This window comes from Pseudophryne corroboree, chromosome 6 (assembly GCF_028390025.1).
Source record: "Pseudophryne corroboree isolate aPseCor3 chromosome 6, aPseCor3.hap2, whole genome shotgun sequence".
Classification (NCBI taxonomy): Eukaryota; Metazoa; Chordata; class Amphibia; order Anura; family Myobatrachidae; genus Pseudophryne; species Pseudophryne corroboree.
Genome location: NC_086449.1, coordinates 744634126 through 744778304, shown reverse-complemented (window position 1 = coordinate 744778304; position 144179 = coordinate 744634126). Strand labels below are relative to the sequence as shown.

The 144179-nt window shown below is 46.0% G+C and overlaps 1 protein-coding gene across 1 annotated transcript; it reads right to left on the bottom strand.

Moving 5' to 3' along the window:
- Nucleotides 1–37601: 37601 nt before the first annotated feature.
- LOC134934677 (troponin I, slow skeletal muscle-like) lies at nucleotides 37602–93607 on the bottom strand. The gene is made up of 8 exons (XM_063930055.1): nucleotides 93575–93607; nucleotides 92806–92847; nucleotides 66246–66377; nucleotides 65577–65666; nucleotides 55020–55193; nucleotides 47876–47976; nucleotides 39145–39179; nucleotides 37602–37789 (listed from the first exon to the last, which is right to left on the bottom strand). The coding sequence occupies exons 1-6, from the start codon at nucleotides 93605–93607 to the stop codon at nucleotides 47881–47883; spliced, it is 567 nt and encodes a 188-aa protein (XP_063786125.1). The 3' UTR covers nucleotides 37602–37789; nucleotides 39145–39179; nucleotides 47876–47880.
- Nucleotides 93608–144179: the final 50572 nt, after the last annotated feature.

Here is a 144179-nt window from a genome sequence, read left to right as displayed (position 1 = left end):
CAATAAAGTAAATATCATATATAGAAATTGTCTCTTGTATCTAAATTTATTAAGGTCAATAAATCAAATAAATTCCACAATCATATTAACATAACATCACACGCGATTGCAATCTAAGTCCTGGCGGGGGTGGCGACACAGCATTTTGGAGGCAGTGTTGCAGCATTTTAGGGGCGCGGTCTAGACAATGGAGTCATGTCTGGACCATTTGTGGGGTGGGCCTGGGCGACTGCGCGACGTCACACACAGCCGCTGTGACCCCTGCAAAGGCAGGGGCTACCCTTAAGATGCGAGCGGTTGGGGAGGACCCGGCATGCGGGGTGGCCTTGCCCTGTACTGGGCGCCCCCCGCATGCTAGAGAATTGAGTTGTAGTTTTGCGATTTCTCGCAAAACTACAACTCATACTGAATTAGGCCCATAGTGTGCTGTATAGGGGGGATGTATTGTAGTGATTTAGGGTGGTCTATAGGGTTATTTAGTGTAGTGATGTAGTGCTGCGTATAAGGGATATTTAGTGTAGTGATGTAGTGCTGCGTATAAGGGATATTTAGTGTAGTGACGTAGTGCTGCGTATAAGGGATATTTAGTGTAGTGTTGTAGTGCTGCGTATAAGGGATATTTAGTGTAGTGATGTAGTGCTGCGTATAAGGGATATTTAGTGTAGTGATGTAGTGCTGCGTATAAGAAATATTTAGTGTAGTGATGTAGTGCTGCGTATACGGGATATTTAGTGTAGTGATGTAGTGCTGCGTATAAGGGATATTTAGTGTAGTGATGTAGTGCTGCGTATAAGGGATATTTAGTGCAGTGATGTAGTGCTGCGTATAAGGGATATTTAGTGTAGTGATGTAGTGCTGCGTATACGGGATAGTTTGTGTAGTGATGTAGTGCTGTGTATACGGGCTATTTAGTGTAGTGATGTAGTGCTGCGTATAAGGGATATTTAGTGTAGTGGTGTAGTGCTGCGTATAAGGGATATTTAGTGTAGTGATGTAGTGCTGCGTATACGGGATATTTAGTGTAGTGATGTAGTGCTGCGTATAAGGGATATTTAGTGTAGTGATGTGCTGCGTATAAGGGATATTTAGTGTAGTGATGTAGGAGGTCATTGAGACCCGGACCTAGCACAGTTTGCCAGTTGCGGCAAACTGCACATGTGCAGTGTATATATATATATATATATATATATATATATATAAATTTCCATGAGCACACCCACAGATCTGTTTTTTTTTTTTTAGATCTCAGTCTTGCCTTTTTAGTAAAAAAAATAAAAAAATAAAAACATAAATAAATATGTATCTATATGTATATACTGAATATATATGATGAGATTGGTATGGTAGCACCACCTCTCTTTTAGTATTAGCATATAGAAATATAGGTGAGACTCATAACGTGTGATGTGATGCAAATTTTGGCTCCATACCGTGTGATGTAATGTGAATTTTGGCTAATACCGTGTGACGTAATGTGAATTTTGGCTCATACCGTGTGACGTAATGTGAATTTTGGCTCATACCGTGTGGCGTAATGTGAATTTTGGCTCCATATCGTGTGACGTAATGTGAATTTTGGCTCCATATCGTGTGATGTAATGTGAATTTTGGCTCATACCGTGTGACGTAATGTGAATTTTGGCTCATACTGTGTGACATAATGTGAATTTTAGCTCCATATCGTGTGATGTAATGTGAATTTTGGCTCATATCGTGTGATGTAATGTGAATTTTGGCTCATACCGTGTGACATAATGTGAATTTTGGCTCATACCGTGTGGTGTAATGTGAATTTTGGCTCCATATCGTGTGATGTAATGTGAATTTTGGCTCATATCGTGTGACGTAATGTGAATTTTGGCTCATACCGTGTGGCGTAATGTGAATTTTGGCTCCATATCGTGTGATGTAATGTGAATTTTGGCTCATACCGTGTGACGTAATGTGAATTTCAGCTCATACCGTGTGACGTAATGTGAATTTTGGCTCATACCGTGTGACGTAATTTGACTTTCAGCTCATACCGTGTGACGTAATGTGAATTTTGGCTCATACTGTCAGTAACTGGTGAGCATGGGCACATGTGTGACAAGTGCTGGTGTCCTGCGGAGGGGGCGCACTGATGCCATAGAAAGAGGCAGATTTGGCTCTGACGGCGCATGTTTACATTTTAAAATCTACTTATGTTATATTAAAACTCAAATGTTTGGTCCCCTAAATCTCCCGTACTTTTCAGAGTGGCCCACTCAAAATCAGGCTGTAGGTGCTGGGGGGGTGCATATGCACCTAGGTTCGCCACTCCCTAGTTCCGCCACTGGGTCAGGGATAGGATTGGGAAGTGTAAGCAGCGATAGGGTGCAACTGCAGCTAGGACTCAGGGTTATGCAGTACCGGCCGGTGGTCGCACCATTATGTTTCATTGTATTTTTCTGGTGTGTATTATACCTACTTTATTATTAGGAATTAGGGAGAAATTAGATTAAGCCATGTGATTTTACTGAGAGAATGTAAAATAGTGCTAGACACGCCCCTCCTGCGGTGCGCCCCCTAATAAAATTAGCTGCGCACTCCTATGCCCACATGTAACAATTGGCAAACAAGGGTGCTACAGGTGACCCCATAGAACAGCCAGTTAATTGCTTGTAAAACCTGCCATTGAATAGACAAAAATTATGTTCCAAAGTGAAAGCAAGTAATTTCATAAACAAACCAATATCAGGGCCTTCATACAACACATTGCCAGTGAGTAGACGTCTGACCGCCTCCAACCCTGCTTGGTGAGGAATGCAGATATAGAGACTAGTGACGTCTAAAGTCACCAATGTCGTCTCACTGGGAACCCGTTCTACCAGTGCCAATTTCTCTAGTAACATCCTAGTATCCTTAAGATAAGAACATTTATTTTGAATGCACGGCTGCAAATATGTATCTAGGAACACCGCAATAGGCTCACATAGAGACCCCGGGCTGAGATAATTGGTCTCCCCGGGGTCCTCTGTGCGTCCTTGTGTATCTTAGGCAGCGTATAGAAAAGAGGGACAACCGGCCACTTGGTTGTCAATTTGTCACACACTATTTGTGAGATGAGTCCCTCACCCACTGCCTGTTTGAGCAAGGCATCCAAGTCTTGTTTAAAGCTGGAGGTAGGGTCCTGTTCCTGTAAGCAATAAGTGGTTGTATCGCTTAACAGCCTCTCGCATTCTTCAGTGTAGCAGGCAGTGTCCTGAATGACGATGGATCCCCCCTTGTCGGCCGCCCTTATAATGATATCTGTCCTGTTTTCTAGATCTATTAATGCCTCACGTGATAAATTATGTCTGACAACTTCGGACTCCTTATTGATGGTATTTTCCATCAAACAATGGAATGTTTTTAACGTGGCATTTGTAGACTGTGGATCAAATCTGGACTGACTGCCCAGTTTAGAAATCCTGGGGGGTAATCTCTGTGTAGGCGGCATCGATGGTTGCTCAGAGAAGTACTCTTTTATTTTTAATGAGCGAGACATTTTAAATGAGTCCACCTTCCATTTCAAATTATCAGGATAGTTCGTCGGAATAAACGTCAGACCCCTATTCAAAAGCTGTTGTTCAGGGCCTGTAAAGACAAAAATAGGATTTTAATACCTTTTCTCCTAGTCCGTAGAGGATGCTGGGGTCCACTTCAGTACCATGGGGTATAGACGGTTCCGCAGGAGCCATGGGCACTTTAAGACTTTTCAAGGGTGTGAACTGGCTACTCCCTCTATGCCCCTCCTCCAGACCTCAGTTATAGGAACTGTGCCAAGGGAGACGGACATTTCGAGGAAAGGATTTACTTTTATACTATTGGTGAGATTCATACCAGCTCACACCTCAACCATGCCGCACAACATGGCATTCAACATGACACACGCCAACAGGCATGAACCATTTACAGCAACATCCTGAAACCAAATGAACACAACTTGTGTAACTATAAAGAACAAACTGCAGGTAAAGTACGCACTGGGTCGGGTGCCCAGCATCCTCTACAGACTAGGAGAAAAGGATTTACCGGTAGGTATTAAAATCCTATTTTCTCATACGTCCTAGAGGATGCTGGGGTCCACTACAGTACCATGGGGTTATACCAAAGCTCCAGTACGGGCGGGAGAGTGCGGATGACCCTGCAGCACCGATTGACCAAACTTGAGGTCCTCATCGGCCAAAGTGTCAAACTTATAAAATTTAGCAAATGAGTTTGACCCTGACCAAGTAGCTGCTCGGCAAAGTTGTAAAGCCGAGACGCCCCGGGCAGCCGCCCAGGATGAGCCCACTTTCCTAGTAGAATGGGCCTTCACCGACTTCGGTCCCGGCAAGACTGCCGTAGAATGAGCGTGCTGAATTGTCCCTCTGATCCAGCGCGCAATAGTCTGCTTAGAAGCAGGACACCCAATCTTGCTGGGAGCATACAGGACAAACAGAGCCTCTGTTTTCCGTAACCGAGCTGTTCTTGCGACATACATTTTCAAAGCTCTAACCACATCTAGAGACTGTGACTCAGTGAAAGTGTCAGTAGCTACTGGCACCACAATAGGTTGGTTTATGTGGAAGGACGAAACCACCTTTGGAAGAAATTGTTGACGAGTTCTCATCTCTGCCCTATCTTCATGGAAGAAAAAAACTTTTTTAACAGGCGCTAATATTAAATGCTATAAAAAACCCTTTTGGATAAAATAACAATCAGCTGCAAAAAGTTAATGACCTGGGGTTAGCAGGTCAATCAAATTGCACTGGGCCACCCAAGTGCAATTAACCACAAAACTCCAATTGTTAGAAACTTTTGCGCTATATTATAAATTTATATGATATGGCTGACAAAAATAACAGACTCCTATTAAATTTAAAAAATATTTAATAATATATGAATAATCACAAATCATAAAACAAGACCGGTCTTAGTAGTTTAAACATCTAAGATGACAAGTATATATACTTTCCAATAAAAGGAGGTGGACTTAAGCATATTCTGTGCACAGAGGTGTAAAAACTAGCTTTATAGCTAAATGACTTGATTTACAAAGTCAAAAAAAATGTAGATCAAGTGTAGCTGCTGGTAGAACCCGTATAATAGATGTTTCCAATAAACAGTCACTTTGTATCAAAGTTCCTTTGAATGTAATAATCCAACATAGATCAGTAAAATGAAATGAGAGCCGTTTTCAACCGGAATCTTACGTGAGGTGTGAGCAAGTAGTATCAGCAGGAGTACATCCCGACGTCCACCACACTGGCTTCTAGCTGCGGGGAAAACGGCACCTGCACTGGCGCCTGCTACAACCTGTCCTGCTCGGTCTGAATGCTCCACAGGTCTCCACCTCTACGTGCCGTTTGCGGGCACCGGTGAGCGGCTCCTCTCCACTCAAAAAATATACAACCAGCAGATGAATGCTGCGGCCGGTATGTACTACGGGTCTAACTCCAGCTGGGGTCCAACAGTTCAGCTTCTGACGCGTTTCGCTCCTCCCACAGGGGCTTCCTCAAAGAATGAAGGTTCATGGAAGATCAGGTAAGGGCTCTTGTGAGACAAGGCCCCCAACTCAGACACCCGCCTTGCGGATGCCAAGGCCAAAAGCATCACCACTTTCCAAGTGAGAAACTTCAATTCTATCTCCTGCAGAGGTTCAAACCAATCTGATTGAAGGATCTGCAACACCACATTAAGGTCCCATGGTGCCACTGGAGGCACAAATGGAGGCTGGTTGTGCAAAACCCCTTTCACGAACATCTGAACTTCTGGAAAGGGGGCCAATTGTTTTTGAAAGAAAACTGATAAGGTCGAAATATGGACCTTGATTGACCCCAATCTAAGGCCCGCATCCACACCAGCCTGCACAAAATGGAGAAAACATCCAAACTCAAACTCTTCCGTAGGAGCCTTCTTGAATTCACACCAAGACACATATTTTCTCCAAATACGGTGGTAATGTTTAGACGTTACTCCTTTCCTGGCCTGAATAAGAGTGGGGATGACTTCCTTGGGAATACCCTTTCTAGGATCCGGTGCTCAACAGCCATGTCGTCAAACGTAGCCGCGGTAAGTCTTGATACACACACGGCCCCTGCTGTAGTAGGTCCTCTCGAGGAAGAAGAGGCTGAGGATCTTCTATGAGCAACTCCTGAAGATCTGGATACCAAGCTCTCCTTAGCCAGTCTGGGGCAATGAAGATTGCTCGCACTCTTGTTCTTCTTCTTATTTTGAAAACTTATGGAATCAGTGGAAGTGGAGGGAAAACATATACCGACAGAAACACCCACTGGGTCTCCAGTGCATCCACTGCTATTTCTTGAGGGTCTCTCGACCTGGAACAATATCTCTGAAGCTTCTTGTTTAGAAGAGATGCCATCATGTCTATTTGAGGAACTCCCCAAAGACTTGTCACCTCTGTGAAGACTTCTTGGTGGAGGCCCCACTCTCCTGGATGGAGATCGTGTCTGCTGAGGAAGTCTGCTTCCCAGTTGTCCACTCCCGGAATGAAAATTGCTGACAGAGCTCTTACATGTCTTTCTGCCCAGAGGAGAATCCTTGTCACCTCTGCCATTGCCGCTCTGCTTCTCATTCCGCCTTGCCTGTTTATGTACGCGACTGCTGTTACATTGTCCAACTGGATCTGCATGGGATGATCTTGAAGAAGATGTACCATTTGTAGAAGGCCGTTGTAAATGGCTCTCAATACAGAACGTTTATGTGAAGGCATGCTTCCTGACTTGACCATTTTCCTTTGAAGCTTGCCCCTGTGTGACAGCTCCCCAGCCTCGGAGACTTGCATCCGTGGTTATTAGGACCCAGTCGTGAATCCCAAACCTGCGTCCCTCTAGTACGTGAGAACTGTGTAGCACTAGCCACCACAGGAGTGAAATCCTGGCTTTGGGGGACAGGATTATTACGGTGCATGTGTAGGTGGGATCCGGACCACTTGTCCAACAGGTCCCACTGGAATACTCTGGCATGAAATCGGCCAAACTGTATGGCCTCGTAGGCTGCTACCATTTTCCCCAACAACCGAATGCATTGATGGATCGACACACTTGTTGGTTTCAATATTTGTTTGACCATTTTCTGGATTTCCAGAGCCTTTTCCACTGGAAGAAATACTCTCCGTACTTCTGTGTCCAGAATCATCCCTAAAAAGGACAATCTTGTCGTCGGTTACAACTGCGACTTTGGAAAATTCATGATCCAACCGTGTTGTTGGAGTATTGACAGGGAGAGTGCGATGTTCTGCACCAACTGTTCCCTGGATCTTGCTTTTATCAGGAGATTGTCCAGATAAGGAATTGTATTGACTCCTTTTTGACGAAGGAGGACCATCATCTCCGCCATCACCTTGGTGAATACCCTCGGTGCCATGGAGAGTCCGAACGGCAACGTCTGGAACTGGTAATGGCAATCCTGTACTGCGAATCTCAGATAAGCTTGGGGAGGAGGATAAATGGGAACATGCAAGTAAGCATCCTTTATGTCTACTGACACCATGAAGTCCCCCTCCTCCAGCCTGGAAATCACTACCCTCAGGGATTCCATCTTGAACTTGAACCTTTTCAGGTAGAGATTCAGATTTTTCAGGTTTAAAATCGGTCTGACTGAGCCGTCCGGCTTCGGAACTACGAAGAGGCTTGAATAAAAACCTTATCCTTGCTGTGACAAGGGTACCAGGACAATGACCTGATCCTGACATAATTTTTGAATTGCCATTGTTACTGCCTCTCTTTCTGGAAGAGAAGCTGGCAAGGTCGATTTGAAAAATCGGCATGGGGGGACGTGTTGAAACTCTAGTTTGTACCCATGTACCACTATTTTTAAGACCCATGGGTCCAGGCCAGATTGAATCCAGATTTAACTGAAAAGTTTCAGACGTGCTCCCACCCGAGCGGACTCCCACAAGGGAGCCCGAGCATCATGCTGCAGATTTGGCAGAAGCAGGGGTGGACTTCTGATCCTGCGATCCGGGAGACGCTGTGGATTTCTTTCCTTTTCCCCTTCCTCTACTTGCAAAAAAGGGGGAACCTTTGGCCTTTTTGTATTTGTTGGGCCAAAAGGATTGCATGTGAGAGTGATGTGTCTTTTTCGCCAGTGTAGGAGCATAAGGCAAGAATGTTGACTTACCTGCGGTAGCCGCCGAGACTAACGCATCCAGCCCATCACCAAACAAGGCCTCACCTTTATACGGGAAAGCCTCCATATTTCTTTTGGAATCTACATCAGCATTCCACTGGCGAATCCGCAACGCCCTCCGAGCCGATACTGCCATGGTAGCGGTTCTTGATCCCAAGAGACCAATATATTTCATGGTTTCTAGTACGTACGCAGCAGCATCTTTGATATGACCTAACGTTAGGAGTATCTTGTCTCCATCTATTGTGTCAATGTCTAAAGACAAGTTTTCTCAATAGCACTACTCACCCACGCACAGACAATGCCAGGCCTGAGTAGTGTCCCATTGGCCACATCAATAGATCACCTCACTCACTTGCGCCTGTCAGCTCCTTAAGTGAAGCCATTCCAGGCGCAGGGAGAAACACCTTTTCTCTTTTATAACAGGGCCCTGTCTAAAATGCGGGGTGACTCCCACCTTTTGGAAAAAGGTAAGCTGACTGAATTCCTTTTGGGAATCTGAAATTTATTTTCAGGTTAAATTAGACTCCTTCCAAGAGACTGTTCAACTCCTGAGGTGGAGGGAAAATTACATTACTTCTTTACTAAAGTAAACCCTCTCCTTGGTAAAAGAGGGGCTTTGTAACTTCTAACACCACCTTTATAGCTAAAACATGTTATGAATGCTTTTTTGCTAACTTAGGACCTATTCCCCTGGAATCACTAGTGTCGACACAGGAATCAGAGTCCGTGTCGGTATCAGTTTGCACTACTTGTGCAAATTTGTATGTGACCCAGAGGGGTCCCTGTGGATGAAAGGCAGAACTATTAAAAATCACATCTTCAACAGATTATTTTCAGTTTTCTGTATGAGATTCAGTCCAACCTCTTACTGATATGATTCACACTATCATGTAACCTTTCACCCAGTCAGGCTCTTGGTGTCATATTACACCTCTGTGTCCCTAACATGTCTCCCACAGAGGAAGAGTTCCCTGCCACAGACATGTCACACACGTGCACAACCACACCACAGACACTCCGGGACTTATAGGGGACAGACCCACAGTAAAATCTGTAAGAGGGACACAGATAGGATTTGCCAGTTCACAACCCAGCGCCAGTAACACAATGTCTATGAACACAAAATGCCCACTGACATGCAGCACTTTTATAATATTAATCACACAATTATATAGCACCAAATTCACTGTGCCACCCCCCCCCCCCCTGTTTTGCACCCTGATACTTGTTCAGTAGTGGAGGAGGACCAGCGTTCTTCTCTGCAGTCTGGAAGAGAGAAAATGGCACTGAGCAGTGTGCTGGCTGACTGAGGAGGAAGCTCCACTCTTCAATGGCGTGTTTCTCCTCAGCTTTTATGAGGTCATTTTTTATACTGGTGGGGGTAGGACTGTGCCTCAGCAACTTATGCCCCTTATTTATGACAGTTTCCATTGGTTTCATGCTGCCCAGGGCGCCCCCCCTCGCGCCCTGCACCCTGCAGTGCCTGTGTATGTGTGGACAACATGGCGCGCTGCACTCCTGCCAGCCGCGCGGTACCTTTAGCCGTCACTTTCTTGATTGAAGATCTGTCTTCTAACACTCACCTGTCTTCTGACTTCTGGCTCTGTGAGGGGGGTGACGGCATGCTGTACCCTTCAGGAGCTAATGGTGTCCTGTCAGCCAGAAGCAGAGCCATGAAACTCTTTAGGAAGTTGGTTCCTGCTTCTGCCCCCTCAGTCCCACGAAGCAGGGAGACTGTTGCCAGCAGTTCTCCCTGAAAATAAAAAACCTAACATAAGTCTTTTCAGAGAAACTCAATAGAGCTCCTCTGGAGTGCACCCAGTCTGCCTGGGCACATTTCTAAAACTGAGGTCTGGAGGAGGGGCATAAAAGGAGGAGTTAGTTCACACCCTTTGAAAAGTCTTAAAGTGCCCATGGCTCCTGCGGAACTGTCTATACCCCATGATACTGAAGTGGACCCCAGCATCCTCTAGGACGTATGAGAAAATCAAATGGCCTCTAACCTGCACCACACGGTTTGTCATATATGTGATAGTGTGCCCCTGCGGGCTCTATTAGGTGGGCAAAACTGAGTGTCAATTGAAAGTTCGATTGACCCAACATAGATCTGCCATTCGGGCCGCGCTAAGTTCAGGTACCACTGAACAACCGGTAGCCCGGCACTTTGCCTCACAGCGACACAATCTAGCCAGCCTTCGGTATAAGGCGGTTGACCATGTACCGGCTTCCATCCGAGGAGGTGATAGAGGCAAGAAATTGCTTCAGATTGAATCCAAGTGGATTTTTCGGTTGGATTGTTTGGCCCCTAGGGGGTTGAATGAATCCCTGGGGCTGGTCAATTGTTTGTAACCTGGGTGTGGGATCTACAGTGGCATGTTGACGTATGATAAGGAGTGGGGAATTAGCTGAGTTTCCCCTTTTTGCTAAGAATGAGATAGAGGTATAGAGGTATAGAAGGGTAATTGCCATTCGTCACCTGATTACAGATGGGACTGGTTGTCTGCCGTTTACCTTGTTACAATGTTACCTAGTGGTGCCTAAAAACACCCAGATTACATAAGTATAGGTTATATAAAAATTTGAGGTGACATTATATAAAATATAAAATGAATATAGACAGTGGCGTAAGTTCATTCCAGACTCCCGGAGGCAAGAGATATGTTGGTGCCCCTTGCACCCCGATAGATAGATAGATAGATAGATAGATAGATAGATAGATAGATAGATAGATAGATAGATAGATAGATAGAAATCATTCCCTGATCAAAATTAAGTTATCAAGCAAATGTTACCTAATTTTGATCATGCTCTGGGTCGCATGGCAAACCCAACATGCATGCCATGGCTATCACTGGGTGCGCTGTGTGTGTGTATTAATATATTATATATTATATATTGTAAATGCTGATTTACTTACAGGACTAAAAGCAATACCTAAAAATACACTCAATACACTTTAAAATCGAGCCGCTGCGTCCGCTGTATTCAATCCTTAACCTACAAACTTTTTACTCAGTTAGCCCCGTACCGTGTACGCACTTTGCGTACACACGCCGCGATGGACGTACAAAGTACACGCAGTGCATACACACACACCGACGCGCTGAGAGCACAATGCAGCTTCACGTGTGGCTGAAATACACTTATAACCTTAGCAATGAAAGAGACAAGACACCAATTGTATTTAAGAAGTTGGGATCCGTCCCACCAACATATAACTGATAAAAGGGGGTTACAACAAATATACAATTACAATAAGAGAAAAGAGGCTACAATACAATGGTACATACGTTTGGTTTCGCCAGCGCCACTCGGTTCCGGTGCTCAGATCAATCAAGCAAGATGACCTTCAGAGAGAGAGTGACCGGCTAGGTAACTTTGGTTTTTATACAGTTGGTAAAAACACAATACAATGGAAACTGTAACCTCTTCATCTATAGGTCAAAGGGCTGATCATTTACAGTACATTAGGGGTCATAGGTTGGTTTGAATAGGTGGGCGATGTCTGTTCCAGGTGTGCTTGCAGTTGGTCTCCACTGGGTTCCTGATGCATATCAAAGTACAGTAAACACAGTATAATAGTAATATTCTGTTCCTGCGCATAATTATGCGCAGGAGTGTGCTCTCTTCTGCAAACTGCTACTGGAATGTTGCCCTTAAAATACCCTACAGATGGATACCAAACACCACGTCATAACCTAATGCTGTCCCCTCATATCCTGTAAAGGTGAATCCCTTTGTTGTTGTACCATTTAAACAAGTATAAATTGCTGGAGTGGTGCATGTGGGCTATGTGTTCATTGTGCACTATGTGGATTAAATATGTGATAAGTCTTTGTGGCTTTTCCATGCAAGTACAAATGCTACCGTAATTACTCATACCATGTGCTAATACGCAGGACCGCGTGAGCGGTCATACGCAACTTGTGAATATGTGCACGCACGGCAGAACAAGTATGCGCACGGAGGCTATCTGTGTGGAGTTTGTACGTGATGTGTGTACTTTAATATTTCCCGACTTCGACAGTCCACCCTTTGGCAGTGATCAATAACTGCCACTCTTAACTAATAAACTAAAAATATTACCTATACAATATATACAAAGCTTGGATGATCGGGGAGAGTTGTAGGTGGGAAATGTATAGCCTAGTGGGATAGTAAAAGCATGTATGTATGAATCAATGTCTGAGGGGCATGTATCATCGTGCCGTATATGTTCTAAGTAAGCTTCGAGGTATTGCGAAGTATACATTAAATCCTTCTCATCCCGTATTAAGGGTCTGTAAATGGGCAAACAAACACTACTGAGCTCCTTTCGGGCAAAATGCTTTTGACCCTCGCCTTTTCGGCTTCTAATACCAACAAATGGGGAGCACATTTAGTTGATGATACATGGAGGGGGAACATATGTGAATGCTACTATATGTGTATAACACCTGTTGACTATGTGTGCCATTAACTGAGGGTTGCAGAGATGAAGATAAGACACATATATAAAAATACATTCACATAAACATTTGGGTAGGATTGACGTCTTTTCCGATTGGATGTTTCTGGGTAAAAAGGGGGAGACAGAAAAAAATGGTGAAAGAAACAGGCCATGAAATTCATTTGCAATCCTTATCATAACACTGTTTCTATAGATGGGTCATAAACCAAATCTGCAGCTGTGACAATGCCCTCGCTCCTTAGACTCATCAAATTTGTGCCGTGCTTGCGGCGCGTTAGAATTCAAACACACTTAAATATCAAGCCAATAATTATGATGACACCCAGAATACAAAGGAGAAACTTTCCTACACTTGCAATTACATTCTGCACCCACTCTCCTAATCCAGAAAACCATTTGAGTTGGTTTAACCATGAGACCCAGCCGGTCAATTCAATACCCACAGCCATCAAGGTAAGATTGTGTTTCCTCCGGAACTCCCACTTCAACTGTAAGATCTCATCCATCTTTTGATCGATGATCTCCGTAGGGTCGTCAGTGCTATTCATAATATACGTACAGCACTTCACGCCATATTGAGTTGCCAGGGTAACACAATACCCACCTGTCACAGCTGTAACGTAATTTAGGACCATCTGGTGCTGGATCAATTCTTTCTTCTAAGCTTGTAACTCCCTTCCTGTATACCTGAAGGTGTTATCATACATCTCAGTGATATTATCTATCAAGTTCGCTAGCGCATGGATGTACCTATAATTTACAGTTCCTCTGGCAGTACGGGTTATATCTAATGTGAGAAGGAACTGAATCCCGGTGGATTCATGGATCAAATCAGAGGCTGTGTGCTCTGCCCTATCTATGAGGTGTCTCTTGATGATGTGTTCATAGTGGGTATGAGTATAAGGAGTCTGAGCATTGCGGTGAACGTCTTTCATTTTGTCATGGGTTATGGTCATGACCTCTGGTAGTACTTTCCCAATATAACACAATCCCTCAGATCTCGGAGTAAGCCACTTGTACGCTTTCCTCCCACATATGAAATAGGCATCATCTGGGAAAACATAGGGGACAAAATGTAAAAATCACCATATTGCAAACCTTCCAGGTAAAGAAACCAATCCCTAGTTCTCTCATTTGCTCAGTACAAGTATCGGGCTGGATGATATGGGCACAATACCCCTGCGATACCTTTCCAACCCACATGGTTTTGCTTCCACGTGTATACCGGTACCGAAAATACTTTTCACTGCTGGCTATCTTGCGTACAAGTTCAGAGTCGATAGGAATCCTATCAGCTCTGTGTGAAAAAATCATTGTCTGGTTATTCGAAGTCACTTCCTAATTTCCTGGTTTTCGGAAATTGGAAATATTAAAACACAACAGGGACCTATCTACGTTGTACTGGTGGAGCTTCAAGCTAGGGGGCCTAGATAGATTGAATTTCTTGTCCACCGGTCTCTCACCCCGCAATTCGAGTACCTCATCTATTGCTAAAGGGTATGGCACTAATCCTGACTTACTCTGTCCTTGAGGTACCTGTGAGCACACCCAACATTCTGTCTGGTTTAAGACCTTACCCACTAATGAGTGGTAATCACTTAACGGATGTCGGTCCATGACAATATTAATATTGGACTGACATCTCTGGATGGTGCATCTTCGACTATGTTCTCACAATTCCTACAAATACAATATTCATCAGACAATAACCCCTCACATTGCCTCTGAGCTCTATGACTACCAGAGTGCTTACTGATACCAGCCTTTACTCGAATGATGTGCTGCTCCTGAGATCCTACAAATCCGTACTTGCCATCAGAACCCATTCCAGATCCTTGCTCGACCTCTCCGGGACCCTCACCAAAACAAATTGTCCTGATCAAAAACAGAATTACTAGACAAATCCGAAACGCAGTCTCTTAAGGTAGATCCATTTTGTTAAGGGAAAAGAAGGAACATAAGAAGGGGGAGAAAGAGAAAAAAGCAGTGGGAGGTGAAAAAAGAAAACTGGTAAGACAACCGCCTCTGATCTTGTTGTTCTCCGCGCTCAGGTGCCGTTTCAACAGTCCTGCCCAGAGCCAGATTAAGGTCCATGTGGGCCTGGAGCTGAAATGTGTGAAGGGCCTATTGTGTGCCACCGCAGGGGGTGTGACCAGCACTGTGGGGGTGTGACTACTGAAGTGGGGGTGTGGTCTACACAGGTGGTGTGGTCAATACCGTGGGTGGTGTGGTCAATACCGTGGGATGGAGGACACGTGTGTGTGTGTGTGTGTATATATATATATATATATATATATATATATACACACACACACACTGTACAGTAGCGGATCTTGCCACGGGCAAGCAGGACTTTTGCCCGGGGCGCCACCTTCCGGAGGGCGCCGTACCATGGCAAGATCCGCTACTGCTGTGCCCCCTGCTGCCCGCTGTGTCCCGCTGCCGCTGCCTGCTGCGTCCCGCTGTGAAGGGAACTAGACGCATAGCGTCTAGTTTCCCTTCGTGGAGAAGACCTTTGCTGTGCGGTGCGCAATGACGTAATCATGCACCGCACAGCATTTCAGCGGCGCTACTACTGTAGAGGGGGCGTAACTGACCATGCACCCTGTATGAAGCCATGTCCCTGTTTCCCGCCCGGGGCGCAAAAAGGCCTAGAACCGGCCCTGACTGTACATACACAAACACCAGAAACATACACAAATATGAAAACTCATTCACAAAATATTTCTTATGGTGCTTGCATATACCATGTACAGAAGTACTGATCAGCTGCAGCAGCAGCCAGCATGACATGACCATCATCTCCATTCAGAAGGCAGCAGCAGTGAGTTTCAAAGTCAGCTACAGTCACCGGACAGCCAGTGCAGCCTTCACAGAGATGAGTTTTTGTGTTTTGGGCATGGACCTTAGGGGTGGATTGGGATGGCAAACCAGCCCGGGAAATGTGTAGAAACAGCCCTATTGAAGGCAGGGTCTTTTGAATGGGTGGGGTCTGTCCCTCGACATAGAGCATGATTCTTGGCCTTCCTTGAATCTTTTGCTGCAGTTGCGCTTTAGACATTTACTGTATGCTGATGCTGCTACAAAGCCCTTCCCTGATGTACATCCATGGGAATGTGCAAGGGCTGAAACCACCCCTGCCAGTGTGTACAGATGCTGAAATCATGCTTTGTGTGTTATTAGACACCACCATTGGTTGCACCACTGACATTTGCACCAGCCCTATGCTAGAAGAGGTAAAAACTGGCATATCAGGGACAAACAAGTCTGTTAGTAGACAGTGCTTCCAGAGGGTATCAGAAGCTGGTTCCTGGTTAGAAAATGGAGGCGCAGCACTTTCTCCTAACAGGCTTGTTTGCACATGATATTCCAGTTTTTGCCTTTTCTGATGTACGTGTGATTTATACTAAGTGAACCATTGTGCTGTTAACATACTACGCTGCTATATTTGTGTCCCCTATTTCTTTTGTCTTTGTGCACCCTACACTAAATTTCACCCCAATACACAAATTGCCCCACTTATTGCAATCCAGTAAACACTAGTGATGTGCACCGGACATTTTTCGGGTTTTGTGTTTTGGTTTTGGGTTCGGTTCCGCGGCCGTGTTTTGGATTCGGACGCGTTTTGGCAAAACCTCACCGAAATTTTTTTTGTCGGATTCGGGTGTGTTTTGGATTCAGGTGTTTTTTTCAAAAAACCCTAAAAAACCGCTTAAATCATAGAATTTGGGGGTCATTTTGATCCCAAAGTATTATTAACCTCAATAACCATAATTTCCACTCATTTTCAGTCTATTCTGAACACCTCACACCTCACAATATTATTTTTAGTCCTAAAATTTGCACCGAGGTAGCTGTGTGACTAAGCTAAGCGACCCAAGTGGCCGACACAAACACCTGGCCCATCTAGGAGTGGCACTGCAGTGTCAGACAGGATGGCACTTGAAAAAAAATACTCCCCAAACAGCACATGACGCAAATAAAAAAAGAGGCGCAATGAGGTAGCTGTGTGACTAAGATAAGGGACCCAAGTGGCCGACACAAACACCTGGCCCATCTAGGAGTGGCACTGCAGTATCACGCAGGATGGCCCTTCAAAAAAATACTCCCCAAACAGCACATGACGCAAAGAAAAAAAGAGGCGCAATGAGGTAGCTGTGTGACTAAGCTAAGCGACCCAAGTGGCCGACACAAACACCTGGCCCATCTAGGAGTGGCACTGCAGTGTCACGCAGAATGGCCCTTCAAAAAAATACTCCCCAAACAGCACATGACGCAGAGAAAAAAAGAGGCGCAATGAGGTAGCTGTGTGACTAAGGTAAGCGACCCAAGTGGCCGACACAAACACCTGGCCCATCTAGGAGTGCCACTGCAGTGTCACGCAGGATGGCCCTTCAAAAAAATACTCCCCAAACAGCACATGACGCAAAGAAAAAAAGAGGCGCAATGAGGTAGCTGTGTGACTAAGCTAAGCGACCCAAGTGGCCGACACAAACACCTGGCCCATCTAGGAGTGGCACTGCAGTGTCAGGACAGGTTGGCACTTGAAAAAAATACTCCCCAAACAGCACATGACGCAAAGAAAAAAAGAGGCGCAATGAGGTAGCTGTGTGACTAAGATAAGCGACCCAAGTGGCCGACACAAACACCTGGCCCATCTAGGAGTGGCACTGCAGTGTCACGGAGGATGGCCCTTCAAAAAAATACTCCCCAAACAGCACATGACGCAAAGAAAAAAAGAGGCGCAATGAGGTAGCTGTGTGACTAAGCTAAACGACCCAAGTGGTCGACACAAACACCTGGCCCATCTAGGAGTGGCACTGCAGTGTCACGCAGGATGGCCCTTCAAAAAAATACTCCACAAACAGCACATGACGCAGAGAAAAAAAGAGGCGCAATGAGGTAGCTGTGTGACTAAGGTAAGCGACCCAAGTGGCCGACACAAACACCTGGCCCATCTAGGAGTGCCACTGCAGTGTCACGCAGGATGGCCCTTCAAAAAAATACTCCCCAAACAGCACATGACGCAAAGAAAAAAAGAGGCGCAATGAGGTAGCTGTGTGACTAAGCTAAGCGACCCAAGTGGCCGACACAAACACCTGGCCCATCTAGGAGTGGCACTGCAGTGTCAGACAGGTTGGCACTTGAAAAAAATACTCCCCAAACAGCACATGACGCAAAGAAAAAAAGAGGCGCAATGAGGTAGCTGTGTGACTAAGATAAGCGACCCAAGTGGCCGACACAAACACCTGGCCCATCTAGGAGTGGCACTGCAGTGTCACGCAGGATGGCCCTTCAAAAAAATACTCCCCAAACAGCACATGACGCAAAGAAAAAAAGAGGCGCAATGAGGTAGCTGTGTGACTAAGCTAAGCGACCCAAGTGGCCGACACAAACACCTGGCCCATCTAGGAGTGGCACTGCAGTGTCACGCAGGATGGCCCTTCAAAAAAATACTCCCCAAACAGCACATGACGCAAAGAAAAATGAAAGAAAAAAGAGGTGCAAGATGGAATTGTCCTTGGGCCCTCCCACCCACCCTTATGTTGTATAAACAGGACATGCACACTTTAACGAACCCATCATTTCAGCGACAGGGTCTGCCACACGACTGTGACTGAAATGACTGGTTGGTTTGGGCCCCCACCAAAAAAGAAGCAATCAATCTCTCCTTGCACAAACTGGCTCTACAGAGGCAAGATGTCCACCTCATCATCATCGTCCGATTCATCACCCCTTTCACTGTGTACATCCCCCTCCTCACAGATTATTAATTCGTCCCCACTGGAATCCACCATCTCAGATCCCCGTGTACTTTCTGGAGGCAATTGCTGCTGGTGAATGTCTCCACGGAGGAATTGATTATAATTCATTTTAATGAACATCATCTTCTCCACATTTTCTAGAAGTAACCTCGTACGCCGATTGCTGACAAGGTGAGCGGCGGCACTAAACACTCTTTCGGAGTACACACTGGAGGGAGGGCAACTTAGGTAGAATAAAGCCAGTTTCTTCAAGGGCCTCCAAATTGCCTCTTTTTCCTGCCAGTATACGTACGGACTGTCTGACGTGCCTACTTGGATGCGGTCACTCATATAATCCTCCACCATTCTTTCAATGGTGAGAGAATCATATGCAGTGACAGTAGACGACATGTCAGTAATCGTTGGCAGGACCTTCAGTCCGGACCAGATGTCAGCACTCGCTCCAGACTGCCCTGCATCACCGCCAGCGGGTGGGCTCGGAATTCGTAGCCTTTTCCTTGCACCCCCAGTTGCGGGAGAATGTGAAGGAGGAGATGTTGACGGGTCACGTTCCGCTTGACTTGACAATTTTCTCACCAGCAGGTCTTTGAACCTCTGCAGACTTGTGTCTGCCGGAAAGAGATACAATGTAGGTTTTAAATCTAGGATCGAGCACGGTGGCCAAAATGTAGTGCTCTGATTTTAACAGATTGACCACCCGTGAATCCTGGTTAAGCGAATGAAGGGCTCCATCCACAAGTCCCACATGCCTAGCGGAATCGCTCTGTTTTATCTCCACCTTCAATGTCTCCAGCTTCTTCTGCAAAAGCCTGATGAGGAGAATGACCTGACTCAGGCTGGCAGTGTCTGAACTGACTTCACGTGTGGCAAGTTCAAAAGGTTGCAGAACCTTGCACAACGTTGAAATCATTCTCCACTGCGCTTGAGTCAGGTGCATTCCACCTCCTTTGCCTATATCGTGGCCAGATGTATAGGCTTGAATGGCCTTTTGCTGCTCCTCCATCCTCTGAAGCATATAGAGGGTTGAATTCCACCTCGTTACCACCTCTTGCTTCAGATGATGGCAGGGCAGGTTCAGGTGTTTTTGGTGGTGCTCCAGTCTTCTGTACGCGGTGCCTGTACGCCGAAAGTGGCCCGCAATTCTTCTGGCCACCGACAGCATCTCTTGCACGCCCCTGTCGTTTTTTAAATAATTCTGCACCACCAAATTCAAGGTATGTGCAAAACATGGGACGTGCTGGAATTTGCCCAGATGTAATGCACGCACAATATTGCTGGTGTTGTCCGATGCCACAAATCCCCAGGAGAGTCCAATTGGGGTAAGCCATTCTGCGATGATCTTCCTCAGTTGCCGTAAGAGGTTTTCAGCTGTGTGCGTATTCTGGAAAGCGGTGATACAAAGCGTAGCCTGCCTAGGAACGAGTTGGCGTTTGCGAGATGCTGCTACTGGTGCCGCCGCTGCTGTTCTTGCAGCGGGAGGCAATACATCTACCCAGTGGGCTGTCACAGTCATGTAGTCCTGAGTCTGCCCTGCTCCACTTGTCCACATGTCCGTGGTTAAGTGGACATTGGGTACAACTGCATTTTTTAGGACACTGGTGACTCTTTTTCTGAGGTCTGTGTACATTTTCGGTATCGCCTGCCTAGAGAAATGGAACCTAGATGGTATTTGGTACCGGGGACACAGTACCTCAATCAAGTCTATAGTTGGCTCTGAAGTAACGATGGATACCGGAACCACGTTTCTCACCGCCCAGGCTGCCAAGGCCTCAGTTATCCGCTTTGCAGCAGGATGACTGCTGTGATATTTCATCTTCCTCGCAAAGGACTGTTGGACAGTCAATTGCTTACTGGAAGTAGTACAAGTGGTCCTCCGACTCCCCCTCTGGGATGACGATCGACTCCCAGCAGCAACAACAGCAGCGCCAGCAGCAGTAGGCGTTACACTCAAGGATGCATCGGAGGAATCCCAGGCAGGAGAGGACTCGTCAGACTTGCCAGTGACATGGCCTGCAGGACTATTGGCATTCCTGGGTTAGGAGGAAATTGACACTGAGGGAGTTGGTGGTGTGGTTTGCGGGAGCTTGGTTACAAGAGGAAGGGATTTACTGGTCAGTGGACTGCTTCCGCTGTCGCCCAAAGTTTTTGAACTTGTCACTGACTTATGATGAATGCGCTGCAGGTGACGTATAAGGGAGGATGTTCCGAGGTGGTTAACGTCCTTACCCCTACTTATTACAGCTTGACAAAGGCAACACACGGCTTGACACCTGTTGTCCGCATTTGTGTTGAAATAATTCCACACCAAAGAGCTGATTTTTTTTTGTATTTTGACCAGGCATGTCAATGGCCATATTCCTCCCACGGACAACAGGTGTCTCCCCGGGTGCCTGACTTAAACAAACCACCTCACCATCAGAATCCTCCTTGTCAATTTCCTCCCCAGCGCCAGCAACACCCATATCCTCATCCTGGTGTACTTCAACACTGACATCTTCAATTTGACTATCAGGAACTGGACTGCGGGTGCTCCTTCCAGCACCTCATTGGGCGTGCAAATGGCGGAAGGCGCAAGCTCTTCCCGTCCAGTGTTGGGAAGATCAGGCATCGCAACCGACACAATTGGACTCTCCTTGGGGATTTGTGATTTCGAAGAACGCACAGTTCTTTGCTGTGCTTTTGCCAGCTTAAGTCTTTTCTTTTTCCTAGCGAGAGGATGAGTGCTTCCATCCTCATGTGAAGCTGAACCACTAGCCATGAACATAGGCCAGGGCCTCAGCCGTTCCTTGCCACTCCGTGTCGTAAATGGCATATTGGCAAGTTTACGCTTCTCCTCAGACGCTTTTAATTTTGATTTTTGGGTCATTTTACTGATCTTTTGTGTTTTGGATTTTACATGCTCTGTACTATGACATTGGGCATCGGCCTTGGCTGACGACGTTGATGGCATTTCATCGTCTCGGCCATGACTAGTGGCAGCAGCTTCAGCACGAGGTGGAAGTGGATCTTGATCTTTCCCTATTTTTTTAACCTCCACATTTTTGTTCTCCATATTTTAATGCGCACAACTAAAAGGCACCACAGGTATACAATGTAGATGGATGGATACTATAGTATACTTATGGACGACGAGTGACGACACAGAGGTAGGTACAGCAGTGGCCTACCGTACTGCTATATACAGTATAATGGACCTGGTGGACACTGTCAGCAGACTGCGTTTATAGTATAAAAAAAAAAGACACCACAGGTATACAATGTAGATGGATGGATACTATAGTATACTTATGGACGACGAGTGATGACACAGAGGTAGGTACAGCAGTGGCCTACCGTACTGCTATATACAGTATAATGGACCTGGTGGACACTGTCAGCAGACTGCGTTTATAGTATAAAAAAAAAAGACACCACAGGTATACAATGTAGATGGATGGATACTATAGTATACTTATGGACGACGAGTGACGACACAGAGGTAGGTACAGCAGTGGCCTACCGTACTGCTATATACAGTATAATGGACCTGGTGGACACTGTCAGCAGACTGCGTTTATAGTATAAAAAAAAGACACCACAGGTATACAATGTAGATGGATGGATACTATAGTATACTTATGGACGACGAGTGACGACACAGAGGTAGGTACAGCAGTGGCCTACCGTACTGCTATATATAGTATAATGGCCTGGTGGACACTGTCAGCAGACTGCGTTTATAGTATAAAAAAAAAGGCACCACAGGTATACAATGTAGATGGATGGATACTACAGTATACTTATGGACGACGAGTGATGACACAGAGGTAGGTACAGCAGTGGCCTACCGTACTGCTATATACAGTATAATGGACACTGTCAGCAGACTGCGTTTATAGTATAAAAAAAAAAGACACCACAGGTATACAATGTAGATGGATGGATACTATAGTATACTTATGGACGACGAGTGATGACACAGAGGTAGGTACAGCAGTGGCCTACCGTACTGCTATATACAGTATAATGGACCTGGTGAACACTGTCAGCAGACTGCGTTTATAGTATAAAAAAAAGACACCACAGGTATACAATGTAGATGGATGGATACTATAGTATACTTATGGACGACGAGTGACGACACAGAGGTAGGTACAGCAGTGGCCTACCGTACTGCTATATACAGTATAATGGACCTGGTGGACACTGTCAGCAGACTGCGTTTATAGTATAAAAAAAAAAGACACCACAGGTATACAATGTAGATGGATGGATACTATAGTATACTTATGGACGACGAGTGACGACACAGAGATAGGTACAGCAGTGGTCTACCGTACTGCTATATACAGTATAATGGACCTGGTGGACACTGTCAGCAGACTGCGTTTATAGTATAAAAAAAAAGACACCACAGGTATACAATGTAGATGGATGGATACTATAGTATACTTATGGACGACGAGTGACGACACAGAGGTAGGTACAGCAGTGGCCTACCGTACTGCTATATACAGTATAATGGACCTGGTGGACACTGTCAGCAGACTGTGTTTATAGTATAAAAAAAAAGACACCACAGGTATACAATGTAGATGGATGGATACTATAGTATACTTATGGACGACGAGTGACGACACAGAGGTAGGTACAGCAGTGGCCTACCGTACTGCTATATACAGTATAATGGACCTGGTGGACACTGTCAGCAGACTGCATTTATAGTATAAAAAAAAAAGACACCACAGGTATACAATGTAGATAAATGGATACTATAGTATACTTATGGACGACGAGTGACGACACAGAGATAGGTACAGCAGTGGTCTACCGTACTGCTATATACAGTATAATGGACCTGGTGGACACTGTCAGCAGACTGCGTTTATAGTATAAAAAAAAAGACACCACAGGTATACAATGTAGATGGATGGATACTATAGTATACTTATGGACGACGAGTGACGACACAGAGGTAGGTACAGCAGTGGCCTACCGTACTGCTATATACAGTATAATGGACCTGGTGGACACTGTCAGCAGACTGCTAAACTAGTATAAAGAAAAGCCACCACAGGCGTGTTTTTCAGGCAGACAAACGTATACTGGTGGTCACTGTCAGCAAAACTGTGCACTGTACTCCTGCTATAACTGCTCCCCAGTCCCCACAATTAGGCAGTGTGAGCACGCAACACAGATATATATCATGCAGCACACTGAGCACAGATATGGTATGGAGCGTTTTTTTCAGGCAGAGAACGGATAAAAAACTAGCAAAACTCTGCACTGTACTCCTCCTAACAGCTGCTCCCCAGTCCCCAATCCTCCCCACAATAAGCTAAGCAATCAGATCAACTGTGTCGTATACTATTAATAATTAACTATATAAACGGAGAGGACGCCAGCCACGTCCTCTCCCTATCAATCTCAATGCACGTGTGAAAATGGCGGCGACGCGCGGCTGCTTATATAGAATCCGAATCTCGCGAGAATCCGACAGCGGGATGATGACGTTCGGGCGCGCTCGGGTTAGCCGAGCAAGGCGGGAGGATCCGAGTCTGTTCGGACCCGTGTAAAAAAATGTAAAGCTCGGGTGGGTTCGGTTTCTCGGAAACCGAACCCGCTCATCACTAATATAGTCTGAGGATTGTCCGTAACATAAACTATAAGAACACTTAATTATAATAAATAAAGACACGGAGACTTGAATTTGGCAGAAATTGTTAGCTATTTATTTAAGTGAACCATTAACTGTGAATAATTAAACTAAAGTATGGTGGCCAGAAAGAACGGCTAAACAACCCTATCCCATAGATAACTATCTTATAAAAAAGAACTGACGTAAACTTTCCAACAAACAAATAGGTATCCGCTCAACCTCCATCCTGACTACCCACCCGTGAAGGTGATGAGGCTGCCACCCGTGAAGGCGGTCCAGCAGATGTAAAACCAGTCAGCGAAGGAGAGCGCACCTAAAAATCAACAACCAAACGACCTCCAATCCACTCTTTAATACAACAAATGTTAACTTGCCGTTCTTTCCCGCCACAACCAAACCGTGACAACCCACAGCACGAAAATAGCCAACGCAACAACATAAAGCAAACACCACCAGTAGGGAGGGAGGGTGGGACGACAAAAGCAGAAGAGGCTGACCCAGCCCCTTTCTCAGGCTTAAGAATCCATTCCACCTACCCCCCAACATTCATTCCTATTGGCTAACAATAAAACTCCCATAATGCCTTACCGTCCTGCCCCCAGACTAGCTGAGGTTTAACCCACTCCTCTCCTATTCTGTCAATTCGTTCTCCTAAACCTCATATAGTCTGAGGATTGTCCGTAACATAAACTATAACATCTTAACACTTAATTATAATAAATAAAGACGCGGAGACATGAATTTGGCAGAAATTGTTAGGTATTTATTTAAGTGAACCATTAACTGTGAATAATTAAACTAAAGTATGGTGGCCAGAAAGAACGGCTAAACAACCCTATCCCATAGATAACTATCTTATAAAAAAGAACTGACGTAAACCTTCCAACAAACAAATAGGTATCCGCTCAACCTCCATCCTGACTACCCACCCGTTAAGGTGATGAGGCTGCTACCCGTGAAGGCGGTCCAGCAGATGTAAAACCAGTCTGCGAAGGAGAGCGCACCTAAAAATCAACAACCAAACGACCTCCAATCCACTCTTTAATACAACAAATGTTAACTTGCCGTTCTTTCCTGCCACAACCAAACCGTGACAACCCACAGCACGAAAATAGCCAACGCAACAACATAAAGCAAACACCACCAGTAGGGAGGGAGGGTGGGACGACAAAAGCAGAAGAGGCTGACCCAGCCCCTTTCTCAGGCTTAAGAACCCATTCCACCTACCCCCAACATTCATTCCTATTGGCTAACAATAAAACTCCCATAATGCCTTACCGTCCTGCCCCCAGACTAGCTGAGGTTTAACCCACTCCTCTCCTATTCTGTCAATTCGTTCTCCTTCTCATTTTTACAAGTGTGTTTTTTGTTTTGTCATTTGCGGAGACGTTCTCATGCTAGGATTGTATTACAGGGACAGGATTATGTAAATTAGCCTCCAACAATTTGGCTCCTGTACAGTGTGTATGAGTCACTCCGGCCTGGGTGCTGCCAATAACTCTCTCTTTAAAACCATTTATAATTAATTAGACAAAAACAAGATGTATTTTGTCTAAGAAGAAGCAGAAAATATCAAATACAATTTACAGATCAGAGCTTTAAAACGTTCACAGCACTTGAACAACTTTTATTACTAAACCGAGTTTCAATTATTTAACTTTTTCCATCCTGCTGTAGAATGAGCAAAACAATAAATGAATTGTTCGCGAACAAAAATGCATGCACAGCCCTGGGGATACAAGTAACATAATATACCATTGTGCCTGGGCGCCACCTTTTCTATGCCCTCATGGTGTTGGAAACCTTATCTGGAAAAGTACCTTGGCGTGGAGCTGTATGTGCACGGTTGTGTCTATGTTACCTTCGTGCTGAGGACCTGGAAGTGACAAAACGAGAGGGCAGGAGAGAACTTCCGCCCTTACAACACCTAAATGTTTTCTTCTTTCTCCGTTCGTTTGGGGTAAAAAAATTTTGCTATGCAGCATTGGACCCTCGCGGGCTCGGTGTCTCGCTCCGCTCGCCACACTTTACTATTCCAAATAGATTGTGACATGGACCCAGGGGGTTATGGGAAAGGTCCTCTGCACGAAGGGAAACTAGATGCTACCGTATGTGCACTTACACAGTGGTTAGTAGTAGTGATGAGCGGGTTCGGTTTCTCGGAAACCAAACCCCCCCGAACTTCACGCTTTTTACACGGGTCCGAGGCAGACTCGGATCTTCCCACCTTGCTCGGCTAACCCGAGCGCGCCCGAACGTCATCATCCCGCTGTCGGATTCTCGCGAGGCTCGTATTCTATCGCGAGACTCAGATTCTATATAAGGAGCCGCGCGTCGCCGCCATTTTCACACGTGCATTGAGATTGATAGGGAGAGGACGTGGCTGGCGTCCTCTCCGTTTAGATAGAGAGTGAGACACTTGATTTACTGGAGCATTAGGAGTACTCAGAGAGTGCAGAGTTTTGCTGATAGTTATACTAGTGACCACCAGTTTTATTTATTATTTAATATAATCCGTTCTCTGCCTGAAAAAAAACGATACACAGTCACATACCATATCTGTGCTCAGCCTCAGTGTGCTGCATGATAATATGATCTATGTATATCTGACTGTGCTGAGTAGTGCTCACTGCTCACACAGCTTAATTGTGGGGGAGACTGGGGAGCAGTTATAGCAGGAGTACATATTTAACAGTGCACACTTTTGCTGCCAGAGTGCCAGTGTGACTGACCAGCAGTGACCACCAGTATATTGTCTGCCTGAAAAAGTTAAACACTCGTGTGGTGTTTTTTTTTTTTATTCTATAAACGCATTCTGCTGACAGTGTCCAGCAGGTCCGTCATTCATTATATTTCTATCTTCTTCATACTAGTAGTTTAGGAGTCTGCAGTGCTGACAGTGTCCAGCAGGTCCGTCATTATATAATATATACCTGTCCTGCAGTAGTGATATATATATATTTTTTATATCATTATCATCCAGTCTATACTAGCAGACGCAGTACGGTAGTCCACGGCTGTAGCTACCTCTGTGTCGGCAGTCGCTCGTCCATAATTGTATACCTACCTGTGGTGGTTTTTTTTTTTTCTATCTTCTTCATACTAGTAGTTTAGGAGTCTGCAGTGCTGACAGTGTAAAGCAGGTCCGTCATTATACAATATACACCTGTCCTGCAGTAGTGATATATATATATGTTTTATATAATTATCATCCAGTCTATACTAGCAGACGCAGTACGGTAGTCCACGGCTGTAGCTACCTCTGTGTCGGCAGTCGCTCGTCCATAATTGTATACCTACCTGTGGTGGGTTTTTTTTTCTATCTTCTTCATACTAGTAGTTTAGGAGTCTGCAGTGCTGACAGTGTCCAGCAGGTCCGTCATTATATAATATATACCTGTCCTGCAGTAGTGATATATATATATTTTTTATATCATTATCATCCAGTCTATACTAGCAGACGCAGTACGGTAGTCCACGGCTGTAGCTACCTCTGTGTCGGCAGTCGCTCGTCCATAATTGTATACCTACCTGTGGTGGGTTTTTTTTTTCTATCTTCTTCATACTAGTAGTTTAGGAGTCTGCAGTGCTGACAGTGTCCAGCAGGTCCGTCATTATACAATATATACCTGTCCTGCAGTAGTGATATATATATATTTTTTATATCATTATCATCCAGTCTATACTAGCAGACGCAGTACGGTAGTCCACGGCTGTAGCTACCTCTGTGTCGGCAGTCGCTCGTCCATAATTGTATACCTACCTGTGGTGGGTTTTTTTTTTCTATCTTCTTCATACTAATAGTTTAGGAGTCTGCAGTGCTGACAGTGTCCAGCAGGTCCGTCATTATATAATATATACCTGTCCTGCAGTAGTGCTATATGTATATTTTTTATATCATTATCATCCAGTCTATACTAGCAGACGCAGTACGGTAGTCCACGGCTGTAGCTACCTCTGTGTCGGCAGTCGCTCGTCCATAATTGTATACCTACCTGTGGTGGTTTTTTTTTTTTCTATCTTCTTCATACTAGTAGTTTAGGAGTCTGCAGTGCTGACAGTGTCCAGCAGGTCCGTCACTATACAATATATACCTGTCCTGCAGTAGTGATATATATATGTTTTTTATATCATTATCATCCAGTCTATACTAGCAGACGCAGTACGGTAGTCCACGGCTGTAGCTACCTCTGTGTCGGCAGTCGCTCGTCCATAATTGTATACCTACCTGTGGTGGTTTTTTTTTTCTATCTTCTTCATACTAGTAGTTTAGGAGTCTGCAGTGCTGACAGTGTCCAGCAGGTCCGTCATTATACAATAAATACCTGTCCTGCAGTAGTGATATATATATATTTTTATATCATTATCATCTCTATACTAGCAGACGCAGTACGGTAGTCCACGGCTGTAGCTACCTCTGTGTCGGCAGTCGCTCGTCATCCATAAGTATACTAGTATCCATCCATCTCCATTGTTTACCTGAGGTGCCTTTTAGTTGTGCCTATTAAAATATGGAGAACAAAAATGTTGAGGTTCCAAAAATAGGGAAAGATCAAGATCCACTTCCACCTCGTGCTGAAGCTGCTGCCACTAGTCATGGCCGAGACGATGAAATGCCATCAACGTCGTCTGCCAAGGCCGATGCCCAATGTCATAGTACAGAGCATGTAAAATCCAAAACACCAAATATCAGTAAAAAAAGGACTCAAAAATCTAAAATAAAATCGTCGGAGGAGAAGCGTAAACTTGCCAATATGCCATTTACCACACGGAGTGGCAAGGAACGGCTGAGGCCCTGGCCTATGTTCATGGCTAGTGGTTCAGCTTCACATGAGGATGGAAGCACTCAGCCTCTCGCTAGAAAAATGAAAAGACTTAAGCTGGCAAAAGCACAGCAAAGAACTGTGCGTTCTTCGAAATCACAAATCCACAAGGAGAGTCCAATTGTGTCGGTTGCGATGCCTGACCTTCCCAACACTGGACGTGAAGAGCATGCGCCTTCCACCATTTGCACGCCCCCTGCAAGTGCTGGAAGGAGCACCCGCAGTCCAGTTCCTGATAGTCAGATTGAAGATGTCAGTGTTGAAGTACACCAGGATGAGGAGGATATGGGTGTTGCTGGCGCTGGGGAGGAAATTGACCAGGAGGATTCTGATGGTGAGGTGGTTTGTTTAAGTCAGGCATCCGGGGAGACACCTGTTGTCCGTGGGAGGAATATGGCCATTGACATGCCTGGTGAAAATACCAAAAAAATCAGCTCTTCAGTGTGGAAGTATTTCAACAGAAATGCGGACAACATTTGTTAAGCCGTGTGTTGCCTTTGTCAAGCTGTAATAAGTAGGGGTAAGGACGTTAACCACCTCGGAACATCCTCCCTTATACGTCACCTGCAGCGCATTCATCATAAGTCAGTGACAAGTTCAAAAACTTTGGGCGACAGCGGAAGCAGTCCACTGACAAGTAAATCCCTTCCTCTTGTAACCAAGCTCACTCAAACCACCCCACCAACTCCCTCAGTGTCAATTTCCTCCTTCCCCAGGAATGCCAATAGTCCTGCAGGCCATGTCACTGGCAATTCTGACGAGTCCTCTCCTGCCTGGGATTCCTCCGATGCATCCTTGCGTGTAACGCCTACTGCTGCTGGCGCTGCTGTTGTTGCTGCTGGGAGTCGATCTTCATCCCAGAGGGGAAGTCGTAAGACCACTTTTACTACTTCCACCAAGCAATTGACTGTCCAACAGTCCTTTGCGAGGAAGATGAAATATCACAGCAGTCATCCTGCTGCAAAGCGGATAACTGAGGCCTTGGCATCCTGGGCGGTGAGAAACGTGGTTCCGGTATCCATCATTACTGCAGAGCCAACTAGAGACTTGTTGGAGGTACTGTGTCCCCGGTACCAAATACCATCTAGGTTCCATTTCTCTAGGCAGGCGATACCGAAAATGTACACAGACCTCAGAAAAAGACTCACCAGTGTCCTAAAAAATGCAGTTGTACCCAATGTCCACTTAACCACGGACATGTGGACAAGTGGAGCAGGGCAGACTCAGGACTATATGACTGTGACAGCCCACTGGGTAGATGTATTGACTCCCGCCGCAAGAACAGCAGCGGCGGCACCAGTAGCAGCATCTCGCAAACGCCAGCTCTTTCCTAGGCAGGCTACGCTTTGTATCACCGCTTTCCAGAATACGCACACAGCTGAAAACCTCTTACGGCAACTGAGGAAGATCATCGCAGAATGGCTTACCCCAATTGGACTCTCCTGTGGATTTGTGGCATCGGACAACGCCAGCAATATTGTGTGTGCATTAAATCTGGGCAAATTCCAGCACGTCCCATGTTTTGCACATACCTTGAATTTGGTGGTGCAGAATTATTTAAAAAACGAGAGGGGCGTGCAAGAGATGCTGTCGGTGGCCAGAAGAATTGCGCGACACTTTCGGCGTACAGGCACCACGTACAGAAGACTGGAGCACCACCAAAAACGCCTGAACCTGCCCTGCCATCATCTGAAGCAAGAAGTGGTAACGAGGTGGAATTCAACCCTCTATATGCTTCAGAGGTTGGAGGAGCAGCAAAAGGCCATTCAAGCCTATACAACTGAGCACGATATAGGAGGTGGAATGCACCTGTCTCAAGCGCAGTGGAGAATGATTTCAACGTTGTGCAAGGTTCTGCAACCTTTTGAACTTGCCACACGTGAAGTCATTTCAGACACTGCCAGCCTGAGTCAGGTCATTCCCCTCATCAGGCTTTTGCAGAAGAAGCTGGAGACATTGAAGGAGGAGCTAACACAGAGCGATTCCGCTAGGCATGTGGGACTTGTGGATGGAGCCCTTAATTCGCTTAACAAGGATTCACGGGTGGTCAATCTGTTGAAATCAGAGCACTACATTTTGGCCACCGTGCTCGATCCTAGATTTAAAACCTACCTTGGATCTCTCTTTCCGGCAGACACAAGTCTGCTGGGGTTCAAAGAACTGCTGGTGACAAAATTGTCAAGTCAAGCGGAACGCGACCTGTCAACATCTCCTCCTTCACATTCTCCCGCAACTGGGGGTGCGAGGAAAAGGCTCAGAATTCCGAGCCCACCCGCTGGCGGTGATGCAGGGCAGTCTGGAGCGACTGCTGATGCTGACATCTGGTCCGGACTGAAGGACCTGACAACGATTACGGACATGTCGTCTACTGTCACTGCATATGATTCTCTCCCCATTGAAAGAATGGTGTAGGATTATATGAGTGACCGCATCCAAGTAGGCACGTCAGACAGTCCGTACTTATACTGGCAGGAAAAAGAGGCAATTTGGAGGCCCTTGCACAAACTGGCTTTATTCTACCTAAATTGCCCTCCCACAAGTGTGTACTCCGAAAGAGTGTTTGGTGCCACCGCTCACCTTGTCAGCAATCGGCGTACGAGGTTACATCCAGAAAATGTGGAGAAGATGATGTTCATTAAAATGAATTATAATCAATTCCTCCGTGGAGACATTCACCAGCAGCAATTGCCTCCACAAAGTACATAGGGAGCTGAGATGGTGGATTCCAGTGGGGACGAATTGATAATCTGTGAGGAGGGGGCTGTACACGGTGATATATCGGAGGATGATGATGAGGTGGACATCTTGCCTCTGTAGAGCCAGTTTGTGCAAGGAGAGATTAATTGCTTCTTTTTTGGTGGGGGTCCAAACCAACCCGTCATTTCAGTCACAGTCGTGTGGCAGACCCTGTCACTGAAATGATGGGTTGGTTAAAGTGTGCATGTCCTGTTTATACAACATAAGGGTGGGTGGGAGGGCCCAAGGACAATTCCATCTTGCACCTCTTTTTTCTTTCATTTTTCTTTGCGTCATGTGCTGTTTGGGGAGTAGTTTTTGGAAGGGCCATCCTGCGTGACACTGCAGTGCCACTCCTAGATGGGCCAGGTGTTTGTGTCGGCCACTTGGGTCGCTTATCTTAGTCACACAGCTACCTCATTGCGCCTCTTTTTTTCTTTGCGTCATGTGCTGTTTGGGGGGTGTTTTTTGGAAGGGCCATCCTGCGTGACACTGCAGTGCCACTCCTAGATGGGCCAGGTGTTTGTGTCGGCCACTAGGGTCGCTTAGCTTACTCACACAGCTACCTCATTGCGCCTCTTTTTTTTCTTCTTTGCGTCATGTGCTGTTTGGGGGGTGTTTTTTGGAAGGGCCATCCTGCGTGACACTGCAGTGCCACTCCTAGATGGGCCAGGTGTTTGTGTCGGCCACTTGGGTCGCTGAGCTTAGTCATCCAGCGACCTCGGTGCAAATTTTAGGACTAAAAATAATATTGTGAGGTGTGAGGTGTTCAGAATAGACTGAAAATGAGTGGAAATTATGGTTATTGAGGTTAATAATACTTTGGGATCAAAATGACCCCCAAATTCTATGATTTAAGCTGTTTTTTAGGGTTTTTTGAAAAAAACTCCCGAATCCAAAACACACCCGAATCCGACAAAAAAAATTCGGTGAGGTTTTGCCAAAACGCGTTCGAACCCAAAACACGGCCGTGGAACCGAACCCAAAACCAAAACCCAAAACCCGAAAAATTTCCGGTGCTCATCACTAGTTAGTAGGGGACCCTGCAGGACCAGAGAGAACCTGCTGGTGTTATGCTGCCACTCCTCCTGTCACTATACCGTTTACTAATGATCACAGAAGAAGCACTGACACCGGGAAGTCCCAGGAGGACAAGCCACAGCATAGATCAGCCAATCATTTCTCTTTTGCATTCTAGAAAAATGATAGAAAGAACCTGATTGGTTGCTTTGGGCAACACCTCCACTTGTCTGTTTGAGAAACTTTAGTAAATCTACCCCTGGATCTTGGTGACAGAGTCCTAGAAGGGTGGGATGGGATGTATAAACAACATATGTGCCAGCCCAGATTACGTGATGCCAGTGCTGGGAGGGTGCTACACCGCTGGCATCTAGCTGCACATGGACATGGAGTCAGACATCCTAACCAGCACTACAGTGATGGAATGCCCCAGATGACTCTTGTTGATAGATAACGAGTGTCACTTATCTGTCAATCACTTTGTGAATAAATCCTCACTGCGAAAGCTGTTATGCGCCCTACACACTGGGCGATAACACTGCAAGATATGAACGATCTCATTCATTATTGAACGAGATACCGTTCATATCTGTCAGTGTGGAGGCACCAGCGATTAACGATGTGCGGCCCCACGCTCGTTCATCGCTTGCGCCCCGTCGCCTGTGCATGCAGGCCAATATGGACGATCTCATCCATATTTGCCTGCATTGCTACGGAGCCGAGAGCCGAATCGGCGGTCGGTCAGCTTGGCGGCGTATCGCCGTGTCTGTAGGGCCCATTAGAAAGTCTCTCACTGCCACATTCATAGTGCAACTTAGACATGTGCCATGGCACTGTGTTCAATTCTGGAGGCCATATCTTCAGAAGGATATTAATACATTAGAGACTGTACAAAGAAGGGCAACTAAAATGGTGCATGGCCTACACCACAAAACATACCCAGAAAGACTAAAAAATCTCAATATGTATAGTTTGGAGCAGGGAAGGGAAAGGTGGGACATGATAGAAACTTTCACATATATCAAGGGTGTTACCAAAGTAAGCAATAGGACATGAGAACATGCAATGAGACTGGAGGGAGATAGGTTCAGGGAAAATTTTAGGAAAAATGACTTCACAGAAAGGGTAGTGGACAAGTGGAATAGCCTCCCATCAGAGGTGGTGGAGGCTAATACAATAGAGCAATTTAAACATGCATGGGATAGACATAAGGATATCCTTACAAAGAAATAAGGTTTGAGATAAAAAATATAGTTAAAAAAAAAAGGGCAGACTAGATGGGCCAAGTGGTTCTTATCTGCCGTCACATTCTATGTTTCTAATATATCACTTCAGTACAGCATTGAAGTCACATCCATCTCTGAATCAGGACCATGGTGCCACAATGCCAAGTACACTGGCCATATAGTGGTTTCCATTTTTGTGTCCAATACTTATATTGAGTCATTATGCTTAAGATGCTATTTTTTATTCATAGTTTCAGTCCATAGCATCTAGTGTCTATCTTCTTTGTGCTCTTATCTTTGGGGGGTTTTGTCAGAAGCCAATTAATGTACCAGTTATTGTATTGTGGAGAACATGCAGAGAACATACACCAAACCATTTGTTTTTCCTTTATATGTTCATCATGGGCGGGATGTAATGAAGTCAGAGTTCCGCGGCAGTGCAGTGTGCTGGCCGAACCCTGATGTTTTTTTTAAAGGGACAATCATTTACAAGGCGTGTTTTAGCCTTGTACATGATTGACCCTTTAAAAAAAAATGTCCAAGTTTGTCCGGCATCCCACACGGCTGCCAAACTCGGACTTCATTACATCCCGGCCCATGTTTCTTTTTCTCTATAGACCAAGCATGACTGGTAGATATAATATATTAACCGGTGTCATAGTGTAAGGATAACATCCGGCTGACCTTCTGATGTTATCTTCGGCAAACAAAGAACACAGACTATTCAGAGAAGATGGCAAATTACATCAGCACCCAGAAGTTTACGTCATAATACGACTGCTGTATACCTTTCTCTCACTCTTCTCTCTGTAAACTAATATGCTCTGTCACCCTGTATTACAGGTTGAGTATCCCATATCCAAAATGCTTGGGACCAGAAGTATTTTGGATATCGGATTTTTCCGTATTTTGGAATAATTGCATACCATAATGAGATATCATGGTGATGGGACCTAAATCTAAGCACAGAATGCATTTATGTTTCATATACACCTTATACACACAGCCTGAAGGTCATTTTAGCCAATATTTTTAATAAGTTTGTGCATTAAACAAAGTGTGTGTACATTCACACAATTCATGTATGTTTCATATACACCTTATACACACAGCCTGAAGTTCATCTAATACAATATTTTTAATAACTTTGTGTATTAAACAAAGTTTGTGTACATTGAGCCATCAGAAAAAAAAAGTTTCACTATCTCTGTCTCACTCGAAAAATTCCGTATTTTGGAATATTCCGTATTTCGGAATATATGGATATGGGATACTCAACCTGTACCACCATTATGCAGATGAAGCTCAAAAACAGTTTCTCTTCCCAGACCTATCTCCTTCTCTTTGATGTCATGTGTCCCATTGCTTCTCTGCCATTTACAGTACCTCAGGATATTCCAATGTTACTTAAAGCTTACCATGTCCAAAATAGAGTTAGTTGTCTTCCCCCTCCTAGTGTCACTACCAACATCACACTTTCCCGAGTTCCTTAAGCCCACTGCCTTGGTGTAATCCTTGACGCTGCTCTCACCTTTACCCCACGAATCCAGGCCCATGTACTGAAATTTTGCTTCATTCTCTGCTAAATTTGCCAGAATATGCCAATTTCTCACTCAGTGCATAACCAAAACACTTAGGGACAGATGCATCATCGCTCGGAAAGTGATAAAATGGACAGTGAAAAAGTACCAGACAATCATCTCCTAACTGCCATTTTTTAAACACAGCCTGTGACATGGCAGTCAGGACCTGATTCGTTGGCACTTTTTCTTTCTCCATTGTATCACTCTCCAAGCGATGATGCATCTAGCCCTCATTATTTCCCACATTGACTACTGCAACCTGCTGTTATCTGGACTTTCCTTCACCCATATGTCCTTACTACACTCCTCACCAAATCCTCCCTTTAATACATGTCTGACCTCATCATGAGACATAGACCTCCCACAGTCTGCCCTAGTCTTACCCACAACTCTTCTTTCTCTGGTATTGACCAGTTACCCCTACCTCTAAGGCTGCCACTCCCTACCCCATCTGTACAGAGTTTCCTCCAACTTTCAAAACTTTTAATATTCTCTCTTCACTTATGTGACAGGGACTCTGTGAGGAGGAGAAGAAGGGAAATGGCAAGCCACAGTCTGGGTGGTGGAGCAGGGTCTACAAAAACATAGTAGGCTCATCACACTGATGTTACATCAAACTCACTGATGGGCAACAAGTGGTCCTACGGCCGCATACAGCGCTTCAAGATGTCACCTATGTCCCCAAGCTCCATTGTGCTTTATTGCCAGATTTTTATGGCTTGTACCACTTTTATAAAATGCCTGCTATGTCATTACAGATTGGCGACTCTTTCTTTGAACAATTTTGACTTGTTACTGACATCAAGGGTAATGTATGTCCCTTTTGAAAACTAGAGGGCTGTCCATGTGGCTCTCTAAATGTATCAGGTTGCCAATCACTGATCTAATTTGTTCTCATGAATCTTAGAGAATAAAAAACTAATTCTTTGACTGCTGTGAGTTACACCAGAACTGTAGATTTTTTTTTTAACCAACTTGCCTGGCTTGGCTGAATCCCAAGTGGGCCCAAAGTGGGCATGTACTATTTACTGATGTGGTGGCATCTCATACAACCACAGTCTGCCCCTTCAGCACGGGATGTTCCTACCCCAATCAGGGCTGTGAGGTAGCAGTCTTCGGCCACCGATATCACATGCTCCTGGTGTGTCCCAGAATGCCTTGTGATCAACATTCTGAAGTGCCAAATTTAAAAGTGCTTCCATACCATCTGAGACACCCCCCGCTGTGCTCTCTATATACAGGATAATGTCTAAAAGGCAACTAGAGCCACTAGGGGTGGGTGTGAAATAAAACTATAAGGGGATCCTTTACCTTAGGGATGGTTAGTTTAATTATCCAATACAAATTTATGACCGCTGGGGTGAGGAATAATGGTAACAGGGGCCTACCAGACATACCTCCAGGATGCACTGTGTTCATTAAAAAATAAATGTTTAGTTATTATTAACCTCATGGCCATAACTAGCTCTGTGTGAGCATTATTGCCGCAAAGGGCTCTGGGCCAGCATCATCGCTGCCACGCGGCCAGTAGAGCTTCAAAGGACGCACCAAGAAGTGCTCTACTTCTTGATCCTGGTGGCCCTGCCTCCTTTACATGATGCTGTAACATCACATGTGCAGGGGGAGGAACCGGTTACAGCGCTGATTAACCTACTTAATAAAAATGCCTAACAATTTCAAATACTTTTTTGGAGAATATATTCCTCAGTTAAGTGGTTACAGCCAATCAGGAGCCCCAGGGAGAGAAGTGGAGCCTAGCTGACATAATAGAGTGTTTCAGGATTAGATGTCACATGATCCACTTACACTCTATCTTGGGATACACTCTTCAACCAGGTATGCTGAGCTTCTGCCAAGTTTCCCAGTGAATCTTGATAAATATAGCAATGCAGCCTGTGGCTTCTATATCCTTTAAGAACTATTGTGTAGACTACACAACACCATGACATTGTAATGTGTGTAGCTAGCAAACAATCTTATAAAGAGCATGTTTGTATTCTACATACAGATATAGCTCATGCTCATACATGCTCATCTTTTCTTGCGATGCAGCATGCTGCAACACGGCGTGCTAGGCTGCGAACAGTTGCAGCCTAGCACGCCATGCACTGTGCAGCATACCGTGATGCAACATGCCGCATCACAGTATTATGATCATGGATACATCTGTAGTTGTACTTGTAAACCAAGCTTTGAAATAGACATAAAATACACTTGTCAATTGCGCAAACTCTTCTTTTATTATTATATTACGGCCATTTGAAAATAAGCAGTTGAGCTGAAGTACACAAGCAGGGTTTTACAAAGGAAGGTATATATAGCAATCAGTGAAAATTGTCGTATTTATAATTACTTAGAAAATATAACCTCTCAAGATCTTCAAAACGTCCAATTTCTTTTTCTTCTGGTCTGCAATAAAAAGTGCAGCGTTATGCAGTTATATGGTTATTGTACACTGCTAGTTTTATACGTTTCATTGCTTTCATTCATGTGTTTGCATTTCTATAGGTCTGTATACATAATCTGGGTTTCTCCCAGATACAGAAGCTTCGTAAGATTCTGTCAGCAGGAGTTAAAGGGACTGAGGGCGTAATTCAGACCTGATTGCTAGGGTGCATTTTTTGCATCCCTGCGATCAGGTAGCCGCCGCCTACAGGGGGAGGTTATGCACTGTGTGCAGGTGAGCGATCGCATGTGTTGAAGACCTGCACAAACATCAGTTTGTGCAGTCTCTGCACAGCCCAGGACTTACTGCGATGATTGGGGCCAGAGCTGACGTCAGAAACTCTCCCTCCAAACACCTGGTCCCTCCTGTGCTTTTCCAGACTTCGGAATTTTCGCACCATCCTGTCGCTGACCTGCGATCCCCGTTGCTGCGGTCCGTCGCGCCTTCTCATTACGGTGCATACACATGCGCAGTTCAGAATTGATCGCCCGCTGTGCGTAAATGCACAGCAGCGATCAGGTCTGAATTAGGCCCTGAGTTGGGCGGATCTCTTTGTACAGATGGAAGTAGCGCGTTTCAGAATGGCTAATTTTCGCATTTTTGCACATATCCATCTGAGTCTGACGGACCTTAGTCGGATAGGTCTTTACATGACATGGACTTTTTATGGATGTGTGTGGCAATAATGCAGTTGTATGGAACTGTTCCATAGGGCCGCAACGGATCCTGGCCCCATGGAAACTTGCGTTAGCATGAGCTAGTAAATCAGTCTTCCATGACATCAAGCAAATACAGCCACTTGGCTTCCAACTCAGAATTGGTAACAAAGGGGCCGAATCAGACCCTGTCGCAGATGTGCTAACATTGCTATGAAGCGATTTCTGCACATTTGCGCATGCGCGTACGCAGGTAGGGCATGTGCAAGGTCCTAAACTGCGTTCTCTTCAGAACAAAGTTTAAGACCTGAAGGAGGCGGGAACGGGACGTCAACACTCCATTTTAGTGACGTCACACGCTGCTGCTGCGACCCTTAACATGGCGGGTAGCCCTCTGCCTTTGCAGCTAGGCTGCGCAGGCAGGGGGCTACTCAAAACATGAGAAGGCATCGCCGCTGTGCGATGCTCTCACAGATCTGCAGGGGGGGGGCTGGATCTGGCATGCGGAGCAGACTTGCCCTGTGCTGGGCAACACCTGCAATTCAAAGAAATTGATCGTAGATGTGCGGTTTCTCGCACATCTACGATCAGGTCTGAATTAGGCCCAAAGTTTGGATATTTTAGTGAAGCACAAAGGACATAAGCAATGAGTATAATCTTACCTGTAATTTTAGCTCCTAGAAAAAAGTTCTTTGCACTAAAATTAAAGGAAAAGTAGATTGGTGACAGGGCCAGGATAGACTACAACAGTAAGGAGCTGAGGGCATGAGTCAGCACAAAAATGTTTTTTTTAATCCGTGCATAGTGATTGTATACTTGCCTACCCTCCCAGAATGGCCGGCAGGCTCCCCCCCGGAAGGGTGGGCAGGCCTCCTGTTTTCCATGTCAGGCCCTCCACGCCCCCTTCGGCCACCCACAGCAGAGAACAAGTGGGTGGCCGAGGGGATCCGATTACGCAATTCATGCTGAATCGCGTCATCGTAGCTCCACCCCCCACTATACAGTGCCTTTGTTCTCACGCCCCCCCCCCCCTCCCCGGACTGCCTACATCCCCATTGTCACGCCCCTGGACAGCCCACATTGGCTCTGAGCATGCCCTCGGATGGTCCATCATGCCGCTGCCCACGCCCCCATGCGCCTACAACGCTGCCTCCTCCCGGAGGAGGGAGCATCAAGGTAGGCATGTATGCTGTATGTGGTCCACCTTCCAGCGGATATGGTGGGACATACACAGGAACTTGTATGGTATACCGTATGTCATACTTGCCTACCGTCCCGGAATGGCTGGCACGCTCCCAAAAATATATAATGCAATAAATGTGCTTACTGCGCCCTACTATTATAAACTCTTTTTAGTCCCACTTGAATATCGGTGAATTGAACTTTCACCTAGTCTGTTTTTCAAGACAGCACCATTGTTTATTGAACAATAAATTTCGGACCCGCGTCTTCTCCTCTATATATCCTTTGGGTGATGTACATCTATTAAAGAGAAAGACAGAGGAGGCGCTTCATAGTGCGTAAAAGATTTATTTCTAAGTTACCTAAACATTTAATTCTTAAAAATTCACGAGTGGCTTTCCCGTACCAAAGCAATCAACTGTATGGGCTATCTACCACATGGTATTATGAGATTACTCCGCCGGACTTATCTCCAGCCTCCCTGTGTCTCCATTCGGGTCCTGAGCTACGTTGCTCCGTCTCTCACCTGAAGCTCGACCACATGAACTCCTCAAATTGCACCTTATCACCACCCCACACAATGAGGATGTCATCGATGAAGCGTTTGAACAGTATCACCTTATTAAGAAATTGGCTGCTTTGGTACGGGAAAGCCACTCGTGCATTTTTAAGAATTTAATGTTTGGATAACTTTTAGAAATAAATTTTTTACGCACTATGGAGCGCCTCCTCTATCTTTCTCTTTAATATATATATATATATATATATAGGCATCAATTTCTGGAAAGGCCATAAGAAGCAACACCAGCCTGGGTGTAGGGTAGCAGAAGATAAGGTGAGGGCTGCCTAGGCACAAAATCTATATAAGGGTCTTGAATTTTTGTGATTGGTTGAAATTGTCATCTGTTGCTAGGCTCACTTGGTGTATTTTTACTTGTTCTTTTGCTCTATCCCTGTTTTTGCTAACTTTCCTCTCTATCCTTGTGCCTCTCTTTCCCTCACTGGTTTCTCTCTGCGTGTCCCCTTTCCCCTCTCATCGGCTCCCCCCACACACCTTGCAGTATGCCCAGGCCAAAACGTGCTGCACCCCATCCCCGCTGCCTGGCGGACGTGGCTCCCCCTCCAGGAGCTGTGCGCCACCAGCGTCCTAGTGCTCCCCCTGCCAGGCTGGCTTCTGGCTCCGGAGCGGGAGGTGCAACAGTGAACGCGCCGTCAGCATCTCCTGTCCCCATGGCTGCGGCGGCGCCGGTTGGCCCCAGCGGGTCTAACATGGCGGCCGCCGGCGCTGGGGGCTATGATGTGCGTGGTGGGGATTGGGCACCCCTGGCTGCGCTGATTACCGCTGTAACAGCGCCAGCTGGTTCCGCGGGTCCCGCAGCCAGAGCTTTCATCATTGTTTGAGAGGTTTCTTGGTCTTTTCAGCTGTCTATCTAAGGACTCGACCCGAGGAGCATCTGAATGTAGTGAAGCACATGTTTTTGATAAACGAAATGTTCTTAAAATACAAAGGTTCCGTTTGGAGGGATTATGATGAGAAATTTCGTAAGAATCAAGATGGCAATCCGACGTTACCTTTGAGTTTTAATTTTAAGGATGTGGAGGTGTGGATGGAGGTTTCAAACCAAGAGGGTAGTGCGGCTGAAGGGCAGACCAAGACAAAGTTTTTTGGGGGGTAAGGGTGCTGCAGGGACGGTTGCGAAGGGGAAATGTTTTGTGTTTAACGACTCTAAATGCACTATGGGTGTGGGCTGTTGTTTTCGTCACTCCTGCCGCGTCTGTGGAGCCAATCAACCAGCCAAGGATTGTAAATCCAGAGGCGGGCTTAAGCAGGCTGAACAGGGAGCTGCTGGCAGAAGTGCAAAATAAGGCACCCTCGCCCATAGTAGTAACAGAGTTGGCTAAATGGTTGCACCGTTACCCAAGGTGGCGGATGCCGAATTCTTGTTGGCCGGTTTTAATTTCAGTTTCTGTTTGTCCATTTCGGATTCAGGGGGTAATTCAGAGTTGATCGCAGCAGCAAATGTGTTAGCAGTTGGGCAAAACCATGTGCACTGCAGGGGAGCAGATATAACATGTGCAGAGAGAGTTAGATTTGGGTGGGGTGTGTTCAAACTGAAATCTAAATTGCAGTATAAAAATAAAGCAACCAGTATTTACCCTGCACAGAAACAAAATAACCCACCCAAATCTAACTCTCACTGCACATGTTATATCTGCCCCACCTGCAGTGCACATGGTATGGCCCATATGCTAACAAAGTTGCTGCTACGATCAGGTCTGAATTAGGCCCTCAGTTCAGGTTGTGTCACACAGGAATTTGAAGTTGGCGAGGGAGTTTCCCCGTGTGGTTAGGCAGAAGGTGGAGGCGGAAGTGAAGTTGGGTCGCATGTGCGGCCCCTTCACATGTGAACCTTTACCTGGGTTATGCATATCTACTTTGGGGGTAGTTCCCAAGAAGTTGCCAGGTAAATTCAGCTTAATCCAACATTTGTCCTACCCGCACAGGGGTTCCATTAATGACGCCATTTCTGAGGAGTTTTGCACAGTCAGGTATAATTTTTTGATGAGGCCCTGGAGTTGATTCGGGGTTTTGGGAAGTTGGATGTTGAGTCCGCCGTTCGCCTTCTTCCTCTTTACCCTGATTCGTTTAGGTTCATGGGCTTTCAATTAGACGTTTTTTTTCTATGTTGACAAATGTTTGCCGATGGGCTGATCTATCTCTTGGGCCTATTTCGAGAAATTTAGCTAATTTCTGCATTGGTGCATTTCTGCAGGCACTGGGCATTGCCCACTATCTCGATGATTTTGTCTTTGTAGGCCCGAGAGATAGCAATATTTGCCAGGATCTCATTTTTTCAGCGAGAGCATTGTGTAGGGTTCTTGGGGTGCCTATTGCCCCTGATAGGACGGAGGGTCCCACATGTTGCCTTTCTTATCTGGGTATTGAAGTTGACACTAAGGTGTGCTGTTGTCGCATCCCTGCGGACAAAGGGGGTCATTCCGAGTTGATCGCTTGCTAGCAGTTTTTAGCAGCCGTGCAAACGCATAGTCGCCGCCCACGGGGGAGTGTATTTTCGCTTTGCAAGAGTGCGAACGCCTGTGCAGCAGAGCACCTGCAAACATATTTTTTGCAAAACAAGACCAGCCCTGGAATTACTTATCCTGTGCGATGATTGCTGCGATGAGTGACACGGTAATGACGTCAGACACCTGCCCAGCAAATGCCCGGCCACGCCTGCGTTTTTCCAAACACTCCCAGAAAACGGTTAGTTGACACCCAGAATCTCCCACTTCCAGTCAATCTCCTTGCGCTCGGCTGTGCGATTGGAATCGTCGCTAGAACCAATGCAAAACCACAAAGGACTTCATACCCGTACGACGCGCGTGCGCATTACGGTGCATACGCATGCACAGATTAGCCTTTTTTCACTGATCGCTACGCAGCGAACAACAGCAACTAGCGATCAACTCGGAATGACCCCGCGTTTGGGCCAGATCGGGGAGTGCTTGAGTAAGTGTAGAGTTAGGCTTCCATAGGTAGAGTCGCTTTTAGGCTCCTTTAACTTTGTATGCCAGGTCATCCCTATGGGGAGAGTTTTTTGCCGTAAGCTTGAGAGGGCATCATGCCGTTCGTCTGTCTCGGGAAATTAAGGACGACCTGAGAACTTGGTCATCATTTTTGGTTACTTTTAATTCAGAATTGTTGTGGTCTCTCCTTGACTGTCGCTAATTCTTCCCTGAAACTGTACACCGATGCGGCAGGTACTACAGGATTTGGTTCTTTTTTCCGAGGCGAGTGGTGTATTTCAGCCTGGCCCCAGTCTTGGGTATCTCATGGTTTTACGGCTAACCTGCTTTTATTGGAACTGTTTCCGATAATTGTGGCAGTGGAGTTGTGGGCCTCCGAGTTGGCGAACCAAACAATTGTCTTTTGGTGCGACAATTTGGGGGTTGTGCAGGCGGTGAACAGTCAACGTGCATCACCACCACAGGATTAGTGGCTGTTGAGGTTTTTGGTGTTATAATGTCTCCGTTTTAACATCAATTTCACGGTGAGGCACATGCCAGGGGTCGAAAACGGCATTGCTGAGCTGATGCGCTGTAGCGTTTTGACTTTGCAAGATTTCGCGCGCTGGCCCCCGGGATGGAGGCCCTGGGCTTGACATGTCCACATTATGTCTGGCAGATTACAGAACAGGCATAGCGGACTTGGCGCTAAACTCCTTGGCACCTTCAACCCGTCGGGGATATTCTGTAGCATGGCATGATTGGCAAGCGCACCAGCTTAGGTTTGGAGCCGAGGGTAAGTCGGAGGAAGATGTTTTGTTGGCCTTTGTTTGGGATTGTTACAAGAGTGGTAGGTCCAAGGTGTCCATGTGTATGGCTTTGGCGGGGATTTCGTTCCATGCCCGGTTCCAGCATGGGGCTGACCCCACCAAGTCATTTGCTTTATCCAAGGTGCTTAGAGGTTGGACGAAGTTAAGTCCATCCCCGGTAGATACATGCATGCCTATTGACACCCAGTTGTTGCATGAGCTCCTGGCAATTCTCCCAGTAGTGACTGATTCCGCATTAGTGGCATCCCTTTCCATGCAGCTTTTTCTTTCACATTTTTTGGGGCTTTTAGAGTTGGCCGCTAATAAATGGTCCACAGATACTGGCATGCTTTTCAGGAACCTGGTGCTTAAGGAAGGTGTGGTAATGTGTAGGTTACTGTTCCAAGACTGACCAGCTGGGTCAAGGACGCTGGGTGACTTTAAAAGCTCAGGAGGATGCCATGTTATGCACGGTACTGCTAGCACAACATTATTTGGCCTTACAGCCCACATGTGGTGTTCAAGTACTGCTGCGCGGGGATGCATTGCCTCTCACTCGGTTTCAGTTTGCTGCTGTTTTGAAATGCTGTTTGACTGCGCTGTGGCTTAACAGTGATGAGTACGGGACACACTTCTTCCACAACGGTGCGGCAACTTGCGCTGTGGCTCGCGGGCTTCCACCTCAGCCATTCACGAAATGGGTAATTGGAATTCTGCGGCATTTAAGTCTTATATTAGATTGGATTGGATAAGATTTAAGGTTATCATTACAAAATTGGAGGTGATTTTTATTTTCATTTTTACTCCAAGGGGGCCTAATTACAATTGACTGACACTTCAGTTCCACGGGAGGTTTTTTACGTTTTCTCCTTCACTTGGGTTTCTTCCATTACTAACTGTTCGGTTTCGTCTAACGGTCATACTTTCCGTTTGGTGTGCAGTGTCTGACAGCTAGGTTACATTTTCTTTTACAGTGTCAACTGATTCCCCCGAACAGATTTGGGTAGTTGGCCATTCTTACATGTTGTGGGCTGAACGTCACCCTCAGGCTGATAGGGCATATGAATTGTTACGTGGTCGCAAGGTGCGATGGTTAGGGGTGAGATGTCTTAGGTGGTCTGAACTTTTGAATCTGTTGTTTCAGCAGGAGCAGCATTGGGGGCGTCCCCATTGGCTAATACTGCACCTGGGTGGTAACGATGTAGGTCACCTTAAGGGTATAGATCTTATCCTTAGGATTAAGGCGGATTTGGATGAACTTAGCTTGCTTTGTACGTTTAGTTTGGTCAGACATTATTCCTAGGTTTGTCTGGAGGGGATCCCGTAACGTCACAGCACTTGACAAGACTAGGAAGAAGATTAACTTTTCTGTGTCGAAGTTTGTGTTGGCTGCTGGTGGTTTGGCGGTTAGGCATCCGCTATTGGTGCTGCAGAGTCCATTTTATTTTAGGAAAGATGGTGTGCATCTCTCCCATGTTGGGATTGGAGTTTTTCTGAGGGTTCTTTTTTCTTGTCTGGATTAGTTTGTTATCTTTGCATTTGGGGATGGGAGTTGTTCTGACGAGTCTTTTGTTCTTGTTTGGTTAGTTTAGATTGGTTGGATTTAATTTTGTGTTGGGATGGCGGGCTGCGTTTCTCTGAAACTGGCATTGGCGGGAAGGTGCTACTGGCCAGTGGTTACGTGTAGCATAAGTGGTGTTGTGGGGAACTTACCCCTTTTGAAGGACGGCGAGTGTGTCCTGCCCTTGTGGGGGGGCGATGGGCACTTCCTTGGGGAGCGTCCTCACTGTGCTATAGTAAGGGGTGGTGAGACCTTCACAACACAGGTTATGCTGATATATGTATAGGTGGGGCGTTTCAGTCGTTGCCATTTCAGTTGGGGCATTTAGTCACCGCCATTTTGTAAGATCTGTGACTAGAGCTGGTTAGTGGTAGCATCTTCCTGGCCACCCAATATGAATAAGGTCATTCCAATGAATAAATTCCATGACCATTTAATCCAACACAGTTGTGTCCGTGTCTTTATTTTAGTGATAAGCTAGCTTAAAGTGTATAGTTAATGTCAAGCACAATAAATGAATAGACGGCTTAGATAAGGAGAGGGCTTCCTAGGCACAAAATCTATATAGGGGTTTTGAATTTTTGTGATTGGTTGAAGTTGTCATCTGTTGTTAGGCAGATCAAGGTTTGTAGTGAGTTGTAATTGGTTAGGGCCAGCCTATCGGTGAGTATAGGGGCGGTGATTTTAGTGTATGTAGGGAGACGCTTACCAGTATCCTTCTTCTTGTCGGTTTGGAAGCTCACCCGGGTGTGTATCATTAGATCGACAGTGTCTAGGTCGACAATGTTTAGGTCAACCACTATAGGTCGACAGTCACTAGGTCGACATGGTTTGAAGGTTGACAGGGGTTCTATGTCGACAGGTCAAAAGGTCGACAGGTCAAAAGGTCGACATGAGTTTTTCATGTTTTTTTTGTGTCATTTTCTGTGTACAGTGACCGGGAAGCCCAATTAGTGCACCGTGTCCCCTTGCATGGCTCACTTCGCTCGCCATGCTTCGGGCAAGTTACCATTCCAATCGTAGTCCACGTGGATCGTTACGTATGAAAAAGTTCAAAAAAATAAAAACTCACACTCAGGTTATGATATATATATATATATATATATATATATATAGGGCATTTCGGTCATCGCCATTTCATTTGGGGCGTTTAGTCGCCGCCATTTTGTAAGATCTGTGACTAGAGCTGGTTAGTGGTAGCGTCTTCCTGGCCACCTGCTACGAATAATGTCATTCCAATTAATAAGTTCAATGACTATTCCGTGTCTTTATTTTAGTAATAAGCTAGCTTAAAGCGTATAATGTCAAGCACAATAAATTACTAGACGGCTTATTGTAGAATCGACAAGTTGCCCCTTGTATGATTACCTCACAAAAGCTGCTGCAGGGGCACTAATGTCAGAGGATGGAGTTTACTAAAGTTGTAATCACTGAGACCTTATACTGTAACTGAGAACACTTAATATACACATTGATTTACTAAAGGATTGGCACTTTGTTGAAAGACTGCCTCGCCCTGTCTGCACAGACTTAGCAATTCTTTCAGTAAACACGGAGCATCCAAAGTAGATCCTTTACCCTTTGTTCTCTGTGCTACATCTGCAAGTACTACGGGTGGATGAATGGAACTCACCTTTAAATCACTGGCGATGAGTTAACTCAGTGCAGACCTGCAAATTGTGCCGCAAATCATTTTTGAACAGCTCTACAGGTGTTTTCTTTATTGACAGCAAAACACTAGTCAGGATGTATTGTAAATTTAATTGGACAAAGTCACAGTTAAGTGCTGCAGGGGAAGCCTTAAACACGTTTGCTGTCTCACAGTCAGAGACACCTTTCGTTTGGGATCTGGTCAGGATCCCGGCAGTCAAAATGCTGACGCTGGAATCCCGACACGTCTCGACAAGGTACACATTACCGGGATCCGGGCTATCTTCTACTGGCTCCCGGAAAGGTAATCAACGGGTGGGTGGGAGGTTAGGTTTAGGCGCCCCCGGTTAAGGTTGGGCTGCAGGGGAGGGAGGGTTAGGTTCAGGCGCCACCGGGGAGAGTCAGGGTTAGGCTTGCGGGGGAGGGGGGGTGTTAGGTTTAGGCTACAGGTAGGGAGGATTAGAGCTAAGTGGCTATTGCAGAGAGGTAAGTATACGTATCTTTCCCCTGTAGGGATTCCAACCATCGGGATGCCGCGGCCGGTATTCTGACCGCCGGCATCCCAACCACCACCATTTTATATCCTGAGTCACTCTCACAGACGCTCATGTTCAATGCCATAAAAACCAAGTGAGTTTAGGCCAAACCAAAGAAAAGCGAACATCTTTATATCTTCATTCTTACCTGTCTTATGCAGTGCTTGTGTCAAACTTCTTCTTCCTGCCCTCCATCCCAGACATGGCTTCAATGTTTTTACGCCAATCAGTCACTTCTACACCTTTCTCCTGTGGCAGAGGAAAAGCCAAAGATTGCAGATATAAAAACATAATAATAAAAAGACATCCATGATATTGGATATTGGATATTCGGTTATATATAACTGAACTGTGTGATTTATTCTCGAACAACAATATAATCCAGGGAAGGACGCTGAAAGCAAATCCCTGTGTGACCCTGTTGTCCGGAGTATATGCACCCTTCATCACTACCAAATCTGATGCTGACTGACTTAATGCAACCAAACTGAGGCGTCCTTGCAGATACATATTTTTCTGGGTCTAGGGCATATTTGTTGACCTTTTACTTAGCCCAGAGTGGGGAGACTCCCGAGGGGGAGGCCTAGGTGGAAGCTGCATGGGATGTTGCACAGTGAAACGCGTCATCATAACCACACCACTGCTATATGACGGGGAAGCAGAGTCATTTCAGCACTGTAAGGAATGTAACAAAATTTGCAAAAAGGAAATAAGAGCGGCTAAAGTAGAAACTGAAAAACTAGTAGCAAAGGAAAGCAAAGCGAATCCCAAAAAATTCTTTAAATACATTAATAGCAAGAGATTAAAGAAGGAGAGTATAGGCCCTTTAAAAGACAAGTTGGGAGTCTTAAGCAAAAATGATAATGACATAGCGGACACACTAAATGAGTTTTTTTCAACAGTATTCACTAGAGAGGACCCAATTCAGGGACTGACACACAATCTCAATAATGAGAATATCACACTGATAGGTACTTATTTAAGCGAGGAAGTAGTCTGTGACCGATTAAAACATTTAAAGATTAATAAATCACCAGGGCCCGATGGCATTCATCCAAGGGTTCTAATAGAGCTTCACTCTGAACTGGCAAAACCGCTATCTTTGCTCTTTAAGGATTCAGTTATATCAGGTATGGTTCCCAAAGACTGGCGTATAGCGGAAGTAGTGCCTATATTCAAATAGGGAAGTAAAGCTGAACCAGGTAATTATAGACCAGTTAGTCTTACATCTATAGTGGGGAAAGTATTGGAAGGTATTCTAAGAGATAGTATTCAGAAGTTCCTTGAAACCAATAAGGTCATTAAAAGGAATCAACATGGGTTTATGAAGGACAGATCCTGTCAAACCAACTTACTTGGCTTTTATGAAACAGTAAGCGCAAACCTAGATCAGGGTAAAGACGTGGATGTAATCTTTTTAGACTTTGCCAAAGCGTTCGATACTGTACCACACATGAGACTTATCTACAAGCTACAAGAATCAGGGCTAGGAAGCACAATATGCACTTGGGTCAAAAACTGGTTAGATAATAGGGAGCAGCGCGTTGTGGTTAATGGATCTTTTTCAACTTGGACTGAAGTGCTAAGTGGTGTGCCGCAAGGCTCAGTATTAGGACCGTTATTGTTCAATATTTTCATTAACGACCTAACAGAAGGTCTAGAGAGCATGGTGTCAATTTTTGCAGATGATACCAAATTGTGTAAGGCTATAAATACAGAGGAGGATGCTGAGTCTCTTCAGAACGACTTAGTTAAATTAGAAGCATGGGCAGCCAAATGGAGAATGCGCTTCAACACAGACAAGTGTAAGGTAATGCACTGTGGTAACAAGAACAAAAATTACACCTACCTACTAAATGGGGTAAAATTAGGGGATTCTGTACTGGAAAAGGACTTAGGTGTCCTCATAGATAGCAAGCTAAGCAGTAGTACCCAAAGTAGGACTGCAGCAAAGAAGGCTAATAAGATATTAGCATGCATAAAACGGGGTATTGATGCTAGGGATGAGAGTATTATACTCCCGTTATATAAATCACTAGTGAGGCCACACCTTGAATACTGTGTACAATTCTGGGCACCGTACTACAAAAAGGATATCCTGGAGCTTGAAAAGGTACAGAGGAGGGCGACCAAACTAATTAAGGGCTTGAAAGACTAGGCATGTTTACATTGGAAAAAGCGGAGACTAAGAGGGGATATGATCAACATCTACAAATATATAAGGGGACAATACACAGAGCTTGCGCGGGACCTGTTTTTGGTTAGATCAACACAGAGGACTCGTGGACACTCGCTCAGGTTAGAGGAGAGGAGATTCAGCACAATACGGCGTAAAGGCTTTTTCACGGTAAGGACAATACGTGTTTGGAATTCCCTGCCCGAGGGAGTTGTAATGGCGGAATCTGTCAACACCTTTAAGAATGGGTTAGATAAATTCCTAATGGATAAGGATAGCCAGGGGTATGGTGCATAGTCATGCATTATAGTTACTATAAATAGGGATAAAATGCAACGGCTGACAGCAGCATCAGTCAGAAATTTTAGTCAAATCATCATGCATAGGAGACCACAAATAGGTTGAACTCGATGGACAATTGTCTTTTTTCAACCTCAGATACTATGTTACTATGTTACTATGTATATAATGTCCAGATTCACCACATTGTGCAGCTGGGAGCGGAGCCATGATGATGTAATCAACCGCAAATTACATCATCGAGTCCTCAGATCAGGCATCTCTGGGGGAGTAAACGGATCTGGAAGGCTGGTCTAGGAGAGGCGGCAAGTATGGTAGGGGCAGATACAGCTTCTGTTATGCCTCCACATAGCACTTGTCAAGAACATGCTATCTGTGACCAAATGTGCTAAACAGGGTATCTGCGGTTACTGAAACATCCCTTCCCCCAGACAGACAGGACAATTGGGCTATTGATGTCTCTAGTTTAATGACAGGGAAAGTGCTGTGTAAATAATAATCATAGGTAAAGGGCCGCAGGCCTCTAGTAAAGCTGTCATTGCTAGTTTAGTTGTAATAGATTTACTGCAAAGGTAGAGAACAGGTTTAGTTGGATTTGTTATTTGAAATTATTTTACTTCATCTAATTTACAGCTGTAGAAATACACCCATATGGAACCTGCCTGCTTAAGTCACAGGGTTTTCCAAATAAGGGTTTTGTTCTGTCATTTGGAGAACCCTCAGACTACAGTCATTTCTAACATAGACTGCAGGAAGCATATTCCATAATTTTGTCTGTGCCTGTGATGCTGGATGCGAGAAAATGCAGAGCCCTTAGAGAACAGTCAGCAGAGCTGGACGCATGTCAATGTTCATCCAGATCTGCAATGATAGCATATGTACGCATATTTGTATACTCTCCCATTGTCTGCACCCTGCAAGTCAGAAGTGCCGTGGGGGTGGAGTGGGAGCAGGACCCGGTAGGGGTCTGGGTCAGCTTCTGCATCCGGCTCCTTCTTGGCCTCCTCATAGCTAACCTGCACAAAGACCAACAGGTAGAAGTAGTGCAGTTGGCGGTCAGCCTCTGGGAGCGGTCGGTACTTCTGCAGCTTGGCTGGGCACAGGACCTGGCAGAGGCGTTTCACTTTGCGGCTGACAGCTAACACATGTGGCGTGTTGGTCACAGTTCAAAGCCCCTCTTCGGAGCTGCAGCATCAGTATGTGGGCATGGCTGTGACGGCCCCGCCTGGATCCATCTCTGTCAGGCCATGATACACCTGCCTTTTTGACGCCACTCTGCGGTATCTCCCTCAAAGTGTGCCTTCCTGTCAATCATTCTGCATTAAAAAAATCTCAGTGTGAGCAGCATTGCCAAGGTCCTCAGCATTGCGTACCCTTGCGTACATGAATTAGGTCCTTGATGCACAATTGAATTTTTTGACTTTTTGGCAATGTTGGTGAATAACGCTTGCATCTCCAAAACTACAGCAGCCAAACTGGGTGAAAATACAAAAAAATATATAAATTACATGATGTCAGGAGGGGAATGGAGGTAGCACGAACCCACACACTGAGAGTTATATAGTGGAAGTAGCAGGGTCCCCAGCAGCACAGAGTATATCAGGAGATGCATAATGTGCTGCGCTATATAAGAAACTGTAAATAAATTGATCATTGCACAGGGGCACTGACATGATGTGAGGAGGGGAATGGAGGCAGCAAGAAGCCAAAGACTGAGAGTTGTATAGTGGGAAGAGCAGGGTCCCTTGGGGGAACAAAAAGGGGCCTGGCCACTACACAAAGTGGGTCAGGTAAGCAAGATATGCCTATATACTCGATCTCCAACCAACGTAAATTAATGAACAACTATAATTCTAAGTTACCATCCTCATCCTGTAGTGAAGCACGGGTTTTCAACTAGTATATATATATATATATATATATATATAAGGCAAAAAAGGACTCACTGACTGACTCATCACAAAATCTCTTAAACCACAAGGCCTACAATCTTGAAACTTGGCAGGTAGCTTCTCCTTAGGTCCCAGGTGCTTGCCAAGAACCGGTTTTACAAATGTCACTGCCCATCCACGGAAATCGCCAAAAATGTATATGTGTGTGTTTGTATGTATGTATGTATGTATGTATGTTCCACCATAACTCGGGAATGCCTGCAGCAGTTTACTTCAAACTTGGTACACATATGACTTACAATCTGGAAACAAACACTGTGGGGGTAACACATCCTTAGCACCCCTAGTGGCGAGGCAGCAGCATGGAGTATTTCAGCAGACAGCATAACTCTGGAATGTCTGGACCAATTTACCCCAAACTTGGTACAAATATGACTTACAATCTGAGAACAAACACTGTGGGGGTAAGACACCTCTAGCACCCGTAGGGGTGGGACAGTAGCACAGAGTATATCAGGAGACACCATAACTCTGGAATGCCTAGAGCAATTTACACCAAACTTAGCACACATATGACTTACAATCTGGGTAAAAAAAACACTCTGCGGGTAAGACAGTCCTAGCAGTTGGACAGCAGCACAGAGTATTTCAGGAGACAGCATAACTCCGGAATGCCTGGACAAATTTACACCAAACTTGGTACACATATGACTTACAATTGGGGAACAAACACTGTGGTGGTAACACACCCCTAGTACCCCTAGGGTTGGGCCAGCAGCACAGACTATATCAGGACATGCATTATATGTCAGTGACGACAGGGCTTCATGTGACAGTGGCAGTGACATGATGTGAGGAGGGGAATGGAGGTAGCAGGAAGCCACATGCTGAAAGTTATATAGTGGGAGGAGCAGGGTCCCCAGCAGCACAGAGTATATTAGGAGATGCATGATATGTCAGGCAGGACATGGCTGCATGTGACAGGGGCAGTGACATGATGTCAGGGGGGAATGGAGGTAGCACGAACCCACACACTGAGAGTTATATAGTGGAAGTAGCAGGGTCCCCCAGCAGCACAGAGTATATCAGGAGATGCATAATGTGCTGCGCTATATAAGAAATTGTAAATAAATCGATCATTTCACAGGGGCACTGACATGATGTGGGGAGGGGAATGGAGGCAGCAAGAAGCCACAGACTGAGAGTTGCATAGTGGGAAAAGCAGGGTCCCTTGGGGGACCAAAAAAGGGGTCTGGCCACTGCACAAAGTGGGTCAGGTAAGCAAGATATGCCTATATACTAGATCTCCAACCAACATAAATTAACGAACAACTATAATTCAACTAAGTAACCATCCTCATCCCGTAGCGAAGCACGGGTATTCAGCTAATAATAATAATAATAATAATAATAATAAAAAATTGTAAAAAAATAGTTAAAATAAATAAAAAATGTAAAATGTATTGTCCATTGCAAACAAATGATTTATTCCAAGAATAAAGCATTTTCTAAATCATCTTTTGTTATCTCCATACTGGCAAAAGCTATTACTGGGGGACTCCTTGGTGTATCGGGGAAAGCCCTATATCTGTCAAAAATGTCAGTTTTTGCACAAGATAGAGTTTTTCCAAAGGGCCTGTACGTCTGCTTGAACTGTTTGCTTTCAGTAGTGTCATTCTTTTTCTCTGTATTTTATAACCCTTTTTTCTTTTCCCCCTATACCTGCTGCCATCTTTCTGATGATGTCTTTGGAAAGATGGCGCCTCCACAGGAGATAGCAAAGACACTGGCACTGTTCCAAAGTCTATGTTATCTTCTGTGCATGCGCCATACATTGACCCCCAAAACATCTTAAAACACCCCTGGGAATGGCCTAGTAAGAAAAGATGAGTAGGACATTAGGAGGAGTAGGATGTCTCAAAGAATCCTGTAAATGTGTCAAATTTCTGGCAAACTCAACAGCCTGCAGAAAAGGAGATTGCATAAACAAATGACCGTATCTTTGCCTGGTCTGACAAACTATGATTTTGAAGTTAGAGGGCTTGAATCAGTCACATGCAAAGTGACCACATCAACGACTTAACGCACTGTGCATGCATGTGAGAAGAATCTAGTCATCCCTGCGAATGTATGGGCTATTCTGAGGAGCACACAGCTGGGCAGCGTATCCACTTAATGTTCTATATGGGTGTAACTAAGAGGCAGTGGGGCTTTTGCAGGTAGGATAAGTGTGCCATGGGCCTGTTCTGAGCATGGAGATGGAATTGCAGGCTATACAGTGGTGAACATACGCAGACGTCCATCTAATTTCAGATCAAGGATAGGGCTGTTGCAAATGCACACTTATAATGGAGGGGAGGTGCAAGAGGCCTCTTTCGGGGGCCAGGTAATTTGCACCATTAGGCCCCAATCCCTTTGCCTGCTCTTGCAATTTCATCCTCACATCCCCATACTGTCCCTTACACTAGCAAGCCAACGGGATGAAAGAGGGTGACCTACTCCTCCGGGACTCCTAGGGAACACCCCAAAGCAACCAAATATTTGTTTTTTTAAGTGGAGTCGAGTGATTGATCAAACTAGCTGAATTGCTAGCATTCTAACAAACCCAGGTCGCTGACAGGATCCCTGTTATCAGAGATCGTAGGGTTCACAATGAAAACAAACAGGTTTATTTAAATTATTCAAGTCAAATACAGATAAGATTTATTTTTAGAAAAATAAATGTTCCCTTGTCTATACTTACTTGGAAATGAGTTGACATGATGCAGGTGATGATGAATTTGAGCTCTCCCAGCCAATGTTACTCTTACATGCTGGTGTTACAATGAGTAGACGTGGTACCAGAGTTCTCTTTTAGTGGACAGCTCCCATTTAAACATGCTAATGTGAGCCCATTACAGATGTACATTTCCCAGACAACATACCTTCTCATCCTCCTTTTTCACTGATTTCAGGTTCGCCCTCAAATCTAAGGAGACCTTGTGTGTGGATCCCAACAAGGCTTTCAGCATAGCATCTGCCGAAATGCGGACTCTGCGCAGAGTGGGGCGCTTGAATTTTCCCTTGAGGTCAAAAATCTTTTGATTTAAACCGTTAATCTATAGGAGGAAAAAACAACAACAATACAGTTGAGCAATGGAGGCAGATCAGAGCAGTGACCTTCGGAAGAGATCTATCCAACCTTGGAGATAGATTAAGTTGAAAGAGATAAAGTACCATCCAAACTCCCATGTTACAGGCTGTGTTTGAAAAATGACAGGAGCTAATTCGTTAGTACTTTTTCTTTCTCCAAGGTTTGATACATCTCCACTTTGGAGAGATAGCTAAGGGTTGAGGGCTATAACCTCCTTTCAGCCCCCAAACCTCAACACCTCATATCAGATTCAAAGTACAAGTAAGACCTTGGCCAGAGGTTTCTCTATATTGCAACGACCATTGGGAGATGTTCTAATTGTGTAAAACTCAGGGTTCTACAGAAAGATTGAATTTTTTTTTCAGTAGTCTTCACCTGAAAGGTTCATTAATCCTTTAGGTAAGCAGTCAATAGGCAAGAAAATAGAAAAATGACATATTTCATCATTAAAGGACACTATTATGGAATACAAATGCATTATACTTTTAAATATATTATGCTCTGTTTGTTATCAAGTAAACGTTATTGTTGCATAATTGGTATTTACTACTGATTTGAGCCACCAGATCTATTCAGTCATATCTCATGCTCAATTCACTCATGTAGCCGAGATCAACTTACATTATAGACACCTCTAAACAGACGAATGCTAGCCATACACCATGGTTGCAATTGTAGGGTGCCAATTGTAGGGGGGATGAGGTAGTTGTTGGGTGCGCGATTGTAGGGAGGGGGGGGGGCACTGATATGGGGACCAATGGGAGGTATACACCTGTGGATAGAGACGAAAAGCAGCAGAGCTAATTCATCAGCAGCACTGATACATCTACCACTCCGCTGCCACTACCTGGTGATCCCGGACTTGCAGGGGCAGCCCTGGCAGTGACAGCCATCAGGGTGGGAAAAAAAATAGGTGGACACTGCTGCCAGAATCTGCCTACTTATCACTCAGTTGGGGAGGGGGGGGGGGGAATTCCCCCTACACTAGAATTATTAGTTGGGAATATCAAACATGTTTGATTTTCCCAACTAGATGAACCAACTGTTTTCTGGCGTTATTCTGTATATGGAAGCAAACAGCTGATTATCATTTGATTCCACACACTGCCAGATTATTATTCCACCAATGTCTTCCTGATATATGGCCAGTTTAAGGGGTCTGTTTACTAAACCTTGGAGAGAGATAAAGTGGACAGAGATAAAGTACCAGCCAGTCACCTCCTAACTGACTGTGCTTGAAGAAATGTCAGTAAGGAGCTTGTTGTTTGGCAGTTTTTCTCTCTCCATGTGATCTCTCTCCAAGCTTTGATAAATCTACCCCTAGATAGATCTACCGTGTCTAGTTAGACAGTCAATAGGTTGACACCATATGGTTTACATGCATAAGTTCCACATGACCATTAGGTCAACCTATGAAAGGTCAACAGTGCTCATGGTCGACAGATACAAAAGTTTGACAAGTTCAAATGGTCGACGTGCCAATGGTTGACACACATGGTTGACACAAGTTTTTTAAAACTTTTTTTACTTTTTCATCCTTTATGATCCATGCCCGAGCGAAGCGAGTCATGCAAGGTACGTGGTGCAGTAATTGGGGGTCCTACGTGCTAAACAACACAAAAAAAATGCAAAACTGCTATGTTGACCTTTTCATTTGTTGACTTTTCGTACCTGTCAACCTTTTCCAGTGTTGACCCTTCATAGGTCGGCCTAATGACCAGGTCGACCTTTTGTCCATGTTGATATTTTCACTGTTGACCATATGGTGTCGATGATTATAGACCTTATTGTAGATCTACTGATCCCATAACCCCAATTAATACCCAGTTTGACCACAAAGGAAGCTGACGAAAATGTATGATATTTGTGTGTTTTGTTCCTTAGAGCTAAGTGGCCAGGTCACTTCCACCACTACGGAGACCTGTTGGCAGGGTTGTAAGATCAGAAAAGGCAGGTCACTAGTGGTCATTTGTGGTCCTCCTGTGGAAACATTTACCAACATGCCAGATAATGGTCTTCACAACTTCAAACTGATTGTTACTGTCACAGTCATTTTTGAGCTACTCATAGGGGGTTATTCAGAGCTGTTAGCACACCAAAAAAGTTAGCAAATTGGCAAAACCATGGGGGTCATTCAGACCCGATTGCACCCTGCATTTTTTTGCAGCAGTGCGATCGGGTCTGTACTGCGCATGCACACGGGTCGCAATGCGCAGGCGCATCGCTAGCCGGCGACGGAGGTCGCCAGGCAGCGATGAAGCTAACAAAGGAAGCGATCGCACCGGCGATCGCAAGAAGATTGACAGGCGGAAGGCGTTCCAGGGTGGCAACACACCGTTTTCTGGGAGTGTCCAGAGAAACGCAGGCATGCCCAGTCATTCCAGAGGAGGGTTCCTGACGACACAGCCGGCCCGGATCGTCGCAGCATCTGAGTAAGTCCTGGGCTGTGCAGAAACTGCACAAACTTTTGTTTGTGTAGCTCACTGCAATGCCCATCGCACCCCTGCAAAGCCATTACCCCCCTCCCCTGTAGGCGGCGATTACCTGATCGCAGCAGTGCAAAAAATAGCCTGCGTGCGACCAGGTCTGAATGTGGCCCCATGTGCACTGCAGGTGCGGCAGATGTAACCTGTGCAAAGAGATTACATTTGGGTGAGGTGTGTTCAAACTGAAATCTAAATTGCAGTGTAGAAATTAAGCAGCCACCTGCAGTGCAACATGGTTTTGCCCAATTGCTAACTTTTTTTGGCTGGCTAACAACTCTAAATAACCCTGATAATTTTATTTTAAACCCAATTGATTAAAATTGGCTGCAATGTCAGTGGGCAAAGCTTGCACAAATAGCTTGATTGTAGCTTAGTGAAGATGTACACGCCAGGGAGACGGGGGGAGAAACATAAAACTAATAAACCATGTCCAGAGCCGTAACTAGGTGTGTGCCAATGGTGCCTTGCCCACAGCGCAAATGCACTGAGGGCGCACCATCGGCCATCACACCCGCTAGCTTCGACTGACTGCTGATGGCGGCGCCGCCGCCTGTGTCCCGCGGACGGCGGCGCCACCTGCATGATCCTGCTGAAGTTACCGCCGCCGCCCGCCCGTGTCCCTCTGCAGCCGCTGCCCGCTCACCCGCCCGCAACTTCCTCTGAAAACCTCCTCTGAACTGAAGTTGAAGCCAAAGCCGCCACCTGCCTGCCCGCCTGTGTCTAGTTGAAGCCACCGGCTTCAGCTGGACATGGGCGGGCAGGCGGGCGGGCGGGCAGGCGGGCAGGCGGGCAGGCGGGCAGGCGGCTTCGGCTTCATTTCAGAGGAGGTTTTCAAGCTGCCGCTGCTGCTGTAAGCTCAGTGCAGGGCTGCGGCGTCAGTATAACAGATGGCCCAGCGGCAGCCCGGCCCCCCTCCCATGCAATTTGGGAGAGACGTCACGTGATGATGTCAGACGTCTCTCCCACACTGCCCTGCGCCCTGACTCTCCTGCTGCACAGCGAGGAACCCTGGAGCCTATAGAACGTGGAACTTGGAAGAGCCTGTGTGCTGCTGTCGACTCTGGTTAGTAAAGTCTGAGTCCCCACTGACAGCACATACACACAGCCGCTGATGCTGCGCTCCGTTTCCTCCTGCCTCCTATTACCCTGCATCTCCCCCTCAGCACCCTGATCCTCACCCTCCCTGTGTCTCCCCCTCAGCACCCTGATCCTCACCCTCCCTGTGTCTCCCCCCAGCACCCTTATCCTCACCCTCCCTGTGCCTCCCCATCACCACCCTGATCCTCCCCCTCCCTGTGTCTCCCCCTCAGCACCCTGATCCTCACCCTCCCTGTGTCTCCCCCCAGCACCCTTATCCTCACCCTCCCTGTGTCTCCCCCTCAGCACCCTGATCGTCACCCTCCTTGTGTCTCTCCCTCAGCACCCTGATCCTCACCCTCCCTGTGTCTCCCCCACAGCACCCTGATCCTCACCCTCCCTGTGTCTCCCCCTCAGCACCCTGATCCTCACCCTCCCTGTGTCTCCCCCTCAGCACCCTGATCCTCACCCACCTTGTGTCTCTCCCTCAGCACCCTGATCCTCACCCTCCCTGTGTCTCCCCCACAGCACCCTGATCCTCACCCTCCTTGTGTCTCCCCCTCAGCACCCTGATCCTCACCCTCCCTGTGTCTCCCCCTCAGCACCCTGATCCTCACCCACCTTGTGTCCCCCTCAGCACCCTGATCCTCACCCTCCCTGTGTCTCCCCCTCAGCACCCTGATCCTCACCCTCCCTGTGTCTCCCCCTCAGCACCCTGATCCTCACCCTCCCTGTGTCTCCCCCTCAGCACCCTGATCCTCACCCTCCCTGTGTCTCCCCCTCAGCACCCTGATCCTCACCCTCCTTGTGTCTCCCCCTCAGCACCCTGATCCTCACCCTCCCTGTGTCTCCCCCTCAGCACCCTGATCCTCACCCTCCCTGTGTCTCCCCCTCAGCACCCTGATCCTCACCCTCCCTGTGTCTCCCCCTCAGCACCCTGATCCTCACCCTCCTTGTGTCTCCCCCTTAGCACCCTGATCTTCACCCTCCCTGTGTCTCCCCCTCAGCACCCTGATCCTCACCCTCCTTGTGTCTCCCCCTCAGCACCCTTATCCTCACCCTCCCTGTGTCTCCCCCTCAGCACCCTTATCCTCACCCTCCCTGTGTCTCCCCCTCAGCACCCTGATCCTCACCCTCCTTGTGTCTCCCCCTCAGCACCCTTATCCTCACCCTCCCTGTGTCTCCCCCTCAGCACCCTGATCTTCACCCTCCCTGTGTCTCCCCCTCAGCACCCTGATCCTCACCCTCCTTGTGTCTCCCCCTCAGCACCCTTATCCTCACCCTCCCTGTGTCTCCCCCTCAGCACCCTTATCCTCACCCTCCCTGTGTCTCCCCCTCAGCACCCTGATCCTCACCCTCCTTGTGTCTCCCCCTCAGCACCCTTATCCTCACCCTCCCTGTGTCTCCCCCTCAGCACCCTTATCCTCACCCTCCCTGTGTCTCCCCCTCAGCACCCTGATCCTCACCCTCCCTGTGTCTCCCCCTCAGCACCTTGATCATCACCCTCCCTGTGTCTCCCCCTCAGCACCCTGATCCTCACCCTCCCTGTGTCTCCCCCTCAGCACCCTGATACTCACCCTCCCTGTGTCTCCCCCTCAACACCCTGATCCTCACCCTCCCTGTACCTCCCCCTCAGCACCCTTATCCTAACCCTCCTTGTATCTCCCGTAATGTGTAAATAGGGGGACTGCTGCCTCAATGTGTAAAAGGGGGACTCTGCTGCCGTAATGTGTAAAAGGAGGACTGTCTGCCTGCCTAATGTGTAAAAATGGGGACTCTGCAGCCGTAATGTGTAAAACGGGTACTATACCTGCCGTAATGTGTAAAAGGGAGCTCTGTGGCCATGCTCCTTCCCCATGAAGTCACGCCCCCTATATTTTGAGCGCACTGGCCCTGTTTTTGTATATGGGGGGGGGGGGGGGGCGTTTCTTGCACACAGCGCTGAAATGTCTAGTTACGGCACTGACCATGTCTCATGGGTCCAAATGAAAAGCAAATTAAGAAAACAACAGGTAAAATAGCCAGGCAAGGCGGCCCATTATATAGGAGTATAGTATATATGTACAGTATATAGTAGAATGAGGATAATCCAGACTAAACGGGTACAATGGTAGATCAGACAATCAGTTTGTGTTAACAATAATGGGACATGTATTTAAATACATAAGCATACTTTTTTTCTGGAATTTTATTATACAATTTAGATTTTATGGGATAATATGAAAAAGTTAAATTGGGTGGCTTCATTTTATTCTTTTTCCAGTAAAAACATGGGCCTAATTCAGACCTGATCGCAGCACCAAATTTGTTAACTAATGGGTAAAACTATGGGGGTAATTCCAAGTTGATCGCAGCAGGAACATTTTTAGCAGTTGGGCAAAACCATGTGCACTGCAGGGGGGGGCAGATATAACATTTGCAGAGAGAGTTAGATTTGGGTGGGTTATATTGTTTCTGTGCAGGGTAAATACTGGCTGCTTTATTTTTACACTGCAATTTAGATTGCAGATTGAACTCACCACACCCAAATCTATCTCTCTCTGCACATGTTACATCTGCCTCCCCTGCAGTGCACATGGTTTTGCCCAACTGCTAACAAAGGGGGTCATTCCGAGTTGTTCGCTCGGTAAATTTCATCGCATCGCAGCGATTTTCCGCTTAGTGCGCATGCGCAATGTTCGCACTGCGACTGCGCCAAGTAAATTTGCTATGCAGTTAGGAATTTTACTCACGGCTTTCTCATCGTTCAGGCGATCGTAATGTGATTGACAGGAAGTGGGTGTTTCTGGGCGGAAACAGGCCGTTTTATGGGCGTGTGAGAAAAAACGCTACCGTTTCTGGGAAAAACGCGGGAGTGGCTGGAGAAACGGAGGAGTGTCTGGGCGAACGCTGGGTGTGTTTGTGACGTCAAACCAGGAACGACAAGCTCTGAACTGATCGCAGATGCCGAGTAAGTCTGGAGCTACTCAGAAACTGCACAGAGATGTCTTTTCGCAATATTGCGAATCTTTCGTTGCAATTTTACTATGCTAAGATTCACTCCCAGTAGGCGTAGGCTTAGCGTGTGCAAAGCTGCTAAAAACGGCTTGCGAGCGAACAACTCGGAATGACCCCCAAAGTTCCTGCTGCGATCAACTCAGAATTACCCCCTTAGTTAGCAACTGGGCAAAACCATGTGCACTGCAGGGGGAGGGGAGGGGGGGGGGGGGCAGATATAACATGTGCAAAGGGAGTTAGATTTGGGTGGGGTGTGTTCAATCTGCAATCTAATTTGCAGTGTAAAGATAAAGCAGCCAGTATTTACCCTGCACAGAAATAAAATAACCCACCCAAATCTAACTCTCTCTGCACATGTTATATCTGCCTCCCCTGCAGTGCACATGGTTTTGCCAAATTGCTAACTAAATTCCTGCTGCGATGAACTTGGAATTACCCCCTATGGGGGTCATTCCGAGTTGTTCGCTCGTTATATTTTTGTCGCATCGGAGCGATAAGTCGCTAATGCGCATGCGCAATGTCCGCAGTGCGACTGCGCCAAGTAAATTTGCTATGCAGTTTGGTATTTTACTCACGGTTTTTTCTTCGTTCTGGTGATCGTAATGTGATTGACAGGAAGTGGGTGTTTCTGGGCGGAAACTGTCCGTTTTATGGGCGTGTGCGAAAAAACGCTACCGTTTCTGGGAAAAACGCGGGAGTGGCCGGAGAAACGGAGGAGTGTCTGGGCGAACGCTGGGTGTGTTTGTGACGTCAAACCAGGAACGACAAGCACTGAACTGATCGCACTGGCAGAGTAAGTCTCGAGCTACGCAGAAACTGCACAGAGAAGTCTTTTCGCAATATTGCAAATCTTTCGTTCGCAATTTTAAGAAGCTAAGATTCACTCCCAGTAGGCGGTGGCTTAGCGTGTGCAAAGCTGCTAAAAGCAGCTTGCGAGCGAACAACTCGGAATGACCCCCTATGTGCACTGCAGGCGGGGCAGATATAACGTGCAGAGAGAGATCGATTTGGATGGGCTATATTGTTTCTGTGCAGGGTAAATACTGGCTGCTTTATTTTTACACTGCAATTTAGATTTCAGCTTGAACACACCCCACCCAAATCTAACTCTCTCTGCACATGTTATATCTGACCCCCCCCCCCCCCCCCCCCCTTGCAGTACACATGGTTTTGCCCATCAGCTAACAAATTTGCTGCTGCTATCAGATCTGAATTAGGCCCCATGTTTCCTTGACGTGATCCATTGCATGGAAACTGTGGGGGTGATTCAGACCTGATCGCTGCTGTGCGTTTTTGCGCAGCAGGCGATCACCAATAGACTGCGCATGCGTATTCACCGCAATGAGCATGCACATCGGACAACAACGGGCATCGCCGGTCAGCGACAGGATGGTGCGAAAAATTTCATTTGCACGGGCGTTCGCAAAGTGATTGACAGGAAGAGGCCATTTGTGGGTGGTAACTGACCGTTTACTGGGAGAGTCCAGAAAAACGCAGGCGTGCCCAAGCGTTTTCAGGGAGGGTGTCTGACGTCAGCTCCCACCCCGATCAGCCTGATGTGATCGCACTGTAGGAGTAAGTCCTGCCCTGCGCACAGACTACACACAGAGGATTTTTGCAGCTCGGCGTACACATGGGAATGCACACTTGCACAGCGAATTTACACTACTCCTTGGGCAGCAACTATCTGAACGCAGGACAGCAAAGTTAGTATCCCAGCGATCAGGTCTGAATCACCCCCTCCGGTCACGGACCACACACTTCCGGTCAAAATCCCGGAACAGGAAGTGCATCCCTTATTTACCACCATCAGAAAACTACATTACCCAGAATGCCTCCGTTTCCGGCAACAATCAAGCACACCAACAGAAAGAATGAAAAAAGAAACTCTTTAAGCACCACAGGTGGATAAAATACATTTAAGAAGCCAGCGGTGACCCCAAGAGACATGCATCTATAACAAACATCGCGGTCCGTGCACTTCCGGTCGCGGACCGCTCACTTCCGGTCACGGATCACGCACTTCCGGTTAGGATTCCGGAACAGGAAGTGCATCCTTATTGATTACACACACTGCTATATAAAGCCCTTAGATGGGCCTTCCCCTCATGCCTTGAAAAAGGGTCCCCAGAGACCCGAAACGCGTTGGCCAAGAGGGGATACTATACTGGTGGATTTGGGTGCGGCACTCTGAAGGAAGGTAGGATACTAATTTTGAACACATTTTTATTTATCTTTTGGGATCCAAGTTGGCCACTTCTGGTCCCTCCAGGCTCCTACTTCACTCAGAGTTCTCCACACCCCCATGAAATATAGTTCTCTATGCTGTTTAACTTACATTTCTGTTATACAATTTTAATTTTTTTGTACCGAATAAACACCTATATTTTATAAATACGGTCGAAGTGATGTCCAAAAGAAACCGCTATGGGAGGATCTGAGCCATTTGAACTGTGAGTGTTAGGTACGCTGATAACCCTCTTATTTCACTTGGTCCATCTTTATACCCGCTGATATCAACCGGCCCAACCTGAGCTGTGACGGTTGAAAAAGATACCTTTATAAGCCTATAAAACACCTTTCTCTGTGTAAGTCAGGTGTGTCCCATTTAACTTAATGACACCACATTTTGCTCACCGGTACTATTTTAAGTGGGCTTAAACATTACCCCACAGAAATATTTTATGAAATCATAACAGTACTACACATATCGTGTTTTGTATTGTATTCTTCCGCATATATCTGAGCGTCCAATCAAACCATCGCATCAGGGTGAGAGAACCTATGTGCCCCGATCGCCGTCCAAAGAAACCGCTATATGAGGATCAAAACAGCTTTAACTGTGAGTGCCAGGTACATAACTGACCTATCGACGCTCTCATTATAGACAACTGCTTCTAAGAAAAAATTCTTTCTACTGTATTGGTCTATATATTTGGGAGAATACCGAAAAAGAAACCTTTATAGGTTTTCTTACACCTTTGCTTGTGTAAGTAAGGTGTGTTTTCATCAGCCTCTTATTATTCGTAATACACATACCCTGGGTTAACCATTCACGTTAGAAGTGAACAAATTCTTTACAGTATATCCAATACTCACCGTTTGTTTTAAAAAGACCCTACTACACATTGTTTTTTTCAAAAAAAATTTCTCTACACGCATACTGGAGCATCCTGACTGGTCACTAGGAGCAGAACATCTCAGACCTCAACTATAAGCTAAGTTTAAGCCTTTTTTCGCTCTCTCCACCTTCACCACTTGAACGGTAGCGCCATTTAGTCCACATAACCGCAGATCTTTCTGAATCACCCCCTGTATCCTAAAACATATGTGGATGAATCTTTTTTTTTTTTTTTTTGTTTCATTTTTTAGGAGTCCTAAAGCAATCTTTATAATTTTAATGAAAATTATTATAATGTTTTGCACATTTTTTTTTCTGTAATAGCTACAGCATCAGTGAATACGTAGCTGAATAGATTCTCCCACGTCATTTATTTAGCTTTGTCATTAAATACTGGCAATAAAGAAGGGGTGGTCTTCACGTTGCCGGCGGCCGGAATCCCGACTGCCGGCATACCGACATCTTTTCTCCCTCTTGGGGGTCCATGACCCCCCTGGAGGGAGAATAGATACCGTACCCGCAAGGGGCTCATTTGCGCTCGCCCAGCTGTCGGTATGCCGGAAGTCGGGATTCCGGCGCCGGTATACTGGTTGCCAGAACCACAACCGCCGGCAAACCATACTACACCCATAAAGAAGTACTGTACATTTGTATTACTGTATCTTACCTCCAGGGCATTCTTTTTGACCTTCTCTTCAATGTTATACCGTTCTTCATCCACTGTGTCGATCTGTCTATGAAGTTTCATGCATAATTTCTGTAAAAAAAAAAAAAGAAATATTAAAAATAAGTCTGTTAAGCTACGTACTGTGCTGTCATGCCTAAAGATGCTTGAAAAAGTCATCTTAAGTTATTGATAATTGTGTAAATAAAGGGATCAGTTCATGATACCAGCGTTTGGCATCCTGGCAGTCGGAATGCTGACGACGGAATATCGACATGGATCAAAATGCCGGTGCCAGGATCACGAACGCCGGAATCCCGATCGAGTTCTGCCAGGACTTCTGCTTGGTATGCCACAGGGGAGAAGGGGAGGTTAGGTGTAGGCTGTAGGGTTAGGGATAGGCTGCGGGAAAGAGAGGGTTTGGCTGTGGGAAGGGGGGGGTTAGGGTTAGGTACCCCCAGGTGGGTTAGGGTTAGGCTGCATGGGGGAGCATAGTGTTAGGCTATGGGAAGGGAGTGTTGGGGGGAGGGTTAACATACTTACCTGACCACTGTCGGGATTCTCTGCTTCGAGATGACAGTGTCGGTCATATGACCGCCGGCAACACATAACGTATGTAATGTATCCAGTAAATAACGATTTATTGAGTAATTAGGAAAGACAATTTGTTACCTGTAACTCCTGAATACTCAGCCCATTGCACTGTAAGGGCAAAACATTCTCTGCAAGTGTCTTTGCCTTCTCTTCTTCAGTTGCTTTAATCTCTCTTTCCAGATCCTCGCTGGCTTTTGCCAGCATAAGAGTCTATCAAAAAGAAAAACAACCAATAAACTATCCAGTAACCCACTGATGATAAATGAAAAAGTGAAAAGTTCAAATGCAAAACTATTAAGCAACTTGCAGATTTTTGGATAAACTTATATGCCTTATATCATACCTCCCAACTTTCTTCTTACTGAAAGAGGGATATACGCGCAGCTTCACGCTCCCGAGAAGGGGTGTGGCCTATAAAGGGGCGTGGCTTCACGGAGGACCAGCGATCGCGAGTCACGCCCCCCTTTTCGACAGTGAGGGGGCATGCCCAGCGCTCCGTGAGCTGCTGGTATGCCCCCTCTCCTCCTGTCTCCACTGAATAAATATGCATCTATTCACCGCTGCTCTGCTTAGCAGAGCAGCGAGTGCAGGAGCCTCCCAACTGCCCCCCCCCCCCCCACCACGGGACACTGTGGCCCACGGGTGGGACAGCGGGACAGTCCCAAAAAAACGGGACTGTCCCACGAAAATCGGGACAGTGGGGAGGTATGTTATATTAATATGGAAACCTTGCTTCAGAAATCTACTCAGGATACTGAAAGGTGTCCAAAAATAGTATAGGGTGTTAAAGCTGCACTCAGGGGTGTAGCGAGGGTGGCTTCGATGGAGCGCGAGCTCCAGGTGCCGAAAAAGTAAGAGGGTGCGCACAGCCACGCTGCTGCCCGCCACCCCCCTACTGGCAGCCAAGTAGCAGACGGAGGAGAAGCATAGGGAGCGCACATTGAATCGTACTCGGAGACTAGGTAGGGTACAGGGCAGGCCATAGGTGACAGCAGAAGACACTGACAGCCGGCACATGCTGGAACTCTGCCGGTCCCCTTTATATGTCTCACTGTCTGCTTGTAGCTGTGCAGCAGGGTTACTTCTGTCCTGAAGCATCGCTCTCTTTCCTGGAACCTGCAGCACATGTCACTTCTGCAGAACCTCTCTCTGCCCCAGCTGCTGCAGCAGCACCTTTCTCTGCCCCGGCTGCTGTAGCACCTCTCTTTGCCCTGGCTGCTGCAGCTCTCTCTGCCCCAGCTGCTGCTGCAGCACCTTTCTCTGCCCCGGCTGCTGTAGCACCTCTCTTTGCCCTGGCTGCTGCAGCATTTCAATCTACCAGGGCCGGACTGGGACTAAAAATAGGCCCTGGCATTTTTGAAGCACACAGGCCCACCTCTGTGACTCCTCCCCTTACTATTCCTGACTCCTCCCACTTATTAGTCTATGCTCTTACAAATATAATTAATATTCTAACAACATACAAGCGTACATCATTCTCTATTAAAATTAAAATACACACAACCAGTGGTTGAAGTGGAAATTTTTAAGTGGGGGTATGGAAATGTGAAGTTTGTAATTAAGCGCGCGCCTTCAGCGCGCGCGCACCGGGAAAGGGGGCGTGGCCTTCAGTGTAGTTTACCACACCATACACCCCTTATACGCATTATGCACCACAATAGTAGGACCCTTTATAATATCTAGTACTGGTGCCTCTTTCACATTATACCACACAGTATGAGCCAAAATTCACATTATAGCACCCGGTATGAGCCGAAATTTACATTATATGCCCGCAATAGTGCAGTGCCAGATCCACAATTGCCCCCACAGTGCCAGGTATACAAATGCCCCCACAGTGCCAGGTATACAAATGCCCCCACAGTGCCAGATCCACAAATGCCCCCACAGTGCCAGATCCACAAATGCCCCCACAGTGCCAGGTATACAAATGCCCCCACAGTGCCAGATCCACAAATGCCCCCACTGTGCCAGGTATACAAATGCCCCCACAGTGCCAGGTATACAAATGCCCCCACAGTGCCAGATCCACAATTGCCCCCACAGTGTCAGATCCACAATTGCCCCCACAGTGTCAGGTAATACCTGACACTGTGGGGGCAATTGTGGATCTGACACTGTGGGGGCAATTGTATACCTGACAGGTATACAAATGCCCCCACAGTGCCAGGTAAACAATTGCCCCCACAGTGCCAGGTATACAAATGCCCCACAGTGCCAGCCAATTGCCCCCACAGTGCCAGGTATACAATTGCCCCCACAGCAGCCAGTGCTGCAGCTGCTTACCGCTGCTGCACTGCTGCTGCTGCTTCTCCTCCGGGCTCCGGCTGTGAGGGACGGGTGAGTCAGGAGAGGTAGCGCCCGCCAGCACGGCTGTGTCTGGCGCGGCGGCGTATAGCGGACTTCGCTCAAACCAGCCGCCGGTTCGTGAGCCAATCAGGGCTTGCGGACCGGCGGCTTCTGATTGGCTGCCGGTCTGCGAGCTCTGATTGGCTCACGAACCGGCGGCTGGTTTGAAGTCCGCTATACGCCGCCGCGCCAGACACAGCCGCGCTGGCGGGCGCTCTCCTCTCCTGACAGCTGAGACACGCTACCGCCGGACTGAGCGGCAGCGTGTATCAGTGAGCGCTGGACCGGCCCACGTGGCCATCGGCCCTTCTGGCATTTGCCAGAAGTGCCAGATGGCCAGTCCGACCCTGCTATCTACATTGGTGCTACAGCACCTCTCTCTCTCTCTCTGGCCCAGCTGCTGCAGCAGCACCTCTTTCTGCCCCGACTGCTGCAGCACCTTTCTCTGCCCCGGCTGCAGGAGCACTTCTCTCTACATTGATGCTGCAGCACCTTTCTCTGCCCCAACTACTGCTGCAACACCTCTCTCTGCATTAGAAGCTGCAGCACCTCAATCTGCCCCTCAGGCTGCAGCAGCACCTCTCTCTGCCCCTCAGGCTGCACCAGCACCTCTCTCTGCCCCTCAGGCTTCTGCAGTGCAGCTCTCTCTGCCAATCAGACTGCTGGGTCACAGGCTCTCTCTCTGCCCCTCAGACTGCTGGGCCACAGCTCTCTCTGCCCCTCAGGCAATTCTGGCATTATTTTCAATGAAGCATAGTGGGATTATCAGGTCTGGGATGACAGTTCTAGGATATTCTTTTCATTGAGGCATTGGGGGATTATGCAGTCAGGGGGCAATTTTGGTGCATTATTTTCACTGAGCATTTGGGGGAGAGGGTCAGGTCTGTGGGTGGGGGGTTACATTTGGGGCATTATTTTATTGAGACATTGGGAGATTATCATATCTGAGGGGGTAAATTGTGGGGCATTATTTCCATTCAGAGATTGGGGAGGTTATCAGGTCTGTTGGGGGTTCACATTTTGGGCTTTGTTTTCAATGAGGAATGGAGGGTTGTGAGGTCAGGTCTGTTGGGGCATATATAGTGTTGTTTTTTTTTAATTAAGCAAGTAAATAGTTAAATACATCTAATTCCATAGTGGCTCTGCCATGGTATAATGTGTATAAGGGGCTCAACCATAGTGTAATATGTAAAAAGGGCTCTACTGTGTGGTGTAACGTGTATAAGGGGCTCTACTGTGTGGCATAACATGTATAAATGGTACTAATGTGTGGTGTAATGTGAATTGGTACTATTCTGTGGCCACGCACCTTCCCAATGAAGCCATGCCCCTGTATTGTTGTTGCAAGCTATCGGCATGCACTGACCCTATTTTAAACATGGGGGGCACCCAAAGGAAACTTTCACCCTGAGCTCCACAAGGTCTAGATCCGGCCCTGTCACCAACTTAGGATGTTTAAAAATTGTTTCTTTCCAAATGTAACCACATGTTGGCTAGGCCCCCAATTCAGTACAGGGGGGTGGGGGGGGAGGGGTGGGGGGGGGGGTGGGGGGGCGTCAAACATACCCTTGCTCCAGGCACCATGTCGCCTAGCTACACCTCTGGCTGCACTACCATCTAAGGAAACATTTTACTAATGCATACCCTCCAACATGACCCATTACATTAGGTACAACATGTTCTATTCCTGGACTTCCTTGCCAGTGGCAGTGGAAGAGATGGGTCTCCAGAGCAATCCAAAATTCAACTAGAGGAGCATTTTGTACCATATTGAATGGGTCATGTTGGAGGGTATGCTAAGCCCTAGGACCTACTACATGCATCCATTTTCCCAAGGCTCTGACGGATTCCTATCAATTTAGTGGCAGCTTGGACAAAGCCTTTGCAAGAAACGTAGGACCCCCGGAAAAATGGCTGCATGTAGGAGGACAGTTGACTATGACTAAGTGGAGGGTGCATGGTAGTAAAATCTGAGGAACTATAGCATTCAGTAAATATAATTAGAAAGTCTTTTTAAATACCACAATAATATTAATGTGATTATTGTGGTTTAGTATTGGACAATTGTACAGCATCCATGAAGGTCATTTGCCAAAGTGTTTTGAACAGACTTGGATAATACCACCCTCAGCCACCAGAGGTCACTTTTGCAATTAAACCTGCCTTTGGACTTGTTCTTAATCTGGATGACCAGTATTACCTTGCAAAAAAAAAAACCATTGTGGTACTGCTTTTGGCCTATAATTATGAAAACTCTTCAAGTGAGTACTTGCGTTTACTCTGCTCCAGTGATCCTGTGTTCAGCTCGTCTCTGACTAATGTACAGTAGTCTAATTTTGCTAACCTTAGACACTGCACCATACTGGTTACTCTCAGCTTCTCACCAAGGGGTAAATTTACTAAGATGGGAGTTCTATTTAAGATGGGAAGTTGCCTATAGCAACCAATCAGATTCCAGGTATTATCTTCTACAAGGGTCTAGATAAATGAGAAGTAGAATCTGATTGGTTGCTATGGGCAACATCCCATCTTAAATAGAACTCCCATCTTAGTAAATTTACCCCCTTGTGTACTGATGGATTGATTCTAACATACTAGCTGAAATAAATGCACCTCCAGACCTTCCACACACAGTGATTCAGAAATTGACAATGAATGCTGAGGTACAGGTGATTGCAAACATGGTGTTTTCTCCTCCTACTTTGTATGCTCCCACTTCATTCACTTATGCATAGAGGTGCCAAGAGGAAGGGTGAGCGGGTATTTGTTGGAGGGGTCAGCTGGTAAGGGGGACAACCGCTGGTGCACCATGTGCAACGCCGCATATACTGTTCTTCGAATTATGTTTAAGGGCGTGTGGCCACGCTCTCGCTGGCCCTGCCTCTGCATCCTGGTATCATGCCTCCTATATACAGGTTGAGTATCCCATATCCAAAATGCTTGGGACCAGAAGTATTTTGGATATCGGATTTTTCCGTATTTTGGAATAATTGCATACCATAATGAGAGATCATGGTGATGGGACCCAAGTCTAAGCACAGAATGCATTTATGTGTCATATACACCTTATACACACAGCCTAAAGGTAATTTTAGCCAATATTTTGAATAATTTTGTGTATTAAACAAAGTTTGTGTACATTGAGCCATCAGAAAACAAAGGTTTCACTATCTCACTCTCACTCCAAAAATCCTGTATTTCGGAATATTCCGTATCTCAGAATATTTGGATATGGGATACTCAACCTGTATACACCTAAACTTCTACATCTTTTCGCTATATAGTACTCTCAAACATATAGAAACAGTGACCCTTGTAAACCATTTGGTATGCGATCACAATGTTGACATTTATGAAGCTGCTATTTGTAGTTCTCCGAGCACTGGCATGTCATAACACTTCAGGACCTGCTGGGGCATGTAGTTCACCCAGAAAAAAAAAAAAAAAATTCTACTTCTAGTTCTTACACTTTTTATTACTCCAACACCCATCAGCAAGGAGTGTTGGGAAGATCCCTTGTGTACCTGGGGCAAAGGGGGCCCACATTTTTTCTGTGACCCCAATTTCCTTGGGGATCGAGTTGTGTGCTGAGTAGGCTAGGGCTTGCAGACATTATAGCAGGGGGACCCAAGTATACATGCTATTGTGTCCCCTAGTCAGCCTGTCAAAGTCTACGGCTGTTATTCCCTCAATTTTGCCACTACCAGACTTATATGTGAGTGCTATTGCTGGTTACTCTTTGGGGGGACCGCAGTGTTTAAAAAAAACAACAACACATTATGACGATGAGTGGTATATCTGAGTGGTTCTCGTACTCGGTCCTCAGGACCCCAAACAGCTCACATTTTCCATGTCACATAGCCGGAGCACAGGTGTAGTCATTACTCACTGACACGTTTTAAAAGATTCACAGGTGGAGCTAATTATTTCACTTGTGAGTCTGTGAGGAGAACTGGAAATCATGAAATGCTTGGTGTTCTGAGGACCGAGTTTGAGAACCTACACTTTACGCAAACGTATGCAGTGGCAGCTGCAGCCAGCGCCGACCACGCCGTTGCGGGGGGGGGGGGGGGGGTGCTTATCACATATAAACATACATGTTATGGTGCATGTAATATATGTGCTGGCTGGTTATCCCGGGGATCGGCAGCGCTGTGTATATTAATCCACTGCGCATTAGACTTCACTCCTCCTAAGCCCACCCCCAGACTCCCATTGGCTAGTTTTACAGCTGTCTGGGGGCGAGCTTAGAAGGAAAGTGAAACCTAATGCTGAGTACCGAGTGCCGCATGGTGGCTTAATATACACACAGCGCTGCTGATACCCGGGATAGCCAGCCAGCCCATATACTGTATTACATACAGTATAACACTTTGCACTGTGTGGTCGGACACGGCTGAATGTATGCAGTGCCAGTTCCAGGCATGTTCGAGACGAGCGGCCGCACATGGCGCCAGGCTGTAAGGGCGTGTGGCTATGTCAAATGTGGTGCTAGCCGTCAGCCACTCAGAGCTTGCGAACCGGCAGCAGCTGATTGGCTGACAGACCACGAGCTTTGATTGGCTCATGAGCCGGCCCAGCACCACATTACAAATAGACACGGAGACCAGACTAAGCATCAGCCAAGTTCTGCTCCCCTGGCCTCCCCTCCTAGTGGCGGGCTGGGTAAAATATCAGCATTCCGGGCATAGGCGTGTGCATGGGGGGGTGGGGTGCCTGGTACACAGGCAACCCCCCCCCCCCCCCCCCCCCACACGCACACACACACACGCCTGTAGCTGACTTATTGGCGAGCGTGTAGTTCTATTCCTGACTGTATACACCCGCCCGCACTCCACGCCCGCCAGCACAGACTGCCCACCCGCATAGACCTCCTGCTCGCCAGCACCATCCTCACGCTTTCTACGGCCGCTCACTACGCCAGCCCACCCCTGCTCTCTACACCCGCACCCGTCCTCCACCCGCCCCTTCCCTCTCTACACCTGCCCGCTACGCCCGGTCAGCAGGCCCAGGTATAGGGGGACAGACATGCCGCTGCAGGGGCAGTATAGGGTGCATTTGTCAGCTGCACCCACTACCGGAACCCACATGTGAACAGGACTGCAGGGAAGTAGGGAGTGAAGGAGAGAGAAGGGATGGCGGTAGTTGTCTATGGATGGAGTGTCGGGCAGCGAAGAGCGCTCAGCCGCGGGCGCACCCTCAAGTAATATATAATCAGTGGCGGATTTAGGGGGGGGCACTCGGGCCCGTGCCCCCCCTGTCATTTGTGACCCCCCCCCGGTGCCGCCGCCGCCGCCGCCGCATAGGGAGATGACGGGCGCCCGCTGAGATTGTGTTACCAGCGGGCGCCCGTCTCCCTGCACAGCGGCAGCCGGAGGCAGGAGCTCAGTACTGAGCTCCGGCTTCCGGCGCTGTCACTGCGCCGTGCGCTATGGGAGAGACGTCAGTCATGACGTGTCTCTCATAGTGCTGAGTAACTGAGGAGCGGACGCCAGGAGGAGGAGGACTGCAGCGGCGCGGGAACGGGGCTCGGTAAGTATGTATTTTTCGTCCTTAATGCATCTACTGGGGGCTAACTATGGGGGACATTACTACTGGGGGGCATCAACAAGGGGCATTACTACTGGGGGGTCAAACTACTGGGGGCATTATAACTGGGGCATCTACTGGGGGCATCACTACTGAGGGGTCATCTATTGGGGGCAGCTACTGGGGGCCATATTTACTGGGGGCCATCTACTGGGGGCATTACTACAGGGGGGTCATCTATTGGGGCAAACTCGTAGGGGGGCATTATTACTGGGGGGTCATCTATTGGGGGCAGCTACTGGGGCATTATTACTGGGGGGCATCTACTGGGGGCATTACTACTGGGGGGTCATCTATTGGGGGCAGCTACTGGGGCATTATTACTGGGGGGCATCTACTGGGGGCATTACTACTGGGGGGGTCATCTATTGGGGGCAGCTACTGGGGCATTATTACTGGGGGGCATCTACTGGGGGCATTACTACTGGGGGGTCATCTATTGGGGGCAGCTACTGGGGGACATTTTTCCTGGGGGGCATCTACTGGGGGCATTATTACTGGGGGGCATCTACTGGGGGCATTACTACTGGCGGGTCGTCTATTGGGGGCAAACTCCTAAGGGGCATTACTACTGGGGGCAAACTACTGGAGGACATTATTACTAGGGGGCATCTACTGGGGGCAAACTGCTGGGGGACATTATTACTGGGGGGGCATCTACTGGGGGCCTATTACTGGGGGCCAACTACAAAGGTGCTAACTACTGGCGGTGTAACTACAGGGGCATTACTACTGGCGGCTTAACTACAGGGGCATTACTACTTGGGGGCTAAACTAAAGGGGGGGGGTAAACTACTGGGGTCATGACTGCAGGGGAATTACCACTGGGGGCATAATGACTGGGGGCATTACTACAGGCAACATTACTACTGGGGGCAATACGGGCATTGCATAAGGGGCACCACTACTATGGGGTCTATATTAGGGGCACTACCAGTACAGTGGACATTGCATAATGAGCGCTACAACTGTGGGCATTGTATAAGAAGCGCCACCTCACATGCACCGAAGCCGCACGCAAATGTACTTGCCCCTTCCATGGTGCCCCCCCTATCATTTTCTTCTGGATCCGCCCCTGTATATAATGTTTATTATATAATGTGTTTGGGGGGGCACTGTGTGACATATGTGTTTGGGGTACTGTGTATTATATAATGTGTTGGGGGGGTACTATGAGGTCTATTCAGGCTGGGCCGCAGCCGTTCATTCGCACGTGGCGTAATGTGAATTTCGGCTCATACAGTGTAGTGTAATGTAAATTTTGGCTCATACAGTTTGGCGTAATGTGAATTTTATCTCATACTGTGTGGCGTAATGTGAATTTTATCTAATACTGTGTAGTGTAATGTGAATTTCGGCTCATACAGTTTGGCGTAATGTGAATTTTATCTCATACTGTGTGGCGTAATGTGAATTTTATCTAATACTGTGTGGTGTAATGTGAATTTCATCTCATACCATGTGGCGTAATGTGAATTTCGGCTCATACAGTTTGGCGTAATGTGAATTTTTGGCTTACACTGTGTGGCGTAATGTAAATTTTGGCTTATGCCGTGTGGCGTAATGTGAATTTTGACTCATACTGTGTGGTATAATTGTGTGTGGAGAGGGGGTGTAAAAATATATTTATATATAGTTTCATAGTATAAAGTTGTGAGGCATGCCCACTTTCACAGAGTGTATGCATGGGGGGGGGCGCTTTGAAATTTTCTCGCTCAGGGCGCTAGTGGGCCTGGAGCCAGCCCTGAATGTATGCAGTTACTCCCATATGCAGACCTGGCTCAGATGTGAAGCATCTGTCACCTATGCATGTTAAGGGGGCATGTACCATACGCAAGCTTTGCAAGAACCTCTTTTGGCTGCAAATTGTGCACATTGTGCTTCCAACTCTGGGTGAGCCCCAAAGTTGACATGTTCTTTTAAAGAAGTGCAATCAAGCATATACACTGTTAAAGCTGTTCTACACACTACACCCTAGGTAAACCATTTTACTAAGGAGCCGCTTTCCCTAGCCAGAGCTGCTACATGCAGATATACATTATCTAAAAGGGCTCCGCTAGTTCTGTAGTAAACAACAAGCTAATCAGTTTAGCTAATCATCTTGGAAGGGAGGGGCTACATGAAGCCAATTTCCCTGGCTCTCTGACAGAGGGAGGGGCACCTTAGTAAAAAAACTATTTTTACTTTGCATTTAAATATAACTGAAATGTGTCCTTTGCAGTCATGCAACCTGCAGATGTATAGCTGCCTTGCAGTATGTGTCATTCATGTGTGTATAAGGTAACATACAGAAGATGACCTGGATAACTGCGTATTTACTGTATAAAATGATTGTGTTGGTTTTGTAATTGGCTAATTGGTTGTTTGTTTTTTCTCCAGCATTCTGATTAAGTGCTGTTTTTGGACATCTCTGCGCAGGAAGATAAGACTGGGTCTGCTGCACAAGATAATTCCCATTCATTAGCACATAACATTGCAATGTGACTTCTGCAGTCCTGTGTGCACTGTGGAAGGAAGTATAATGGTGCCCATACACTTATGAGATAATCGGTACTATCCTTCAATTTCGACCACATCTGTGAGAGAAATCGAAGGATTGTATGCACATTTTAGTACCTTTCGACGCAATGCGCGGGCACGCCAGTCGAATATCGCGTCTCAAGATAGTATGTGCTGCACATAATATTTATCGAATCGCAGTGCGATCGCATGTGTTTCTAGAAACACATGCTTTATATCGCACTGCGATGTGCGATGGGCACCCGCCGTTAGCGGCCAGAGGCCGCTCCCACTCGGCGGTGACGTACCCATCACGTGATTACCATGCGATCTATCGCATGGTAATCTTTTTAGCAGTTCAGGTGTGATTTGAACGCACCTGATCTGCTGGTGCGATGCCCTGCGATGTCAGTTACTTCAGTGCTGATTGGGGCATCGCACAAGTGTATGGGCACCATAAGACTTATGGGGGGTACTCACGGAGCGATCGCTGCTTAAAATCTACGCAATCTGACTAGATTGCTTAGATTTTAAGCAGTGATCTCTCCGTGTGTACCCCTCACAGCGATAGCGATGCGCAGACCCGCGCATCGCTATCGCTGGTGCTAGATTGGCCTGGGTGAAATGAGAGCCCCCCCACTCGCCCCGCACGCTCAGCACACATTGCACTGTACTGAGCGGGGGGAGAGATGTGTGCTGAGCGGTTCAGGGAGCTGGTGATCGCTGCTCCTGCTGGGCTGCCGGTCGCTGGATCCTGTGCGGTCACAGCGCAGAACATGGATGTGTCAGCACTCAGCAGCCCACACCGGATCACTGATCACTGGCTCCCTGGACTGGTAAGTATGTTTTTGGTTTTGGTTTTCTTTTTTTGTTTTGTTTTACCCAGTGATCAGCTTGTGTGTCCATCACACATATCTGATAACACTGGCCGGTCCCCGCACAGCTTTCTCTGCCAGGGGGCAGAGAAAGCGTGGCAGAAGTAGGGATCTCCACATGCTGCCCTGTGATTTCGCCAGCCTGAGCTGGCATTAATATCACCGGTAGGGGCAGCAAGTCCAGAGCTGCAGGAGTATCAATTCAACCTTCCCAGATAAAATCTGTAATGATCCAGCATCCATGATTTTATCTGGGAAGGTTGAATTGATACTCCTTCTATATGACGCTTTGAACGTTCAGTTTGAACTTACCTGCTCAACGGTCTAGGTTCATTCTTCGTATTTGCCATTTAAGGTGGAACGCAGCCGGAAGCCCCGAACCCGGAAGCCGCTGACCGCGGCCAAACACAGCATCTCCTGCAGCTCTGGGCTTGCTGCCCCTACCGCTCTCCCTGGCAAACAAGCGGCATACGTCGGCGCAGGCCACCACCAACGAGGCAGAAGCCCCCAATCCTTGGGGTACTGTTGCCAAGTGGCCTGTTTTCAAATCAGCCAGTGGAGTAAGTGAGATCCACTCACGGATGTAATACAGACGTGGACAGTATCCGTTTGCAGTCACTACATGCTATACATCACTGGACTTACACAAGATCAGCCCGGACTTGGTGAAGTATAACAGGCTATATTAAGCAATGAACTGCTTCTATTAATTCGTTATTGAGCTCAATGTGCCTGAATTACTAACGATCATTAACAGCCGCCTTATGCATATTAACCACGTTATCCAATAGACTATTTCCATGACTGCCAGCAAGCTCTGAGCTCTTGGACAATTGTTTTTTAAATGTTTTATTAATTTGTTTATTTGTCTTTATACTGTGACATATATAGTATCTAGGTTGTACAGCAATTACCTGGGATTATTATAATTAAAATTTGTATTTACAAAACCAGCAGCTGTTGCAAATATATCTTTTTGGAGCGCCCACATTATTTTTTATTTTTTTTGTTTGTATCTTTACACTGCTATTTGATGTGGCTTGAATAGGAACGGAAGCCGATTTTAATCTAATTCAAATCAATCAACATCAGTGTTGTGTTTCAGGGGCTAAAACGTGCATTTACTAACAGGAGATTTTTTATATTGATTTATATCGATTTGAAATAGATTATGAGCGATTAAAATCGACCTTTAGTGAATTTACACCATTATCCCATGTTGCCTAATACAATAAAGGTTTACCGCCTGCAATAACATTCCTATCCCAGAGGTTAAACCCACTGAGGCTAACATTCTTTACATTTTGATGCATTCTGATCTGTAACAGCAGAAAGGTGCCATAGTCATTATGCCCAAGTTATGGGCATGGTTTGAACCACTTGCCTTATATGCTACAAATGCAACTGATATTCGCCATTATTTTAACTACTGAATCCTCTCTGAAGCCGGGTACACAGTAGGCATTTAACCGGATGCTATATAGTTTCCCACGCGTATCGGAATGATATATTGGCCAGATCACTCAGTATGTACCCGCGATCGCGTGCTCCCATAGGACGTTCTCTGGGTTATGCTGTTGAGTGTGCTGTATGCCCAATGGGACAATCCATAGAACGATGGCATGCATTTTAAATGTGGAGAGCAACAATACATTGAGGGTTATTCAATTGTTTGAAAAGTCAGTTGGGTGTCTGTTTTTCCTATCTAATAGACAAGAAAAAGCAGACACCCAGCCGACTTTTCAAGCAATTGAATTCCACCAATTGTGTCATCGTCCACTGCATCGTTTAGCATGTACCCAGCATGACACAGCAGAAATAGCCATTTCTATTTTGCATTGCAATAGAATCCCCCAAACATAAAATTGCTTAAATATGCTCACAGAACCACATTTTGTTCCAGGGCGAGGAAAGAAGAATCAGTGTCAGTGGGGTGTTTACAACAGCCAATTTTAAGCAGTCCAGCTGACTGTCATCATCATCCAGGGCAGCCATCGGGGGGGACTGTCGGGACTGGTGTCCTGGGTCCTTACAGAGAGGGGGGCCTACTCCTGGCTCCTAGCACCAATACCTGTAGAGCTGCACCAGGTTGGTAAACAACAGACGGCTGATGCACAGGAAGGATTTCTTAAAACAAGCCTTCAACTGCGCATCAGCTCTGTCAACCACTCCTGTAGGTTCGCAACACTCCACCCAGAGGTGTAGCTAGGCGACATGGTGCCCAGAGCACTGAATTGGGGGCCTAGCCAACATGTGGTTACATTTGGAAAGAAACAATATTAAACATCCTAAATTGGTGACAGGGCCGGTTCTAGACCTTGTGGAGCTCAGGGTGAACTTTTCCTTTGGGTGCCCCCCATGTTTAAAATAGGGTCAGTGCATGCCGATAGCTTGCAACAACAATACAGGGGCATGGCTTCATTGGGAAGGTGCGTGGCCACAGAATAGTACCAATTCACATTACACCACACATTACTACCATTTATACATGTTATGCCACACAGTAGAGCCCCTTATACACGTTACACCACACAGTAGAGCCCTTTATACACATTACACTATGGTTGAGCCTCTTATACACATTATACCATGGCAGAGCCACTATGGAATTAGATGTATTTAACTATTTACTTGCTTAATACAAACAAATGAAAAACACTATATATGCCCCAACTGACCTGACCTCACAACCCCTCCATTCCTCATTGAAAACAAAGCCCCAAATGTGAACCCCCAACAGACCTGATAACCTCCCCAATCTCTGAATGGAAATAATGCCCCAAAACTTCCCCCCTCAGATATGATAATCTCCCAATGCCTCAATCAAAATAATGCCCCAAATGTAACCCCCCACCCACAGACCTGAATCCCCCAAATGCTCAATGAAAATAATGCACCAAAATTGCCCCCTGACTGCATAATCCCCCAATGCCTCAATGAAAATAATACCCTAGAACTGTCATCCCAGACCTGATAATCCCACTATGCTTCATTGAAAATAATCTCCCAAAATTGCCTGAGGGGCAGAGAGAGCTGTGACCCAGCAGTCTGAGGGGCAGAGAGAGCTGTGACCCAGCAGTCTGAGGGGCAGAGAGAGCTGTGACCCAGCAGTCTGAGGGGCAGAGAGAGCTGTGACCCAGCAGTCTGAGGGGCAGAGAGAGCTGTGACCCAGCAGTCTGAGGGGCAGAGAGAGCTGTGACCCAGCAGTCTGAGGGGCAGAGAGAGCTGTGACCCAGCAGTCTGAGGGGCAGAGAGAGCTGTTACCCAGCAGTCTGAGGGGCAGAGAGAGAGCTGTGACCCAGCAGTCTGAGGGGCAGAGAGAGCTGTGACCCAGCAGTCTGAGGGGCAGAGAGAGCTGTGACCCAGCAGTTTGAGGAGGAGAGTTGTGCCGCAGCAGCCTAGATGTATTTAACTATTTACTTGCTTAATTAAAAAAAATAATTAAAAACACTATATATGCCCCAACAGACCTGACCTCACAACCCCTCCATTCCTCATTGAAAACAAAGCCCAAAATGTGAACCCCCAACAGACCTGATAACCTCCCCAATCTCTGAATGGAAATAATGGCCCACAATTTACCCCCTCAGATATGATAATCTCCCAATGCCTCAATAAAATAATGCCCCAAATGTAACCCTCCACCCACAGACCTGACTCTCCCCCCAAATGCTCAATGAAAATAATGCACCAAAATTTGCCCCCTGACTGCATAATCCCTCAATGCCTCAATGAAAATAACACCCTAGAACTGTCATCCCAGACCTGATAATCCCACTTTGCTTCAATGAAAATAATGCCAGAATTGCCTGAGGGGCAGGGAGAGCTGTGACCCAGCAGTCTGAGGGGAAGAGAGAGCTGTGACCCAGCAGCCTGATTGGCAGAGAGAGCTGCACTGCAGAAGCCTGAGGGGCAGATAAAGCTGTACTGCAGAAGCCTGAGGGGCAGAGAGAGGTGCTGCTGCAGCCTGAGGGGCAGATTGAGGTGCTGCAGCTTCTAATGCAGAGAGGTGTTGCAGCAGTAGCTGGGGCAGAGAGTAGAGATGAGCGGGTTCGGTTCCTCGGAATCCGAACCCGCCCGAACTTCATGTTTTTTTTCACGGGTCCGAGCGACTCGGATCTTCCCGCCTTGCTCGGTTAACCCGAGCGCGCCCGAACGTCATCATGACGCTGTCGGATTCTCGCGAGGCTCGGATTCTATCGCGAGACTCGGATTCTATATAAGGAGCCGCGCGTCGCCGCCATTTTCACTCGTGCATTGAGATTGATAGGGAGAGGACGTGTCTGGCGTCCTCTCCATTAGAATAGAGATAGATTAGATAGAGAGAGATTGTGCAGAGTCGCAGACAGAGTTAGTTTACCACAGTCAGTGACCAGTGCAGTTGCTAGTTAACTTTTATTTAATATAATATATCCGTTCACTTCTCTCTGCTATATCCGTTCTCTGCCTGAAAAAAAAAACGATACACAGCACAGTCAGTCACACAGTGTGACTCAGTCTGTGTGCACTCAGCTCAGCCCAGTGTGCTGCACAGTCATCAATGTATAAATTAAAAGCTTATAATTAATTGTGGGGGAGACTGGGGAGCACTGCAGGTTGTTAGCAGGAGCCAGGAGTACAATTATATTAATTAACAGTGCACACTTTTGCTGCAGGAGTGGTGACCAGTGCCTGACCACCAGTATAGTATTGTTGTATACTACTAATATCTCTTTAAATATCAACCAGTCTATATTAGCAGCAGACACAGTACAGTGCGGTAGTTCACGGCTGTGGCTACCTCTGTGTCGGCACACGGCAGGCAGTCCGTCCGACCAGAATTGTATTATTTATTATTATATACCTACCACCTAACCGTGGTTTTTTTTTTCATTCTTTATACCGTCATAGTGTCATCCTAATTGTTACGAGTATACTACTATCTCTTTATCAACCAGTGTACAGTGCGGTAGTTCACGGCTGTGGCTACCTCTGTGTCGGCACACGGCAGGCAGTCCGTCCGACCAGAATTGTATTATTTATTATTATATACCTACCACCTAACCGTGGTTTTTTTTTCATTCTTTATACCGTCATAGTGTCATCCTAATTGTTACGAGTATACTACTATCTCTTTATCAACCAGTGTACAGTGCGGTAGTTCACGGCTGTGGCTACCTCTGTGTCGGCACACGGCAGGCAGTCCGTCCGACCAGAATTGTATTATTTATTATTATATACCTACCACCTAACCGTGGTTTTTTTTTTCATTCTTTATACCGTCATAGTGTCATCCTAATTGTTACGAGTATACTACTATCTCTTTATCAACCAGTGTACAGTGCGGTAGTTCACGGCTGTGGCTACCTCTGTGTCGGCACACGGCAGGCAGTCCGTCCGACCAGAATTGTATTATTTATTATTATATACCTACCACCTAACCGTGGTTTTTTTTTCATTCTTTATACCGTCATAGTGTCATCCTAATTGTTACGAGTATACTACTATCTCTTTATCAACCAGTGTACAGTGCGGTAGTTCACGGCTGTGGCTACCTCTGTGTCGGCACACGGCAGGCAGTCCGTCCGACCAGAATTGTATTATTTATTATTATATACCTACCACCTAACCGTGGTTTTTTTTTCATTCTTTATACCGTCATAGTGTCATCCTAATTGTTACGAGTATACTACTATCTCTTTATCAACCAGTGTACAGTGCGGTAGTTCACGGCTGTGGCTACCTCTGTGTCGGCAGTCGGCAGGCAGTCCGTCCATCCATAATTGTATTATTATTATAATATATACCACCTAACCGTGGTTTTTTTTTCATTCTTTATACCGTCGTCATAGTGTCATACTAGTTGTTACGAGTATACTACTATCTCTTTATCAACCAGTGTACAGTGCGGTAGTTCACGGCTGTGGCTACCTCTGTGTCGGCACACGGCAGGCAGTCCGTCCGACCAGAATTGTATTATTTATTATTATATACCTACCACCTAACCGTGGTTTTTTTTTCATTCTTTATACCGTCATAGTGTCATCCTAATTGTTACGAGTATACTACTATCTCTTTATCAACCAGTGTACAGTGCGGTAGTTCACGGCTGTGGCTACCTCTGTGTCGGCACACGGCAGGCAGTCCGTCCGACCAGAATTGTATTATTTATTATTATATACCTACCACCTAACCGTGGTTTTTTTTTCATTCTTTATACCGTCATAGTGTCATCCTAATTGTTACGAGTATACTACTATCTCTTTATCAACCAGTGTACAGTGCGGTAGTTCACGGCTGTGGCTACCTCTGTGTCGGCAGTCGGCAGGCAGTCCGTCCATCCATAATTGTATTATTATTATAATATATACCACCTAACCGTGGTTTTTTTTTCATTCTTTATACCGTCGTCATAGTGTCATACTAGTTGTTACGAGTATACTACTATCTCTTTATCAACCAGTGTACAGTGCGGTAGTTCACGGCTGTGGCTACCTCTGTGTCGGCAGTCGGCAGGCAGTCCGTCCATCCATAATTGTATTATTATTATAATATATACCACCTAACCGTGGTTTTTTTATACCACCTAACCGTGGCAGTCCGTCCATAATTGTATACTAGTATCCAATCCATCCATCTCCATTGTTTACCTGAGGTGCCTTTTAGTTCTGCCTATAAAATATGGAGAACAAAAAAGTTGAGGTTCCAAAATTAGGGAAAGATCAAGATCCACTTCCACCTCGTGCTGAAGCTGCTGCCACTAGTCATGGCCGAGACGATGAAATGCCAGCAACGTCGTCTGCCAAGGCCGATGCCCAATGTCATAGTACAGAGCATGTCAAATCCAAAACACCAAATATCAGAAAAAAAAGGACTCCAAAACCTAAAATAAAATTGTCGGAGGAGAAGCGTAAACTTGCCAATATGCCATTTACCACACGGAGTGGCAAGGAACGGCTGAGGCCCTGGCCTATGTTCATGGCTAGTGGTTCAGCTTCACATGAGGATGGAAGCACTCAGCCTCTCGCTAGAAAACTGAAAAGACTCAAGCTGGCAAAAGCACCGCAAAGAACTGTGCGTTCTTTGAAATCCCAAATCCACAAGGAGAGTCCAATTGTGTCGTTTGCGATGCCTGACCTTCCCAACACTGGACGTGAAGAGCTTGCGCCTTCCACTATTTGCATGCCCCCTGCAAGTGCTGGAAGGAGCACCCGCAGTCCAGTTCCTGATAGTCAGATTGAAGATGTCAGTGTTGAAGTACACCAGGATGAGGAGGATATGGGTGTTGCTGGCGCTGGGGAGGAAATTGACCAGGAGGATTCTGATGGTGAGGTGGTTTGTTTAAGTCAGGCACCCGGGGAGACACCTGTTGTCCGTGGGAGGAATATGGCCGTTGACATGCCAGGTGAAAATACCAAAAAAATCAGCTCTTCGGTGTGGAGGTATTTCACCAGAAATGCGGACAACAGGTGTCAAGCCGTGTGTTCCCTTTGTCAAGCTGTAATAAGTAGGGGTAAGGACGTTAACCACCTCGGAACATCCTCCCTTATACGTCACCTGCAGCGCATTCATAATAAGTCAGTGACAAGTTCAAAAACTTTGGGTGACAGCGGAAGCAGTCCACTGACCAGTAAATCCCTTCCTCTTGTAACCAAGCTCACGCAAACCACCCCACCAACTCCCTCAGTGTCAATTTCCTCCTTCCCCAGGAATGCCAATAGTCCTGCAGGCCATGTCACTGGCAAGTCTGACGAGTCCTTTCCTGCCTGGGATTCCTCCGATGCATCCTTGCGTGTAACGCCTACTGCTGCTGGCGCTGCTGTTGTTGCCGCTGGGAGTCGATGGTCATCCCAGAGGGGAAGTCGTAAGCCCACTTGTACTACTTCCAGTAAGCAATTGACTGTTCAACAGTCCTTTGCGAGGAAGATGAAATATCACAGCAGTCATCCTACTGCAAAGCGGATAACTGAGTCCTTGACAACTATGTTGGTGTTAGACGTGCGTCCGGTATCCGCCGTTAGTTCACAGGGAACTAGACAATTTATTGAGGCAGTGTGCCCCCGTTACCAAATACCATCTAGGTTCCACTTCTCTAGGCAGGCGATACCGAGAATGTACACGGACGTCAGAAAAAGACTCACCAGTGTCCTAAAAAATGCAGTTGTACCCAATGTCCACTTAACCACGGACATGTGGACAAGTGGAGCAGGGCAGGGTCAGGACTATATGACTGTGACAGCCCACTGGGTAGATGTATGGACTCCCGCCGCAAGAACAGCAGCGGCGGCACCAGTAGCAGCATCTCGCAAACGCCAACTCTTTCCTAGGCAGGCTACGCTTTGTATCACCGCTTTCCAGAATACGCACACAGCTGAAAACCTCTTACGGCAACTGAGGAAGATCATCGCGGAATGGCTTACCCCAATTGGACTCTCCTGTGGATTTGTGGCATCGGACAACGCCAGCAATATTGTGTGTGCATTAAATATGGGCAAATTCCAGCACGTCCCATGTTTTGCACATACCTTGAATTTGGTGGTGCAGAATTTTTTAAAAAACGACAGGGGCGTGCAAGAGATGCTGTCGGTGGCCAGAAAAATTGCGGGACACTTTCGGCGTACAGGCACCACGTACAGAAGACTGGAGCACCACCAAAAACTACTGAACCTGCCCTGCCATCATCTGAAGCAAGAAGTGGTAACGAGGTGGAATTCAACCCTCTATATGCTTCAGAGGTTGGAGGAGCAGCAAAAGGCCATTCAAGCCTATACAATTGAGCACGATATAGGAGATGGAATGCACCTGTCTCAAGTGCAGTGGAGAATGATTTCAACGTTGTGCAAGGTTCTGATGCCCTTTGAACTTGCCACACGTGAAGTCAGTTCAGACACTGCCAGCCTGAGTCAGGTCATTCCCCTCATCAGGCTTTTGCAGAAGAAGCTGGAGGCATTGAAGAAGGAGCTAACACGGAGCGATTCCGCTAGGCATGTGGGACTTGTGGATGCAGCCCTTAATTCGCTTAACAAGGATTCACGGGTGGTCAATCTGTTGAAATCAGAGCACTACATTTTGGCCACCGTGCTCGATCCTAGATTTAAAGCCTACCTTGGATCTCTCTTTCCGGCAGACACAGGTCTGCTGGGGTTGAAAGACCTGCTGGTGACAAAATTGTCAAGTCAAGCGGAACGCGACCTGTCAACATCTCCTCCTTCACATTCTCCCGCAACTGGGGGTGCGAGGAAAAGGCTCAGAATTCCGAGCCCACCCGCTGGCGGTGATGCAGGGCAGTCTGGAGCGACTGCTGATGCTGACATCTGGTCCGGACTGAAGGACCTGACAACGATTACGGACATGTCGTCTACTGTCACTGCATATGATTCTCTCAACATTGATAGAATGGTGGAGGATTATATGAGTGACCGCATCCAAGTAGGCACGTCACACAGTCCGTACTTATACTGGCAGGAAAAAGAGGCAATTTGGAGGCCCTTGCACAAACTGGCTTTATTCTACCTAAGTTGCCCTCCCACAAGTGTGTACTCCGAAAGAGTGTTTAGTGCCGCCGCTCACCTTGTCAGCAATCGGCGTACGAGGTTACATCCAGAAAATGTGGAGAAGATGATGTTCATTAAAATGAATTATAATCAATTCCTCCGCGGAGACATTGACCAGCAGCAATTGCCTCCACAAAGTACACAGGGAGCTGAGATGGTGGATTCCAGTGGGGACGAATTGATAATCTGTGAGGAGGGGGATGTACACGGTGATATATCGGAGGGTGAAGATGAGGTGGACATCTTGCCTCTGTAGAGCCAGTTTGTGCAAGGAGAGATTAATTGCTTCTTTTTTGGGGGGGGTCCAAACCAACCCGTCATATCAGTCACAGTCGTGTGGCAGACCCTGTCACTGAAATGATGGGTTGGTTAAAGTGTGCATGTCCTGTTTTGTTTATACAACATAAGGGTGGGTGGGAGGGCCCAAGGATAATTCCATCTTGCACCTCTTTTTTCTTTTCTTTTTCTTTGCATCATGTGCTGATTGGGGAGGGTTTTTTGGAAGGGACATCCTGCGTGACACTGCAGTGCCTCTCCTAGATGGGCCCGGTGTTTGTGTCGGCCACTAGGGTCGCTAATCTTACTCACACAGTCAGCTACCTCATTGCGCCTCTTTTTTTCTTTGCGTCATGTGCTGTTTGGGGAGGGTTTTTTGGAAGGGACATCCTGCGTGACACTGCAGTGCCACTCCTAGATGTGCCCGGTGTTTGTGTCGGCCACTAGGGTCGCTAATCTTACTCACACAGTCAGCTACCTCATTGCGCCTCTTTTTTTCTTTGCGTCATGTGCTGTTTGGGGAGGGTTTTTTGGAAGGGCCATCCTGCGTGACACTGCAGTGCCACTCCTAGATGGGCCCGGTGTTTGTGTCGGCCACTAGGGTCGCTTATCTTACTCACACAGCGACCTCGGTGCAAATTTTAGGACTAAAAATAATATTGTGAGGTGTGATGTGTTCAGAATAGGCTGAAAATGAGTGTAAATTATGTTTTTTGAGGTTAATAATACTTTGGGATCAAAATTACCCCCAAATTCTATGATTTAAGCTGTTTTTTAGGGTTTTTTGAAAAAAACACCCGAATCCAAAACACACCCGAATCCGACAAAAAAAATTCGGTGAGGTTTTGCCAAAACGCGGTCGAACCCAAAACACGGCCGCGGAACCGAACCCAAAACCAAAACACAAAACCCGAAAAATTTCCGGCGCTCATCTCTAGCAGAGAGAGGTGCTGCTGCATCAATGTAGAGAGAAGTGCGGCTGCAGCCGGGGCAGAGAAAGGTGCTGCAGCAGTCGGGGCAAAAAGAGGTGCTGCAGCAGCAGCTGGGGCAGAGAGAGAGAGGTGCTGTAGCACCAATGTAGATAGAAATGCTGCAACAGCTGGGGCAGAGAGAGGTGCTACAGCAGCCGGGGCAGAGAAAGGTGCTGCAGAAGTGACATGTGCTGCAGGTTCCAGGAAAGAGAGAGAGGCTTCAGGACAGAAGTAACCCTGCTGCACAGCTACAAGCAGACAGTGAGACATATAAAGGGGACGGGCAGAGTTCCAGCATGTGCCGGCTGTCAGTGTCTTCTGCTGTCACCTATGGCCTGCCCTGTACCCTACCTAGTCTCCGAGTACGATTCAATGTGCGCTCCCTATGCTTCTCCTCCGTCTGCTACTTGGCTGCCAGTAGGGGGGTGGCGGGCAGCAGCGCGCTCTCTAACTTTTTTGGCGCCGGAGCCACCCTCGCTACACCCCTGACTGCACCCATATGTAATATCACTATGTATGACATCACATAGGGGTGGAGTGGTGCAGCAGAATCTTTTATTGGGAGGACAGAGGGGCCCTTTCTCTTTTGTCAGTCCTGGGCAACTTCTCCACTGGCTCACTTCTCCACTCTTATCACTGCTTCATACATTTACCCCTATAAGAGAGAAAGTGGAGAAGTTGTCCATAGCAACCAATCTCTTTCTGCCATTTTATGGAAGGTGCTGGATAAATGATAGCTAGAAGCTGCTCCCGTTGTTATGGGTAACTTCTTCACATTAGCAGGTTTGATACATCTCCCCCTAAATAAAAATATGAAAACTGTAGAATTCAGAGATTTCTTCAGCGTTTTCCTCAGTTTACAACCCCATAGGCTGAGAATTGTGATCAGTTTAACAAACGGTGAAAAGCATGTGCAATACAGAATGCTAACTCCTGCATACGTGGATGTCTATCATCAGTACATAACGCACAATATTGCTGAGGGAGGCCGCCATTTCTGTAGACATAACAATAGGTGATTGCTAAATGAAGTGTATTGCTGCAGTACAAAATGTTAATAGGCCTGATTCAGTGTTATATGCTAATGAATACGCAGCTGCGACCCCGTACGCCAGGGGTAGCCAACCCTGGTCCTCAAGAGCTACCAACAGTTCATGTTTTCCAGGTCTCCTCACAGAATCACAAGTGAAGTTATTAGCTCCACCTGTGGATCTTTTAAAATGTGACAGTGAGTAATGACTGCACCTGTGCACCTGCTAGGTGAGCTGGAAAATGTGAACTGTTGATAGCTCTCGAGGACCAGGGTTGGCTACCACTGCCGTGCACCAATTCTGTGCAAAAAATATGCAAAGTTGTCAGACGCCAGGATTTGTATTGGGTCTGACGCTGGCAGCTTCACCGTTCCAAGCAACTGTGTACACAGACGCATCGGTCGCGGATCATTCAGTTGTCGCAGTCTTAAATAACTCTATGGTTGCGGGGAACTGAAACGCTGGCGCCATGTTTTCTGCATACAGGATCGCAGTTATAGGCCGAGACACACCCCAAAAATGGTAGTGACATGTTGCATATTTGTCACCACTCCCCATTCTCTTGCACAAATGGTTCCGGTCTGTCAATTATTTTGTGTATAAGTCTGCGACTGTCGCCATGCATGCACAGTGTGACCGTGACTCGTGCGTAGTTGGACAATAATCGCTCAAGTTCATAAATATCAGCATTACATATATCTCTGAATCAGGCCTAATATCCATTGACATTGTTGACGAGAGAACTGTAATTACTAGAGCACTAAATTACTATGAATGGTGATCTATATGGAACTTTGAGGCATATGTACTAAACCTGTGAGAGATAAATTACCAAGCAACTGTAATGTTACAGGTTGTGTTTGAAAAATGAGTTAGGTGCTGGTTGGTTGGTACTTTATCTCCATCCACTTTATCTCTCTCCAAGGGGAAAATGTAATAAGGTGTGAGAATCAGAAAGTGAGAGATTTTGGCAAAATTCTTCTGTTTTTTTTTTTTTTTTAAGTGGCAATAATTTTTATGGCAAAATCAGCCTGGTTTTACCATGTAAATGATCGCCACTTTAAAAAAAAAAAAACAGGATAATTTTACCAAAATCTCTCACTTTCTGATTCCAAGGTTTAGTACATCTGCCCCTTTAATCAGTACGCATCTGATATCCTTGTAAAGAGAATGCTACTCTCACCATCACGGGGACATATCACTCAGAGCAGAACTGATGTGTTCTACTTCTAAGCTGCCCGCAGGCTCCTGTCAGATGCAGTCAGCTCATGCTGGTTGCTCAGTACCCAGAGCTGTGAGGATATTATGGAATTTTCCATGTGCGCCTCCTAGATCATCTGGCTAAAATATTTCTCCTCAAGCACAATTTCTATTAGGGGGGGGGCACATATGTTTTTACTGTCAAAATGTGCCTAATACGGTGTAACTGATAAGATTAGCTGTACATGTTGTGAGGAATAAGAGGTGACAATCTGTGTGTAATCGGAGATAGTTATGTAAGGGCATCCTTAAGCCTCGTCTAATGCCTCTGTAATGTATTTCATAACGCAATCATCACTTCTATAAGTGGGGCTGAGTTATTTCTTCTGCATGATAATAACGGACATAACAGGCGCCGCTGCAGATGGTATAAACCATTAGGTTGAGCCACAACTTTAATTACATGTAAAATCTAAGGATCTAAAATGTGTGAGTTCTGTGGCTGAGTTTGCAGACTGAATGCTTCAATGCTTGGCACAGAATGCCAAGTGTACTTATACATTCCTTATATGTCAAAGCGGGGGTGGTATGTTAGGTCAACAGTTCTCGTGTCAACTTGTATAAGGTCAACATAAGAATGTCAAAATGCTTAGCATGTCGACAGTGACCATAGTCAGCATTCATCATGTGTACACTGATGACATGCTGACATGGTAAAATGTCAGGTTAATGCCCCTGGTGGCCCGGTGGTCATGGTCCTGGCGGCTGCACTTCTCCAGCGTCTTCTTCCGGGTCCTGGCGCTCATGTGACGTGTAGTTCCAGTGCAGATGTGTGACTCAGCAGCGTTTCGGTATTTTCAATAACATTAGTCCCTACCCCTAGTGCCTAACACTGACCTCCCCCACAACCTAACTATAACCTTCCCCTCTAGCCTAACACTAACCCTCCTGGTGGCACCAAACTCGAACCGTCTGCATTTTGAGAATTTCACATGGTGACATTTCAGATGTTGCCTCTGTGAACATGTCAAAATTCTGAGGATGTTGACATGGTGCCTGTTGACACATTGAACCATGTCAACATTCTAGTGTCAACATTATGAATGTCAACATGGTCACTGTCAGCCACCTGACCAGATACCATCAAAGCAAAATGCATGTTTATCATTATAATACTGTAGTCTTTTTGGCCAATCAAAAAATTCGGTATGTTTAGGTAAAATAAGCCATTTTTTATTGTTTTTGCTTGACCAAATACAAGTTGAATGATGTATTTAGCCTCACAAATACAGTAGGTGGGTTAAATGGAATTGCCCGGCAACACAGAGGCCTGGTAATCCAGTCATTAGATGACACACAGACTGATAGCAGTCACGTTCTGACCACATTCACCAACACACCGGTCAAAGAGCTGATTGATTTCAGACCCTCCAACATGACCCGCCCCACTAGGTACATAATGCTCTGTTTCTGGACTTCCCTCTTAATTTATGATTTCCATCACCTGTGTTGAACTAGTTGAATGATAAGAAAGCTGTTTCTTCACAGGTGATGGCAATAATAAATTATGAGGGAGGTCCAGAAACAGAGCATTTTGTACCTAGTGGGGCGGGTCATGTTGGAGGGTATGTGATTTTGATCAAATTATTAACAGACAGTGCGGCCATTTTCAAGCCACATACTGTATGCTGCAATACCGCCCAATTGCCTTGTGTAGGCAACATGGTAAGATGGAGGAGAGAAATAAAGCAGAGAAACAGTGTCCATAATCACAGCAGTGCATACTTGCCTACCTGACCCTCTCCATGAGGGAGAAAATGCTCTGTTCCTGGACTTTCCTGGTAATGTATCATTGCCATCACCTGTGGCATACCTCCCAACATGACCCTCTCCAGGAGGGACACAATGCTCTGCTTCTGGACTTTTCTCTTAATTTATGATTGCTGGCACCTGTGCTGAACAGGCTAATGGATAAGAAAGGTGTTTCAGCATAGGTGATGGTAATCATAAATTAAGAGGGAAGTCCAGGGGCAAAGCATTCTGTCCCTCATGGAGAGGGTCATGTTGGGAGGTAGGCTGTGGTGAGCTAGTTAATTGATAAGAAAGGTGTTTCACCACAGGTGATGGCAATCATACATTACCAGGAAAGTCCAGGAACAGAGCATTTTCTCCCTCATGGAGAGGGTCAGGTAGCACTTTTGATTTAACCTTCTAGACTTAAGCATGGATATCCTTAAAACCTGGACTGTAATGACGGCGTTTGGGAGACACTGATATATACCATATTTTATACATTTATATTGCTATAAAATTACCTTCAGGAGAAGCTTCCTGGAAGCTGGGATTTTAGGCTTAACCTGTAATGAATGAAAATAAAATGTTAGACATGTGTGCATTGTGAGGGATAGACATTAGTCAATCATACATTAACTGTTCAACTTACCTCACTGAATTGGACACCAGATTAAAATGTAGGGGACAAAATAGAAAATGAATTAGTTTAGATTTTGATTCCAAGTTTTGTTTAATATCATCAAGCAGTATCGCTATAATGAGACAATTGTGTTGCTGGTTTTTGTCAGCATTGTGGCAGGCTGTATAAAGGATCTTTTTGTGTTTAGCAAGACTCAAATCTAGGTCATGGATTTTTCCTTTAAGAAGAACCACCAATATAACCTCTCATACTGCCAGCAATTTAAACCATTGAGCGTGAGTAAAAAGAAACAAAAGAAAACATACATGTATAAACAAGTAATGTTTGGTTCTGGCAATTAATATTAATCACTATTATTATCATATTATCCCCACCCACTAGATGACAGCTGTCACGCATCCATCAAGTATATGCACTAGTGTCCTCAGAAGAAGCCTTATTCCCTCAGAGACTAGTTATGAGAGAAGGTATAGTGGTGGTGACTTGAGAAATAGATTCCATGCTATGGTTAATCAGTTCCTTTAGAAAACTGATGCAGGGTTGGATGCATGATACGTGTTGATATATTTCACATTTTTTGAAGTTTTGAAGTGAAAAACAATGGTACCCATGTAACCTGTCATTTGCTTAGGCCAGAGTATCCAAAATACCTCCATTACAGTATAGGTTTTAAAGATATCCATTCTTGAGCACAGGTGATTTAATTAGTATTTTAGTCAATTTGATTTAACCATCTGGTCTCAAGCATGGGAATCCTGATTGGAGCCTAATACCCCTTTCACACAGCCATAAATTTCCCGGGTTAAAAACACATGAACGCGCATCAACCCGGGAAATTTCTTGGTGTGACAGGGTACAGGGACAAAAACCCGGGTTTTCTGTCCCTGCATTTCAACCCTGCAATCAACCAGGGTTGGTCCCGGGATCGTCCCTGGAACCTGGACAGTGTGAATGGTGCAGGGACATGTCCCACCTTCCTGGGTTGCCTATACTGATGCTGATTGGCTATTCAGGGCACTTCCTGGTCTTGTGTCTTTTCTGAGACGCCCATTTTCAGAAAATGCAGGACCATCCCGGGTTCAGTATGAAAGGTGCAGACCCGGGATGTCCCGGCAAAAAATGCTGGTGTGAAAGGTGCCAACCCGGGAATGTCCCTGCATGAGCCCGTGGCAGAATTCCCGGGTTTTGCCCCTGCATTTCTGGTGTGAAAGGGGTATTAATCTGATAACCTTGGGTCACTTTAATTTAATACACATATAGGGGGAATTCAACTGAGGGCATTGCAGAGCATTTCGAAACGGTGTAACGTGCTGCAAAGACGGACATATGCTCCCTTCAGTAGCTGGTCCTGGCCCCTTCAATAGGTCTGGTCCGTCAGATGCGACCATTTCAGGGAAAGCCCAATATGCCCAATATGGTGTGGTCTTGTCTGATGCGACCACACTAGAACAATGGTTAAAATAATAGACTCTTCCAGGTATGTCAAGGCCATACATTTGTACCTTCCATAATTTTGTAACCAACGCAACTCCAAACACACTAAGGGTGAGATGAGAGCACCATACCATACATTTACTGGTAAACATGCCAATTGCTACAATCAACTTCAGTGTGGACATTAACTCTTCACAGCTACCAAGCCACAATGAAATCGGGTCTGGGGGCCTTTGTGTCAGTGTAGTATCAAGGTCCTTACTTTTAATTTCTACATTGCCATCAGCCACTGGGGTCCATTACCCAGCACATTGTTGAACACATCACATTACACCTTGTATGAGGTCCTCATCTGAACATGCTATGCAGTCTGCCATCTGGCTGCTTGGTCCAACCATCATATGTTCAGATTTAGAAATCTAACTTGGTCCAGCTTTGGAACCTTAGCTTCTAAATTTTGCATAATGCATATTAATAGGACTCATTATCCAAAAACCAGGTGACATGTTTATTGGGATAGAAATCAAATGTTTGTAGTGACTTTTTATAGCTATAATTTTGGATACCACTACTGAAAGTGCCTATAACTATAATATTGGATACCACTACTGAAAGTGCCTATAACTATAATATTGTATACAACCACTGAAAGTGCCTATAACTATAATATTGTATACAACCACTGAAAGTGCCTATAACTATAATATTGTATACAACCACTGAAAGTGCCTATAACTATACTATTGTATACAACCACTGAAAGTGCCTATAACTATAATATTGTATACAACCACTGAAAGTGCCTATAACTATAATATTGGATACCACTACTGAAAGTGCTATGAGAAGAGAACATAGAAAGCCTCCTTACCTTTCAGCCATGATGAAAATATGTTCACAGCTGTTGAATTAAATGAAAATGTAATTAATAATCAACATTTTAGTCTCGTTATTGTGTTCCAATATCTTTTAATGCTTCTTAATAAATTAGAAAGAACACCCAGCGTAGAGCACAGCACAACTTTCCATGCATGAATCTATGGAGGCTAACAGAATTCTGGGAAATACAAGGGATGCTAAAATGAAAGTATCCTCACTTAGAGCAGCTTGGAGTGACTTCTGTAATGAAAAGAAAATGTGATAATAGGTACTTCAGAGGATGTGTTAGCCATCTATTGAAAACAAATTATAAATAAAATAAAAATATTTAATCAGGTGGCGATATGGTGATGCTAATCACTGGAAGAGTGCTACAAATGGTCAATGTGTCCTCCATTGTGGTCAACAACAGTTTCCATTGGTAGAACAGCTTTCTCTATAGCAACCTAAAATTATAGCAGGGGTGCTTTCATTTTAACAGCCCTGTAATAATACTGTTAATGATACAGAAAAATAGGTATGTTAGTAATTTTTGCATGTCTTTTTTGGGGGCCAATCAAGTGTAGGGCAGCTATGGCAAATGCTCACGGGGTTGATATGTACACCACACGTTGTTTTCTGCAGGATGCAGCAGATTTTACAGATAGCCTTTTGCTGTAGTTAAAACCATTCAATGTGAACATGTAGTATTCACAACTGCAACTGAAAGCAATTTATAGGGCTAATAGTTTTATATCAGCTGTAGAGCTCTTTGCACAAATATTTGTCAATAACTTAAATGTTGTACTAATTTTTGCATCATGCTTATAATTGCGCATGGCGGGGGCATGGTCTGCACTTACTGAGCTGCTGGGTTGCCTCCATAAACTCTTTCTTTAATATTTAGATGCAAGATGCATGTGTGTGGCATTCTTTGACCTATACTGTATACATAGCCTCGGTGAGAGAGTCAGTGACCTTCCCGACAGCCGTCTCCCCAATGGGATGCTGTGGCCCTGGCCCAGGGGTGAGTCAAGGGCGAAAAAGGGAGACTGTCTCACTAAAAGCAGAACAGTTATTAGGTATGGTTTAGCGCAAGTTAGAAAATAAATCCAATCATGGGCTTAGCTGTATAGAGGGAACAGGGGCTGCAATTGCTATGGGGCCCAGAGGCTTAGGAGTCCCTGGACCCAGGTCATAAAGTTTTCTACCAAGTTCCCTGAATTGCCCATTATGCTACTGGGTCTGACCCGTTTCTCAGCCTGAATAAGGTGAAATTCCATTTTCAGTGAGTGGGGTATGTAGTGGATGTAATAATAATAAGGGTCATGTATTGTGGCATAATCTCACCAGGGAACTTTAATTTGGAATAATATAAACTGGAGGGTCCTGCAGTGTTACCCAATATGAACCCAAGCACTGTAATATGACACAATATGAACTGGAGACACTATAGTGTGGCTTAATATGAACAGGGGGCACTGTAATGTGGCATAAAATGAACTGGGGGACACTACAATGTGGTATAATATGAACTGGGTTTACTACAATGTAGCATATTGTAAACTGGGGCACTTCATTGTGGCATATTATATACCGGGGACATTGTATGGCATAATCTGAATTAGGGGCAGCTGTGTGGCATAATGTGTACAGATAGCACTACAATGTGCTGTATTGTGAACTAGGGCATAAAACATATAGTGGAATCCGGGACATAAAATGATCAACTGCTGTGGAGGGGTTCAGTACGATATCCCGCCACACGGGATGCCATTTGTCAGTATACTGACATTGGCCTCCCCAGCGGTGGAATGCCGGCAGGGGGTGAGTGCAACAAAGCCCCTTGTGGGCTCGCTGCTCTCATCACAGGTTCTGTTCTCCCTCTATGGGTGTCGTGGACACCCATAGAGGGGGAATCACCTACCTCGCCGGTATACCGGCGGTGGTATGATGCCCCTATCGGGATCCAGGTGTAGGTATTGTGACACCCGAGATCCCAATGAGCGATATGCCATACCACGCAGCACAAGATGCCTAAATCAAATGTCTGATCGTAAGAATTTTCTCTAACGTCCTAGTGGATGCTGGGGACTCCGTCAGGACCATGGGGAATAGCGGCTCCGCAGGAGACAGGGCACAAAAGCAAGCTTTTAGGATCACATGGTGTGTACTGGCTCCTCCCCCTATGACCCTCCTCCAAGCCTCAGTTAGGTTTTTGTGCCCGTCCGAGCAGGGTGCAATCTAGGTGGCTCTCCTAAAGAGCTGCTTAGAAAAAGTTTTTATGTTTTTTATTTTCAGTGAGTCCTGCTGGCAACAGGCTTACTGCATCGAGGGACTTAGGGGAGAGATTTTCAACTCACCTGCGTGCAGGATGGATTGGAGTCTTAGGCTACTGGACATAGCTCCAGAGGGAGTCGGAACACAGGTCACCCTGGGGTTCGTCCCGGAGCCGCGCCGCCGATCCCCCTTACAGATGCTGAAGATCGAGGGTCCGGAAACAGGCGGCAGAAGGCTCTTCAGTCTTCATGAAGGTAGCGCACAGCACTGCAGCTGTGCGCCATTGTTGCTACACACTTCACACTGACCAGTCACGGAGGGTGCAGGGCGCTGCTGGGGGCGCCCTGGGCAGCAATATTTAATACCTTTTATGGCAAAGGAATACATCACATATAGCCATTGAGGCTATATGTATGTATTTAACCCAGGCCAGATATCTCAAAACCCGGGAGAAAAGCCCGCCGAAAAGGGGGCGGGGCTTATTCTCCTCAGCACACAGCGCCATTTTCCTGCTCAGCTCCGCTGTGAGGAAGGCTCCCAGGACTCTCCCCTGCACTGCACTACAGAAACAGGGTAACAAAGAGAAGGGGGGCATATTTTGGCGATATTTATATATTTAAAGCGCCTATAACAGAAACAACACCTTTTAGGGTTGTTTATATACATTTTATAGCGCTTTTGGTGTGTGCTGGCAAACTCTCCCTCTGTCTCCCCAAAGGGCTAGTGGGGTCCTGTCTTCGATAAGAGCATTCCCTGTGTGTCTGCTGTGTGTCGGTACGTGTGTGTCGACATGTATGAGGACGATGTTGGTATGGAGGCGGAGCAATTGCCGGTAATGGTGATGTCACCCCCTAGGGAGTCGACACCGGAATGGATGGCTTTAATTATGGAATTACGTGATAATGTTAGTACATTACAAAAGTCAGTTGACGAAATGAGACGGCCGGAAAACCAGTTGGTACCTGCTCAGGCGTCTCAGACACCGTCAGGGGCTGTAAAACGTCCCTTACCTCAGTCAGTCGACACAGGTACCGACACAGATGAATCTAGTGTCGACGGTGAAGAAACAAACGTATTTTCCAATAGGGCCACACGTTATATGATCACGGCAATGAAGGAGGCTTTGCAGATCTCTGATACTGCAGGTACCTCAAAAAGGAGTATTATGTGGGGGGTGAAAAAACTACCTGTAGCTTTTCCAGAATCAGAGGAATTGAATGACGTGTGTGATGAAGCGTGGGTTAACCCCGATAGAAAACTGCTAATTTCAAAGAAGTTATTGGCATTATACCCTTTCCCACCAGAGGTTAGGGCGCGCTGGGAAACACCCCCTAGGGTGGATAAAGCGCTCACACGTTTATCAAAACAAGTGGCGTTGCCGTCTCCTGATACGGCCGCCCTCAAGGATCCAGCAGATAGGAGGCTGGAAACTACACTGAAGAGTATTTACACACATACTGGTGTTATCCTCCGACCAGCAATAGCCTCAGCCTGGATGTGCAGTGCTGGGGTAGTGTGGTTGGATTCCCTGACTGAAAATATTGATACCCTGGATAGGGACAGTATTTTATTGACTTTAGAGCAATTAAAGGATGCGTTTCTTTATATGCGAGATGCTCAGAGGGATATTTGCACTCTGGCATCGAGAGTAAATGCGATGTCCATATCTGCCAGAAGAAGTTTATGGACGCGACAGTGGTCAGGTGATGCGGATTCCAAAAGGCATATGGAAGTATTGCCATATAAAGGAGAGGAATTATTTGGGGTCGGTCTATCGGATCTGGTGGCCACGGCAACTGCCGTCAAATCCACTTTTTTACCTCAGACCCCCTCCCAACAGAAAAAGACACCGTCTTTTCAGCCGCAGTCCTTTCGCTCCTATAAAAACAAGCGGGCAAAAGGACAGTCTTATCTGCCCCGAGGCAGAGGAAAGGGTAAGAGAGGGCAGCAAGCAGCCCCTGCCCAGGAACAGAAGCCCGCCCCGGGTTCTACAAAGCCATCAGCATGACGCTGGGGCTTTACTAGCGGACTCAGGAGCGGTGGGGGGTCGACTAAAGATTTTCAGCAATCAGTGGGCTCGCTCACAGGTGGACCCGTGGATCCTGCAGATAGTATCTCAGGGTTACATGTTGGAATTCGAAAGGTCTCCCCCTCGCCGGTTCCTAAAGTCTGCTTTACCAACGTCTCCCTTAGAAAGGGCGACGGTATTGGAAGCCATTCACAAGCTGTATTCTCAGCAGGTGATAATCAAGGTACCCCTCCTACAACAGGGAAAGGGGTATTATTCCACACTATTTGTGGTACCGAAGCCGGACGGTTCGGTAAGACCTATTCTAAATCTGAAATCCTTGAACCTGTACATACAGAAATTCAAGTTCAAGATGGAGTCACTAAGAGCAGTGATAGCGAATCTGGAAGAAGGGGACTTCATGGTGTCCCTGGACATAAAAGATGCTTATCTGCATGTCCCAATTTACCCCTCACACCAAGGGTATCTCAGGTTCGTGATACAAGACTGTCATTATCAGTTTCAAACGCTGCCGTTTGGTTTGTCCACGGCACCTCGGGTCTTTACCAAGGTAATGACCGAAATGATGGTTCTTCTACGAAGAAAAGGCGTATTAATTATCCCTTACTTGGACGATCTCCTGATAAGGGCAAGGTCCAGAGAACAGCTGGAAGTCGGGGTAGCACTAACCCAAGTAGTGCTTCAACAACACGGGTGGATTCTGAATCTTCCAAAATCTCAATTGACACCGACAACTCGTCTGCTGTTCCTGGGAATGATTCTGGACACTGTTCAGAAAAAGGTGTTTCTCCCGGAGGAGAAAGCAAGGGAGTTATCCGAACTTGTCAGGAACCTCCTAAAACCAGGAAATGTGTCAGTACATCAATGCACAAGAGTCCTGGGAAAGATGGTGGCTTCTTACGAAGCAATTCCATTCGGCAGATTCCACGCACGAATATTTCAGTGGGATCTGCTGGACAAATGGTCCGGATCGCATCTGCACATGCATCAGCGGATAACACTGTCACCAAGAACAAGGTTGTCTCTCCTGTGGTGGTTGCAGAGTGCCCATCTGTTAGAGGGCCGCAGGTTCGGCATACAGGACTGGGTCCTGGTGACTACGGATGCCAGCCTACGAGGCTGGGGAGCAGTCACACAGGGAAGAAACTTCCAGGGTGTATGGTCAAACCTGGAGACGTCTCTTCATATAAATATACTGGAGCTAAGAGCGATCTACAATGCTCTAAGCCTGGCGAAACCGCTGCTTCAGGGTCAGCCGGTGTTGATCCAGTCGGACAACATCACGGCAGTCGCCCACGTAAACAGACAAGGCGGCACGAGAAGCAGAAGAGCAATGACAGAAGCTGCAAGGATTCTTCGCTGGGCGGAAAATCATGTCATAGCACTGTCAGCAGTGTTCATCCCGGGAGTGGACAACTGGGAAGCAGACTTCCTCAGCAGACACGACCTTCACCCGGGAGAGTGGGGACTTCATCCGGAAGATTTCCACATGATTGTGAACCATTGGGAAAAACCAAAGGTGGACATGATGGCGTCTCGCCTCAACAAAAAACTGGACAGATATTGCGCCAGGTCAAGAGACCCTCAGGCAATAGCTGTGGACGCTCTGGTAACACCGTGGGTGTACCAGTCAGTGTATGTGTTCCCTCCTCTGCCTCTCATACCAAAGGTACTGAGAATTATACGGAAAAGGGGAGTAAGAACAATACTAGTGGCTCCGGATTGGCCAAGAAGAACTTGGTACCCGGAACTTCAAGAGATGCTCACGGAAGATCCGTGGCCTCTACCTCTAAGAAGGGATCTGCTTCAGCAGGGACCTTGTATGTTCCAAGACTTACCGCGACTGCGTTTGACGGCATGGCGGTTGAACGCCGGATTCTAAAAGAAAAGGGCATTCCAGAGGAAGTTATTCCTACCTTGATTAAAGCTAGGAAGGAAGTGACCGCACAACATTATCACCGCATTTGGAGAAAATATGTTGCGTGGTGTGAAGCCAAGAAGGCCCCAACGGAAGAATTTCAATTGGGTCGATTCCTACATTTCCTGCAGGCAGGATTGTCTATGGGCCTAAAATTGGGGTCTATTAAAGTTCAAATTTCGGCCTTATCAATCTTCTTCCAGAAAGAATTGGCTTCAGTGCCTGAAGTACAAACTTTTGTCAAGGGTGTACTACATATACAGCCCCCAATTGTGCCTCCAGTGGCACCGTGGGATCTAAACGTAGTTTTGGATTTTCTCAAATCTCATTGGTTTGAGCTTCTCAAATCGGTAGATTTGAAGTATCTTACATGGAAAGTAACCATGCTACTGGCCCTGGCTTCAGCCAGGAGAGTTTCAGAGTTGGCGGCTTTATCGTACAAAAGCCCATATCTGATTTTCCATTCGGACAGGGCAGAACTGCGGACACGTCCTCATTTTCTCCCTAAGGTGGTTTCGGCTTTTCACTTGAACCAGCCTATTGTGGTGCCTGCGGCTACTAGCGACTTGGAGGACTCCAAGTTACTGGACGTTGTCAGAGCATTGAAAATATATATTTCAAGGACAGCTGGAGTCAGAAAATCTGACTCGTTGTTTATCTTGTATGCACTCAACAAGATGGGTGCTCCTGCGTCTAAGCAGACGATTGCTCGTTGGATCTGTAGCACAATCCAACTTGCACATTCTGTGGCAGGCCTGCCACAGCCTAAAACTGTTAAAGCCCACTCCACAAGGAAGGTGGGCTCATCTTGGGCGGCTGCCCGAGGGGTCTCGGCATTACAACTTTGCCGAGCAGCTACGTGGTCAGGGGAGAACACGTTTGTAAAATTTTACAAATTTGATACTCTGGCTAAAGAGGACTTGGAGTTCTCTCATTCGGTGCTGCAGAGTCATCCGCACTCTCCCGCCCGTTTGGGAGCTTTGGTATAATCCCCATGGTCCTGACGGAGTCCCCAGCATCCACTAGGACGTTAGAGAAAATAAGAATTTACTTACCGATAATTCTATTTCTCATAGTCCGTAGTGGATGCTGGGCGCCCATCCCAAGTGCGGATTGTCTGCAATACTTGTACATAGTTATTGTTACAAAAATCGGGTTATTATTGTTGTGAGCCATCTTTTTTTAGAGGCTACTTCTTTGTTATCATACTGTTAACTGGGTTCAGATCACAAGTTGTACGGTGTGATTGGTGTGGCTGGTATGAGTCTTACCCGGGATTCAAGATCCTTCCTTATTGTGTACGCTCGTCCGGGCACAGTACCTAACTGAGGCTTGGAGGAGGGTCATAGGGGGAGGAGCCAGTACACACCATGTGATCCTAAAAGCTTGCTTTTGTGCCCTGTCTCCTGCGGAGCCGCTATTCCCCATGGTCCTGACGGAGTCCCCAGCATCCACTACGGACTATGAGAAATATAATTATCGGTAAGTAAATTCTTATTTACTGTCGTTTTGCTGGGGGGGGTTCTGTTAGATTTACTTAATTTTTGGCTTTACATACTTGTATACAAAAATGTTTTAAGATTTTCACTAATAAAAATATTTAATATTAGCATATAAAAAATAATACAATGACGTTTAACAAAAAGAAAAATATTTAATAACACTTTGAACTGTAAATGTTGGTTAATAACAGGAAATTGTCATTTATGGGATCCGGTCTTTAGGTCGACAGTAAGTAGATTGACACTGTCTAGGTCGGCCACTATTGGTCGACATGGTTTCTAGGTCAACAGGGACTCTAGGTCGACATGTTCTAGGTCGACATGACACAAAGTTGACATGAGTTTTTCAAAAAAATAAATAATTTTTTGAACTTTTTCATACTTTATGATCCACGTGGACTACAATTGAAAACGGTAACCTGTGCAGAGCGCAGCGGTAGCGGAGCTAAGCACCTTGCCCGAAGCATGGAGAGGGAACACGGTGCACTAATTGGGGTTCCCGGTCACTGAACAGAGAAAACAATACCCAAAAAAGTAAAAAAACTCATGTCGACCTTTACTCATGTCTACCTAGTACATGTCGACCTAGAGTCCCTGGCGACTTAGAAACCATGTCGACCTACTTACTGTCGACCAATAGTGGTCGACTTAGACATTGTCGCTCTAAGTCTAATCTACCTAACATACCACACCTGTTATTTATATTTAAAATGACATTAAAATTGACTTTTGTTACTGATTGGTCAGTCCACTCAAACATCCAGCCGCCCCCACCCCAGTGTTTTAAAGTGCTGGGCTTAAAAGTTTTGCAGTTTCAATACTAAAGAAATGTAAGAGGGGAAAGAGCAGGTGTGTAACATTTAGCCATAAGGTGATAATGGAGATGTTGCCCATAGCAACCAATCCATTTTTAACTCTATTGAAGTAATCAGATGAAGGATTAAACTCCGAAACGTTAGTACTGTGCTGGTGGTAGTGCTGTGCAGTGTCTTTATTTGTATGTATAAGTCCGGTGAGTGCTGTCTCTTACAAATTGCCTGTCTAACTTCTTTAGGATGGCACTGGGGCCGTTGTAACGTCTGTCAGAGTGCCGGGCTCTGCTGCAGTTATATATATATGTATAAGTGTATAACGTGCTCTACCTGGTGCAATGTGTATAATGTGCTTTACCTGGTGCAATCTGTATAATGTACTCTACCTGGTGCAATATGTATAACGTGCTCTACTTGGTGTAATGTGTATCATGTGCTCTGCCTGGTGCAATATGTATAATGTGCATTACCTGGTGCAATGTGTATAATGTGCTTTACCTGGTGCAATCTGTATAATGTACTCTACCTGGTGCAATATGTATAACGTGCTCTACTTGGTGTAATGTGTATCATGTGCTCTGCCTGGTGCAATATGTATAATGTGCATTACCTGGTGCAATGTGTATAATGTGCTTTACCTGGTGCAATCTGTATAATGTACTCTACCTGGTGTGTAATGTGTATAATGTGCTCTACTTGGTGTAATGTGTATCATGTGCTCTGCCTGGTGCAATATGTATAATGTGCATTACCTGGTGCAATGTGTATAATGTGCTTTACCTGGTGCAATCTGTATAATGTACTCTACCTGGTGCAATATGTATAACGTGCTCTACTTGGTGTAATGTGTATCATGTGCTCTGCCTGGTGCAATGTGTATAATGTGCTTTACCTGGTCCAATGTGTATAATGTGCTCTGCCTGGCGAAAAGTGTATAACGTGCTCTACCTAGTGCAATGTGTATAATGGCCCTCATTCCGACCCGATCGCACGTTGCATTTCTTCGCAGCGGTGCGATCGGGTCTGGAATGCAAATGCGCGTCGTTGCCCGGTGACATCCGTTGCTGGGCAATGACGCTGACAGCGAAGAAAGCGGTCGCAGCGGCGACCGCAAGAAGATTGACAGCAGGAAGGCGTTCCAGGGCGTCAACTGACCGCTTGAAGCCATTTTCGGAGAGTGGTAAGAAAAACGCAGGCGTGTCCAGGCGAACGGAGGGCCGATGTCTGACGTCAAAGCCAAGACCATCATCGTTGGATCCGTCGCACAGGGTAAGTAGGTCTGACCTTGGTCTTGTGTGAAACTTTTTTAGCAAAGCAGAGCTGCATAAGCGTTCGCAGCACTGCTATGCTAAATTACACTCCCCCATAGGCGGAGATTAGTTGATCGCACCAGCAGCAAAAAGTTGCTTGGTGCGATCAACTTGGAATGAGGGCCAATGTGCTTTACCTGGTGCAATGTGTATAATGTGCTCTGCCTGGCGCAAAGTGTATAATGTGCTTTACCTGGTGCAATGTGTATAATGTGCTCTGCCTTGCGCAAAGTGTATATCGTGCTCTACCTGGTGCAAAGTGTAGACGTGCTCTATCTGGCGCAATATGTATAACATTCTTTACCTGGCACAGTGTGTATAGGAGGTTCTACCTGGTGCAATGTGTATAAGCGGCACAACTGTGGCCATGCCCCTTTCCCACGAAGCCACGCCGCTATAATTTTGCTATGCGCCTGCTGTATGCACTTTCCATACCTACATATAATCAGGCCTTCTGAGCAGTAATCCCGCCCACTTGACAGACTCCACCCCCTCAACAGACCCCACCCCTATTAGGGCTGCTTCCATAAATTTCCCGGGCTGTTTTTTTATCCTATTCCACCACTGATTGGGGTTGCCGGCTACTGTGACCTCTGATGCTTTAAAGTGAGCTACCGATTTGCAGTATCACTTTACTGTGCCAGGGGTCACAGGAGTAGCAGGGAGTCCCGATGACCGGTAGCCTGCATCAGAGCACCGTTCACCTGTCCCTGGGTAGGTATGATTTTTTTATTTTTTTTACTGTGATCAGCTTGTGTGTCCAAAATAACGTGAAAAGGGTATGAAAACACCCATTTTCACATTATTTTATTGAAAAAAATAGTTAGTAAATATGCCTGAAAATCTTTATGATTGCAGAGGACATTTCCAACTAGCTGCTGAGATGGTCTTGCAATCTTTGCCCATCCATTAGCAACTGTGAGGAACATCACTGAAAGAATTGCACATGCAATGCCTTCATCAAATACAGAAATGGGAAGCATTCAATGCTTAGAATGGGGCTGAGCAGGGCTGTTTCTAGCCCAGAGGTTCCCAAATGCAGTCCTCAAGGCACCCCAACAGTCCAGGTTTTAGGTATATCCATGGCTCAGCACTGATGGTTAAATCAAATTGACTAAGGTGCTAATTAAGTCACCTGTGGCCAAGCATGGATACATTTAAAACCAGGACCGTTGGGGTGCCTTGGGCACGTTTGGGAACCTCTGTTAGCCAATATTGTACCCAGTGTGAACAGAAAAAAATGCAGGTACACGGGAAGCTGGGAGCAAGGGCGTAGTCAGAACAATGGGGGTAATTTAGACCTGATCGTAGTGGCAAATTTGTTAGCAGTTGGGCAAAACCATGGGGGTCATTCCGACCCGTTCGCACGCAGCGGTTCTTCGCTGCGAACGGGTTGTAACTGTACATGCGCGGTGAGCACAATGCGCAAGCGCGTCATTGCCTGGCGAGCGGCTAGAACAAAGAAGAAAGTGATCGCTAGCGCGATCGCAAGAAGATTGACAGCAAGGAGGCGTTCCGGGGCATGTACTCACCGTTTTCCGGCGTGGAGATCCGAACACAGGCGTGTCCAAGCGTTTGGAGGGCAGATGTCTGACGTCACAGCCGGGACCTTCATCGCTGGATCTGTTGCACAGGGTAAGTAGGTCTGACCCTGGTCTTGTTTTGCAGGAAACTTTTTTATCATAGCAGGGCTGCACAAGCGATCACAGCCCTGCTATGCTAAAATACACTTCCCCATTGACGGCGTCAAGTTGATCGCACGAGCAGCAAAAAGTTGCTACGTGCGATCAACTGAATGACCACCCATGTGCACTGCAGGGGGGGGGGGGGCATATAATAAGAATTTACTTACCGATAATTCTATTTCTCGGAGTCCGTAGTGGATGCTGGGGTTCCTGAAAGGACCATGGGGAATAGCGGCTCCGCAGGAGACAGGGCACAAAAGTAAAGCTTTTACAGGTCAGGTGGTGTGTACTGGCTCCTCCCCCTATGACCCTCCTCCAGACTCCAGTTAGGTACTGTGCCCGGACGAGCGTACACAATAAGGGAGGATTTTGAATCCCGGGTAAGACTCATACCAGCCACACCAATCACACCGTACAACTTGTGATCTAAACCCAGTTAACAGTATGATAACAGAGGAGCCTCTGAAAGATGGCTTCCTAAACAATAACCCGAATTAGTTAACAATAACTATGTACAAGTATTGCAGATAATCCGCACTTGGGATGGGCGCCCAGCATCCACTACGGACTCCGAGAAATAGAATTATCGGTAAGTAAATTCTTATTTTCTCTATCGTCCTAAGTGGATGCTGGGGTTCCTGAAAGGACCATGGGGATTATACCAAAGCTCCCAAACGGGCGGGAGAGTGCGGATGACTCTGCAGCACCGAATGAGAGAACTCCAGGTCCTCCTTTGCCAGGGTATCAAATTTGTAAAAATTTACAAACGTGTTCTCCCCTGACCACGTAGCTGCTCGGCAGAGTTGTAATGCCGAGACCCCTCGGGCAGCCGCCCAAGATGAGCCCACCTTCCTTGCGGAATGGGCCTTAACAGATTTAGGCTGTGGCAGGCCTGCCACAGAATGTACAGTTGAATTTTGTTACAAATCCAACGAGCAATCGACTGCTTAGAAGCAGGTGCACCCAACTTGTTGGGTGCATACAGTATAAACAGCGAGTCAGATTTTCTGACTCCAGCCGTCCTTTAAATGTATATTTTTAAGGCTCTGACAACGTCCAACAACTTGGAGTCCTTCAAGTCGTCTGTAGCCGCAGGCACTACAATAGGCTGGTTCAGGTGAAACGCTGATACCACCTTAGGGAGAAAATGCGGACGCGTCCGCAGCTCTGCCCTATGTCGAATGGAAAATTAAATAAGGGCTTTTATAAAACAAAGCCGCCAGTTCAGATACTCTCCCGGCCGAAGCCAGGGCCAGTAACATAGTCACTTTCCATGTGAGATATTTCAAATCCACATTCTTTAGTGGTTCAAACCAATTGGATTTGAGGAAATCTAAAACTACATTTAGATCCCACGGTGCCACCTTAGGCACCACAGGAGGCTGTATATGCAGTACTCCTTTGATAAAAATCTGGACCTCAGGGACTGAGGCCAATTCTTTTTGGAAGAATATTGATAGGGCCGAAATTTGAACCTTAATAGATCCCAATTTGAGACCCATAGACAATCCTGATTGCAGGAAATGTAGGAAAACGACCCAGTTGAAATTCCTCCATCGGAGCACTCCGCTGCTCGCACCACGCAACATATTTTCGCCAAATACGGCGATAATGCTTCGCGGTGACTTCCTTCCTTGCCTTTATCAAGGTAGGAATGACTTCTTCTGGAATGCCTTTTCCTTTTAGGATCTGGCATTCAAACGCCATGCCGTCAAACGCAGCCGCGGTAAGTCTTGAAAAAGACAAGGACCCTGCTGAAGCAGGTCCCTTCTCAGAAGTAGAGGCCACGGATCGTCCGTGACCATCTCTTGAAGTTCCGGGTACCAAGTCCTTCTTGGCCAATCCGGAGCCACTAGTCTTACTCCTCTTTGCCGTATAATCCTCAATACCTTTGGTATGAGAGGCAGAGGAGGAAACACATATACCGACTGGTACACCCAAGGTGTTACCAGCGCGTCCACAGCTATTGCCTGCGGATCTCTTGACCTGGCGCAATACCTGTCCAGTGTTTTGTTGAGGCGAGACGCCATCATGTCCACCATTGGTTTTACCCAACGGTTTAATAGCATGTGGAAAACTTCTGGATGAAGTCCCCACTCTCCCGGGTGAAGGTCGTGTCTGCTGAGGAAGTCTGCTTCCCAGTTGTCCACGCCCGGGATGAATACTGCTGACAGTGCTATCACGTGATTCTCCGCCCAGCGAAGGATCCTGGCAGCTTCTGCCATTGCCCTCCTGCTTCTTGTGCCGCCCTGTCTGTTTACATGGGCGACTGCCGTGATGTTGTCCGACTGGATCAACACCGGTCTTCCTTGAAGCAGAGGTTCCGCCTGGCTTAGAGCATTGTAGATTGCTCTTAATTCCAGAATGCTTATGTGAAGAGACTTTTTCAGGCTCGACCACACTCCCTGGAAATTTCTTCCCTGTGTGACTGCTCCCCAGCCTCTCAGGCTGGCATCCGTGGTCACCAGGATCCAATCCTGCATGCCGAATCTGCGGCCCTCCAATAGATGAGCCTCCTGCAACCACCACAGAAGGGATACCCTTGTCCTCGGCGACAGGGTTATCCGCAGGTGCATCTGAAGATGCGACCCTGACCATTTGTCCAACAGATCCCTTTGCATGGAATCTGCCGAAAGGGATTGCTTCGTAAGAAGCTACCATTTTTTCCCAGGACTCTTGTGCATTGATGTACAGACACCTTTCCTGGTTTTAGGAGGTTCCTGACCAGGTCAGATAACTCCTTGGCTTTTTCTTCGGGAAGAAAAACCTTTTTCTGAACGGTGTCCAGAATCATCCCCAGGAACAGCAGACGAGTTGTCGGCATTAATTGGGATTTTGGAATATTCAGAATCCATCCGTGCTGCTTTAGCACCTCTTGAGATAGTGCTAAACCCATCTCTAGCTGTTCTCTGGACCTTGCCCTTATTAGGAGATCGTCCAAGTATGGGATAATTAATACGCCTTTTCTTCGAAGAAGAAATATTATCTCGGCCATTACCTTTGTAAAGACCCGAGGTGCCGTGGACAAACCAAACGGCAGCGTCTGAAACTGATAGTGACAGTTTTGTACAACGAACCTGAGGTACCCCTGGTGTGAGGGGTAATTGGAACGTGGAGATACGCATCCTTGATGTCCAAGGATACCATAAAGTCCCCTTCTTCCAGGTTCGCTATCACTGCTCTGAGTGACTCCATCTTGAACTTGAACTTCTTTATGTACAGGTTCAAGGACTTCAGATTTAGAATAGGCCTTACCGAGCCATCCGGCTTCGGTACCACAAAAAGAGTGGAATAATACCCCTTCCCTTGTTGTAGAAGAGGTACCTTGACTATCACCTGCTGAGAATACAGCTTGTGAATGGCTTCCAAAACCGTCTCCCTTTCTGAGGGGGACGTTGGTAAAGCAGACTTCAGGAAACGGCGAGGTGGCTCTGTCTCTAATTTCAACCTGTACCCCTGAGATATTATCTGCAGGATCCAGGGATTTACCTGCGAGTGAGCCCACTGCGCGCTGTAATTCTTGAGACGACCGCCTACCGCCCCCGAGTCCGCTTGCGAAGCCCCAGCGTCATGCTGAGGCTTTTGTAGAAGCCGGGGAGGGCTTCTGTTCCTGGGAAGGAGCTGCCTGTTGCTGTCTCTTCCCTCGTCCTCTGCCTCGTGGCAGATATGAATAGCCCTTTGCTCTCTTATTTTTAAAGGAACGAAAGGGCTGCGGTTGAAAGGTCGGTGCCTTTTTCTGTTGGGGAGTGACTTGAGGTAGAAAGGTGGATTTCCCGGCCGTAGCCGTGGCCACCAAATCCGATAGACCGACCCCAAATAACTCCTCTACGCATCGCCTGTCCACTGTCGTGTCCATAAAGCTCTTCTGGCCGAAATGGACATAGCACTTACCCGTGATGCCAGTGTGCAGATATCTCTCTGTGCATCACGCATATAAAGAAATGCATCCTTTATTTGTTCTAACGACAGTAAAATATTGTCCCTGTCCAGGGTATCAATATTTTCGATCAGGGACTCTGACCAAACTACCCCAGCACTGCACATCCAGGCAGTCGCAATAGCTGGTCGTAGTATAACACCTGCATGTGTGTATATACCTTTTTGGATATTTTCCATCCTCCTATCTGATGGATCTTTAAGTGCGGCCGTCTCAGGAGAGGGTAACGCCACTTGTTTTGATAAGCGTGTTAGCGCTTTGTCCACCCTAGGAGGTGTTTCCCAGCGCTCCCTAACCTCTGGCGGGAAAGGGTATAAAGCCAATAACTTCTTTGAAATTAGCAGTTTTTTATCGGGGGACCCCACGCTTCATCACACACGTCATTTAATTCTTCTGATTCGGTAAAAACTACTGGTAGTTTTTTCACACCCCACATAATACCCTGTTTAGTGGTACCTGTAGTATCAGCTAAATGTAACATCTCCTTTATTGCCAAAATCATATAACGTGTGGCCCTACTGGAAAATACGGTTGATTCGTCACCTTCACCACCGGAATCAGTGCCTGTGTCTGGGTCTGTGTCGACCGACTGAGGCAAGGGGCGTTTTACAGCCCCTGACGGTGTTTGAGGCGCCTGGACAGGCACTAATTGAGTGTCCGGCCGCCTCATGTCGGCAAACGACTGCTTAAGCGAGTTGACGCTATCCCGTAATTCCACAAATAAAGGCATCCATTCTGGTGTCGACCCCCTAGGAGGTGACATCCTCATATTTGGCAATTGCTCCGCCTCCACACCAATAACGTCCTCATACATGTCGACACACACGTACCGACACACAGCAGACACACAGGGAATGCTCTATACGAAGACAGGACCCACTAGCCCTTTGGGGAGACAGAGGGAGAGTCTGCCAGCACACACCAAAAAGCGCTATATATGACAGGGATAGCCTTATGATTAAGTGCTCCCTTATAGCTGCTTTTATATTAATATATTGCCATTTATTTTGCCCCCCCTCTCTGTTATACCCTGTTTCTGTAGTGCAGTGCAGGGGAGAGACCTGGGAGCCTTCCTGACCAGCGGAGCTGTGACAGAAAATGGCGCCGTGTGCTGAGGAGATAGGCCCCGCCCCTTTTTCGGCGGGCTCGTCTCCCGCTATTTAGTACATTTAGGCAGGGGTAAATATCTCCATATAGCCTCTGGGGCTATATGTGAGGTATTTTTAGCCTTTTTAAAGGTTTTCATTTGCCTCCCAGGGCGCCCCCCCCCCCAGCGCCCTGCACCCTCAGTGACTGCCGTGTGAAGTGTGCTGAGAGGAAAATGGCGCACAGCTGCAGTGCTGTGCGCTACCTTAAGAAGACTGCAGGAGTCTTCAGCCGCCGATTCTGGACCTCTTCTTGCTTCAGCATCTGTGAGGGGGCCGGCGGCGTGGCTCCGGTGACCATCCAGGCTGTACCTGTGATCGTCCCTCTGGAGCTTCATGTCCAGTAGCCAAGAAGCCAATCCATCCTGCACGCAGGTGAGTTCACTTCTTCTCCCCTCTGTCCCTCGTTGCAGTGATCCTGTTGCCAGCAGGAATCACTGTAAAATAAAAAACCTAAGCTAAACTCTCTAAGCAGCTCTTTATGAGAGCCACCTAGAATTGCACCCTTCTCGGCCGGGCACAAAAATCTAACTGGAGTCTGGAGGAGGGTCATAGGGGGAGGAGCCAGTACACACCACCTGACCTGTAAAAGCTTTACTTTTGTGCCCTGTCTCCTGCGGAGCCGCTATTCCCCATGGTCCTTTCAGGAACCCCAGCATCCACTTAGGACGATAGAGAAATAACATTTGCAGAGAGTGTAAGATTTGGGTGGGTTATTGTTTCTGTGCAGGGCAAATACTGGCTGCTTTATTCTTACACTGCAATTGAGGTTTCAGTTTGAACACACCCGACCCAAATCTAACTCTCTCTGCACTCACTAACTCATCACAAATTTTCTTACTTCCCGAAATGTTAGGAAGCTGAAATTCAACATAGGTATTGTTCAGGTGGGAAATAGGAAAACTACGTAATTAGAATTTTAATAAACCTCCCCTAAGGGGATAAAAAGGGGGTTGACATAATGACGTCATTACTGATGCATGGCTTGTGTGGCATGAACAAGAACGCCCAAACGGACAATCGGATCAAAATTTGGTTTGCACCTCCAGTGTATAGAATTTAATAACTACAAAAATGGTCCTGTAACGCCAAGAACCATGGATTAATATTTACTTACATTAAGACGTCTCAAATTTACATCTCTATAGATTTACCAACTTTTTAACACTCATTTATATGTACAACCATGAAAATCAGAAACTCCCATGCGAAGAAAGTGTAGTACAGCTAGTTTTATATAACATAATGTTCTACAGTTCATTTTATACCGCATTAAATTGAGCAGGACCAGGGGCATAGCAAAAAAATATTGTAGGCGACACAGCAAATGTGTGTACCACCAATGGGGAAAAATGTATATAACACATGTATCTTTAACAGGGAAGTTGGACACCTCTCAGCTCTGGGCCCCATAGCAGCTGCACTCCCTTCACCTATGGTAGCTACGCCCTTGGCCAGGGGGGTAGGTGGGCCGCTCAAATAGGTCTCCGATGGCAGACGGTGGGACAGCCCAGCAGCCAGCAGGGGTCAGGGGCTGGTGGGCTCCTCGTGTGATTGCTCAGTTTGCCTGCTCCCAGAAACATCCCTGGAGATGAGCATTAAACTCTATTGGCTCAGCTCACCTAGGCAGCGACTATTACCAAATGGCCATTGACTACATGTACATTTATTGCTCATTTGCTGGTCTGATCTGTCCCCTGTGGTTTGTGGGCCTGATACTTGTTTAGGACAAATTAAGGCAAGCAGAATTACGCAATGAAGGGGATTTGCAATTCAATGTTTAGGTATTTTTAAAGATACATATAATTTGATAGACTATAACCATTATAAGTTACAACAGCGAAATCTTTGAGCAAGAGAACTTGATATAAAATAGTCACTCTAAACTCCAAAAGTAACATAAACAGCAGATGCATAATGAAGATAAAATGATCAACAGCTAAAAATGGGAAATTGCGCCACCTAGAGATCAGAAGATTCATCTGATAATTAATGCTAAAGGCGAACAAAGGACTCATTTATGCCCCTTTCACATCGCACAAATAACCCGGTATCGACACGGCATATTGCCGTGTCGAAACGGGTCAGTGTGCGATGTGAAAGCTCCTTTGGCGAATTAGTGGGTCGCCTGACCCGGTAATTCAACCCGGTAAAAAAGAAGGGTTATATTACCGGGTTGAATACCGGTTCAGGTGCCGTGTGAATGGGAGCCGTTCCGATGCGACACGGCTCCCATTCACAGCATAGGCAGAGGCGGCGCAGGAGATGAGCTCATCTCCCGGCGCCGCCTCCACCCCCGCCCCCACTGCTGCTGCGCCCCCCGCTGCTATGGCAACCGACCCGGTATATTGCCGAGTCGGAAAGCCAGCAGAGGAGAGCAAATGCCGGATCCCACCCGGTAAGGACACGTTTCTCTTACCGGGTGGGATCCGGCATTTGCGATCTGAAACCAGCATTAGTTTCATTCAGGATTTAGGGGTCAGTTTGTGAAAATGTGGCAATAATCTGTAAATAAATTGTTGCCAAGGCTACCGCTAAGGGTTAAGTTACCACTTTGCTGGGTCACAGGGTATGTGTGAACTATCTAGTTGGATCACGCATGAGCAGTGGGACTGAAAGCGAAGACTTGAGATTTATAGCAAACATCTATAAAGTATGTTAAAACAAATAAATAAAAAATATTTGTAAATATTTAAAATAAAAGAATACAGCATTATTTTTTTATTAATTTTCTTCTGTTATCTTCACCCTAAAGGTGTGTACACACGGTGAGATCCTTGCTATGGCCGATTTTGACTATGCTATTTCCCTTGAACTCCCCGGAGCCCAGCACCACCGATTTTGACTAACTTTTCTTGAGATATGGACTATGGGGTAAATTTACTAAGATGGGAGTTCTATTTGAGATGGGATGTTGCCCATAGCAACCAATCAAATTCCAGGTATTATCTTCTAGAAGGTGCTAGATAAATAAGAAGTAGAATCTGATTGGTTGCTATTGGCAACATCACATCTTAAATAGAACTCTCATCTTAGTAAATTTACCCCTATGTGTGCTTACGATTTTGGTTTATGTGAGATTTTGGCTTATGTGAGATGTAATTGACATGTGAGATGAACTAGATAGTACACCGATCTAGCAAGGATTGACTTGCCTGCACAGTCTATCTTTTCTTGCGATGCCGACCTGGCAGGACCGCGCATCGGGATCGAATCAGGATCACAAGGTGACTTTCACCTTGCGATCTGCACTAGCTTTTCTCGAAAGAAAATATCTCACTGTGTGTACTACACACCTTAAGATACTTTTAAACATCTTGCTGGAAACTAACCGTGGTGGCACCTTGATGTACAAGGAGAAGCCTGTTGCCACCAAAAACGCCTTTTTTTTTTTTTTTTTGCAGATATACTATAGGGCTTTCCACCGTTTAATAAATAGACCCCTAAATGCTGTACAAATTACAATATGTATCATTTAAATAACTGAAACTTAATAAATATATCATGGAAAAATTATTTCCCACTCCTTAGTGATGTCTTAATATTCCTCAGTATTAAATTCAACCATCTGGATTTTTACTTTCTGTTATCATACTCATAAACACACCACACACATGAAATGATGGCTGAAAATAATAATTTTTTGCGTATGATAGAAGGTGTTCTATCCAATCAGCTCCCAACTGTCATTTTTCAAACACATGACAGTTAGGAGCTGATTGGCTGGAGCACAATTTATCTTAAGCAATGGGTTTTTAAATGGCTGAAACTCATTGATAAACGAGCCCCGAAGTTCTTAGGTTATGCAGTGTTGCACAATAGCTTGACTTTGATAATAATACTAATGTGCAGAATGTAAACCTTAATTTTTAATGCTTTGAAACAAGTATTAAGAAAAAAATGCTAAAGAAATAAAAAAGCTAAATATTTCAAATGTATATATATATATATATATATATATATAACGAATAGGTCCGGCACTCCCCTGTATTCAGTCAACCTTCTGTGTGCCTGTGCTACAAGGTACATATAGCAAAGGTAGTATATATATATATATATATATATATATATATACTTAGATTGTAAGCTTGCGTGCAGGGCCTTCCTACCACTATGATTATTTGTTATTTCCCAGTTTTGTCTTATCATTGTGTCCAGTGAAAAGCGTAACGGAATTTGCTGCGCTATATAAGAAACTGTTAATAAATTATTTATATAATATATATATATATATATATATATATATATATATATATATATATGTAACTCAAAAGATGCATGTACTTAAAACTAAACATTTTAAGGATATTGCAATTTACAAGCAGTGTGCGTCTTACCTTATATATACCCTTGGCAGGACAGTGTAGCTGGAAGTGACCTAGCCCAGCAGGTTTTCTTCCCCTTCTATTGACTCTTGTCTTGTGAATGGTTTGTTAAAATAGCATCTCTCTATACCATGGCCTTGACTGTTGGAAATGTGATACCAGCTGCATTGTGGGCAGATCTGACTTGCGTTCCCTGCTATGGCCTATTACTGCTACCCTGTATATGGATCCTCATTACAAGGTGCCCTTTGTAATGGAAAGAGCCACTGCCGTTTTACACAGTCGTTGTACCTAAAATATCCTACATGTGTTAGGGTGAAGTTACAGCCTCATTCCTTATACCCGATCTGCAGAGTGTGCCTTGAGGTCCCTTTATCTGGGTGACTGAATGTCAGCCAATTCCTTTCTAATTATATTTTAAACCTTTGCTTATCTATGGGTAAACTGAAAGAATAACAATAATTAGGAATAAGCTGGCGGATTCAGGCCATAATGTATAAAGGTCTCTGGGTGCTCTGACCTTTTCAGGATGCGATAATAATAAAACAGATGATTAGTGAACATTGGGGTCCATTCCGACTCGATCGCTCGATGCAGTTTCTCGCAGCTCAGCGATTGGGTCAGAATGCCAGGCGTCGTTGCCTAGTGATTGCCTCTGAGGCAGAGGCGGTCGCTGGGCGGGAGGGGGCTGGACGGCGGCATTAAGCAATGCAGGCGTGGCCGGACCATTGGGAGGGCGGGCCGCTGCGACTGCTTGACGTCACACGCAGCCACTGCGGGCCGGGGAGCGCCGAGTAGCTCCCGGCCAGCACGCTAAAGCTACGCTGATCGGGAGCTACTCTTGAAGTGCAAAGGCATTGCCGCTGTGCGATGCCTTTGCACTTCTGCGGGGGAAGGGCGGCACAGACATGCGGAGCGGACTAGCCCTGTTCTGGGCATCCCCCCGCATGTCAGTGTGAATGATCGTAGCTGTGCTAAATTTATCACAGCTACGATCAACTCGGAATGACCCCCATAGAGTGTGAGTTGTGCTGCTATGCAGGGTCAGTGTTCCCTGCTATTGCGGCAATGATAGCCTGCATAGAACACATTCTCGAGTAGATACTGTACATTGAGGTCACTTTAGTCTACACGCTGTGCAAAATGTTTCATAGGTACCAATGTGTGAAAGCAGCATTGAAGTTACTAGCTCAGAAAATACTTTGCTGTGTGACTATGGGGGAGATGCGTCAAATCCTCTTAATAGGACAGGTGGAGAAGTTGTTAGTCAATCAGATTATCAGAATGTTCACAGCTGCACAGAACATTTCAGGATTCCAGGCTGTTGATCATGAGTGACATGCTCACTCATGTGACAGTGTAAGGGAGGACAGGGCTGCATGTAATGGGGGCAGCGTCATGATGCTTAGAGGGGGAGGATGTTTTCAGGCAAACACAAACCTAAAGTCAGCTCAGAGTAATAATGTTATGATCCTGATGAAAGAAATGTGATTGAAATACAAATTTTATCAGCCAGTGGTATGTTTGTTTGTACTATATGATGAGTAAGATGCATTGAAATCAAAGGGGTCTATGTACAAAGGGGTCTAATCACGAAGCAGTGAAAAGAGTGGAGAAGTGAGCCAGTGGAGAAGTTGCCCGTGGCAACCAATCAACTGGCTCACTTCTCTACACTTTTCACTGCTTCATGAATAGGGGATCCAGTCTCTAGGTCGACAGTAACTAGGTAGAAAGGGTTTCTAGGTCAACAGGTCAAAAGGTCGACATGAGTTTTTCACAATTTTTTTCTTCTTTTTGAACATTTTCATACTTATCAATCCACGTGGACTACAATTAGGAACGGTAACCTGCCCGAGCATGGCGAGCGCAGCAAGGCACCTTGCCCGAAGCATGGCGAGCGCAGCAAGGCACCTTGCCCGAAGCATGGCGAACGAAGACGGTGCACTAATTGGGTTTCCCGGTCACTCTGCAAAGAAAACAACACCAAAATAAATCATAAAAACTCATGTCGACCTGTCAACCCTGTCGACCTAGTTACTCCATGCCACACCCCATGAATAGATCTCTAAGCCTTGGAGAGAGATAAAGTGGACGGAGGTAACTGCAAAGTACCAATAAACCAGCTCCAACTGCCATGTTACAGGCAGTGGGGTCTATTCATGAAGCATTGAAAAGTGTGAAGTGAGCCAGAGGAGAAGTTACCCATGGCAACCAATCAGCATTGAAGTAACATTTATAATTTGCATACTATACAATTGTACGGAGCAGCTGATTGGTTGCCATGGGCAACTTCTCCACCGGCTCACTTCTCCACTCTTTTCACTGCTTCTTGAGTAGACACCTTTATCTCCGTCCATTTTATCTCTCTCCAAGTCTTAGTACATAGACCCCATAGTTCTCTGCCCATTCCCTATGATTTCTTGGGAAGTTGGGAGCTGTTACCATGGTGTGCCTGGTTGCAATGGGTCACAATACTTTGTGCATTTAGTGAACCACCTCCAGACTGCTCACAGGACCGGTTACTACTAGCAGAGTGCTGTTTTTGGATCACTGTGGCAGCATTAATAACACAGCAGCCTCTATTTCTGGGTATGAGCTTCCTAGATCCCCCCTGTTGCTTGCGATATTGCTGTCTATAGGCAGCTGCGGTCATGTTAGCAGCAATCTAGCCGCTATGCTTCCTGTCACAGTGATCATATATAAAGTTATTTACAAATAATAACAGTTATGTGGTCAGACATATCATCTGTCTGACCAAAAATAGGATGACATTTGTATATTTCCCATTTCTGCTCCTCCTCCTGGGCCAGATGTACTAATCGTAGTGATAAACTACCAGCCAATCAGCTCCTGTCATTTTTCAAATAGGGCATGTGACATGTCAGTTAGTAGCTGATTGGCTGGCACTTTATCACTCTCCACTTTAAGGCTTAGTAAATCTGTCCCGATCTGTATGTATGTTTTTTTAGGTATTGCAGTTTGTTATTTCGGAGTTGTTAACCTATTAAGGTTGTAGTTAGTTACTAATGGGTTATTAGCTGTAAGTGTAGCCCCTTTTTCAATAGTGTGGTATGTTATGTGAACATTCAGAATGTCAGTGTTGAGATTGATCACATGGACGTTGTATTGACATGTGACATAGTGACATGTACAGTACAACGTTTATAGGGTCTTAAAAGTCTATATTGTGCATGTGGATAGTCGGCATGTTGACAGTCTTTTTCTAGTGCTAGAGCCCTATCCCTAACCACAGTGTTTCCATAACCAAAGCCTAACCATAATTCTAAACCTAACTAACTGCAGACTGACCATCATTCTAAAACTAACTGCAGACTAAAGGTGGGTACACACTAATAGATATATCTGCAGATCAATTGATCTGCAGATATATCTATGGACGGATCGGGCATTGTGCTGTGCATACACACTGCCCGATCCGGCGGGGACTGACATCATGAACTGGGCGGGCGTGTACACACGCCCGCCCAGTTCAGCTGTCAATCACCGCCGGCCGCCGCAGTATGTATACGCGCCAATATATATTGGCCGTCAGCTGTGCTGCGCGGCCGATGCGATACGTCTTTGAACGACGGAGTTCACAGACGTATCGGCCGTACACACTGGCCGACGGTCCCGCGATATATCGGCCGTTCAAGAGAACGACCGATATATCGACCAGTGTGTACGGGCCTTAAGCCTAACTGCAGCCTAACCATAAACACAACTCTTAAGCCGATTACAATCTTGCATGATGTCGTAACGACTTGCCGTTTTGTGAAGACAAGGGGTCTATTCATGAAGCAATGAAAAGAGCAAGTGGAGAAATTGCCCACGGAAACCTATAAGCTGTTATGTATAATTTTATAGAATGTGCTTGATAAATGTTACATGAAAGCTAATCGGTTGCCATGGGCAACTTCTTCACTGTCTCACTTCTCCACTCTTTTCACTTCCGGTCATCTTCCGGTCGGTCCTGCTGCAGGGGCGACAGAAGATATCGCCAGCAACCTAGTGTAGTGTAAATAAAGGGTGGAACAATATGTTGTTCCGTCCTTCATATGTGTATGGCTAATCTCCAGTAGTCCGGGCTGTCGCTCTAGTATGTAACTGGCCTAACTGTAGCCGAACCCTAACCACAGCCTAACTGTAAACATAAGCGTAACTGCAGCCTAACCCTAACCAAAGCACTAACCACAGCATTAATCACATGCTTTCAGCAGCCCCAGGCTGGAGAGGAGAACAGCACTGAATTGAATCAAGCAGTGTATTCACACAGACCTACAGTATATGGGAACAAAGCAAGTTTTATTGATGTAAGTGTCACCCAATTGGGAGTCTGTGTGGTGCTGTGTAACATTTTGAGACAGGAATATACAACAATTCAGAACAGACATTGGTATTTGTACATCCCAGATGTATTTATGAGATGTTATATCAGGATTAATAGATGAAGCAAGAAAATCTGTTTGCATGTATATATATACTGAATATATATGGAGCACTAAAATTCAGGTTGCCTTTTCAATTATTATCCATTTTTTCACTTGTTAATATTGATGCGCTGAGGTCTAATACCTGGTATGATGTATGTGTTCAGAGACGGTGTTCATGTGCACATGTAATTAGACCTAGCAGCAGGATCCTGCAGCGTAGGTGATGAGTGCTATTCCTTTTAACTTGCAGCCTACCCCTAAATGTAAGCATAACCCTAATCCGCAGCCTATCCCTAACTACAGCCTAACCGTAAACATAACCCTAAACGCAGCCTAACCTAACTGCTGCCTAACCGTAAACATAACCCTAATCCGCAGCCTATCCCTAACTGCAGCCTAACCGTAAACATAACCCTAACTGCAGCCTAACCGTAAACATATAGGTAAAGGTATGAACTGGCGATATGGGGGGTAAGCGGTATCAGCGCACAATGGGGCAGATGTATTAACCTGGAGAAGGCATAAGGAAGTGATAAACCAGTGATGTGTGCAAGGTGATAAAGGCACCAGCCAATCAGCTCCAATATGTAAATTAACAGTTAGGATCTGACTGGCTGGTGCCTTTATCACCTTGCACATATCACTGGTTTATCACTTCCTTATGCCTTCTCCAGGTTAATACATCTGCCCCAATATGTGCACTATACTGCTTCCCCCCATGTATGATAGCTGCGGTGCCGGCTCAGTGACAGGGGCGCATATATTGTCGTTGCTATCTATAAGATAGCAAGCCGAAATGTGTGGGCAATGTACAATGCTGACCGTTCCGACACCTGCAGCTGTCAATTTTGACAGCTGCATGGTGTCAATGCCCTATCTTCACAGCAGGAACAGAGCTGTCCCTGGCTGTGGCGAGTGCCAGTTCCAGACTGCGCCGGGGATCTCGCGTGAGTAGTGAGATCCCGCACATGCGCAGAGGAGCCGGGCAGGGAGACACAACGCATCAGCACTGAACTGATGCGCTGTGTGCTCTTACATCTTGCTGATGTCCCTTCCTGCATTTCCTCGGTAGTGAGGTGAAGCAGGAAGTGTTATAGTGACACAATGCGTGCTGCTGTAATACAATTACCCCATAACCCTAACCGCGGGCTAATCCTCACCATAAAACTAAACTTAACTCTAAACCTAAAACTGTACTGTCCACATTGTGATTAATAATATGTTCATTTGTTGACAATATTGCCCCATTAAATATAATTTTGTATCTCACATATAGCAGCCATAGGAAATTTAAAAATGTGGTATTTACCAAATTACTCACATCCCAGTGAGACTAATGCACATATCCGTCTATCCAAAGGATCCCTCTCTAAAACACATGCAATAATGTAGCCCATAGGCTACTATGGGCCATGGCAATATTTATTTGGAGCACTGAATGGCTCTCTCTAGACTGTCACTTAGAACTCTGGCCAGCGTAACTCGTGGCTACAACACTCTCTCTGTCTCCATTTAATGTAACTACGGGCAAGGCTAAGGCTATATTGATGGCATTTAGCATGGACTTGCCTCAGACCCCAGTCATACTCAATACAGGCTCCTTGAAATCAGGGCCAAGGTAGGAGTACCTCTATGTTTTTTTTCTTTTCTTTTTCTTCCGTCAAATTGGAGAGACTATATTTAAATACTCTGATCCTACAACTAGTCCTGGTGGGTAGTACTCTCCTAATGGGGCACTATCCGCTAGGCAATGCTTAGGCAAAGGGGCATTACACCAATAATTGGTTAAGTAGTTGGTTTCACGAAGAAGAAAAAATATAAATATTTATTTGTTAGATTAACATGATAGCCTATTAGAGTTTTAGGGCAGTGTTTTTGCACGTAAGGACTGTTCTTTATTTACTGTTCAATCCGAGAACTCTGAGGATCTTCTGGCAGTGACCCCGACCCCCCGTGGCTGAGTCTCATCGAATGCGCCAGCAGGTCTTCTAGCCTATAAGAGCCGTTTTTCCCATAAGGCTTTAATGCGCCACTGACGGTAGTATGAGCTCAACCCCAGAGTGTCCTGAATCAATGCCGGCGAGAGAAAGAGTACTAAAGCAAGAGAGGAGTTAGAGAGAGAGAGGGGCGAAGGGAAGGAAAACAATGGAGACAGGGCTGAGACTGAGGTACAAGAGGAGAGGGGAATGTGACGAACAGGGAGGAGGTAGAGACTGAGACGATAGCAACTAAATAATCCCTAACCAGGATGCTGCCTCTGGACTGGGAGGAGCAATAACTTCAATTAAATGGCATAACACAGGTGAACCAGAGAAAATTATAACGAAAGCTATATACAAAAGTTGCTGGCAGATACTGGTGCTAAATAGAGACTGGTCAAAGATAGTAACAAACAGGAGAGTAGGCCCATAAACTGAGACTTAGAATCCAGCGACAGGGGCTCCCGCAGCAACCTAGAACTATGACCAGCAAGGAGTGAAGGACAGAGCTAGAATATAAAATAAGACTGGACCAATGAGCCTCAACACAACCAGCCTCCCCTAATGACAAACAGTATATAAGGGTTTTTAGTATTTTGGGTGTCTCTAGAGAAGAGTCTTTAGGTTGTTGTTGTTATAATAGATAAAGAAGTGTTTGTGTGTTAGTTATATAGCTACTTTAATGCTTTATCAGCAATTGGTTGTTTAGATGTAACGCCCCCACTAAGTGTCAGGAAGTGGTGTGAGGGCAAAGTTGGTCAGAGGCCTGGCGGCAGAGCCGGCCATAGGCATAGGCAAACTAGGCAATTGCCTAGGGCATTTGATATGCCTAGGGGCATCAGCAGCTTCTGCTGATTAAAATGATATGCGGCATGCCTATATTCTGTGTGTAGCATTTCTTATGCAGATACAGCCACAGTCTCACACAATATATAGGCATGCTGCATATTATTTTAATCCGCATAATCTGCTTGTGCTTCCTAGCTACATAGCAATGCAAATAAGATGCATTTTCATAAAAAAAGGTGCCCGACGTTAGCATTGAGGCAAGATTTATGAGGACACATCTGTATCCAAGCAGAGGCAGAGGTCACAGTGTTAGTGGTAGTGTGAGTGCTGTGTGCATGTGAGTGGGTTGGTTGTGCAGTAGTGTTCGGAATATGTGCAAGGAGCATTATGTGTGTCATGTAAAAATGCATTAATAATGTGCAACATGTGTGTAAGGGGCACTATGTGTGTCATTATGTGTATAGGGGCACTAATAATGTGCAGCAAATGTGTAGGGGGCACTATGTGTGTCATTATGTGTATAAGGGCATTAATAATGTGCGGCATATATGTAAGGGACATTATGTGTAAAAGGGCATTAATAAAGGTTGTCATAATGTGTAAGGCGCGTTATGTTTATAAGGACATTAATAATGTGTAAGGGGCATTACTGTGTGGAATTATGTGTATAAATGCATTACTAATGTGTGGCAATATGTGTATAAGGTGCTCTACTATGTGGCGTTGCGTATAGAAAGGGCACTACTGTGTCATCTAATATGTATAAAGAGCAATAGGGTGTGGTGTAATGTGAATAAGGAGCAATTCAGTGTGATGTAATGTGAATAAGGGGCTCTACTGTGAGGAGTAATGTTTATAAGGTAAAGTAATACTACTGTGGGATGTAATATGAATTATGGACACTATCGCATGATCAAATGTGAATAAAGTTGCAGTACTGTGTGGCGTAATTGGAATTGGGGTTACTATTGTGTGGCCATGCCCATTGCTAGCAAAAACACACCCATTTTTGGGCTGTGCGCCAAATGTGCGTACTGTTTCTATTTAAAATATAGGGGGTACAAACACCAAAATAAGGACTGCTATGGGTGAGGGGTGATGGTGCTGGGAAAGAGATGCAAGGTCAGAGGTGGAACCAGCGGTGGTGCTAGGGGGCACCAGCCAAAATCTTGCCTAGGGCATCATATTGGTTAGGGCCGGCTCTGCCTGGCGGAGTAATGGTGTGTAAATGCAGTGAGTAGTAGCAAACAGATGCACCTGTCCAGTATGTGGGTACTGCAAAGAGGGGTAGGGGCACATTGTTCATACCGGTCTGCAAAGGAATCCACTGGGTACAGGAGAATAGTAGAAGGCTGTGGACTTTTCAACTAAGTGCACTACAGTCTGCAGTGACAGAGTGAGAGCCACATCTGTGGAGTGCAGAGATAAAAGCCACAGAGTAAGAGCAACAGCAGTGTGGGGCTGAGAGAAGAAATGTATAAGCAATTGTAACATCAGCAACTAGGCTTGGCACTACCCACTGGGGCGTCTACAGCTCTGCCGGGTCCCGCTACTGGGAGGGGGGGGGGGCATGGCCAACTCGGGAAGGTGTCACACTTTATGTCAGGCCGCGCATGCTGCACAAGTAGAGGGTCAGTGGCAGATCTGGCGGGTGGGAGTGAGTGTGATTGCTCCACCCCCTGCACATCAAGCAGGAAGAGAGAGAACTGACTGCTACTGCAGCAGCCTCTCCCTTCTGCCCATCGCACAGTACCCGCCGCTTTCTGTGCCACTGCTTCCCATGACACAGGTGCAGAGTCTAACATGCGGATGGTCTTTGCCAGGGACCCATGCAAGAGGAGTTGAGCTAAGTTGCATTGGCATGCAGGTCTTGTCCCACTGGGTCGGTACAGGCTGGTAAATGGAACAAATACAGAATAGTCAGACAAGCTGTGGGTCAGAACTGGATCTGTAGGAGGAGCGTCCAGGAGAATCCAAAGGCCAAATACCGGACTCTACAGTAGAAGTATCAGAGGAGCAAACGTGAAGCAAAGTCAGAAAACAAGCCGGATCAGAACACGGAGAAGCAATCGGGAATTGCAAACCTGGAACAATAAAACTGGAGCACAGGAATGTGGATGTGTCATTTTGGTACTGTTCTAATGCCAGCGTTTAATTAAAAGGCAGGATTTGAATTTGGCTCCAAGCACCCTGGCAGCAGTCACGCGACTGTACACCTGAATGCAGAAGTGAGGCGTGCACCCGCTGCCATGGAGAGAGCGTCTGCCTTTCTCAGCACAAGAGCCTAGGGAGGAGTCGCTGCCCCATGGCAACTGCATCTAGCTATCAAGGTACCTGAAATGGTACCCTGCAGCCAGCATCAGTACTGTAGTGAGGACAGAACATAGCCAGAGGGAGAGCACCATCAGAACGGTAAGGAGAGAAGATAGCTAGAGGGAGAGCACCATCAGAAGGGTGAGAAGAGTAGGTAGGCAGAGGGAGAGCACCATCAGAACGGTAAGGAGAGAAGATAGCTAGAGGGAGAGCACCATCAGAAGGGTGAGAAGAGTAGGTAGGCAGAGGGAGGGCACCATCAGAAGGGTGAGAAGAGTAGATAGCCAGAAGGAGAGCACCATCAGAAGGGTGAGGAGAGAAGATAGCCAGAAGGAGAGCGCCATCAGAAGGGTGAAGAGAGAAGATAGTCAGAGGGAGAGCACCATCAGAAGGGTGAGGAGAGTAGATAGCCAGAAGGAGAGCACCATCAGAAGGGTGAGGAGAGTAGATAGCCAGAAGGAGAGCACCATCAGAAGGGTGAGGAGAGAAGATAGTCAGAGGGAGAGCAAAATTAGAAGGGTGAGGAGAGAAGATAGCCAGAGGGAGAGCACCATCAGAAGGGTGAGGAGAGAAGATAGTCAGAGGGAGAGCACCATCAGAAGGGTGAGGAGAGAAGATAGTCAGAGGGAGAGCACCATCAGAAGAGTGAGGAGAGAGGATAGCCAGAGGGAAAGCGCCATCAGAAGGGTGAGTAGAGAAGATAGCCAGAAGGAGTGCACCATCAGAAGGGTGAGGAGAGAGGATAGCCAGAGGGAGAGCACCATCAGAAGTGCAAGGAGAGAAGATAGACAGAGGGAGAGCACCATCGGAAGGATGAGGAGAGAAGATAGCCAGAGGGAGAGCACCATCAGAAGGGTGAGGAGAGAAGATAGCCAGAGGGAGAGCACCATCAGAAGGGTGAGGAGAGAGGGAGATAACCAGCAGTGTGATACAGAGCCATCTCAAAGAACGGAACTGCGCAGCCCATTCTAGAGGAATTCATTAACCACTTGTGGCTTCCTACAAAAATACAAGTGCTGCACATTCCTTTGTACAGAGCACCGTCTGGCATTAATGTGGAGGCTGACAGTTTCCTGCTGTCAGACCTTTTAGAGCTTATAACTCAGTACAGAATATACCAGGATTTAAAAAAGAAAATCCCCATCCTGTTATTCATAGGAACCCTTGAAAAGGTTTCTGGAAGGTTTCTGGGACTGACTTTTAATATGGGCAGCATTACTAAAAAGTCAGAATTAAATTCTTATCAGTCAGCCCCCATTTGTGCCCCCTGTAGAGTAGCGCCGCTGAAAGAAAAAAAAAGAATACTTACTATCCCCGCTCCTGATTCCCGACCGCTGCAGACCTCCGCCGGCGCCGCTCGTCTCCTCGGTTCTATGGGAGAGACGTCATGATGTCTCTCCCATAGCACAGCATAGACACTAGAGGTCAATTATGACCCCTGGCGTCTGTGCCAGTCCCACAATGCTGTGCGGTGCGCGATGAGAGCAAAGGTCCTCTCTAGACGGGTAGCGTCTAGTTCCCTTCACAGCGGGGGGCACAGTAGCGGATCTTGCCATGGTGTGGCACCCTCCGGATGGCACCGGCGCCCTCCGGAAGGCGGCACCCCGGGCAAAAGTCCTGCTTGCCCGTGGCAAGATCCGCTACTGCATGTGGTGTGTGAACAGCACGGCAGGTGTGTGGATACTGATACAGGGGTGTGATCAGTGCTGTATATATATATATATATATTTTATGTGTGTGTGTGTGTGTGTATATGCATGTATTTTCTATTAAAATAGAAAACTCTCAGCACTTTAATGCCCAATTATCTCCAACAAATCAGTTATAGAAACAAACAAAAACATATGCAGAAAATATATCTCCACGGTACAACAAACACATAGAAGTGGATCACGGCTGCATCTTTTGGCAGTCGCACATCTGCGCCTTTATGCAAATGCCGCTACCAAGCCCTTCCCTTATGTCCAAGTATATGTCCAGAATAGATGTGCAAGGACTGAGATGCCAACTTTCAGCATCTACACCAGAGGTTCCCAAACTGTGTGCCGTGGCTCCCTAGGATGCCTCGGGACACTTGCAGGGGTGCCCTGGGTTGGTGGTCTAGGACCAATTCAAATTATTCATGGTCAATATAATAGGCAAAACCAGTGCTGGTGGCTGCCAGTCATAAAATATGTAGCCAAACAGAAGCAAATCTTGTCCCTCACCACACAACTGACCCTAAGGATGGCATATAAACGCGATCTACTTAATGTAATATTTATTTCTAAATTTCTCAATAAGAAATTTTTGCAGTGAAAAAAATTCTGATATTCTAGGGCGCCGTCATTCAAAAAAGTTTGGAAACCACTGATCTACACACATAGGGCCTAATTCAAGGTTGATTGCAAAAGCAAAATCTTCCTCTACTGGGTAAAACCATGTTCACTGCAGGTGTGGCAGATATAACATGCAGAGAGAGTTAGATTTGGGTGGGTTATATTGTTTCTGTGCAGGGTAAGTACTGGGTGCTTTATTTTTACACTGCAATTTAGATTTCAGTTTGAACACACCCCACCCAAATCTAACTCTCACTGCACATGTTACATCTGCCCCACTTGCAGTGCAACATGGTTTTGCCCATTAGAGGAAGATTTTGCTTTTGCAATCAACCTTGAATTAGGCCGATAGGGGGTTATTCAGAGTTTTTAGCAAACCAAAAAAGTTAGCAAATGGGCAAAACCAAGGGGGTCATTCCGAGTTGATTGCTCGCTAACAGTTTTTAGCAGGTGTGAAAATGCTATGCCGCCGCCCACTGGGAGTGTATTTTATCTTAGCAGAAGTGTAAACGGTTGTTTCGCAGAGCGCCTGCAAAAAATGTTGGTGTAGTTTCAGAGTAGCTCAAAACCTACTCAGCGCTTGCGATCACTTCAGACTATTCAGTTCCGGATTTGACGTCACACACCCGCCCAGCGTTCGCCCAGCCACGCCTGCATTTTCCCTGACATGCCTGCGTTTTTCCTAACACTCCCTGAAAATGGTCAGTTGCCACCCAGAAACACCCACTTCATGTCAATCACTCTGCGGCAACCAGTGCGACTGAAATGCATCGCTAGACCATGTGCAAAACTACATAATTTGTTGTGCCCGTACGTCACGTGTGCGCATTGCGCCACATACGCATGCTGCAGAACAGACATTTTTTAGCCTGATCGCTGCGCTGCAAACAAATGCAGCTAGCGATCAACTCAGAATGACCCCCCAAGTACACTGCAGGTGGGGCAGATGTAACATATGCAGAGAGATTAGATTTGGGTGGGGTGTGTTCAAACTGAAACACACTGTCTCTGTCTCCTGTTTGCCGCGGCCTGTGTTTATCTGACCTCTGCTGCTGTGCACAGATGAATGGTGACGCGTTTCCCCTGACTCAGTGACCATCAGCGGCTTCCTCAGACCTGTGACTTGCCTAACAGCAAATTTCTTTGATTAATCATAGTATGCTGAATTCCTCTAATTAGCTGGCTCCATTTGCACTTAACCTTTGGACAGCAATTTAGGATTACTGTAGCTGGATGTCTCCGGTACTTAATATTGCTTTTAATAGGATAATTATGTGTTCATTATAATAATTGTATGTTATTGTATTGCCAGCCGGTTAACATTTATGTGTAAATTATATTTATAATTTATATTTTTGATCTTATTGCATTATACTGCACAGGACTATGGTATATTTGCAAGTGCACTGCTGTTATTAATCTGTTACAGTACATTTTTCATTCATGAACTAGCCATACTTTTTTATATATATATATATATATATATATAGACGGTTGGAATCGGCGGCACTCACAGGAATTTTCAGAAAAAAATACTCAGACTAGAAAGTCTACTGTCAACGTTTCAATTTAGTTGATAAATTTTCGTCAGGACATAGATAAAAAATAGATATGCTCACCTTTTAAAGCTTCACCCAAGTGCACAATCCATGCCGCCGCGTCCCGCGCTGGTCTCGTCTGACGTCATCAGTGCGCGCCCGTCCCGGGTCTCCTGACGTCAGGTTGCCAGGTTACAGGGAAGCGTAGCGGCCAGTGTAAAACAAACCCCTCACCATCAGATACTGTAACAAAAATGTAGCATCAATTAAGGCTTCACTTTCTGATTATATCTAAAGCCAATGTTATGCTAACTATATTCTTATCAAACAACAATATATATCAACATTTTTCTGGTAATTATGAATAATCTAAAAAACACTAGATTTAAATAAAGCAGTGGAGGCTAAGCTGATCATTAAGTCCATGGGGTTTCACTGTATTTAGTTCATAAATCCAGCGTGCTTCACGTTGCAATAATGTTCTTGCTCGATCTCCTCCTCTGGGGCTTTCAGGAACAAAATCTATCATTTTATACCTAAGTGTTGAGAGGTTATGCTTATGTTCCTTAAAATGCTTGGCGACCGGCTGGTCGATTTGTTTACCATCCAGCGCTTGACGAATGGCACTTCTATGCTGTGCCATACGTTCACGTAGGGTACAGACCGTTTTGCCAATATAGAACAAGCCGCACGGGCAGCGTATGTAATATATGACAAAACGGCTTGTACAGGTCAAAACATGGTGAATTTTGTATTTCTTTCCTGTTCTAGGATGTGCAAATGTATCTCCTGGTTCAAGGAAACTGCAAGTAGTGCAGCCAGTACACCGGTAATTACCTGGCTTCTTGGTTAGGAAATGCTGTGGCCTACTGTTCTTTACAGATGTCAACTCCGTAATATCCGTGTGTACCACCCAGTCACGGATATTTTTAGATCTCCTATAACACGGTAATAATTTAGTATTCTGCAACAGAGAAAGATTTTTATCACTTGAGATGATTAGCCAATGTCTCTTAGCAACTCCAGTAATTTCCATACTAGAAGTTGAATATTCGCTAATAAAGGTGATTCTATCCTCTGAATTATCTTTCATGTCCTTCTTCTTTAATAGGTCCAATCTTGGAATGGACTTGGCTCTATTCATTGCTTTTTGTAGCATCTGTGCTGAATACCCTTTTTGCAAGAATCTTTTTGTCATTAGGCTAAGTTGCTCATTTTCATCAGTAGGATTATCACAGATTCTCCTTACCCGCAAGTATTGAGAGTAAGGTAAACCCTCCTTTAATGCTCAAGGATGATGGCTTGAAGCATTCAACAGGGAATTACAGTCAGTTGGTTTGTTAAAAACTGCGGTATTGAACTTTCCCTCATTAATCTTAACATATACATCCAGGAAATGGATACATCTATCACTGATCTCAAAGGTAAATTTGATATTGGTGTCCATCAGATTAATTTCTGTCATCATATCAATAAATTCATCCTTTTCACCATGCCATAATATAAATATATCGTCTATATACCTATAGAACATACCAATTTTTGCTGACAAGTGCGGATTACTGAAAAAAAGATATTTTTCAACTGAAAACATAAATGCGTTGGCATATGCCGGGGCCACACAAGACCCCATCGCACAGCCAAGAAGCTGTATAAACATCTCCCCATTAAACAAGAAATAATTTCTATTTAGAACTAATTCTAAAAGCTCCAGCAGGAAATCCAAATCTGGTCCCACATATTTGGGGTTATTTGTTAACAGCCTCCTTGTTGCTTCAATACCTCTAGTGTGGGTTATGTTGGTGTACAGACTTACGATGTCAACAGTGCACATCCAACATCCCTCTAGAGAAAACTCTACTTCATTCAGCTTATTGAGAAACATGGTTGTATCCTGAAGATAGGTATTTTCTGCCTGAATCACTGGTTGTAAATACACATCAAGGTATCGTGATACATCGTAAAACAATGAATCTCTTGCCGAGATTATAGGTCTCCCTGGCGGCGAGATGGGATTCTTGTGCAGCTTTGGCAATAGATAAAAAACAGGTATATGTGGTGATGTTTTCAGCAGGGAAGCAGCCGTGCTCGAAGAAATGTGATTATTATCTACTGCTTTCCTTAGAGTTTCCTCTAATTCTTTGCTAAATAAATCTGTGGGGTCCTTCTCAATTCTACGATATACATAATTATCGTTCAGCTGGCGGTAGGCTTCCGTTGTGTAGTCATCCATGTTGAGAACCACAATCCCGCCCCCCTTATCTGCGGGGCGGATTACAATATCTGTATATCCGGACAGATTCCTTAATGCCAGTTGCTCCGATTTATTGAGGTTTCCCAAGATTTTCGTCTGTTTAGCAGATTGGGCATCAATAGTATTTGTTATTACATTATTAAATGCTTTAATCGTAGGATTGATAGAAGGAGGATCGAATAGGGATTTATTCCTTATTGGACAATTTGTAGTAGTATTCCTTTGTTGTTCTTTTTTATTCCCAAAGTATTCTTTTAATCGAAGCTGACGACTAAAACAATAAAGATCCACTCTACTCCTGAAGCCATCATGGGTGTTGGTTGGGACAAAATTTAAACCCTTTCTAAGAACAGTAGTTTCATCCGTAGTGAGAGTCCTATCAGATAGATTAAATATTACTTTTTCATCTTGGTATTCCCTCTGGCACAGAGGAAAAGGGAATACCAAGATACATTCGGATACATTTTCGATTCGGGTGATTTTTTAAAAAAACCTCAAAAACAGCTAAAATCATAGAATTTGGGGGTAATTTTGATCCTATAGTATTATTAACTTCAATAACAATAATTTCCACTCATTTCCAGTCTATTCTGTACACCTCACAATATTATTTTTAGTCCTTAAATTTGAACCAAGGTCGCTGGATGACTAAGCTAAGCGACCCAAGTGGGCGGCACAAACACCTGACCCATCTAGGAGTGGCACTGCACTGTCAGACAGGATGGCACTTAAAAAAATAGTCCACAAACAGCACATGATGCAAAGAAAAAAAGAGGTGCACCAATGTCGCTGGATGGCTAAGCTAAGTGATAAATTCAATTATTACCTTTAAACATAAGCTATTTACTATTATGGACTAAGTACGCTATTTGCGTACTGAGTACCGTAGGGGTACGCACTTAGCGTAACAGACGCTAAGCCGTGGGCGCGACGCACGAGCGATGCGTACGCTCACGGTTTCACGCTTTGTACCAGGTACGCTATAGGCGTACAGAGTACCGTACTGCTACGCTATTGGCGTAGCGGACGCTGCGCCGTGAGACATGAGCGGCGCAGACGCTCACAGAATGATACGCAGTAAACCTTATTAATAACACACAGTAAGAATATGCTTATACTCTAAACCTTAGTAGTCAAATACTACAATGATGTAACACTTAAAAACCTTAACTATGTATATGCTGTTTGAGCGATTGAGACGCTAAGAAAAGCCCTTTGTGGAGAAGTGAAAACACAAGACCTGGTTTGGATTTAAAAACCACAGCAGTTCTAACACCGCCGTGGATGGTTTAGAGAAAAGGGGAAAAACACAATACAAGTTATGCACTACAAACTAACATCAAAATCTAACACAATAACAGAGAATAATATGAACAATAACAAACAAGAGTGAACAAATTGAAACGAATGGCGAACAGAATGGATAACAAAATGGCTACAGAGAAATATACATACGTGGGGATGATTCGCAAGCGCGTCCTGGATCCAGTCCTCAGCATTCAGGGAGAAAGCCTTCAGAGAGAGTGAGTGACTGGCCAGGCAATGGTGGTCTTTATATACACAACATACATTCACAATACAATGGTCCCTACAATCTCATTGTTCATTGGACACAGGAATGTGTCTCCACATTATAGCAAAGGTCATAGGTGGATTTGAACAGGTGGGCTTTGTCTTTCTCCAACTGCTCTGGTGGGAGGTATCCTCAGGATTCCCGCCGCATGTGTAATTTAAAGCAAATACAATATATGTTCATAAACTACTTTTGCACATAACTATACGCAGGAGCGAGCGATCCTTTCCTAACCAACACCGAAATGTTACCCTTAAAATATCCTACAGCTGGATACTAGACACCACCTTTCAACCTTTATCTGACCCTTCCTATCATGCAAAGAGGAATCCCTCTGTCCAGGAACCGTTTAAACCAAACATACTCGCTGACATTGTCTAGGGGAATATTTACTACAAAACACACTATATGGGTTAAATATGCTATGATCGAGTCGCACGCTAGACGCTTACAAACTCTACCGTAAATGCGCATACAACGCGCGTGATCGCCGGAGCGATCTTTACGCAAATTGCGGATATGCACACGCACGGCAGCGGGCATGTGCATGAGGGGTTAGTACAAGGCATATGCATCATGATATTTTTCGACTTTGGCAGTCAACAATAACTGCCACTTATCTAAACAACTAAGCAGAAAAATATATAATACCGTGAAATACCTATATATGATTGGGTGTAGGGAGGAGAGGAGAAGGTGGGAAATGTATGACCTAGTGGGATAGTAAAAGCATGTATGTATGAAATTCATGTCTGAGGGGTCATGTATCATCGTGCCGTACATGTTCTAAAATAAGCTTCGAGGTATTGCGAAGTATACATTGAATCCTTCTTATCCTGTATTAAGGGTCTGTAAGTGGGCTAACAAACTCTACCGAGCTCTCTTCGGCTTTTAGTTCCAACAAATGGGGTGCACATTAGTTGATGATACATGAAGGGGGAAAATATGTGAGTGCTAATATATGTACTTATATTACCTGTCGACTATGTGTGTCACTACCTGAAGATCGTAGAGATGAAGATAAGAAACATGCGTTATAAATGCATTCATATGATAATGTATGTGATTGTCCTTGGATGTCTTGTTGAAGTCTTGTTGATGTCTTGTCCGGGTTGCTGTATCTTTGCTGTAAATGGCAAGCAAAGTTTTTCAAGTGTCCATAAAGTTAAAGTCTCTAAAAGTTCATCAAATGTCTGTGAAAGAGTTCATCAATGGTCTGTATAAAAGGTCATCAAAATCTTCTTCCGAATAGATGTCTTTTTACCTTAGAGAAAAACAAAGGAGAAACGGGTGAAAGAAATGGACCGTGGAATCACATTTTATCACAGCATTGTCTCGATTGATGGGTCATAAATTAAACCAGTTGTTGTTACAATGCCCTTGCTCCTCAAACTCATCAATTTGGTACTACGCTTGCAATTCATTAAAATCCGAATACATCTGAATATCAATCCAATCATTATGACAACTCCTAGGATACATAAGAGGAATTTCCCTACAGTAACGATAACATTTTGGGCCCATTCTCCTAAACCTGAGAACCAATTGCGTGGGTCCAACCATGATACCCAGCCGGTCAGTTCATTACTCACAGAAGTAAGGGTAAGGTTGTGCCTCCTTCGGAACTCCCACTTCAATTGCAAGATATCGTCCATCTTTTGATCTATGACCTCGGTTGGGTCATCAGTGCTGTTTGTGATATACGTACAGCACTTTACACCATACTGAGTTGCTAGGGTGACACAATACCCGCCTGTCACTGCTGTGATGTAATTTAGAACCATCCTGTGCTGGATCAGTTCCGTTTTGTAAGCTTGCAATTCTCTCCCAGTATACCTGAAGGTGTCATCATACATCTCGGTGATATTGTCTATCAGGTTCGCTAGCGCAGTTATATACCTAAAATTTATAACTCCTCTGGCGGTACGGGTGATATCTAGCACGAGTAGGAATTGAATCCCGGTGGATTCGTGGATCAAATCAGAGGCTGCATGCTCTGTCCTATCTATAAGGTGTCTCTTTACAATGTGTTCGTAATGGGTGTGAGTGTAAGGAGCTTGAGCATTGCGATAAACGTCTTTCATTTTCTCATGGGTAATGGTCATTACTTCTGGCAACACTCTTCCAATGTAACACAATCCCTCTGAGTTTGGGGCAAGCCACTTATACGCCTTCCTCCCACATATGAAATATGCATCATCGGGGAGGACATATGGGACAGAATATGACATCACCATATTACAAACCTTCCAGGTGAAAAATCCTATCCCTAACTCTCTCATTTGTCTAGTACACGTATCAGGCTGTATGATATGCGCACAGTATCCTGGTGATACTTCTCCAACTCGCATGGTCCTACTTCCTAGAGTGTACCTATACTGAAAATATCTCCCACCGTTGGCTATTTGGCGTATAAGCTCTGAGTCTACGGGCATTCTATCGGCTCTGTGTGAGAATGTCATGGTTTGGTTGTTCCATGTCACTTCCCAATTTCCCGGCTTTCGGGGATTGGAAATGTTAAAACATATTAAGGACCTATCCACATGATATTGGTGGAGCTTCAAACTAGGAGGCCTAGAAATATTAAATTTCTTGTCCACCGGTCTCCCACCCCTTAATTCAAGTACCTCATCTATCGTTAAAGCGTATGGCACTAGTCCTGACTTACTATGACCTTGAGGTACTTGTGAGCACACCCAGCATTCCGTTTGGTTTAAAACCTTACCCACTAACGAGTGATAGTCACTCAATGAATGACGGTCCATGTTGATATTATTGCTGGACTGACATCTCTGGATGCACCCGTCCTCAATTATGTTTTCACAATTCCTACAGATACAATTCTCTTCAGCTAACAATCCTTCACAATGTCTCTTAGTGTCATGGCTACCAGATCGTTTTCTGATACTCGCCTTTGCTCGTGATTGTGTTGCTCTCGGAATTCTACGAATCCATCCTGGTCATCAGAACCCATTCCAGATCCTTTCTCGACCTCGCTGGTACTCTCACCGAAACAGACTGCTCTGGTCAACAACAGGGTCAATAGGAAAACACGGAATGCAGTCTCTTGAGGCATGTCCATTTTGCAGGAGGAGAAAGAAAGAGTTGTAATGGGGGAAAGAAAATAATTAGGAGGGAAAGAAAACTTGGCGCGACAACCGCCTCTGATCCTGTAGTTCTCTGTGCTCAGGTGCCGTGACAACAGTCCTGCCTCTCAACCTTCCCGGAACAGACACTCCAGTGATATGGTTTCCTCCACACTCTGCTCTTTGTCACGGGCTTTCTCTGGGTCAGCGACCTTCTTACAGTGGGACGAGTGGACCCAAGTCTCCCTCTCGGCAACCTTCAATGCTGTCGTGCTGGTCAGTAAGACTTGGTACGGTCCTTCCCACCGGTCAATCAGACAACCTGAGCGTAGAAAATTGCGAATCATTACATAGTCCCCAGGTTCAATGTCATGACAATTACTGTCTGGCAGATCAGGAATCACTAGCTTTAGATTGCTGTTTTGATTCCTCAACTGCTTGCTCATCTTAACCAAATACTTTACAGTGACTTCATTGTTACATTTCAAATCATCCTGGGGGTCAATCATTACATGGGGTTGTCAACCAAAAAGAATCTCAAAGGGTGACAAGTTAAGAGGGGACCTGGGAGTGGTTCTGATGCTGTACAGTACATGTGTCAAAGCTTCTGGCCGACAACAATCCAGTTTCAGCCATCACTTTGCTCAACTTGTTCTTAATAGTGCTGTTTACTCTTTCCACTTTCGCACTCGCCTGTGGGCGGTACAGAGTATGCAGCTTACTATTAATTCCCATTAATTTGCACATTACCTGAAAGACTTCACCTGTAAAATGGGTACCCCTATCACTTTCAATTATCCTAGGGATACCATACCTGCACACAAATTCCTGCACAATTTTCTTTGCAGTAAACACAGCAGTATTTGTGGCAGCGGGGAACGCTTCAACCCAATTTGAAAACACATCAATACAAACCAATACATACTTAAAATTTCTACAAGGTGGCAATTGTATGAAATCAATTTGTATTACCTGAAAAGGGCCGTCCGTTGGTGGGATATGGGATGGTTCAGTTGGTATTGCCTTTCCAATATTCTTCCTCAAGCAGGTGAGGCATGTCATTGCTCTCTTACCTGCATGAGAAGAGAATCCTGGCGCGCACCAGTAGGCTCTTACCAACTTGCACATACCTTCTTTGCCTAGATGAGTCAGACCATGTGCCGCCTCAGCTAAACTTGGAAGGTATGCTCTGGGTGCCACTGGCTTACCCTGTCCATCTGTCCAGAGTCCTGAGGACTCCTGGCCATATCCTTTTGACCTCCAGACTGCCTTTTCCTGTGGGGAACACAAATTTTGCATTTCACTCAATTTCTGTGTGTTGACGGTATTGAATACCATCAGTTGTGTGATGTCTGTCTGTATGGGGGTACCGGCTGCTGATTTAGCAGCTTCGTCTGCCCGGCTGTTACCAAGTGACACTGGGTCTTTTCTGTATGTGTGGGCTTTACACTTGATAACAGCCACTCTGTCAGGTTCCTGTATCGCTGCTAGAAGTCTTTTGATGTGGGTCGCATGCACCACGGGTGTGCCAGCTGTCGTCATGAAATTTCTGAGGCGCCATGGGCCCCGAAATCATGTACTACTCCAAAGGCATACCTAGAATCCGTGTAGATATTGGCTGACTTACCCTTAGCCAATTCACACGCTCTGGTTAGGGCGACCAGCTCAGCAACTTGTGCTGAGTGAGGTGGGCCCAGGGGTTCCGCTTCTATGGTACCTTTGTCATCTACGACTGCGTATCCAGTACACAAGTCTCCCGAGTCCGTCTGTCTGTGGCAACTACCGTCAGTGTAAAAAGTAAAATCTACACCTTCCAGTGGGTTGTCACTGATGTCGGGCCTTGCAGTGAAATTTTGGGTCAAATATTCCATACAATCATGTGTGTCAGTGTCTGTACTAAATCCTCCTTCACCATCACTCTCATCCCCCACCCTTTGTGCCTGTCCAGGCACACCTGGGAGATACGTTGCAGGATTTAGTGCGCTGCATCTCCTTATGGTGATGTTTACAGGGGCCATTAGTGCTAATTCCCACCTTGTAAACCGTGCAGATGAGACGTGTCTGGTTTGGGCAGAATTCAGTAAGGCTGACACTGCATGAGGTGTATGGATGGTCAGGTTGTGTCCCAACACTACATCTTCGCTTTTACTCACTAGCAATGCTATCGCTGCAACACTTCGCAAGCATGTAGGGAGAGATCTGTGCTACGGTGTCTAGCTGAGCACTGTAGTAGGCTACCGGCCTGCTGGCATCACCATGTTTCTGGGTTAAAACACCTGCCGCACACCCATCACTTTCCGTTCCGTACAGTTCAAAGGGTTTCCCATAATCTGGCATACCTAATGCTGGTGCCTGCGATAGGCACTGTTTGAGTCTCTCAAATGCCAGTTCGGACTCATCTGTGTGTGAAATCCGATCTGGTTTGTTTGATGAGACCATCTCTTGTAAAGGTAAGGCCAGTATGGAAAACCCTGGGTTCCAGTTGCGGCAGTACCCACACATTCCTAGGAAAGTGCGAATCTGTTGCTGGGTTTGTGGCAGAGTCATGTCGCGAATCGCCTGTATTCTATCAGCGGTAAGGTGTCTCAGTCCTTGTGTCAAGCAATGTCCCAAATATTTTACCTTGGTCTGGCATAACTGCAACTTATCCTTTGAAACCTTGTGTCCAGTATTAGAAAGATGAAACAAAAGCTGTTTCGTGTCTCTCAAGGACGCTTCGAGTGAATCAGAACACAGCAGTGAGTCATCTACATACTGTATTAATACTGATCCGCTCTCAGGTTGAAAGGATTGTAAACAATCATGCAAAGCCTGTGAGAAAATACTTGGGCTGTCAATGAAACCTTGTGGTAAACGAGTCCAGGTGTACTGTACTCCTCTGTATGTAAATGCAAACAAATATTGGCTATCAGGGTGCAGAGGAACCGAAAAGAAAGCGGAGCAGAGGTCAATAACAGTAAAAAATTTCGCAGTGGGAGGGATTTGCATAAGGATGACAGCTGGATTTGGCACTACGGGGAATTGGCTCTCAACTATTTTGTTGATCCCCCTTAAATCCTGCACTAGCCTGTAACCCCTCCCCCCACTCTTTTTCACAGGGAAGATGGGACTATTGGCAGTGCTGGACGTCCTAACCAGAATGCCCTGTTGTAGCAAGCGCTCTATTACTGGGTAAACTCCTAACTCCACCTCTGGCTTCAGAGGATACTGTGGGATTTTTGGAGCTATCCTACCATCTTTTACTTGAACTACTACAGGAGCTACATTTGCCATTAATCCAGTGTCTTGTCCATCCTTGGTCCAAAGTGACTCCGGTATCTGGGAGATAATTTCCTCTACCTTGGATGGACACCTGTCTGTAACAGCAGTGTGTGACATTAACCTTTGAGGGGAGTCTAGCATATCCTGCACTTCCTGAGCGTGATTCTCGGGTATATCTAAGAACACACCTCCAGGAGTACAATATATGACACACCCCATCTTGCACAGTAAATCTCTCCCAAGTAGATTAGTCGGAGCCGATGCAGCTAGCAAAAAGGAGTGCTTGGTCTGCAAAGGCCCTATCGTAATCTCTGCTGGTTTGCTTAAAGGGTAGTGTTGTACTACTCCTGTTACTCCCATGGCTGGAATTGTTTTACCAGTGGTTTTCATACCCACTGTTGAATTTAACACTGACTTGGCCGCCTCCGTATCTACAAGGAAAGGTAGTGATCTACCAGCTACATCAATTGTGACCTCGGGTTCACTTCCAAGGCTCGCAATTAATTTCACTGGCTGCAGACTACAGGTGTAGCCTGACCCCTATTGTAAGTTGTGGCCCTCCCGCAGCGCGTTGGCAGCTACAATATGTGAGGGGGTAACAGAGAATTTTCAGAGAACTGCCAGTCTCTCCTTGGTGGGTACCTTTTGGTTTCCCCTGCATGTGGCTCATAACTCCTCCTCTGCGGTCCCTGATCCCAATTACGTGTGTCATGTTGTTGTCTAGGGGGTTGATATACCTTATGTGGGTTTCTATAGGTGCAGTTTCGTGAAAAATGTCCTTCTCTCTGACAGTTATAACATTTTACCACATACGACTTACCGTCAGGGGTCTGGGGCTTAGGCTGAGGTGGCCTTGTTGTAAGGGCCTGTATACTCACTGCCATCAGCTTATCGCGCTGTGACTCCCTGTGTCTAATGATGTTCCGATCATGCCCGACAGCGGTCTCTCTCAAAGCAGCCACCGACATACCTCTCCAGTTAGGTTGAGTGGTTTGTGTCCTAGTTCTCAACACTTCCTTTAAACCGTTCATTAATACGGACACCGCTACCTCTCTATGGTGCACATTTTCTTCAATGTCTACAACTCCAGTGTACCTAGCCATTTCCTCTAATGCCCTATGGAAATAGTCAGAAGCAATTTCCCCTTCTTTTTGTCTAATGGAGAAAATTTTGTTCCACTTGACAACAGTTGGGAAATATACTCCTAACTGCAGGTTGATCTGTTTAACATTTTCCTGATTGTAAGCATCAGTGAGAGGTTTCTCTTCATCTAACTTACAATCAGTAATGAATTTCAAAGGGTCAATGGTAGAGGGCAAACATGCCCGCAGTACTGTCCGCCAATCCTTGTTAGTGGGTTCGGCGGCGTTACCTAGTTCTTTAATGAACCTTTGGCATGCGGCTAGATCTTTCCTGGGATCAGGAAATTCTGACATAATTGTCCTTAATTCTGTCCGGGACCAGGGGCAGTGCATCGCAATGTTCCTGATGGGAGTGACTCCCTGAGCATCAGTCTTTCCATTTGGGACTGCGATCACCCTGACAGGATTAAGTTCAATTACATCACTCTGTGTTTCTTCTACAATGTGAGGTGTAATTGTTTCCGCATAATGTACAGTTCCGTACTTACCCGTGGACACGACCTCACCTATCCCTCCACTAGGGGCCTTCGCTACTCCTCTTACTGGTTGGGCCGTGTCTACTGTAGTCTCTTGTATGGTGGCTGCTAAAGAGAGTGCTGATATCGTTGTGGGCTCATCTTCCTGGTCGCAGTCCTGAGAGAAGTTTAGGATGGGATATAACTTGCACGGGTTAGCATTAGCATCAATACACTTATCTACTTTACTCTTATCATTAATACATTTATTAAGTGCACTTTTATCATATACCAGTATGCCATTCTCTGTAGCCATTTTCTCTCCTGTTATGTATGGTGGTGATGGTGCTGTGGCTATCAGTTTTCTGATAGGGTTGGAACCAGCTGCTTGAGCTAATCCCCTTTGTATCTCACCTTCCTGTTGCCATAACTGTAAATAATCATAATGTCTAATCCGTTGCTTTCCGGATTTAATCAGACATATCCTTCTCCTTAAATTTTGCAAAACCTCAGGATTAAAACTGCCTACCCTAGGGAACTGTTCCCCATCGTTCACAGTCATACGTTCCCACTCATTGCACAAGACCTCTGCGTGTGATCCATATTTCTCACACATTATGTACCTCACCAACCCTTTGGGCCGACAAATATCAACGTGAACCCTTGTTGATCGTCCCCTACTTGAGCAAGTGGTCCCCATTCTTTGCAGGTATTGCCTTTTCAGCGAACCCTTACAAAAACCAACTTACTCAGTGGTAAGGCGACGGTGAAAGTTCTCCGAGCACTTTCACCCACTCACGCCCCTGTTGGCCTATACACCAGCCCTGTGTCCGTAACCTGTTTCCAGTGCCAGAAGTACCCAACCTCGGGATCTTTTATAACTTCTATTTACTGAGAGCGTGTGGGAGTATGCTACCCCTCCCAGTAAATATCAGTTGTTGGAGATTTCCTGAGTGAACAGCGAAACTCCCTTAAAATAAAAAAAACCTACACAAATCACGTTTACCTGTACAATTAGCGTCGATGATCCCGCAGCAAATTTAGTGGGTATCAAGGTGAACTAACTAATGTACACAGTATCGTGCGGTCCAGTCGCACTGCGTATAAGTAACTATTACTTATCTGCTGCACGACCAACGGAATCGATTGTTTGGGCTGCGAAACCTCAGCCGGAGCGTATTCTCAAAACGGGCCTATATGGGTACTACGCAAACCCCCGGGGCTGCGCTCACTACCTCTGACCTTTCTCAAGTCAGGGTTTTCAGAACTTCATTACTTACCTTAAACGGATTTCTGACTTTTGCCGACCTTTTGGTCTGCTGTAATACTAATTGCTCCTTTATACCTTATACAATGTTAACGTGAGAAAGCCACTCCCACGCCACCAAGTGTCCACTCACCTGATGTGGTCTCAGACGGGATCCCGAATTATGGGTTCACAAAAAAACTTTATTTCTCTGACGTCCTAGTGGATGCTGGGTACTCCGTAAGGACCATGGGGTATAGACGGGCTCTGCAGGAGACTGGGCACTCTTAAAAGAAAGATTAGGTACTATATCTGGTGTGCACTGGCTCCTCCCTCTATGCCCCTCCTCCAGACCTCAGTTAGTATCTGTGCCCGGCCAGAGCTGGATGCACCCTAGGGGCTCTCCTGAGCTTCCTAGAAAAGAAAGTATTTGTTAGGTTTTTTATTTTCAGTGAGATCTTCTGGCAACAGACTCACTGCTACGTGGGACTGAGGGGAGAGAAGCGAACCTACCTGCTTGCGGCTAGCTTGGGCTTCTAAGGCTACTGGACACCATTAGCTCCAGAGGGATCGAACACAGGCCCAGTCCTCGGTCGTCCGGTCCCGGAGCCGCGCCGCCGTCCCCCTTGCAGAGCCAGAAGAACGAAGAGAAGTTGAAAATCGGCAGCTGAAGACTCCGGTCTTCATTAATGTAGCGCACAGCACTGCAGCTGTGCGCCATTGCTCCCTTAGCACACCACACACTCCGGTCACTGATGGGTGCAGGGCGCTGGGGGGGGGGCGCCCTGGGCAGCAATTAGATTACCTTACTTGGCGAAAAGCACATAATATACAGTCTGATAAACTGTATATGTGCATTAACCCCCGCCATTAAAGTACATAAAAGGACAGAATCCCGCCGCTGAGGGGGCCGGGCCTTCTTCCTCAGCACACCGGCGCCATTTTCTCTTCACAGCTCAGCTGGAAGGAAGCTCCCCAGGCTCTCCCCTGCAGTATCCTGGTACACAAAGGGTAAAAAAGAGAGGGGGGGGCACATCAATTTAGGCGCAAAACTGTGTATATAAGCTGCTATAGGGGAAAAATCACTCAGTATAGTGTACATCCCTGTATTATATAGCGCTGTGGTGTGTGCTGGCATACTCTCTCTCTGTCTCTCCAAAGGGCCTGGTGGGGGAAATGTCTTCAAATAGAGCATCCCCTGTGTGTGTGGTGTGTCGGTAAGCGTGTGTCGACATGTCTGAGGTAAAAGGCTCCTCTAAGGAGGTGATAGAGCGGATAAGTGTGTGGGAGGGTGTCTCCGTCAACAACGCCGACACCTGTTTGGATATGTTTAAGTGCTGAGGTAAAATTATTGCACAAAAGGTTAGGGAACAGAAAGGAAATCTACCCTGGTCTGTCCCTATGTCACAGAGTCCTTCAGAGTCTCTCTATGTTCACTATCCAAAATAACAAAGTATCGACACAGAGTTTAACTCCACTGTTGACTATGATAATGCAAAGTTACAGCCAAGAGGGCTAAAAGATATTCAATATATGATTATTGGAATAAAAGATGATTTTGCATATCACTGATGACTCATCTGTCCCTGACACGAGAGTACATATGTTAAGGGGAAGAATGCTGAGTTAAATT

Coding starts and splice junctions, on each gene's coding strand:
- LOC134934677 (XM_063930055.1), bottom strand. CDS start 93,607: ATGGATATCTTTAAAACCTATACTGTAATGGAG. Junction 92,848..93,574: donor AAACCTATACTGTAATGGAG/GTATTTTGGATA, acceptor CATTCATTACAG/GTTAAGCCTAAAATCCCAGC. Junction 66,378..92,805: donor CCAGGAAGCTTCTCCTGAAG/GTAATTTTATAG, acceptor TCTTTTTGATAG/ACTCTTATGCTGGCAAAAGC.